Source organism: Triturus cristatus, chromosome 5_1 (assembly GCF_964204655.1).
Source record: "Triturus cristatus chromosome 5_1, aTriCri1.1, whole genome shotgun sequence".
Taxonomy (NCBI): Eukaryota; Metazoa; Chordata; class Amphibia; order Caudata; family Salamandridae; genus Triturus; species Triturus cristatus.
The window spans coordinates 75,369,876-75,514,054 of record NC_140587.1 but is presented as its reverse complement, the minus strand read 5'-3'; the positions used below and the strand labels follow the sequence as shown (position 1 = coordinate 75,514,054).

Genomic DNA, 144,179 nt, shown 5'->3' with positions numbered 1-144,179 from the left:
AGATATTTTTGCAATGCTGCCTGAGGACACATTTGGTGTATTTAAGGAGCGACCCACTTTATACAATTCGAACAGTTTCCTAGATTCTGCCTTTGTGTGGTTCCTACGACTTCTGTGTCCCTGCAGTAAATAAACCTTGGTCTCTGACGCCACCATCGAGAAGCCCGTGTCTCTGTTTATTTGTGCACCAAGGCAGGAAGGAACTCAGGGGTCTTTTGGGTGTTGTTTCCCTGACACCTCTGGACTCTAGAAAAGTCCAGAACCTCATTTGGCGCCCAACGTAGGGCGACGTCAACCGGTACCGGTCCAAAGCCTGAAGATTTCGAGGAGCTTCGTGTGAAGATTCCGGAGGGGGGTACCCCGCTTCATCGATCCCTGTATGTCGTAAAAGTGGCCCGACGATCTCTTCCACGAAGGTTCCCGCTCCCAGACGGCTACAGAGGACCGCAGCCCTGACTGTCGCCCTGTCTTGGACCCGAGGTGCAGACCTTAGTACGGCGAGACGTAGGCGGATTCTCCTTGGTGACGTCTTCGACATTTCAGTTAAGTATTAAGTGGGTCGCGCCCAGTTTGATTGCTCTTAATTGCTCTTGTAAGGATTTATCACTGGTTGCTCTTGTTCGGATAATCCTTTTGCTCTCTGGGTACGTTCGTTTTGGATTTGTAGATTATCATTTGTTGCTCTTGTTAGGATAATCTTTGGTTTGGTAATGGTTCATTTGGTAGGCCTAAGTTCTTTGCGCATTTTGGTTAGAATTTGTCTTTAGTTTGTAATGACTAGCCGTAGTAATTGTTTCCTGTCCTGGTTAAGTTGCAACAGGGATTCCCGGTTGGAGGACTCGTGTCCGGTTCCTCCGATCGGAACTCCTACATATGAGCTCTATTGTAAACATGGTTTGGGTCCCATCACTTATAATGGAGTGTGGGTCCGTTACACCAGGAAAGATGGTGTCCTTAGTTGGCCACCACATGGTAGCTTTGAAACTAAAATTCTAGACAATCTAGAAGTGAAGTTGTTTAAAAAGAAAGCCCGGCCGGCAATGTTCGATTCTTTTCGCTTTTGGCGTAAAGAAGCTAGACAGAGAGAAATTAGAAAAATGAAGAAGGAACAGAAAGAGAAAGGTTTGACTTTAATGCAGTCTGCTAGGCAGTTGCATGTCAACGAAACTGAAAAAGCAATAGAGGTAGCGAATAGAGAACATAATTTGGCGATTGATAAGTGCTACCCTGCCTTGCCATCGTGTCCTGCTAAGCCAATAGAGGACTGTGAAAAGGATCCCCTATTGTCTTACCTATTGAGATCACCTCCACCGTATGCACAGGGTATTACAGCACCACAGTTACCACCTGTTGTGCAACCAGCTGCTGGTCAGCCTGGAATAGTTGTTCCTTTTCCTTTGATTCAAGCTCCTATTCTTCCTGTGGTTAATGTTCCTCCGGCACCCCCTCTACCGGGGTTGCCTATTCCGTCTTTTCCTGACGTTTCGCAAACTGCTTTACCTACTACTTCTACCCTTACAATTTCATCTGCTCCAGCTTCCTTGTCCCCGAACTCTGTAGACATTCTGACTCCGCTTTCTGTTCGTCGGAAAATAACTGACTCTGTAACTAATATCTTAACTCCTCTCTACTGGTCTTTAATTAAGACACCCGTTTCTGACTCTACACAGAGATGTAGTCAGCTTCCTGGTCCCCAGGAACGAGGAATATTAGATTCGATAGCTCTTAGGTGGATGTCGAAAGCTGCGAAGTATGATGCACGAAGAGTGTTGGATACATTTATGCAATGGAATGAACCAACTCAGCGTTATGTCTTTGACATGATGTGTTCCCTTTTGCGTGAGGAATGGGAAATGGGATGATGATGACTTAGATTCCGTTCCCGCTGACTTGATACATATTCAGAGAAGGTTCGTTGCAGGAATGGTAATAGGTTCGGAAGTAAAGGAAGCGATAGAACTGATTTTAGCATACAGGTCTGATTCTCCTCTTCGAGCACCAAGGGACTCTGATGGTTCTCCGATTACTAGGAAGAAGCGAGGTCAGTATCCGATGAGGGAAGTTCCGCCGATATGGCGCGATGCAGTTCAAGCTGATGCGGCTAATAATATTTTAGCTGCTCCAGCACATTTCCATAGAGTGTGGATACATATCCCTTGGAAGCGGGCCGAAGTATTAGCAGTAAAACAGGCGTTGCCGGACCCGCGTAAGAATCCTGCTGGGTATTATAAAGAGTTAACCCAGACAGTTCAAGCGTGCGTCATGAATTTGGCAGACATCGAAATGCTATTTGGCAATGTAGTGCCACAGCCTATATGGGCCAAAATTCGCCATGAGAATCACCAAGTTGCTTTAGGAGGTGATTGGCCAGCTATTATAGCAGCAGATGCACAACAAGTTGGTGGTGCTAAACCTGAGCCTCTGATTGCTGCTTTGCCTGGCAGAATAATCAATTTGATGAAAACGCTGATGCCAGCGTTACGGGTCAACTGGGATAAATTATCAGCGTGCAAGCAAAAGAAGGACGAAAGCGTCTCTGATTTCTTCACTAGATCTGAAGAGACCTTCATAGACCACAGTGGGCAAGATATGAGTACTGAGGGAGGTCAGAGGTTGTTTGTCGACAAGTTTGTGTTTAATTTATTGCCGGAGCTTAGTAACAAGTTGAAGGATTCTGAGAGTGCATGGGCGGTGTCGACGACAGCACAGATACTCGCAACTGCTCAGTACTACGAAAATAGAGAAAAAGAAGAGAAGGAAAAGTCAGAAAAGAAGACAAAAGACTTGAAAACTAAAGTTCTTTTGCAACAGGCGTATCCGCCTCGCTCGAATCAGTCAGATTCACAGCAACGACCCCAGTTTCAGCAACAGCCACAATTCCAGCAAGGGATGTCCCAAAGATTTGACTATGGTTTTCCCCGACAACAGTTAGCATGGAATCAGTGTGCCTATTGTAAAAAGGAGGGTCACTATAAGAATGAGTGTCCAGTTCTGCACTCACAAACTAGTGGTGTCCCAGCTCAGAGAGGTCGTGGTGGGTTTATGCAAGCTCTTAGAGGTAGAGGACGTGGTGCTATGCCTCCACAGACTGATCGCCCATCTAATTATTTCGATCAGCGAAATGTACAATCTACACAATCAGGTAGATCTCCCCAATACCATGTTGAGGATTATTATGAAGGTAGTGAAGAAGTTCAGCAAAGTGAGTACTAGGACAGCCACAGGCAGAGAGAGGGAGTAGTATCAGTTCCAGTTGATCAGAGTGGACCTTATGTCGCAGTAGCTACATCAGGCGTGATTGAACCGTTTCTGTTGGATACTGGTGCAGCAAAAAGTTCAATTATGAACGCGAAACTCCCTGGCGCACCTTTGTCTGGCTCAACGAACATTTCAGTAGGTTTCTCAGGCGCCCCTGTTCACAACCCTGTTTCTGGTCCTTTGTCAATTTCTGTGGGGCCATGTCAACTAGAAGCACCCCTTATTCTGACGACCGGTTGTAATGAGAATCTGCTTGGTTTAGATCTGTTGAAACGCCTGCATGCGACATTGTACTGTTCTCCTTCGGGAGTACAGCTCACGTTGGGTAAGAGAGTCATCTCTCCAATGTACTTGTCGATGGATAAGCTCCCACCGGAGCTGCGTTCTCTCCCTGATAATCTTTGGGCGACTGGTCCTAATGATGTAGGTCTTCTGGAAATTCCCCCTTATGTGGTGAGTCTGAAGGCAAATGTTAGATTCCCACGAATCCCACAGTATCGGATTTCAAATGAAGGTGAACGTGCGCTTTTACTGATCGTGCAAGATTTGATACAGAAAGATGTGATAGAAGAAACTAGAGGAAATGTCTGCAATAGTCCTGTCCTGCCGATTTTGAAACGCACTGACCCTTCCAAACCTCCAATCTACAGATTTGTGATTGACCTCAGAGAGGTTAATAAAATAGTGGTTCCACAGTTTCCTGTGGTCCCAGATATCACTGCATTATTGACGTTGATTCCTGCCTCAGCTACATGGTTTACAGTGATCGACTTGAAGAATGCCTTTTTCAGCATTCCGATAGCCGAGGAAAGTAGGGATATTTTTGGTTTCTCCTTAGGTGGTCGTAGTTTCAGATTCAAGCGCGCCCCACAAGGTTAATGTGAAAGCCCTTCAATGTACAGCCAAGCATTAAAAAGTCAATTAGATGCTTTTGTACTTCCACCTGGCGTTGCTCTGATCCAATATGTAGATGATCTTTTAGTGGCCGCTGACGACAAGGAAACTTGCAAAACAGCTACAATTTCTTTGCTGCGTCATTTATCAGACTTACATCACAAGGTTTCACCTTCTAAACTACAATATTGTTGCCAAGAAGTGACCTACTTAGGTTATCTTTTGTCAAAGGAGGGAAGAAGGTTGACCCCAGAGAGAATCAAAGCAATTTCACAGATGACTGTACCAAGCACACAGAGAGAAGTGCGTGCGTTTTTCGGTATTACGTCATATTGCAGACAATGGATCCCAAATTTTTCTCATGGCAAAACCATTGGTGGCTCTGACTGGAAAAGGTGTTCCGAGTCCTTTGCCATGGTCTGATGAATGTCAACAGAGCTTCTCGGAATTGCGTAATGCGTTGTGCTCAGCTCCTGTGTTAGGTACTCCTGACTACAGTAAGCCGTTTACACTATATGTCCATGAAAGAGAGGGTTGTGCGTTGAGTGTCTTGACGCAACAATTTGGTGACAAGCAGCGACCTTGTGCGTATTTCTCATCCACATTAGATCCGGTAGCCAGAGCGCTGCCAAGTTGTTTGAGAGCTACAGCAGCAGCTGCAGTGTCTATTCAACAGTCTGCTGGATTGGTCATGAACAACATGTTAGTAGTCATGGTTCCACATGCTGTGGATACACTCATGAATCGAACGAAAACTCAGCACCTCACCAGTGCTAGACTATCAGGCTATGAGCTGACACTTTTGGCAAGTCACATTCAGATCAAGCGATGCAGCATATTGAATCCAGCAACGCTGTTGCCGACTACTCAGGAGTCGAGTGATTCAGAGCCCCATGACTGTTGTTTTAGAACTGAGGAAGAGAAAAAAGGTAGGATTGATTTAAAAGATACTCCGTTACTAGATCCAGATGGTACTTTGTATGTCGATGGATCGTGTTTCAAGCTACAGACTGGTGATGTGACGGCTGCGTATGCAGTTACGACTTTGAGTACGGTTGTCGAGACTGCAAGAGTGAGTCAGAATTCTGCCCAAGCTGCAGAATTAATTGCATTGACAAGAGCGTGTATTTTAGCTGAGGGAAAGAGAGTGAATGTGTTTACTGACAGCCAGTATGCCTTCGGCGTAGCACATAGTTTTGGTCGCTTGTGGAAAGAAAGAGGTTTTCTCACGTCCCATGGGACTAAGATCCAACATGGACAGTTAGTCAATGACCTGTTGGAATCTCTGACCTTACCGAATGAAGTTGCGATTGTGAAATGCAGTGCTCACCGGAGGATTACGGATGATGTTGGCCGTGGGAATGCGTTTGCTGATGAGGTCGCCAAAGAGACGGCCAAGAACATGATGAGCCGAATGTACGTTGCAACGTCTGCAAGATGGATTGCTGAATCAGGAATGTGTGAGAATACGATTGAAAGTGTGAAGGCAATCCAGAATGAAGCAACTGAAAATGAGAAGAATGCATGGAAGGAGAAATCGGGTAAAATGGATTCGAGTGGATGCTGGATTGATTTGTCTGAGCATCAGCGTTGGATGCTACCTGATGCGTATGTACTTGCGGTAGTCACTATGGCGCATGGAGCGGTGCACATCAGTTCGAAAGGGATCTGTAAGATGTTAGCTCCAGTATGGAAGAACGATGGAATTACTAAGTGCGCGGAGAGAGTGGTGAAAAATTGCATGGTATGCCTGATGCATAATCCTGGCAAGGGAACCCCAACCCCAGCTGGTCACTTTGCTCCCCCCTTCTTGTCTCTTTGAAGTGATTCAGTTGGACTTTATCCACATGGACAGATGTAATAATCTCAAATATGTCCTAGTGGTAGTCTGTGCTTTTTCGAGATGGATTGAAGCGTATCCGTTAAAGGATAACACTGCTATGTCCACTGCCAAAATCCTCCTCAAAGAGTACTTCCCCAGGTATGGTATGCCACGGATTGTATGGTCGGACAATGGAAGTGAGTTCGTAGGGAAAGTTATGCAGAGTGTGTGTACGGGTTTGGGAATTAAGCAAAAATTCCATAGTGCAAATCACCCACAGTCAGTAGGTTTGGTTGAGGGGTACAATGGTACCTTGAAGCTGAAACTTGCTAAAATCCAAGCTTCCACTGGTTTATCTTGGCCAGACGCACTGCCTTTGGCTTTATTGTCCACCAGAGCGACTGTACACTCTCGAGTAGGGCTTAGCCCATATGAGATTGTGTTTGGTCGCCCTGCTAATGTCTGGGGAGTCCCTAGGCCCAAGGAGTTCAAACAGATCGAATATCCAATGTTGATTGATTACCTTTTTGACCTGACTGCTAAATTGAGTCTTATTCACCAACAGGTATTTGAATCCTTGCCTAAGCTGCCAGAGAGTCCAGGTCACACATTGAAACCCGGTGATCTGGTTGTGGTGCAGAACTTTGGACGGACCCGGAACCTCCAGCCAAGATTCGTGGGTCCGTTTCAGGTGCTCCTGGCCACAAGAACTGCTGTACGCCTGGCTGGCAGGAAGAATTGGGTGCGCGCTACCCATACGAAGCGTGTGCCTCTCCCACTCCCCTACGACAACTGGGTTAGACAGGGATTTGGTGTATCCGAGACAGAACCTGTTCCTAGGCTTATCCCCTTCAGTGATGCAGAGTACATGACGGACAAACGATCTGAAACACAGAACTCTGATACTGCACCAGGAACTGTTCCTTTGAACCCTGAACAGAGTGTTGTACAAAGTGAACATTTGCCACCTGTGGATTTGAACATTACTGCATCTGCAGATCAGCTGTTCCAAGATCAGACAAGGCCCAGAAAGTACAGATATAACCTACGTTCTCATTCCATGAACCAATAACATTGCATAATCACCTTTCCGTGTGATAACTGTTTTGATCTTATCACATTGCATTCAGTCAGGAAGTTTGCTCTATAATTTTTTTGTCCTTTTGTTTTTGTCGTTCTCTCGCCTTGCCATCTGGGTTGCCGTAGGGTCGTAACGTGTGCCTTGTTTTAACTTGCAGGGGGCCAGACACAAGGTCGGTCTCTTCTGTTTATTTTGGGAACTCCCAGGGTAAACAGAGGCAATTTTTCAACAGGTACAAACCATCCGTTGCGAACGGTTGTAGAAGATGGAGCTTCCTGAACTGCGACGAGCTAACGTCATAAATGCTCGTAAGACAAAACTGTATGAAATTTTGCATAGCAAATGTTTCATGATGCAATGCGCTCTGACCTTTCTGATTGTTTTAATAACTTTGGTAGGCGGAATCGTTTTTGGTATCCAATTGATTTTTGCACCTGTCACATCTACAGTGCCTCCCCATGTTTCTGTTTCTCCGACTGTTGTTTCTCTTCATTCTTTTCACCCTTTTCCTGCACACGAGCAAGCTCGACGCTCTGAGTTTATAAATAACACTTTCATTCAGCTATTGCACCAACACCAACTAGTAGTAAATACAACGAACTGCTGGGTGTGTGGTCTGATACCACATACCATGAACAAGGGTATCCCCTATCTGGTTCTGCCCTTTAGTTATAATGGATCATTTTGGGCATTCCAGACCATGTTCGCCTATGCTCTAGAGACCTATCCCCCGCGACCTCCGCGTTCCACTAGGTATAACTCTGCTAATAGAGCCTTGGTAAAGGGAATTACTGACATGGTTAGAGATGTCAATAAGACTCCGTTTATTCCCAAGGATGAGTTACGAGTTTATATGGGTTGGAATGCTACGGAGTATGGCATTAGTTTGGGTGAAAACAAGCGTAAAAGCTCGACTCCGATTTGGGTCGTACCCCACCAAGGTCAGGTCTGTTTACAAGGGAATGGGAGGAATCCGAGAGCTCGACTAGGGAAGAGTGACTGTACTGAAACGTACGTTTTTCCATCACAGTCTTCCCCTACATTCTTAGCTGCTAAGGGTACCTATTTTGTCTGCAAAGACAGAGCATATACATGGCTGCCTGCTGACCTTTCAGGCTCATGTTATATCGCCCGACTACTACCTCCGACATACACTGCTGCACCGGATTATCACAAGACTAGAGTTGTGAGAGGTGTCTTCGACAAGGAAGATACAGCTGGCCAAGAAGCAGGAGACTTTTTCAAAGGTTTCCTTCCGTTCTGGGGGCCCATGGCCAATAGTAGGAACTTGCGTCAACTAACACGGGTAGTTGAATCCACCATTACTGAAACTGCTGGTGCCCTTAGTAACCTGTCAGCTGAGCTTCAAGCGGACCGCCTCATGATGTTGCAGGACCGTATGGTCCTTGACGTATTACTTGCAGATCAAGGTGGAGTATGTAAGATGATCCAATCGAGTTGCTGTGTCTTTATCCCAAATAATGCGCCAACAGTATATGAGGCCATTTCTAAGTTACACAAGATCACTGACTCTATTCATGTAGACAAAGGTGATTGGTCACTGATGGGATGGTTCTGGAATCTGTTATCTGCGTGGGGATGGAAGGTTCTGATAGTCATTGGTGTTTTGGTGGTATTTTTATTCTCATGCTGTCTCATCGTTCAGTGTGGTCCTGCCTTATGTGGCCTTTGTGCTGCAACATGCGTAAGAAGACCACCTGTTTTAGGAGATACGCCACGGGATAGAATAATGCTCCAACAACATATCAGTGACCTGATGAATATAGAGATGGATTCTGACTAGAGTAAGTTATTGCCTATGTAAGGGCAAAAGGACGGTCTGAGGTTCTGTAGCGATCCGAACCCGTGTGTTCGGTATCGTAGTACCGACACGATTTTGGTACCAGTGAACCGTAAATGATCCATTTAGTAGGTGACAGTGTTTTCGCTGTGGGCCGAGCATGGATTCACTGAGAAGTAGGGCATTCTGTTGTAAATTCATGGCATCCATCTTAGATACGGCATCCATTTTGTTTCTTGCCCTCACATAGTCAATGGACAAGCAATGACCCTGGCTGAATCACCTTGTTAAGGACACGTAAGCTTTAGTCCAAGGAAGCTGATGCTGCGTGACTAGGCAGAAGCTACCTCCCTTGCCTGAGGCCAATCATGCTATCCTGGTTCTTGTGTTCGTTGGCCTGATCACGATTAGGAGGCCGAAGACAGTAGCCATGCCCGTTTATGACCCACAAGCATCTCTTATCCTACTTATCAATCTTTTACACCTGGCTCCGCTCCTCTCCTTCTGGGCTTTTACTATGGGGAGGATACAATTTTTATGATGGGGAGGATCGGTCGAAGAATGGAAAACTGACATGAAGACTTGATCGAACACTGGAAACTTACAAATAATTATCGTTTGGTATATGTTTATTGTTTGTTTGGGATACCGGGCTAGGCATGAAAGATATTTTTGCAATGCTGCCTGAGGACACATTTGGTGTATTTAAGGAGCGACCCACTTTATACAATTCGAACAGTCTCCTAGATTCTGCCTTTGTTTGGTTCCTACGACTTCTGTGTCCCTGCAGTAAATAAACCTTGGTCTCTGACGCCACCATCGAGAAGCCCGTGTCTCTGTTTATTTGTGCACCAAGGCAGGAAGGAACTCAGGGGTCTTTTGGGTGTTGTTTCCCTGACACCTCTGGACTCTAGAAAAGTCCAGAACCTCAACCCGGGTCCCCCGGAACCCCGTGGGGGACTACCAATGGAGTACCACGGGACCTCCTCGCCAGCGGGGCGGAGGAGGAGGGTCCCACCGCAGTCGAGAATTCCCGGCCGGGCCGCCCCGAAGCCCGCCACGAGGCCAAGCCGCCAACCACACGTCCCCGAACCTGGTCCGTAGGGGGACCCCCATCGCCAGGCCTGGACCCCGACCAACAGTGACCTGCTTCAGCTGCCAACAGACAGGCCACTGTGCGAGCGACCCGGCCTGCCCCGTGAACCGACGAAACGGGACCGCTGGGCCCCCTCCCCGACAAATAGCCGCCGCAGCCCTGGGGGAAGGGGAAGAAGAGGGGGAAAACCGCGACGTCGGGTCCCCCGAGTGGGAACCGGCTGCCATGTCACTCGTATGCCTGGGCACCCGAGAAATGGTGCCCCGAGCCCCCATCCCGAGCAACACCCAGAAGTACCAGCAGTGGGTCACCATCAATGGGCAACGGGCCGAAGCCCTCCGGGACACTGGGGCCAGTGTAACCGCTGTCCGCTGCCACCTGGTGACCCCCGAACAGATCCTGCCGCATGTCCTATGCCCTGTCCGGACCGCGGACAACACCGAAAGCATGTGCCGGATGGCCCGGATCCCCTTCGAGTGGGGAGGAGTGTCAGGCACCCTGAAAGTAACTGTCCGCGACGACGCTCCAGTGGACTGCCTCCTGGGGAACGACCTGGAGAGCTCCCCCTGGGCCCAGGTGGAGCGCCGAGAGCATCTGGGGATGCTAGGGCTGCCCGAATGGGCCTGCGCCACCACCCGGTCCATGACCACCCAACCAGCCGCTGCAGCGGCCCCCGTCGAGCCGGCGGGTCCAGAACTGCCACCCTCCTCCGGCACGGAGGAGCCCGACGATGAGGCCGGGCCATCCGAACTTTCCCCCGACGAGGCCGCCTCCCTCAGCGAGATTCCCGAGCTGGCCCAGTGGCGCCACGACGGGGGCCCCACCCGCGAACAGTTCCAACAAGAACAGAAGGCCTGCCCGTCCCTCGAGGGGGCCCGACAGCAAGCGGCCGCCCAGGCCACGGGGACCCCACGGGAACCCACTGGATCTATTGGGACAATGACTTGTTATATAGCGAACAGAAAGTCGCCGAACTAGGAGCCGGCCGTGTGTTGGTGGTTCCCCTCCGATTCCGAGAGTTCCTCCTGAACCTGGCGCATGACGTGCCCCTCGCCGGACACCTCGGGCGAGACAAGACCTACAGCCGCTTGGTGACCCATTTCTATTGGCCCCGAATGCGGAGAGACGTGGACCACCACTGCCGGTCCTGCCAGACCTGCCAAGCCAGCGGGAAGACTGGGGGTCGAGTCAAGGGCCCCCTCCAACCATTTCCAGCCGTCCACACCCCGTTCGAACGGGTAGGGATCGACATCGTAGGGCCCCTCGACCCCCGAACCGCCCTGGGCCACCGCTTCATCCTGGTACTGGTCGACCATGCCACCCGATACCCAGAGGCCATCCCCCTCCGAACTGTGACAGCTCCAGTGGTGGGCCGGGCCCTGATGGGCATCTTCTCCAGGGTGGGGTTCCCCCGAGAAGTGGTGAGCGACAGGGGTACGAACTTCATCTCGAAATACATGAGATTCCTCTGGCAACAATGTGGGGTCACCTACAAGTTCACCACCCCTTACCACCCCCAGGGGAACGGACTGGTCGAGCGGTTCAACAGAACCTTGAAGGGAATGATCAAGGGCCTGGAAGAGCCCCTGAGGAGGAGATGGGACGTCCTGCTCCCATGCCTCCTGTTCGCCTATCGAGAGGTTCCACAGAAATCCCTGGGCTTCAGCCCCTTCGAACTGTTGTATGGGCACCCCGTCCGAGGGCCCCTCAGCCTGGTCAAAGAGGGCTGGGAGGCGAGCGTCCAAGATGCCCCCCCCGACGTCTACAGGTACCTCTTGACCCTGCGGAACCAGACTCGGAAGTTCCGGGCCCTGGCAGAAGCCAACCTCGAAGCCAGCCAAGAAGACATGAAACGCTGGTATGACGAAAATGCCTCGACCATCGAGTTCGAGCCGGGCCAGCAAGTCTGGGTCATGTCGCCCGTGGACCCCTGCGCCCTTCAGGACAAATGGACCGGGCCCTTCACGGTGGTTGAGAAGAAGAGCCCCGTCACCTACTTGGTCGACATGGAGTCCCCAAGGAACCCCCTCCGGGTCCTACACGCCAACCGGCTCAAACCCCACTTTGCCCGAACCGAACTAAGCCTGCTGCTGGCTACCGACGATGGGGGCGAAAGCGACTCCGAGCCCCTACCCGACCCCCTGGGGTCCTCGGACCAAGACGGCTCCCTGGAGGGCGTCAAACTCTCCACCACCCTGACCCCAGAACAGCGCCATGACTGCCGGCAGCTGCTGCAACCCTTCGCTGCCCTCTTCTCTCTCACGCCCGGGGTGACCCCCTGGTGCGTTCACGACGTGGATACCGGGGACAGCCCCCCTGCGCAACACCGCGCCTAGAGAGTGCCCGACCGGGTCCGAGCCTGCATACAAACTGAGGTCTCCAAGATGCTCGCCCTCGGAGTCATCGAGCCATCCGACAGCCCGTGGGGCAGCCCTGTGGTCTTGGTGCCGAAGGCCGCCGCCCCCGGCACCCCCCCGGAACTCAGATTTTGTGTGGACTACAGGGGCCTAAACGCAGTCACCAAGACCAATGCCCACCAGCACCTGCCGCTCCGGTCCCCGGAGCCACCTTCGGCCTAACGCAAGGTCTGGCGCAGAGCTTTCCCGTACCAGGCTGGTACTAAGACTGTCCCGCTACCCTGTCCCTACAAAGACATTGAGACTCTTTCTGGATCTCTCGATCCCCCTGTAAATATTTCGAATGTGCTACTATTGATAAAGTACCTAGATACGCAACTGATACGGAGTCCTGTGTGGTGGTGTCACTGGGCCTAGTACGATCATAGGAGAAAGACCTCTCCTAGGAGGCTTCTCAGCGGCGCTCGGCTATAACTTTGCGGTAGGAAGGTGCCCCGGAGTGGTCCCCCTGACTCCCCGGTGGTCCTCCCTCCAACATACCACTTTTTGAAAGTTGGCATTTTCATTTTCTAGCCATTTGGTGCCTGCAGCGTGTGTTCTGGTAAACATGACTGTCGATAGAGAGGCATTTTTGTATTCCTCCCAGACAGTGAGACAAAGATGCTAGAAGGATTGATGTGGCAGAGCTGTTCCCTGGCAGACTTACATTTCAAAGGGCTATCTCCAGTACACTCACAAAGAAATTGACACCAGCTTTTTGTCACCCTAGACCTCTTGGAGCCTGGGCAGGGGAATGGGCGAAATTTCCAGAGCCAGATGTAGAAAGACCTACTAGTCTTTCCCACTTCAAATGCTGGGCCCAGGTATAAATATTGAACCCTCAGACCCACTATTCAGTTCACTGTCTTGCTGCTTGAACACAGGACGACCAGAGACTCCAAGGGCTAGTTGGGTGGCCTCCTGTTCTGAGCTACATGGACACAACAACCTCCAACAACCTTGAAGCAGCACCTGAACCCTGCCTGTAGTGAGTACTGACCCCTAAGGGGTCTCCAACCAGTCCTGGATCCTTGGAAGTGGTGCTAAAGGTGCTGTACAAACCTAACCCTAAAACATGTGACTTACAAACTTTTCCACCAAAAAGTGACCTGAGAACTAACTGGAGACCAGCATCTACCTGCTTGCCGAACCGTCCGAGATGCATCATGGGTCGGCCTGATTTTGCGGTAGCTCCAGCTCCTATTTTTCGCCGCAGCAGCAGCAAATTCTGTTCAGCAGCCCCTCTCAGAAGGGGTATGTTGTGGCCTTCTGAAGCACTAGTCAGCTGCAACCTGCAGCTTTATCAATCTAGAGATTTTCGACTTCTGAAAAATTGACAAAGTCAGAACATAGAAATCTTCACTGCAAATTTGTCAAGCAGCTCCATGGCGATTATGTGGGGCAAGGCATCTCGGAGTACACCACCTGCCTTACCCCGCTGAACTTTGCCATTTCAGCAACTTTTTCTTTAAATATCTTCTAGATCTGAAGGTAACCCGGGACGGGCCCAATCCACTCCATGTAGCCGAACCGTGCTCCATCGCCCTGGTCTAGTGCGTCTAGACACCAGTTGTGGGCGCTTAGTTCTTTTTGGTGCTATTTTCCACCTTAACCGTTGAAAATTCATAACTCCGGTTCTACTGCTTCAATTTACTTTGAGTCATTTTATTTATTAAATGTTATTCTCTTTATTGTGATGGATTTTTCTTGTGTTGTCTTTTCACTTGATTACTGTATGTGTGCTGCATAAATATCCAACACAGTGCCTCTAAGTTAAGCCTGACAGATTTTCTACTACGCTACCAGAGGGTTAGGCACAGGTAAGTCTGTGTCCTGACAAGGATTGTGGTTGTTGCTTGAGAAGGGTTAACACCCCATTCAACCAAAAAAAAAAACATTCTTACATGTGGCATTTAGATATCCCAGAGTACACAATTCTGCCCACTCCCTACATGGCTGGACCTTTCTGTGTGTGGAGGGCTCTACCCATCCAATAGGTGTGGCTACCTGGGGGCTACACTCCCATTGAAAAAAACTGTTTGACAGCGGCTTTTCCCTCTGTGCACGAGAAACCAGATTGTCTGTAAACAAAAGAGCAACCGCTTCCTAAAGTGACTCCCAATTGTCCTTCACAGATGGAAGAAACAGAGAAACAAGTGAGTTGGCACTCCAGAACACAACACACTCAACCCTCTCAGAGATCGCCGTAACAGGACACACCCTTTCGCTCTCTCACTCGTACTGTCATCAATAAGATAAACAAAAGATACAAAGGTAGTTTATAATAATTTAAGCTGTCATGCTCTATGTGTGCATGGTTAACAAACCAAAAACCATCAAAAGGCCTGTCATGTTATAAGACAGTTTAGCCTACCCCCCTCTTTCTACTGAACCTAAATGATTATATATTATAGATCCTCGGGATTTGTGGCGGACCCCGTATCGCAGCATACATTGGTGGGTGTTCTACATCTCAGCTGACGCAGCACTCTTTCTTCAGGACTTTCCCTCAGTGTGTGTTTTTACAGAACCCCTGTCCTCAGTTATATGACAAGATATGTGTGCTCACAAACAGCAGCTGCATTCTCTTGTTATGTCTAAGTGCTAGCGACTGACCAGAGAGAATAACAAGGGGCATTGTTGTTTGACCTTGTCTAGTGTGTTTAGACTAACCCCCAGGGGAACGGACTGGTCGAGCGGTTCAACAGAACCTTGAAGGGAATGATCATAGTCATAGTCAATTTTATTGTTTCCAGTTATTAAAAACTATTACAAAATACATTAAGATACATTCATTAGAATACTCTTATTTTATACCAATATAAAATCAAATTGTCCATAAAATTATTTATACATTTATCTATGTAGTGTTGGTTTAAAATCAACTTGTCCATAAATTATTTGAACATTTATCTATATAATGTTAGTTTTGAGTTTTTCGGGCTCTTTTATCCCCCCTGTTCCACTTGTTGTAGGAGGGATTGTACCTGTCTCATATATTTAACCCCCCTACAAGCCAACATGGGAGATGTTCCATCTAACCATTGAATAACAGCTTGCCTGCATGTGCGAATGTTCAGTTTGTTAAAGATGTTTTTTAGAAATTGTCTCCTTATGTCCAATAGTGCTGGGCAAGCGCATAGCTAGTGGGGTAGTGTTTCATTTTTATAGCCGCATAAGCGACAACAGGAATCCATATAGCTGCCTTTATAAGTTAATAACAGATCTTTTGAAAAATGTAAGCCCAACCGATGTTCGATGTATCTCTGTTTTAATGTCACGTTAAAATGACTTCTTAGATAAGACTGCGGCTTTATCCCGGAATATGAGTTTATTACTGTCCACCCATGTCGTCGCTTCGTGATTAATGATTGATCTTCCAAAAACGATATCCGTTTGACAGCATTGTTTGTTATTTTATTGAAAGTCGGTCTATCTGGATTAGAGTCCCATAATGATTGAATTTCAAGGACCTTCAAAGATTGGGCCAAATAATTTCCCCAACTGCCTTGCGTGTCTTTAATCAGCTGGTTTCTTATTTCCTTCCAGCATAGACTATCCAATGTGCCTTCTTCGGATAGACGTATTTTGTAACAAAATTTTACAAAAGTGCCCCTGCTACTGAACTTCTGGTTCAGAAGACCAAATTCTAAGCGAACCTGGGCCGGTGAGGCTGATTTTGGGAGATTTAAAACTGCTTTATATGCCCTCATTTGAAGGTTATTTAACAGCCCCGCCTCTTTACCGCACCAAGTTACCAAAGCATATGACAAGGTTGGCAAAATCTGTGATTTCATCACGTTTAACTGATGGGTATAGTTTGGACAACTCAATTTTTTTTGTAGTATCCGGTGTGCATAAATCAAAGAGTGGGTTTTTGCCTTTAGGTCTATTTTGAGTTCTTTGTTCGATGAACCTCTTTCTATTTTTAGGCCTAGATATTTATATGATGGTTCTTCCTTTATTTGTATTTTATTTGCGAACCATTTAAATATCTTTTTTTTTGTATCTACTAAACGGACCACTTTAGTCTTTTCTTTATTTAATTCCAGACTTTCGTGCTCCAGATAGATTACCAGATTATTAATCAATCTTTGGAGTCCTATTGGGGTTTGGCTCAGTACAACAATGTCGTCCGCGTATTGCAGAAAGGGGATTGGGATGTTTGCCAACTTCGGCGGGTGGCCTTCTGCTATCTTCATATGCTGTGAGATGTCCGCCATATAAAGATTGAATAAGCTTGGGGCGAGGACGCATCCTTGTTTTAGACCCTGTTGCGTATTAATTTTGCCCGTAGTACTGCTGCCATCTCCCAATTTGACTCTTGCCCAAGTGTCGCTATACAGATTTTTTATTGCATCCAACAGGCTCTTTGGTATTCCCCATAGATTTAATTTTTCCATAGTCTGTTTCGATCCACTCTGTCGAATGCTGCTCGTAAATCAATGAAACATGCAAATAATCTGGTCTTCTTTTTTTCTGCTTTTCCTTTTAGGAGTGACAAGGTTGTTAGATTTGTTAAGGTGCCCATTTTTTGCCTAAAACCTGTTTGAAACATAGGTATTATTTTTGTTTCCTCCATCCAATCTTGAAGGTGCTGCAGCAAGCATGACCCATATAGTTTTGCATCCACATCTGTCAAAGATATCAGCCTATAATTTCCTGGCTCGTTATGATCGCCCTGTTTAAAAATAGGGTGTATTATACTTCCTTTCCAGGACTTGGGCATTTTATTCTGGGTATAAATCCAATTAAATAATGGGGTTAAATATTCGGCCCAAAACTCAGGAAAGTGTTTGAAAAGAGCGTTTGGGAGTCCATTTGGTCCTGCTGCACCCTCTGTTTTTAAATGTTTTATTATTCCTTTTAGCTGTTTAGCTGTCACAAGGGTGTCTAGGTCCAGGATATTAACTTCTAGCGCTTTAGGTACGCTTGTGACAACTTTTCCAGTGTTGTTACTGAGTCGGTTCTTTTTGCCCATGTTTGACATCCTTTTGTTATCCAGTTGCTGCTCCTGTGTTTTAAGTGGAGGTTTTTTTTGCTCCGATTCATTGGAACATATTTCATACTCTTTATTATTATGCCACCTTTGTCCGCTCTTCCCACCAGCGAACATATTTTTGACGTGCTTGATCCATTTATCTTCTCCGATTCCTGCCTCTTGTTTTAGTTGGTTACCCTTTGTTAGTTTGTTAATTATACCCCAAAATGACCGGCCATTTTTATTCTTTCCAGCAATTAATAATTTAGTCCAGATTTCTTCTTGATATACTTTTTTTTGCTTTACTCAGCATTATCTTGTATTTATTTCGCATTGCTCTTAGTTTTACCTTATCTGAATTCCTTCCGTTTTTCATCATTATTACCTGCTTCCGAACTTCACGGGAAATTTTCTTTTTTTCCTCCCGGAGCGTAAGATTAAACCATGGCTTCTTTCCACTATCTATTCTTCCATTGTTTAATTTTGGAACTGGGGGGGTCTCTAGTTATGGAGTCACATAAATTTTCCCAAGCTTTTATAGGGTTTTTTTTTTATCTTCAATTGATTGTATTAACAGTAGATTTTTGAATTTCTCCATTACTGGTTTAATATCTTTACCACCCCATTTCAGTTTCCGTAAATTGAATTTTTCCGTGTTTTGAATAACTGTTTTTATTTTTTGCGATTTATTTACTGGCATTTTGATTTTGGTAATTAAAGGAAAATGGTCACTTTCTGTCCGTTGCTCAACAGCAAATGCGTTTACCTCTGGTAGCAGGTTATTGCTCATTATTGTAAAATCTATAGTTGATCGCCGTTTACCGCTTTAAAAAGTTGTTATGAATTTATCCCCATTTGTGTTCCCATTCAAAATTGTCAGGCCCAGCTCTCTAAGTTCTTGAGATAAATATTTATCTTTCACTAGGTTAGTATTAAAGTCTCCTGAAATAATCAAAGGGTACCATTCATATGAAATTTGCAATGCTTGAAGGAGACATATTAATATTATAAGTCTTTTCTTTTTCTGTTTCTTTTCTAGGTGTACATAAACATTAAGCACTAATATGTTATTAATCTGTACGTTTGAATCAGACTTTGCTGTGAGTTTTATTGCTTGCAGCCAATTAACCCCAGTATCTATCTCTTCTGCTTGCCATCCATATTGCTGAGAGATTTATACTGATAGTCCTCCTCTCGGGTGACCACATTTTGAAAGTTTTTCAGCTAAAATATGAAACTCTATGTAACCTGAGATTGATACTGGGCTCTGGTTCCAGGTTTCTTGAATAAATATTAGATCCTGTTGTTCCAAAAATTTCAAGGTTTCATGATCTTGTCCCATATTACTGAAACCATGGACGTTCCAAGAGCAAATACTGATTGTTCTTATATTCAACTCACCAAATTCGTCTCTAATTGCACGATTTTTCCCTGATTCCCCATAATTATGGGGTGTTATCTGTAAGTGGTTAGGAACTCTTTTGGTTCAGTGTTTTGGCAATCCAGGACCAGTCTGTGCTCTTTTCCGGCCTACTATCCTGGTCCTCTAAGGTGGTCGGTATCATGCCTCTTTGTGTTATTTTTTGCGGTGTTACCGAACAGGCGTTTTTTAGGCATGATCTCTGATTTTGTTCAATTTCCTTTTCTGTAGATTCCTTTTTAATGGCTATTAAAAGAGGAAATGGGTATTTTTTCCGTTGAAGACGTCTTAACCCAATACCCCATGCTTCAAAAATCAGGCTCATTGCGAGTATCCTATCCACTATGGTCTTTGAGGCCCAGGTAGTCAGAGTTTCTTCTATATCTGGATTGCTTGCTTCTGTTTTAAATTCTACTGATATCAGGTCTTTGGATGTTATTTCCTCTAATTCTGGTATTTCTTTAAAAAGTCGCAGTAAATTCCCTCTATTCAAGACGTCCTGACCACCAGTTATCTGATATGCCGGTACAAATAATAATTTTTCAGGGCTTTCTCCTTGTATTTTAGTTACTAGTGTCTCTTCTTTTTCCTCTTGTTGTTGGTTCTTTGATGGGTCTCCCTTCGCTATTATTGTTCTACTTGGAATTTGAATATTTTTGGTTATTTCTCCGATTGTATTTATTGTTCTATTTTGCTTAAAAATGGATGCAATAGGCCCGCCTGTTTCCAGCTTTGTCCCTTCAATATTATATTCAAGTATATCACTCTTTAAATGTATCGCTGTTTGTGGACGCTTTGAAAATTTATCTTTTTGAGAGGTCTTGCATGCTCTCCCATTTTCATTTAACTTTATTTTTATCGGTGTTCTTATCCTTTCTTCTTCACTATCTTGTCTCCTGAGGTTCCGTACTTCGTCGCCTTGGATTGTTAGTTGTTCCTTTTCTCGTTTTATCCTTTTAACTTTAGGAGATGAACTATTCTCTGCCCACTGCATTTTTGTTTCCCATTCTCCTGAGTTTTGTTTATAGGATATATTATTGTCGCCTTCCATTTCAGTTCCGCCTTTGCCTTGTGATTACGGAAGTTTTTTTATTTGATTTTTTCATTTTTCATTTTTTTTCTTTTTTTCCTGTGCATGGTTTACCTTTATTGACGTAAAAGATTTCTGTGATTCATTAAGGAGATCATGCCCATTCTCTATCCTTAGTTGGGTTGGATGCTCCATGTTATTTTCAGATAGAGTTGATGTAGTTTTTTCTGATAGCCGTTTCTCTTTTTTTTTTTAAAGTTATTTTATTGAAAATGGGAAAGATCTGATCGTTTATAGGAAGCGACTCCTTTCGCTGAGTCCTCCCCTTTCTGGCGCGTTTTCTTTGTCTTTTTGTTAACTTTACATGTAAATTGTCCATTACTCTTTGTGAATCTTCAATTTGGAATACTCCTTGATTTGAGTGTTCCTCATTTATCATTTTCTTTAAGTCAGAGCTTCTATTCCATTCTATGCCCTCATTTTGGCTCACGCTTTCTTCTTTTATCTCTATATTCCTGCCGGGGCTCGTATGTTTGTTGTTCCCTAGTGATGTTTGTACTACCCCTAAGATATCTTTTAGGATATCTGGTAAGTTTGACAATTTATCCACCAATTTGCCACACACGCAAGTGGGTTTCGAGGCATTTGTATGTTGTTGGCCCGAATCTGATCTTCTAGATAAAAGGGTTGTCATATGATCCAGCTTGATATTTATGCCTGAGATATGGCTTGCGATAAGATTTATTAAATCGATTTGTACGTCCATTTTGTTTGACTGGAAATTCAAGGCCCTAATTGCCTGATCCAGGGTATTTAATAGTGCCTCACTCCACGGGATCTTTTGGTTCGTTCCTGGTAATATTTCCTGCACGTCTGATACCTCTTCCAGTCTGCTCACCGAAGAGATCGTGATTGGGGATGTCAAATTTAGCTTTATTGGCCACCCTTTGGTTTTTTCATGTTTCTCATCTGGTGCAACATAGTTTTTGGCTAGACATATTGGTGTAGATTCCAGTCTATCTTCTTCAATCTTGTCCTTTACCTGTTCCTTTTCTCGTTGGTTATTTTTAGGAACACCTTGTGTTTGAATTTGAATGCATTGTTCTATTTGAGAGTTGGGTTCTTTTAATCTATCCGGGGTTATCTCCTTAGATGTTAAAAGGGCTGACCAAATTTCCTCTAGCGCAATTATTTGTTCTTCCCCGGTTTTATTCCCCTCTATTGTAAAGCTTTTATCTTTAGCCTTGTCTTTGGCCTTGGTCCTGTTCTCTTTTTTTGTAGTTTTCTCCATTACTATGGAACTCTGGTTATGTATCTGGGCTGTTACCACAACTGATTTATTATCTTCTGTTTTCCGTTTTTCCTTTCCAAAGGATTGAGAAATTTGTAACTGTTCCATTGAGTGAGTTGGGCTGTTCTCAATGGAGAGTTTTTGAGCTTCTTTTCCATCCTTCTTATTCCTTACTTGCAGTTGTTCATTTTTACTGTTATTTATCCTTAATGCAGGTACAATTGGGCTTGGAAAGTGGGCTTGTTCCTGTGTTTGCCCATATATAGCCGCCATTGGGTCCTTTAAGAAAAAGAATTTTTGAATCCCACATATTTTTTTTTTTGGTTAACGATGGTTCAGTTGCCGACACTAGTCTCTATCTTTGTTGTATATCCTTCTCTTTTTTTTTCCCCATCTTAGATGACCCCTGTTCTTTATCGTCATCGTACCCTTTTTTCTTTTCATTTATCTCCTGCCGCACTCTCCCGGATCTCATGTTCTCCCTTGTTGACGGCAATTATTATCACTTCTCCTTATTCCTCTCTCCTCCTTGTCCCCTCCTGGTCTCCTGGTCTCCAATGCTCCGACCCCCGTACTAGTTTTTTCCGGGTCACCGGCCTCCTTGTCCCCTCCTGGTCTCCTGGTCTCCAATGCTCCGACCCCCGTACTAGTTTTTTCAGGGTCACCGGCCACAGCCGGAGAACTAATGAGGAAAAACACGACAACTAACTATTTAGGCTTCTTTGTGGCAGAGTGGCGGGGAGGTTGAGGAAACAGTGAGGCAGCTAGGCCGGGGTAACTAACGGCAGGAAAAGCGGAAAAATAAAAAAGACGGGTGACCAAGAGTGGTTAAGAGTATTATGAGAGCCCAGCTAGGCTAGGGTTCACCAGTCTGCTCGTTATCCCTCCGCCTCCATCTCGTCGTCTTTCCTCATACCTCGTACCTCGCTTGCTGCCTGACTCCACTCCACTCCACGCCTCCTCCCGTCTCGCCCGTCTCGCTCGTCTTGCTCCTCCGTCTGCTCCTCCGTCCGGTTCTCTCTCCCGGCTTCCCGCTTCTGGTTCCGACTCCTGACTCCTGACACCCGCGTCTCAGATCCCAGGTCACGGGTCAGTGAAGTCTGCGGCTCCGCGGCTCCGCTGTCGGCTCTGAATCTGCTGACAGACACCGCCGCCAAAAGCTTCCGCTCGAAACTCGCGGCTCACGGCTCGCGGCTCGCAGCGCACGACTCACTGCTCTGCACTGCACTGCTCCTCCTCCTCTGAATGATCAAGAGCCTGGAAGAGCCCCTGAGGAGGAGATGGGACGTCCTGCTCCCATGCCTCCTGTTCGCCTATCGAGAGGTTCCACAGAAATCCCTGGGCTTCAGCCCCTTCGAACTGTTGTATGGGAACCCCGTCCGAGGGCCCCTCAGCCTGGTCAAAGAGGGCTGGGAGGCGAGCGTCCAAGATGCCCCCCCCCCCGACGTCTACAGGTACCTCTTGACCCTGCGGAACCAGACTCGGAAGTTCCGGGCCCTGGCAGAAGCCAACCTCAAAGCCAGCCAAGAAGACATGAAACGCTGGTATGACGAAAATGCCTCGACCATCGAGTTCGAGCCGGGCCAGCAAGTCTGGGTCATGTCGCCCGTGGACCCCAGCGCCCTTTAGGACAAATGGACCGGGCCCTTCAAGGTGGTTGAGAAGAAGAGCCCCGTCACCTACTTGGTCGACATGGAGTCCCCAAGGAACCCCCTCCGGGTCCTACACGCCAACCGGCTCAAACCCCACTTTGCCCGAACCGAACTATGCCTGCTGCTGGCTACCGACGATGGGGGCGAAAGCGACTCTGAGCCCCTACCCGACCCCCTGGGGTCCTCGGACCAAGACGGCTCCCTGGAGGGCGTCAAACTCTCCACCACCCTGACCCCAGAACAGCGCCATGACTGCCGGCAGCTGCTGCAACCCTTCGCTGCCCTATTCTCTCTCACGCCCGGGGTGACCCCCTGGTGCGTCCACGACGTGGATACCGGGGACAGCCCCCCAGTGCGACACCGCGCCTACAGAGTGCCCGACCGGGTCCGAGCCTGCATACAAACTGAGGTCTCCAAGATGTTCGCCCTCGGAGTCATCGAGCCATCCGACAGCCCGTGGGGCAGCCCTGTGGTCTTGGTGCCGAAGGCCGCCGCCCCCGGCACCCCCCCGGAACTCAGATTTTGTGTGGACTACAGGGGCCTAAACGCAGTCACCAAGACCGATGCCCACCCCCTGCCACGGGCAGACGAGCTGATCGACGGCTTAGGGGCCGCCCGCTACCTAAGCACTTTTGATCTCACCGCTGGGTACTGGCAGATCAGGCTCACCCCCGGCGCCCAGGAACGATCCGCCTTCTCCACCCCCGATGGGCACTACCACTTTCGGGTGATGCCCTTCGGTATGAAGAACGCCCCAGCGACCTTCCAGAGACTGGTGAACAAGGTCCTGGCTGGACTAGAAGCCTTCAGCGCGGCCTACTTAGACGACATTGCAGTCTACAGCAACCACTGGGCTGCGCACCTAGGACACCTCAGAGAAGTCCTGGCCGCTCTCCAAAGGGCCGGGCTCACGATTAAGGCCAGCAAGTGCCAGATCGGTCAAGGATCAGTGACCTATCTGGGCCATCAGGTGGGGAGTGGCCAGGTGGCGCCCCTCCAGTTGAAGGTCGATGCCATCCAGGCGTGGGAGCCCCCCGCCACCCAAACAGCTGTCCGGGCCTTCTTAGGCCTCACAGGCTACTACCGGCGATTTATCAAAGACTATGGCAGTATTGTGGGCCCCCTCACGGAGCTCACTTCCAAAAAGCAGCCCAAGACGGTGCACTGGACACCCCGCTGTCAGACCGCTTTTGAAACCCTCAAGGCGGCAATGTGCGCTGCCCCTGTACTACAGGCCCCTGACTACGGCAAGGAATTCGTGGTTCAGACAGATGCCTCGGAGTACGGGGTTGGGGCGGTCCTCTCCCAGATGGACACCGAGGGCCTCGACAGACCTGTGGCCTTCATCAGCCGCCGACTGCTGCCCCGAGAACAGAGGTGGAGCACCATCGAGCGGGAGGCCTTCGACGTGGTATGGGCTCTCAAAAAGCTCCGGCCCTACCTTTTCGGCACCCACTTCAGAGTCCAGACTGACCACCGGCCCCTGCGGTGGCTAATGCAGATGCGGGGCGAGAACCCCAAATTGTTGCGATGGTCCATCTCGCTGTAAGGGATGGACTTCACCGTAGAGCACCGGCCCGGCAACGACCACACCAATGCCGACGGCCTATCCAGATTCTTCCGCCTCGGCGAGGAGAACCCCCAAGGTGATGGGTGACTCTCCCTGCCTTCAGCTGGGGGGGGACGCTTGTTGCAGCCGGCCTCGTGGCGTGGTCCTGTTCCCCCTCGCCAAGCCGCACGAGGTCCCCTGCACCTCGGGGCTCCTCCATTTTGGATTGTACGTGCCTCTGCGCACCAGCCTACGTGACCCCGCTCAACCCGGCCTCGGCCCCAGCAAGCCCCGACATCAAGGCACCAACAACTGGCCAGGGGGTACCACGTGAACACTTCCCCACTCCCGGCGGAGGGCAGTATCGATGGGACCCCCAACCGTCCTCCCACACCTAGGTGCGATCGCCCCACAGCTCTCCTGGGCCTGGCGCCTCTCCTGCTAAGCGTCTGGCCGCTCCCGACCCGGCCTCTCCGCCCCCCCGGGTGCAAGGGTCCGGACATCAAAGGGCTCCAGACCTATATCTGGGGCGACCCTGCAACAGGACAGTAGTTGTATCCCGGAGTCAAGAGCCCTGCTGATCGGATCGCGGCTGACCCTACGGAGAAAGACTCATCCTGGAACCACGCTCTGAGCCCTGCTGACTACGTCGCGGCTCCACCGTGCTTAAAGACCTTCACGAACCTTTTGGGGCCCTGCTGACGCTGTCGCGGCCCGACCTTGTTGAACTTGCCATCAGAGCCCAGCTGATCTCGTCGCGGCTCGACCGTAGCGGACCTACCACCGGAGCCCTGCTGACTGTGTCGCGGCTCAACCCAAGCTGAACTACCACCCGAGCCCTGCAGACACCGTCGCGGCTCTCCACGTCCGAGCTGCTTTGAGACCAGCACCTGCCGCTCCGGTCCCCGGAGCCACCTTCGGCCTAACGCAAGGTCTGGCGCAGAGCTTCCCCGTACCAGGCTGGTACTAAGACTGTCCCGCTACCCTGTCCCTACAAAGACATTGAGACTCTTTCTGGATCTCTCGATCCCCCTGTAAATATTTCGAATGTGCTACTATTGATAAAGTACCTAGATACGCAACTGATACGGAGTCCTGTGTGGTGGTGTCACTGGGCCTAGTACGATCATAGGAGAAAGACCTCTCCTAGGAGGCTTCTCAGCGGCGCTCGGCTATAACTTTGCGGTAGGAAGGTGCCCCGGAGTGGTCCCCTTGACTCCCCGGTGGTCCTCCCTCCAACATACCACTTTTTGAAAGTTGGCATTTTCATTTTCTAGCCATTTGGTGCCTGCAGCGTGTGTTCTGGTAAACATGACTGTCAATAGAGAGGCATTTTTGTATTCCTCCCAGACAGTGAGACAAAGATGCTAGAAGGATTGATGTGGCAGAGCTGTTCCCTGGCAGACTTACATTTCAAAGGGCTATCTCCAGTACACTCACAAAGAAATTGACACCAGCTTTTTGTCACCCTAGACCTCTTGGAGCCTGGGCAGGGGAATGGGCGAAATTTCCAGAGCCAGATGTAGAAAGACCTACTAGTCTTTCCCACTTCAAATGCTGGGCCCAGGTATAAATATTGAACCCTCCGACCCACTATTCAGTTCACTGTCTTGCTGCTTGAACACAGGACGACCAGAGACTCCAAGGGCTAGTTGGGTGGCCTCCTGTTCTGAGCTACACGGACACAACAACCTCCAACAACCTTGAAGCAGCACCTGAACCCTGCCTGTAGTGAGTACTGACCCCTAAGGGGTCTCCAACCAGTCCTGGATCCTTAGAAGTGGTGCTAAAGGTGCTGTACAAACCTAACCCTAAAACATGTGACTTACAAATTTTTCCACCAAAAAGTGACCTGAGAACTAACTGGAGACCAGCATCTACCTGCTTGCCGAACCGTCCGAGATGCATCATGGGTCGGCCTGATTTTGCGGTAGCTCCAGCTCCTATTTTTCGCCGCAGCAGCAACAAATTCTGTTCAGCAGCCCCTCTCAGAAGGGGTATCTGGCCTTCTGAAGCACTAGTCAGCTGCAACCTGCAGCTTTATCAATCTAGAGATTTTCGACTTCTGAAAAATTGACAAAGTAAGAACATAGAAATCTTCACTGCGAATTTGTCAAGCAGCTCCATGGCGATTATGTGGGGCAAGGCATCTCGGAGTACACCACCTGCCTTACCCCGCTGAACTTTGCCATTTCAGCAACTTTTTCTTTAAATATCTTCTAGATCTGAAGGTAACCCGGGACGGGCCCAATCCACTCCATGTAGCCGAACCGTGCTCCATCGCCCTGGTCTAGTGCGTCTAGACACCAGTTGTGGGCGCTTAGTTCTTTTTGGTGCTATTTTCCACCTTAACCGTTGAAAATTCATAACTCCGGTTCTACTGCTTCAATTTACTTTGAGTCATTTTATTTATTAAATGTTATTCTCTTTATTGTGATGGATTTTTCTTTTGTTGTCTTTTCACTTGATTACTGTATGTGTGCTGCATAAATATCCAACACAGTGCCTCTAAGTTAAGCCTGACAGATTTTCTACTACGCTACCAGAGGGTTAGGCACAGGTAAGTCTGTGTCCTGACAAGGATTGTGGTTGTTGCTTGAGAAGGGTTAACACCCCATTCAACCAAAAAAAAAAAAACATTCTTACATGTGGCATTTAGATATCCCAGAGTACACAATTCTGCCCACTCCCTACATGGCTGGACCTTTCTGTGTGTGGAGGGCTCTACCCATCCAATAGGTGTGGCTACCTGGGGGCTACACTCCCATTGAAAAAAACTGTTTGACAGCGGCTTTTCCCTCTGTGCACGAGAAACCAGATTGTCTGTAAACAAAAGAGCAACCGCTTCCTAAAGTGACTCCCAATTGTCCTTCACAGATGGAAGAAACAGAGAAACAAGTGAGTTGGCACTCCAGAACACAACACACTCAACCCTCTCAGAGATCGCCGTAACAGGACACACCCTTTCGCTCTCTCACTCGTACTGTCATCAATAAGATAAACAAAAGATACAAAGGTAGTTTATAATATTTATTTAAGCTGTCATGCTCTAAGATACAGTATGTGTGCATGGTTAACAAACCATAAACCATCAAAAGGCCTGTCATGTTATAAGACAGTTTAGCCTACCCCCCTCTTTCTACTGAACCTAAATGATTATATATTATAGATCTCCGGGATTTGTGGCGGACCCCGTATCGCAGCATACATTGGTGCGTGTTCTACATCTCAGCTGACGCAGCACTCTTTCTTCAGGACTTTCCCTCAGTGTGTGTTTTTACAGAACCCCTGTCCTCAGTTATATGACAAGATATGTGTGCTCACAAACAGCAGCTGCATTCTCGTGTTATGTCTAAGTGCTAGCGACTGACCAGAGAGAATAACAAGGGGCATTGTTGCTTGACCTTGTCTAGTGTGTTTAGACTAAATCCCAGGAAAAGAATAAAATATGAAAACATGTGCAGGTTCTGCGTGAAAATACAATGTGACACAAAGGCAAGCGTGTTATGTAGTAACATGTGCAAAAGAAAAGCGGCCCTCAACGTGCACAGTGAGACTAATGTTGGAAACGGGTAGCGTGGTGCAGAGCGGGTGGGCCAAACTCTGGAGTAAATGTGCAAAGCATCCACGCAGTACACACAGGCGACACACAAGGCACACTACAAAAAGAGACACTACACCAGTTTGTGTAAGAATAACTTCTGTATTAACAAAACACAAGGTATTTCTGGGCAATCTCTATACTGCGCCAACTGGCGCTGGGTCAAAAGTTACAGGGGGGAATTATATACATGGCAGGGCCAATCGGGCCTCTGCCGGAACCATTGCGACATTCAGATATAACAAATGTACGTGAGGAATAAAGGTGCAGTCCATTGGCCTCAATCCTGCAATAAAACACATCAGTGCATAACATTAGGCATTCGTCCGGAACACCTGTACTAAAACATCATGACATCACCATAAGTGTAAGTGACATGAACACCCCTGAGGCAGGAAAGCTGTAAGGGGAAAACATTAGGCATTAGCAGATGTAAAGACATTACTCTCGAGCCTGGACCTGTGGACATAAAGTTTAGGCAGAGCTCACGAGGCAGAACACCAGCCAGGTAGCCCTAGGGAAAAGACCCCGTCGCATTATAAACACCTGCATTAGGGGGACATCATGGCCTCTCAACAATATGCATCTCATTAGGCATGCTCGTATCAGCTGCCCCCCTTAGGGAAAAGCATTAGGTACTAATCAGCAGCAGGGGAGACCGATCACGCTTCCGACTTTGTACATAGGGGCCATCAAGGGTCACAACAATCCATCTGGCCATCAATATATGTAATTCCCCAATCCTGGAGCATCCCGGACATTTGGCAGGCACCAGCATGACTACCCAGGACACCCTCCGGTTATAATGGGGCCTAGATCATAAGCCCAAAAGGCCACATCGCGAGGCGTACAGATACACCATACATAGTAAGGGCAAAACAGGGAACACCTAGTGCCATCTACAACAAATGCCTACAGATTGCAACTGTCCAGTGGGGGCAGTTGAGTCCAGGTCCGGGCCAACTGGGAGCGTGGGAGCCCCTCTTCTGGGGCTCTCGACGTCACAATGCCCACAAAGTAAGTATGGGCCCCACGGGCCCTCCGTGCAGCCACAGGGGGCGGGCACCGACTGTGTGCCCCGACTTCACCCCCCCACCAAGGCAAGGCTGAGCCCCACTCACCAGGCTCACTGACGACTCCGCTCTTTAGGGCCACACTCAAGTCCCTCTGACTGCAGCTCCGATGACCTGCACAGGGACACGGCGAACTCCAGCAGGACTCTTCTCTCCCCCCGACTGGGGAGGCTTCCACGGCCCACCGGGGATGCAGCAGGAATCCCAGGCGGTGGGGGCAGGTGCCAACAATGCGCCTCGGGCCCCCCCTTCCGCCTCACTCCTGGGCAGCTGAGCTTGCGGGGCGCTCTTCACCTCGCGAGAGCCCCGCCCACCAGGACACCGTTCGGGTCTTCACCCGGGCCCCCTCCTGGGACCCGGGACTCTCAGGCACAGCTCACGGGGCTCCCCCTCCACCACGGGAGCCCCACCGGTGACCAACGGCACTTCCGCTGCCTCTCCTCGCTCTTCACCCGGGTCCCGCTCCTGGGGCCCGTGACTTCATGGACGACACGCGGGGTCCTCCCTTCCAACTGGGAGCCCCGCGCGTCACTTTCTCGCCAGGGGGGAGGCGGGGTAGGCTCCCGCTCTCCCAGGACTCTCCGGCCGGCTTCCGGCTGCGCTTGGGCTCTCCCGGACTCACGGGCGCCCCCTCAGCAACGCCAGTCCTTCCTGCCTAGGCCCCGCCCACGCCAGGCAGTCTCCACACCTTCCGGGTCGCCGCGGGCAGCGCGGCGGCTCTTCTCTTTTCGTTGGCCACAGGCTGCGGCGGTGAAGTTAGTGGCTCTGAAGTGCGGGGTGGGCTCCCACGGACTTCAGTAAGCACCATGTCGCGGGGTGGGCACCCGCCTTAATTTTCCTCGGCACCAGTGCGCACACACGCGGGGTGGGCTCCAGTTATCTCCACAAGCATAGAGTGGGGTAGGCACCCGCTAAAGGCGGCATCACGCGGGGTGGGCTCCCGCTCCGATTTTAAATCATCTCGATGGTGCCAGAACCATGGGGTGGGCTCCCACGGGTTCCAATGTGCCCAAAACGTCACTGCTGCACAGGGGAAGCGGAATGCAGCGCCCACCAGACACTAGGGAGCAGGTAGCTGGGATTGCAGCACTCACCAGCAGAGCACAGTCCAGTAAAATGTAGCGCTCACCGGATATAGCGCTCTCCTTCCACAGGCAGCTTGTATATAGCGCTCTCTCTCCGCAGGGACTGCAGTCAGGGTCCCACAAGGTGCTTTCTGGTTACTGCGCCCTTGGTTGAGGGTTTCTTGAGGTGGGGGAAGTTGAGTTGGTGGCTGAAGGCGGACTAATTAGTCTCTGCAGGTCGTCCCTGGGTTCTCCTCCCGCCGGGCCAGATCAGTGGGTTAGTTCAGGATCCCTCACTCAAATTAAAAGGCAGCGCCTAAGCCCTGTCACTTCCAGTGGCATAGGTCCCTGACTAGACCCTACCGCCTAAAACTCCTGCATAGGTTCCTCCAGGTCAGCGTCACCCCAACTATAGTTTTCCCTCGCCTTGTGGACAGTAGGGGGGTGTAGGCAAGCTCAGGGCCCAGCACACAGGCCCATGTGGCGGTAAACCCTGGCAGCAGGTCCCCTCTCTCTTAGGTCCACCCTCTGACTGAGCACATGGCAGCCCAACTCTGCCCTTTATACGCCCCTCACCCCACCTTCCAGACAGTGCCAGAAGCTTCTAGAAGCGTCTGGGGAGACTGGCTCTAACTGGCCTAGGGGGAGGGGTAGAGCACCCTGGGTGCCAGGCTTCCCTCCAAAAGCTGGGGTTGCTGGGAAATAACAACTAGACTGGTAACCCAGCTCAGTCAGTCGGCACAACCACACAGCTATGGCATCCATTTTAAAAGCTTTAGGTGTAAATGGGAAAACTCAGTCTGCGTACATCTTTGAACAGTATTCAATATTTGCATTTCCATAACATGCGATTTCCCATAAAAGCGAAAAATTTCAGGGAAAAAGGGCCAAGTCCAACACATAGGGAAAGCGACAATGGGCCGAGCAAGAAACACACAACAGTGGCTTCACCTTTCAAGCTTGCCTTCTGGGTTCACACCCCGTCTGGCCGTCCTGCCAGAAGATCACGCCTCTTCCCCTGGGCAGGTCCTTCGTTCCCCTTCCTGACAGTTCTTCTCACCTCTCCCTCGGAGGGTAGCAGGCTGTCTCGAGGACAGCAGTTGTGTGCAACCAAAGACGGTTACTGGAAAGTTTTGGGTAACAAAGTGACAACTTTCTAGAAATTGCCATTTATAAAATAGTTACATTAAACTCAGCTTGCTCATTAAGTTAGATTTAATGCAGTGATTCTTTTGATACCTTAAAGCTTCAACTTTAGTAGTCCCATTTGGAAGTTAGCAATACTGAGTTGTCAGTGTGTAACTCCATACTAACCAATGAGGCTACTAGTCTTAATAGAGTGAAAACAACAATGCAAGGGTTTTTGCTGTCAGGACATGTAGACCATAACGGATATCCTTCTCTTTAACCCCTTTAGTGCCACGCCCTTTCCCCCTCCTGTGCCAGGCATTGCATTAGTGGGTGGGGTTCATGACGAGATAGTCTCGTCATGGGCACAGCGCGACCGTGCTCCATGACGAGACTATCTCGTCATGGGCACAGAAGAGGTTAATATAATGCACCCTGCCTTTGAGGCTCGTTAGACCTACCTTAGGTATGAATTACAAATATTAAAAAAGAAGGTTTGGGCTTTGACACAGATTGAAATGGCAGAGTAGAGTTAGCAGTTTTAAAGCTGCTCTGCCAGCCTGCATTGGCATGTGTGAGAGAGATGTTATAGCTGGTCATACTCGTGGTGGCACAATAAGTGTTGCAGTCCATGAGGAACACTTAACATATGGACCCTGGTACATCGGGTGTCATACATTAGGGACCAATGTATTAGTAAATGTATACCAATTGTAGATAAGCCAATTAAACATGCACTTTTAAGGGCCAAAGTACATGCACCGAGGCCTGGAAGGCAGGCTCCACAGGCACTACAGAGTCATTACACAGCACTAACTCCAGCAACAGCAGGACAAAAAGTACACTGGGAGCCTGCAAAAAGACTCTCTCGCACTTAACTATATAATTAAGCATTGCTTTTGTTCTTTTACTACAAATAAACGAACAGTATAGCATTTCACCTACTCATGAAATAAAAATAAATCTTAAAAAAAATAACAATGATAATAAACAGCATATTGCGTGTTACGGATCTTCATACGCCATGATGTTTTCTCATGAGAATTAGTCAGGTTAGTCACGATGCATTGTGGCTATAACATGGTTTTTTGTCACAGTAAGAAATGTTTGAATCTTGCTTTGTTGTAGCAAATAACGTGTTATTGCACATTTATTTTCACAGGTGTGTGTCTACATGTGTGCATATAAATTCATGTTACAAGTAGTCTTTTTAAAAAGGACAAACAGTTGTCATGGCGAGGGAATCTTAGAAAGAGAGCGAATGGGGTAAAATGGACTTTAAAAAGCTCTTGATCTGACACCATGGCGAAGATGATCTTTGCCTTTATACTTTCGACAATTATGCACATAATTATATTTACCAGTCACGTACCCCTGTGCAGAGCAAGACTACAATGTTTATAATATGAAGACATTGTCAAATAATAGAATAGGTAAGGTGAAAGAGAGGACTCTTAATTTGAATTTATCTTCTGGATTCACTTTTGTATCCATTCTATCTCCCAAATGCTGATATATTTCAAGTCCCCTTGCTTCACTACTATTCCACATTCTAGGCTATGAGTTTTCTACAATGAACGGATTCTCTGATTATTTTACAATATCTACATTCTTGTGAAGCTTTTGCAATGTTTGCCACAATTAATTCTCTCTAAAAAGGTTACCTGAGTGAAGCTTTTTCTAGATTCAGAACAACGAAAAGGTTTCTCATCAGTATGGATTCTCTGACAGTGATATCTTATCAGTAAAGCTTTCCCCACATTCTGTGCATGAATAGGGTTTCTCACCAGTGTGGGTTATAAGATGTCTTAAGACACCTTGCTTCTTAGTGAAGCCTCTCCCACATTCAGAACACCTATGCGGTTTCTCACCAGTATAGATTCGCTGATGCTTCAACAGCGTAGCCTGCTCAGTAAAGCTTTTCCCGCATTCTGTACATTGATAGGGTTTCTCACCAATATGGGTTCTCTGATGTACTAACAAATTGTTCTTCAGAGTAAAGCTTTTGCCGCATTCTATGCAATGATAGGGTTTCTCACCAGTAGGGATTCTCTGATGGTTCAACAGCTTACTTGTGTCACTACACCTTTTCCCGCATTCTGTACACTGATAGGGTTTCTCATCAGTGTGGATTCTCTGATGTATTAACAAACTGCTTTTCAGAGTAAAGCTTTTCTCGCATTCTGAGCAATGATAGGGTTTCTCACCAGTGTGGATTCTCTGATGATTCCCAAGCGTACTCTTCCGAGTAAAGCTTTTCCTGCATTCTGTGCAATTATAGGGTTTCTCACCAGTATGAATTCTCTGATGGGTCAACAGAGTCCTCTGCTCAGTAAAGCTTTTCCCGCATTCTGTACAATGATAGGGTTTCTCACCAGTATGGATTCTCTGATGATTCAACAGCGTACCCTTCAAAGCAAAGTTTTTCCCGCATTCTATGCAATGATAGGGTTTCTCACCAGTGTGGATTCTGTGATGTATTAACAAATTGCTTTTCTGGGTAAAGCTTTTCCCGCATTCTGTACAATGATAGGGTTTCTCATCAGTGTGGATTCTCTGATGTAGTAACAAACTGCTATTCAGAGTAAAGCTTTTCCTGCATTCTGTGCAATGATAGGGTTTCTCACCAGTGTGGATTCTCTGATGTTTTAACAAATTGCTTTTCAGAGTAAAGCTTTTCCCGCATTCTGTACACTGATAGGGGTTCTCACCAGTGTGGATTTGCTGATGTAGTAACAATTTGCTTGTCATAGTAAAGCTTTTCTCGCATCTGTGCAATGAGAGGGTTTTTCACCAGTATGGATTCTCTGATGATCGAACAGTGTGGTCTTCCGAGTGAATCTTTTTACACATTCTGTGCAGTGGAAGGGTTTCTCTCCAGTATGGACACTCTGGTGTTTCAACAAACTGTATGTCTTAATGAAGCTTTTCCCACATTCTGTATACCGATATGGTTTATAGGCGGAATTGCTTGTCTGATGCATCATCAGTGTGCCGCTCTCTCTGAAGCATTTCCTATATTCTGTACAGTGACAGGGCTTCTAACAAGTATGGGTACTCTGATGAGTGTACTGTAGCTATTCAAAGTGAAGATTTTCTCACAATCATTACACTGATAGGGTTCCTCACCAGTTTACATTATCTTATGATTCACCAGTGTGCCCTTTTCAATTAATCTTTTTGCACTTTCTGTACAGTCACATGGTTTCTAACCAGTATGGACTATTTAGCAACTGTGATTTCTTCTCAGCAAAGTGTTTCTCACATTCATTACAGTTATAAGGTTTCTCATCAGCATGGATTATCTGTTGCTTCACCAGTGTGCCTTTCTCAGTGAAGCTTTTCCCACAATCTGTACAATTCTAGCGCTCATCACCTGTATGAACTCTCTGGTCTCTCAACAGCTTCTTTAGTTTAGTGAAGCTTTTACCACATTCCGTACACTAGTTTGACCTATCCTCAGAATTAACTATTTGATGCCTGTGAAGCGAAGTGCCCTCAGTGCAGGTTTATCCACATTCCATATACAGGTAGATTTTCTCCCCTGTAAGCAATCTCTGATATTTCAACAGAAATGTTGTGGGGGTCACGCTTTTTCACACTCCTTACACAGGTATGACCCATCCTCAGGATATTCAGATTAACTGCTCTAATTTCACATTAGAACTACAATTGTGGAATTTCTCAGTGGCACTTTTGTACCAATCTGCACTAGTTTTGTTTCTCACTAGAATAGAACATCTGAGGTAATTATCATAGGTACAATTTCAGAGCAAAGGTTTTCCCACGCGGTATATTCAAAGACATGACCTCCTGTGTGGATCTTTGTAAACTGTCCATATAGATGAGCTGTGCATAAGTTTTATCACACGCTAGGTAGACCAATATTTTTCCCCTGAACGTATATCATAGGGTGTGTATACAGGCCCAACCTCAAGTTGAGAGTTTTCTCAGACTCTACACACTTATACGATTGATCATCTGGTGATACTACCAAGGGCTTTTCTTGTGCTGCTGCAGGTCTCTTCAAGTTCTTTGATTCTGTGAATGAGAAATAAATCTCTGTCAGGGTGGGAATGAAATCAGGTAGCGGTTTTCACCAAAGAGACTATAAAAATAGTGAAACTGGATGAGGAAACGTGATTTTGAAGGGGAGCGGCACAGAAGGAGGGACATTAAAAACAGTGAGGTCTACACTTGAGATATTAAGGTTTAATGTCACAGAGCATAAATGTAAAGTACAGTTTTCTGATTGTAACTGGTGAACTAGTTGAATCAGTTGGTGCCTCCGCCAATCAGATAAGAAATGGTCAGAAATGTTCAGTTTTGAAAAACTTGGTGCCCCTCAGACTTGACTCTGAATTGGTTGCTTGCCCAGCTACAGCACCAGTACCAGTACTCCGAAAACAGACCCATAACTTCTAGAAGAGTATGTGAACAGTACCTGCACTGACTCAGACTCCAAATACCAGATCACTGGAAGCGCCACTGGAACCACCCCAGGACCTTATTGACTTAGTGAAGTAAACTTCCATAATGAAATTAATAATGGATTACTTCTCTGAGCTAATTAGCAGTATTTCAATTTTAAGGAGAGGTTTCATGCCATTTCAGAGCCACAATTTGCTAACGCAAGTTAGTTATCTCCCACAAAGCATCAATGTGAGGACATGTCATTCCATTTCAAAAATTCAATTAGAGGTTTGCCGCAGAATCTTTCTCCTCTTGTACTCTGACCCTGACTGGATAAGGAAGCATAAATCAACCAACAGGGAATAGACACAGACAACTGGTCTCTGGAGGAATATATTATATATTTATTAACACACTACTAGTAAAAGACACACATCAGTGAATCATAAATCACATACACATACATGGGAGTACAAAGCCAACAATCATTTGTGCTCCCAACACGGGCGCCCTACCTCACAGAGCATAGTGTGTGATCCAAGACATAACTGAGAACAACAAGAGAGAGAGGGTTAAGCCATACTCTTAGTCCCCCTGTATCATAAGAAATAACAACAAAAGAGTATGAAAAAATGAGAAAAATAAATGGACAATAATTATCCTAAAATAAGGAAGAGGTGCCAGGAAGCAGATCAATCAGATGTGAAAAATAGAACCCTCACTCACCAACATAGTTGGTGACATGCTTCATCATGGGGTTCCACCAGGGGTGCCTTGTGCACCTCCGGTGTGCTTCGACGATTTGTTAGACAATGTGGTCCATACAATTGTGTGACTAACACTAATGTTCAACAGCTCCAAGTTTTGATCGAGAGCAAACAAGTAACATCGGTTCTGTTTAATTATTTATTTTGAATCTTGTCAAAAAAGTACTCAGCTGGACCATTAGACCAACGAGTCGTCATAAAAATACTGTTACGAAATAAGTGTAAATCACATTTAGACTAGGCACTATTAACAAAATCATATTGCAAAAGCAGGAAAACAACAGGAGCTTACGCGTATGTAGAAAGGAGTAGGCTCCTTAGGCAAGTAGGTGGGTGGCGGGACTACAGAACAGCTATAATGGAAAAAGAAACGGAAAGCTCACACTTAACCCGTTATTCCATTAAACAAGAAGTACCGCTCAACACATTTGTTCGTAAATATAACTATCGGGCGGTACTTACATCATCCAAGTCCTCTGCCCGGTTCTTCAACCTAAATGTACCACCGAGCCCGGAGTCAAATAAAGTGCAGGGCGTTCGGGTTTAAATAAAGCAAGCCAACGAAATGGCGGGAAGTCTCAAATAATCCCTGTAAGCCGGATCTCGCAATGCGTCAGCGGCATCAACAGGGAGGAAGGACCAAACCGCTGGTTGTCAGGAAAGGCTAGACCGCAAAACTACACTTCCGCGATTAAAAACTTTACTCGATAATCAGGGCGCAGACAAATCACAACAGACAGGGAAGTGTAAAGAACAGAGCCGCAATAAAGACACCAACAAAAGCGGCCAAGACCTAGATATTGAAGCACCTATCAATACAGTATGTAGTAGTTAGGGTGGAAAAGCAGTTATAGATCCAGTTGGAAACCATAACGGTATACAGTTATAAACCCTGTTGGTGTCCAGTTGTAAACCCTGTTTAGAACCAACGGGGTATATAAACAATCTCATTTGTGTCAGAATGGAGCTAGATGGATAAAATACAGAGAGTATTTAACAGACTCCATTCAAAATGGTACACATAACAAGATAAACTAAAAAAATCAGTTAATGACATTAGTTATTACGCCTCAAGACTGTTACCCACGAGATATTATCGTTTAGACCCACCAAGTTTGTTGATAAGCGGTAAATCCAGCGTTGTTCTTTTTCAAACAATAAGGATGGTTTCACTTGTTCAATGATAGTCCAATGTAGATCATCCACAGTGTGGTTTAAACGCAAAAAGTGCCGAGTCAATTTGGTCATGCTTTTTTTACACCGGATATTACTCCGATGTTCTCCAATGCGAAATTTAACCTTGCGTGTGGTCATCCCCACATATCTCAAATTGCATGGACATGTGATCAAATAGACCACGTCAGTTGTGTTACAATTTGTGTGGCTCCTTTGTGTCCAGATTTTGTCAGTTTCCAAAGCCAAAGTTTTAGTGGTGGAGGTAAGATGACAAATACCACATGGATAATGACCTAGAATAGGTGGTAGGCCCCACGCATTAAGGACAGAGATTTCGGTGGAAATGTTCGAATTTCGTGGTCTAGTGTGAACCAATGAATCCTTCAAACTCGTAGCTTTTTTATACGAGAATAATGGTTTATCCCATTTGATATTATTGCTCTCCAGTATTCGCCAATGTTTTCTGATAGATTTCGAAATGGTGTTGGAGGCAACATTATAGGTAGTCACACACGTGAGTGGGATGTCTCTGACGTGTTTGGGATAGTCTTGCAATAGAATTTCTCTAGGCTGATTCCAAGCCCTCTTGCAACTCATTGTCAGGATTCTTTCAGGATAACCCCTCTGTTTCAATTTTTGTGTTAATTCCTTAGACTGCATACGAAAATCATCCACCTTACTACAATTGCGTCGAATACGCAAAAATTGGCCGCAAGGTAAATTTTCCCGCAATGGTCGTGGGTGAAAGCTGGAAAAAGTCAAAAGGTTATTCTTGGCAGTGGGTTTATAGTATGTTTTTGTCAACAATGCCCCATCTATTTTGGTAACAACCACATCCAAGAATACCATCTCGTTACTGCTGAACGTATGGGTGAACAGCAAATTTGGATCACAAGTATTGATCCAGGACAAAAAATTAAGTAAGATGTTCTCAGGACCCTGCCAGATGATAAAAATATCATCTATATACCTCTTCCAAAAGGATAGTTATATTTACGAACAATTGTGTTGAGCGGTGTTAGACCTGTCAGCCCTTTGGGTGGTCCCTCCTCATCATTATTTATTTTGTCCCACTTTTGCCTCAAACCCTGTTAGAATCTTTCCTTTTTGGGAACCACCAGACTTTTTAGTGTTGATGCAGGGTCAGGGAGCCATTTTCCCTACCCCTGGAACTTCTGTCTGAGGGCCTGAGACACAAAATGGAGGCCACCTGTGACATCATCAGAGCCCACTGGAGATTTCCAGAACCTTCTGCAACATTCTAGAACCCTGTGACAGAGGGAGGCAGTTTAGAATGTTGGGAGGCCATCTCAGAGTGGCAGTTGGCATCTGACTAGAGAGGAGAGAGGACCAGTTCAGGAGGAGGTCGGAGTAAGGCAGCAGGGGTGGAAACCAGTGCTTGGAGTGGGGTCCAGAAACCCACCCTTGATGCTAGTCCCTACTGACCAAGCCCAGCCTAGAGCCCTGTGTGGGACCAAGACCAGAAAAACCATCTTAAGGACCTAAATATTGTGAAGGGGCCTTAAAGAAGAAGACCAGCAAGCTCCTGACCTGTTTAGCGGTGTCGTCCTGGAGTCCTGACGTCGAGAAGCCTGGAGACCTGAGGCCTGAGGTGGAGAAGCGACGCTGACAGAAAGCAGACGTCGTACCCGGAGCCGTCAGAGGTCGAGTGAGGGCGCCGACGGAGGTCGTGGAGAGGCACCGGAGGTCGAGTAAGGAGTCACCTGAGGTCGAGGTGAAGCGCGCCGGAGGTTGGGAGTGGAGATCGCACTCCGGAGTCGCCGGAGATCGAGGTGAAGCGCGCCGGAGGTCGGGAGTGGAGATCGCACTCCGGAGACGCCGGAATCTGAGGTGAAGCGCGCCGGAGGTCGGGAGTGGAGGTCGCACTCCGGAGACACCCGGAAGCGGGGAGACCGTGACCCTGCGACGCCGGAAGGCGACATCGAGCCGGAGCAGCCCAGCGACATCGAGCCGAGGCCGCCCAGCGACATCGATCCGGAACAGCCCAGCGACATCGAGCCGAGGCCGCCCAGCGACATCGATCCGGAACAGCCCAGCGACATCGAGCCGAGGCCGCCCAGCGACATCGATCCGGAACAGCCCAGCGACATCGATCCGAAGCCGCCCAGCGACACCGAACCGGAGCCGCACAGCGACATCGAGCCGAAGCCGCCTCACGACATCGACGGCGCCGAGCGGAGCCGATCATCGTGAAAAGGGCAGTAAGTGGTAGAGGGGGCATCTGAGGCCCTGTGGAGCCCTAAAAGACCATTCTAGGGGCTAGAGGGGTGTTAGAACCAGCCTGGGAGTGCCAGGGGTGAACTGAGACTGGTGCAGTGACCTCTGTGAGGGGTTGTGTATTTTGGGAGAGACAGATCCTTAGGTTACCCTTATTCTACCTCAGTTCAGGCCCAGCCTTGACCAATCTAGGTGGGACACCCCCCCATGTCAACCAAATGACCACAAGCTGTACTTGGGCATAGTAAAACCAAACTACCTCAGGAAAGTGATGTGAACTGTAATTGTCATTAATTGTGTTATTTAAGTTACTGAAGGTGCTTTATTTATTGACTGTATTTATTGTCTGACCGTATTTATTCCTGCATTGTATTTATTGTCTGACAGTATTTATTAGCCATTGGTATTTATTGCACCCCTATTTATTCCTTGCTTATTTATGACCTGATCCTATTTATTGAAATCCCACTGTGGTATTATTTATTTGACCTGCTATTTTCAAGTAAAGTCTTATAGTGTTGTATGTATGTTTTGAACCCTGCAACTAAGAGAAAATAAGATAAAGACAAACTACTTTCTTTCATAATTTTTACGGTGTAGTGTCGTTTTTGGAACGGATGAACGCATGGTTATTGTGAGGGTGTGACGTACGCTTAACACGGTGCCTGACCCCCAACCGCTCGAGCCAAGCTACCATTGTGCTGGGAACCTGGTGACTGCTAACCCGGTTGCCCGGTTTCCAACATAAAATTGGTGTTCAGTGGTGGGATTGAGCTGTGCTTGCGTCCACCCGACAATAACTGTGGGTAGTCCATAGGCCTACACCGGGAGTTTTCTCCAAGCGGACTTCCTAATTTTGAGTTTTGTTTTTTCCAAATTTACTTCTGGTGGTGGGAGGAGGTACTACAAAAGGCACCCCCCTGCATAGCTTCTGTAAGCAACTGTCTTCTATCCTGAGTGGGCAAAATGGAGTTTGTACTGGAGGATGTGGAAACTTATACTGTGGCCCAACTCAGGGAGTTTTGTGAGCGAGAGGGGGTGTTTTGTCCCCAAGGTGCAAAGAAGGGTGAGCTCCAAACCAGCTTGAGGGCTTGGGGGGAGGCACGACGAGAAAGTAAGGCTGAAAAGGAGGACAGGGATGGAGAGACTGACCGCGAGGGGGCTGGTTTATACCAACCTGAGGTGGGGAACCTAGTAGAGGGGCCCAGAACACTTTCAAGGAAGGGCAGCAGTGTCTCTAGTGGCGGCTTATCAGAAGTAGAATTAACTGACCGGAGGGAGAAAAGACAGCTCACATGGAAGTTGGCGGAGCTGGAGAAAGAGAAGGAGGAACGGAGGATGGCTCACGAGTTGAGGCTCAAGGAGATAGATCTCCAGATCCTACGAGTCGGGGCACAAACTGTTCCTAATGGTGGCAGCAAAGACAAAGAAATCACCAGGGAACCCAAACCCTATCTGCCAAAAGACATAGTAGCTAGCTATAGTGCAGGGGATGATATCGCCAAGTGGCTAGCGGCCTATGAGGTCTCTTTAAGAGCCCATGGGGTTCCAGAGAAGTATTGGGGAGGGGGATTGTATAAATACATGCCTCCAGCTGGTAGGGATACATTATTGGCCCTGGAGCAGGATGAGCAGACCCACTACCCCACCATGAAAGTGGCGCTCGTGAGGAGGTTTGGACTAACACCCGAGAAGTATAGACAGAAGTTCCGGGGTAGCCACAAACTGGGCACACAGAATTGGGTGGATTTCCTGGACTATGCAAAGAAGGCATTAGAGGGTTGGATACAAGGCAGTGAGGTGAGGGACTATGAGGGGTTGTTTGATTTGATGTTGAAGGAACACCTGCTCGAAAAATGTTTCCCTGAACTGCGTCAACACCTGGTGGATAGCAAGCTGACCAATCCCCGGAAGCTTGCTGAGGAGGCGGACATTTGGGCTAGTACCCGGGTGTCCACAAGGGGGACTGGAGGGGACTCTCAAAGGACCGGACAGGGCGCCCCCCCAGAAGAAAGAGGGAGGGGAAAAGAAAACGGAGTTCTCTAAAGGCCCCCAAAATAGTTCCCAAGGGAAGGGAACGGGATTCACCCCTAGGGCTAACCCACCCAGAAACCCTAATCCTGGCCAGAGTCAGCAGCCAAGGGTTGTCCATTGCTTTGAGTGCGGTGGTGTCGGACACTATAGGGGAGATGTGAAGTGCCCGAAAAGACCACCCCCTCCCATCGGAGGAAAGGCCCCCGGAGTAGCTAGTGTAGTGCTCGGGGAGGAGATGCCCTTAGATAAGGGAAGGGAGTGGGCGGGTGTCACTTTAGTGTCCCTGGGAGAACGGGAGATGGTTCCTAAGATCCAGGTGCCCGCAAATACCACAAAGTATGGGCAGTGGGTCACCATCAACGGCCAAAGAGGGGAGGCTCTGAGAGACACAGGAGCCAGTATGACTATGGTACGTAGCCAACTGGTGTCTCCAGAGCAGGTGATTCCCCATGTACTCCACCCTGCCGCGATGGCTGACGGCAGAATGGGTCACTATCCGGTGGCCGAGGTTCCCTTTGAATGGGAAGGGGTTGCAGGGTCACTGCGAGTTGCCGTAAGCCCTGCCGTGCCAGTCGATTGTCTACTGGGGGAATGACATGGAGCATAATGCTTGGAAGGAGGTGGAATACCGGACTCATGCTGAGATGCTGGGTACACCTGACTGGGCCTGTGTCAGCACCAGGTCTGCGACTACCCGGAGGGGGAGTTCGTTTAGGCGGGAGCCTGTAACAAAGGCACCGCCGGCTGCCAACCAAGGGAAGAACCGAAGGCAGGAGGAGCCTGCCTCGGCATCCGCGCCCCGTGTGACGGATAGGCCACCGGAGGTGGTGGACCAGGAGTCCGCGGAGGGGGATGTTACCAACCTGGAGAACCTACCCATCCCGGCCGAGTGGCACGTGGAGGGAGGGCCGACCAGGGAGGAATTCTGCAAGGGCCAGAGGGAGTGTCCTACCCTTGAGGGACTGAGGCGACAGGGCGAAGCCCAGGCAGCAGGTAACGTTGAGGGGAACTACCACATTTACTGGGAGGATGGCCTCCTCTACAGTGAACCCAAGGCACCCATGCACGGATCGTCACGGGCCTTGGTTGTCCCTCAACGTTACCGAGCCTTCCTTCTGGAATTGGCTCATGAAATCCCCTTGGCAGGACACCTGGGGCAAGACAAGACCTTCGCCCGTCTTGTCCCACACTTTTATTGGCCTCAGATGAAAGTGTCGTCCGACACCTACTGCCGGACGTGTGTGTCTTGTCAAGCCAGTGGGAAAACAGGGGTGAAGCTGAAAGCTCCCCTGGAACCCCTTCCTGTCGTTAGCACCCCCTTTGAAAGGGTGGTCATCGACATTGTGGGACCGTTAGATCCGCCTACTACAGCTGGTCACAGGTTTATCCTGGTTCTGGTGGATCATGCCACACGGTACCCAGAGGCCATACCTCTGAGGACCATTACTGCACCTGTTGTGGCTAGGGCCCTGATGGGAATCTTTACCCGAGTGGGTTTTCCCAAGGAAGTTGTGTCCAACAGGGGGACCAACTTCATGTCAGCATACATGCGGGCGATGTGGAAGGAGTGTGGAGTGACCTACCGGTTCACCACTCCTTACCACCCCCAGACCAATGGTCTGGTAGAGAGGTTCAATAAGACCTTGAAAGGCATGATCAGAAGTCTGCCTGAAAGCCTGCGGAGGAAATGGGACGTCCTCCTACCCTGTCTATTGTTTTCCTACAGGGAAGTGCCACAGAAGGGAGTGGGCTTCAGCCCCTTCGAGCTTTTGTATGGGCACCCTGTGCGTGGACCTCTCAGCCTGGTGAGAGACGGATGGGAAAGAACTCCCAGAAAGCTTCCCCAGGACGTGGTGAGCTACATGCTGGCCTTCCGGAGCCAAATGGCTAAGTTGTGGAAGCAAGCTTCTGACAACTTGGAAGCCAGCCAAGCAGTGATGAAGGCGTGGTATGACCACAATGCTCACCCGGTGGAGTTGGAGCCTGGCCAGAAGGTGTGGGTGATCGAACCAGGAGAGCTTAGCGCCCTCTAGGATCGCTGGTTAGGACCCTTTGAGGTGTTGGAGAAGAAGGGTAAGGCTACCTACTTGGTGGACCTGAAGACCCCTCGTCAGCCCCTACGGGTGCTGCATGCCAACCGCCTCAAACCCCACCATGAGAGGCCCGAAGTCCTATTGTTAATGGTGACTGACGGAGCAGAGGACGTGGAAAGCGAGCCTCTCCCCGACTTATTTGCGTCTCAAGAAAAGGATGGGTTGGTGGAGGGAGTGATTCTCTCCCCGTCCCTAACTCCTGAACAGCAGGAGGACTGTCGCCAGGTCCTGGGGCAGTATTCTTCGTTGTTCTCCCTTGTTCCGGGTAGGACTCACCTGTGCGTCCATGATGTGGACACAGGAGACAGGCCACCTGTGAAGTCAAAGATCTACCGGATGACAGACAAGGTGAAGGCCAGCATTCACAGTGAAGTCACTAAGATACTGGAGCTAGGAGTGATTGAGCCTTCTAGCAGCCCCTGGTCCAGTCCGGTGGTACTAGTACCAAAAGCTGCACCACCGGGTGCCCAACCGGAACTGAGGTTCTGTGTGGACTACCGGGGACTGAACTCAGTAACCAAGACTGATGCTCATCCGATCCCGAGGGCGGATGAACTGATCGACCGGCTGGGAGCTGCCCAATATTTGAGTACCTTTGACCTTACATCCGGGTACTGGCAGATCTCTCTGACTGATGGAGCTAAGGAAAGGTCAGCCTTCTCCACGCCCAAGGGCCACTACCAGTTCTGCGTGATGCCCTTTGGGCTCAAGAACGCACCTGCCACGTTTCAGCGTCTGGTGAACCAGATCCTCGCCGGAATGGAGAGTTTCTCTGCTGCTTATCTGGACGACATTGCCGTCTTCAGTAACAGCTGGGAGGATCACTTGCGTCACCTGCAAACTGTTCTCCAGGCCCTGAAACAAGCTGGGTTAACGATCAAGGCCAGTAAATGCCAGATCGGGCAGGGGTCGGTAGTGTACCTTGGACACTTGGTGGGTAGGGGAGCGGTGCAGCCACTCCAGGCAAAAATCGAGGCAATCATGGCCTCGGAACCCCCCAAGACTCAGACTGAGGTCCGAGCTTTTCTGGGCCTCACAGGATATTACCGCCGCTTCGTGAAGGGGTATGGGACCATTGTGGCCCCCCTCACGGAGCTTACGTCCAAGAAACAACCTCGACGGGTAGTCTGGACGGAGGCTTGCCAGCAGGCCTTTGTGAAACTGAAGCAAGCCATGTGCGAGGCCCCGGTTTTAAGGGCCCCAGACTTTTCCAAGGAGTTCATTGTCCAGACGGATGCATCGGAACATGGCATTGGGGCAGTGTTATCGCAACTCAATGAAGAGGGTCTGGATCAACCCGTGGTCTTCCTATCCCGGAGACTACTTCCCAGGGAACAGAAGTGGAGTGCAATAGAGCGTGAAGCCTTTGCAGTGGTATGGGCTCTGAAGAAGTTGCGGCCATACCTGTTTGGCTCGCACTTCCTAGTTCAGACCGACCACAGACCCCTTCGTTGGCTGATGCAGATGAAGGGGGAGAATCCCAAGTTGCTAAGGTGGTCTATCTCCCTACAGGGAATGGACTTTCAGGTGGAACATCGGCCTGGAGTGGACCACGCCAATGCAGACGGTCTCTCAAGGTATTTCCGCCTTAGTGATGAGAACTACCAAGGGGTTGGGTAGCTCTCCCTACTTTCAGCTGGGGGGGGGACGTGTGTTAGACCTGTCAGCCCTTTGGGTGGTCCCTCCTCATCATTATTTATTTTGTCCCACTTTTGCCTCAAACCCTGTTAGAATTTTTCCTTTTTGGGAACCACCAGACTTTTTAGTGTTGATGCAGGGTCAGGGAGCCATTTTCCCTACCCCTGGAACTTCTGTCTGAGGGCCTGAGACACAAAATGGAGGCCACCTGTGACATCATCAGAGCCCACTGGAGATTTCCAGAACCTTCTGCAACATTCTAGAACCCTGTGACAGAGGGAGGCAGTTTAGAATGTTGGGAGGCCATCTCAGAGTGGCAGTTGGCATCTGACTAGAGAGGAGAGAGGACCAGTTCAGGAGGAGGTCGGAGTAAGGCAGCAGGGGTGGAAACCAGTGCTTGGAGTGGGGTCCAGAAACCCACCCTTGATGCTAGTCCCTACTGACCAAGCCCAGCCTAGAGCCCTGTGTGGGACCAAGACCAGAAAAACCATCTTAAGGACCTAAATATTGTGAAGGGGCCTTAAAGAAGAAGACCAGCAAGCTCCTGACCTGTTTAGCGGTGTCGTCCTGGAGTCCTGACGTCGAGAAGCCTGGAGACCTGAGGCCTGAGGTGGAGTAGCAACGCTGACAGAAAGCAGACGTCGTACCCGGAGCCGTCAGAGGTCGAGTGAGGGCGCCGACGGAGGTCGTGGAGAGGCACCGGAGGTCGAGTAAGGAGTCACCTGAGGTCGAGGTGAAGCGCGCCGGAGGTCGGGAGTGGAGATCGCACTCCGGAGTCGCCGGAGATCGAGGTGAAGCGCGCCGGAGGTCGGGAGTGGAGATCGCACTCCGGAGACGCCGGAATCTGAGGTGAAGCGCGCCGGAGGTCGGAAGTGGAGGTCGCACTCCGGAGACACCCGGAAGCGGGGAGACCGTGACCCTGCGACGCCGGAAGGCGACATCGAGCCGGAGCAGCCCAGCGACATCGAGCCGAGGCCGCCCAGCGACATCGATCCGGAACAGCCCAGCGACATCGAGCCGAGGCCGCCCAGCGACATCGATCCGGAACAGCCCAGCGACATCGATCCGAAGCCGCCCAGCGACACCGAACCGGAGCCGCCCAGCGACACCGAACCGGAGCCGCCCAGCGACATCGAGCCGGAGCCGCCTCACGACATCGACGGCGCCGAGCGGAGCCGATCATCGTGAAAAGGGCAGTAAGTGGTAGAGGGGGCATCTGAGGCCCTGTGGAGCCCTAAAAGACCATTCTAGGGGCTAGAGGGGTGTTAGAACCAGCCTGGGAGTGCCAGGGGTGAACTGAGACTGGTGCAGTGACCTCTGTGAGGGGTTGTGTATTTTGGGAGAGACAGATCCTTAGGTTACCCTTATTCTACCTCAGTTCAGGCCCAGCCTTGACCAATCTAGGTGGGACACCCCCCCATGTCAACCAAATGACCACAAGCTGTACTTGGGCATAGTAAAACCAAACTACCTCAGGAAAGTGATGTGAACTGTAATTGTCATTAATTGTGTTATTTAAGTTACTGAAGGTGCTTTATTTATTGACTGTATTTATTGTCTGACCGTATTTATTCCTGCATTGTATTTATTGTCTGACAGTATTTATTAGCCATTGGTATTTATTGCACCCCTATTTATTCCTTGCTTATTTATGACCTGATCCTATTTATTGAAATCCCACTGTGGTATTATTTATTTGACCTGCTATTTTCAAGTAAAGTCTTATAGTGTTGTATGTATGTTTTGAACCCTGCAACTAAGAGAAAATAAGATAAAGACAAACTACTTTCTTTCATAATTTTTACGGTGTAGTGTCGTTTTTGGAACGGATGAACGCATGGTTATTGTGAGGGTGTGACGTACGCTTAACACGGTGCCTGACCCCCAACCGCTCGAGCCAAGCTACCATTGTGCTGGGAACCTGGTGACTGCTAACCCGGTTGCCCGGTTTCCAACAAGCGGTACTTCTTGTTTAATGGAATAACGGGTTAAGTGTGAGCTTTCCGTTTCTTTTTCCATTATAGCTGTTCTGTAGTCCCGCCACCCACCTACTTGCCTAAGGAGCCTACTCCTTTCTACATACACGTAAGCTCCTGTTGTTTTCCTGCTTTTGCAATATGATTTTGTTAATAGTGCCTAGTCTAAATGGGATTTACACTTATTTCGTAACAGTATTTTTATGACGACTCGTTGGTCTAATGGTCCAGCTGAGTACTTTTTTGACAAGATTCAAAATAAATAATTAAACAGAACCGATGTTACTTGTTTGCTCTCGATCAAAACTTGGAGCTGTTGAACATTAGTGTTGGTCACACAATTGTATGGACCACATTGTCAAACTATGTTCTGTGCCATTATTGCATTCAATCTGAATTTGGTTACAATAATAAATTTCAGATTAGTATATACGTTGATACAACATATGCATATTTTTTTTACAGATACCCTTTCTGAGTTGTGGAAGGCCTGTATTGAACCTGTGAGTGTATCGGTTTTTTGCACCTGAGGTTAGGGTAAGCTTTAGTAAGCTTACACCGCCAAGGTGCTATTTTTATTTTTTCATTAGGTCCTGAAGAAAGCTTTGTAAGAGACAATTATAAGCTGAAACATGTCGACCAATATGACCAATATAGGATGCATCTGACCAATTCATTGTCAGTATTAATCATCCTTCACTGTTTTTAATGTGTTCAGGTTTCGTCACTATTAAATTTACCTGTGGACGAATCTTGACCTTTTAATTTTTTTTCCTTCTTTGCACTTACTAGTCACTTAAAACTTTCTAGTCTGATTTTTTGCTCCGCCCTAACAAAGCGTCGAAGCACACCGGAGGTGCACAAGGCACCCCTGGTGGAACCCCATGATGAAGCATGTCACCAACTATGTTGGTGAGTGAGGGTTCTATTTTTCACATCTGATTGATCTGCTTCCTGGCACCTCTTCCTTATTTTAGGATAATTATTGTCCATTTATTTTTCTCATTTTTTCATACTCTTTTGTTGTTATTTCTTGTGATCCAAGACAGCCAATGCCTGGTGTGAGAAGTTGGCCTGGTATGTGCTGTCTAATAATTAAAGGGGGCACCTTGCACCAGTCCAAACAACCCTTATGATGATTTAAGAGGTCAAAGATAACCTTAAAAAGCTATCCAAGGGGTGGCTGTGAAGAGCAGCCTTCGGGCTTAGTCTTGAAGGAATGTTAAGCATCTTGTTTACAAGAATGCAACCGTATAGTATTGGTTAAATGAAATGAGAACCACACAGTAGTTATAAAAATATGTATTTATTACATAACACTACCTAGTATGACACAGTATCTCCTATATATATATATAAAATCACAAAGCACACAATACTTAAGCACAGAAATGATAGTCACTAGCACTAATACACAGTAGGCCCCGGGGGGGGGGACCAAACCATATACTAAAATAGTGGTATAAGAATCACGACTCAAGTCAAGACAGGATCGAGAGGATGTAGAATCGCTGGGACTCCAAGGAACCACCCAAGGTGAGTAAGAAGGGACCCCATGGAGAACAGGTGCAGTGTGAGAACACAACTGCATGCTCCGTACAATTCTATGGGAAAGTCGCGGTTGAAGTTTTAAAGTTTAAAGACCTTTCCCAGTGGACTTCAAAGAAACCCCTTGGAAGTTAGGAGGTTGGAGAGCCACCCCATCTGTGCATACAGAGGTATCCAAGTTACCTATCCCAGGAAAGCCGGGTCCATAGGTCTGAAGTGGCTTCAGAAACCGCTGTCGAACCCAATGGTGGACTTCGAAGAAGAGCCGCTGTTGGAAGGAAGAAAAGTGTCTGTTGGAATCCAAAGGTGGATTCTTGCCAAAGAGTACATGAAAACAATGGTTTCTAGTTGATTTTACTTCTGAACGTTATTCATTAAGTCAAAATGTATATGCATGGTACACATAGAAATCAAATTGCATCCTAAATGTACTCCAATTCACTCTCAATTCAATTAAATATACATCTAAATATACATCCACAAAATGACAAACAAGCACCAAAGATAGCTCCAATAGTGACTGTTTAATTCCACAGTTATGATAACAGATCACTGTAAATAATGCTTCAAAACAGAAAAAAGGCTCGCTACAAAGGGAGTTTGAAGAAGAAGAGTGCTCGTGAATTAGAAGAGATGTATAGGGAGTGAAATCAAAAGGATACATTTAAACAATCAATTTCACTCAGTAATGTCCTTAGTACAGCACGGATCCCCCGGACTGCGCCTTGAATGCCAATTGAGATGCCATGGGTGATTTATTCCCCGGTGTTTGATTGGATCAACACTGCAGCCTTCTAATCAATCAACCAGTTTACTGAGGACATTACTAAGTGAAATTGATTGTTTAAATGTATCCTTTTGATTTACCTCCCTATACATCTGTTCTAATTCACAAGCACTCTTCTTCTTCACACTCCCCATGGAGCAACCATTTTTTCTGATTTGGAGCATTATTTACAGTGATCTGTTATAATAACTGTGAGATTAAACAGTCACTATTGGAGCTATCTTTGGTGCTTGTAAGTCATTTTGAGGATATATATTTAATTGAATTGAGAAAAAATTGGAGTACATTTAGGCTGCAATTTGATTTCTATGTGTACCATGACTATAAATTTTGACTTAATGAATAACGTTCAGAGGTAAAATCAACTAGAAACAGTTTAGGACCATTGTTTTCTATATTGAACATTACCCAGGTCCGTAGACTCTTATGGGTCACCCCATTATTTCATATTGGAAGAGTACATAGAAGCAGAGGGGACAGAATCTGGGTCACTCATGGGTGACCAGGGGCTCGGTAGAGGTATGCCCACCGATGTCGGGTGTTTCAGGTGCGTTGATGGAGTCCTTGACTCTGCAGCTATGGGGACCAGGAGACATCAAGGACAACCAGGAGCTGAATATGAGCTGTCCCATGAAGGATGTAGAGTGCTGAGGTGTCAGTGTCTGGCGGGAGCACCAACAGGTCTTGGAAACGGCAACGGACGCAGAAGGTCAAAGATGCTTACGGTTCGAACCATCAAGGTCCAGGGGACTCACCACAGCAAGGGGAGTCAGGGCAGTCCTGGAGCAACTAGGGGAGCCCAAGAAAAGCAAAGTTGACCCTCAAGTGGACTCACAGGCTGGAGGCACTGGAGTCGCAAGAGGACCTCAAGCGATTTCACCAAACAACAGCCTACGGAGCACTCGGTGCGAGGATGCCAGAGTTCTTGGTTGAAAATAGGGCCAGTGGTTGGGGATACTCTGAGCCCAATGCACTTGTTCGGGAAACGCCAACAAGCATATGCACCTGCAAATGTACGCGGTGCGCACCGGTTCGGGTATTGCAGCTCCCACAAGGGATTCGGACCTCAAACTTGGTGAGAGGGCAGCTCCGACCTCGCGGGGGGGGGTAGAAACCTACACATCCTGTGTTGCTGAGGCCTTCGGAGTCCATAGGAGCTCAGAGTCAGCAGAGCAGACAGCAGTGTTGCTGTGGATGTGAATGCAGGGGAGTGACTCCTTCACTCCAAGGGAGAAATCTTCGGTTGCTCTTGATGCTCCATAGATCTTGCACGGATTCTGTACGGTGCATGGGAACAGACAATGCAGCAGACTGAGTGGGAGACAAAGTCGGGCCCAAACGAAGTCCAGAGTGTCCAGACGGTCGAAGTCCAGTAGTTTCTAGTTCAGAATCTTGTCCACGTTGCCAAGACGCAAGATGACCGCGGCCTGAACGCGCTCCGCAAGCCGTAATACAAATCTGTCAGGAATTATGACTAATTAGCAGTTTTAACCGCACTCCGATACACGCACCTTCATGTTTAGCGACGGAGCTTCAGTTTGATGCCTTGAAGACTCGGTGAGGTTTTCTCGGTACACGAGGAGACTCTGCGGCCTGATTCGAGCTCCGAGGCCCTGGAGACGCGATCGGTGACGAGGTGAGCGGCACGTCGGAACCAGAGTCTCCCAACGTCACGGCAGAGCGAGGTATTTATCCTGAGTGTATGCTGGCCCAGGTTGCGGGGCTTGCGCGAGCGGCTCGGCTGTGCTCCCAGCAAGATTGCTAATCTGCACGGAGATCGGAGGCAGGGCGCTGCACTCGCCAAGTCCAGAGCAGGTGGTGACTACCTCTGGGCCTGAGACGACGCCGGAAACTGAAGGTGATCCCCGGTGAGGCCTGTACGAATCGGTGACAGCATATACAGATGCTGCGCACAGAGCAGAGAAACGAATCCAGAGACTTCTTGGAGGTACGGAGCGCGCTGCCTCTGGAACTTCTGGCGCTCATTGCCAACTGGGATATACAATCTGGGGTGAAACTCGGCAACTAAAAGCGGCTGGCCTTGTAGTGTCCACACGTGATATACCCCGACAAGGTCTAAGTCACTATTGCCAACTGAGTGAAGGGCGGAACTGCATTACCTGGAAGTGCGAACTGTGTGAATAGCTGATCTGCCCCTTACTCGCCCGCATTGAGAGTGTAAGCGACAAACACCTTGCTACATAAACTGATACGCAACAGGCCATTTTAGTGGCGTTTTTGCCCATGCTTACTCGCTCAAGGCAAAGGGGGTATTATGCCATAATTGACATACAGACAATAACCGTCTTCCGGCATAATCGCACAGGAGGCTGCTCCAAAACAAGGAGCCACGCGATCCCTACCGCCCTCACTAGCCTGAACTTACAGAAGGGGAATCGGCGGGTGGTGTCTTAGGATCTGCAAATCCAACCACTGCCTGAAAAAAAGTACCAAACAGAGGACTCGGGCAGGCGTCGTTTGCCCACCACACACAGTGCTTAGAATAAAACGTACTTGACAATGAGGTACAGAGGGATATCTCCCGCAACCATATCAGAATGGGCAAGGTAGATAAAACACAGCCCAAAGCTGCAATTTGAACTGCATAAATCACAGAGCAAAGAGACCTGCGATACCCATGTACCGGAAGATGATGAACCGGTGGGGGAACTGCGCTAAATCCTTGCAGCCATGCAAAAAAGCCTGTCCACTATTGACGGCAAGATTGACTCGTCTTACCGAATGGATTGAATGTCCGAGAGGCTAGATAAGCGTGCAGAGCGTCTCGACATGTCTGAAAGGCAAGTTACCGAGATCGAGGAAAGGCAAACAGAGGCAGACTCGGTACATACAGGACAAAACCGAAAACCTTGAAGCCAGGTCCAGAAAAAAGTAATATTAGAATCACTGGCCTTCCAGAATCAACGCCCACGGGCAATATGTAGGCATTCATCGAGAGGATGCTGGTTACGAGGCTAGGCCGCGACACCTTTTCCAGTATGTTCGTCATTGAGCGGGCTCACTTCTCTCTGGGGCCTAGACCTTCCCCGGGTGCACCGCCACGCCCCATTGTAGCTAAGCTGCTAAACTATAGAGACCGAGATGTGGCATTACAACAGGCAAGAGAAAAAAAGACTTACAATATGAGGGATCGGGGATCTCGTTATACCCGGACTTCACTATGAAAGTACAGGAGGCTAGGTGGCAATTTGCCCCCATGAAGACGAAGCTATGAGAACACAATCTGGAATATGCAAGGCTTTAGCCAGACAGACTCAGAGTCACCAGCATGGCAAATCTGAGATATTTCTGGATCCAAAGTCCCTTCAGAAAGCCCTCAAAGACTACCTGCAAGCAGTAGCAAGAAATGAAGAAGCAGAAAAACTATCGGAGGCAATGGGGGTGCTCTTGATGAGAATGACAGGCAAGTAGAATTGTCACGTCTTCACTACGACAAGCTACAGAACTGTGGAGGTGGTGCTCACATAGTGAGGACTGCTGCAAAGGGAACTAATCCTAGTTTTTAACAATGGGCAGGTCGCCATTATAATTTGTATTCCTCTACCTCCCGGGGTTTAGTATGGTTATACCTCAAATGATCTGGGTCTAGATGTGTGAAACTACCGACAGAAGCCAGACTACATTATAGGCTGGGCAGGAGTGGGTGGTGTTCGTAAAACACATTGAATTTATGTACTATTTTGCAGAATGCTAAATGTCCAATATTGGCTTAGATGGCTTGAACAGTTCCACACAGTAGTGGAGATTCAGGAGGTGAAAAAGGCAACATCTGTCCCCACGCGTAAGACACTAATCTGGCGGATTTCCAGTTGTTTGAGTTGGGGAAGGGAGGGGACCTCGTTCATGTCAAGTTGGGGTCGACAAGGCGTGGGAGGGGTAAGGGGGTTTTGTTGATACGAGGGAATGCACACAATGTACATATAGATAGCAGTAACACCAATGGGGAAGGGACAACACAAGATAAGAGATGGGGCAGAAAGACTGATTAAATAGGTTTAGATATAGCAGGTGAGAATTGTCATCATGTCAGGTCAGAACAGACAGATTAGTTTTCTCAAATGGAATGTCAGACGCCTCAACGACTTCAGAAAATTACATAAAGTGCTTGCATATTTCACTAGACATGGTGTGGACACAACGCTCCTACAAGAGACTCACTTACCTATAGACAGCAAACTACTTACACACAGGCGGCTACACAGCCGTTTTCACGCCTCTTGCTTTTCAACAAATGCTAGAGGGGTCCTCACATGGATCAACTCAAGACTGACATTACAACAGAAGACAGAGACAGACAAGGAGGGTAGATATATCATTTCGAGATGTAGGAGACGTGGTATGGACTTCCTAGTTGCGAACACATATGGCCCAAATTACGGCAATTCCCAATTTATCAGAGGCATACTGGATAGATTACAACAAAGCATTTCCATCCTGCTAATATGGGGTGGGGATTTTAACTGCACCCTAGACCCAGAGCTAGATCGTTCGGGGGCACCGCCAGGCACCCGTCTGCTACAGCCAAAACTATAATAGATACTATTTCTCAGTTGGACATGGTGGACGTATGTATGACGAGTGTGCTCTGCAGGGAAGGAAGGCTTTAGGTTTAAATCTTTTTATTTGGTGGTTTACAGAAAAAAACCATCACTGTGATACATGCATGATATCATGGGGTGTACATGCCCGGAGCAGCCACAGTGCTGTTGAAATGAGTGATCAGCAAAATGAACAACTGAACAGTGAACGAAAAAAGGAAACTTATACTACCCCTGTCTCCTCCCACCCCTTCCCTCGTCCACTGAGTCATCTGTGATCAGAAAGGAGGCCTATTCCGTGTCCGGTGGCTACGAGCCCTGGTCAGTTACTGTGTAAGGTTCGGAAAGGTGTAAGAGGCGTAGGCACCTTGGGCACGTTAATTCACGGAACTCTGAGACAAGAAGGGATAAAAATGGTTGCCAAAGTTCCCCAAAGGCTGCACCCTTTCCTGCTAAGGTGAGGGTCATCTTCTCCATCCCCAAGACATGCCACAAGCATTGTAGCTAACCTAAGAGAGTAGGGATAAGAGATTCTCAAGTGGATCAGAATGTTGGAAGGAAGTCTTTATACATTATTCTGCATCTCACAATCTGCACACAATAGATTATTGGTTTATTTCCAGAACACTACTCAGTTGCTTCTGTAATTGTAAGATACACCCACATTCATATTCTGATCACTCTCCTATACAAATACTTATTGAAAGTCTGCAGAACAGGCCAGCTCCATTCACGTGGCGGTTCCACCCATATTCATTACTAGACACAGTTTTTAAAACTAAAATATCGGAAAGTATTGAAACTTTCTTCGCACCCAATTTAGGCTCAGTCAGCAAGTTGCTACTATATGGGAAGCCTTTAAAGTTTACATTCGGGGGGATAGCTATAGCAAAGCACTCAGGAGTCCTTCAAACGCTACGAGGGAGACTAGAAACGCTCGAAAAGCGATTAATGGAGATTGAACACGAGGAACTAACGAGAAGGGAAGGTCTAAATAGCGAAGAATACAAAAAAAAGTTAGAAGAATTCCATGACGTCGCAGACAGTGAGATTAAGCACATGGGAAAGTACGCAACAGAGAAAATATACGGGGAGGGCAAGAGACTTGGGGTGACCTTGGCGGCATTGTAGAGTGGCAGAAGGGAGACTGCAGGGATCTCAGAGCTACACTTTGCGACGGGTAAGACACTTAGAGACCCGGCAGCCATAGCTGATAGATTTAGGCAATGCTACACTGAGCTGTATCGCTCCAAAGGGTCTACTGATAGCGCAGCCATATTAGAGTACCTAGAACATATCAAAAAGTCCCGTGGCTAGCAGATGTTCACAGGGAATACCTCATGAGACCCCTGGAATCATGGGAAATACTTACTGCTTTGATGACAATGCGATCGAGCAATGCACCCGGACTAGACAGCCTCACTGTAGCCTTTTACAAGGAATTTAAGGATATCCTCCAGCCACACTTGCCTACCCTCTTCGGGGAAATGGGTGAGAGCGGGATATGCCTCCCTCTATGTGGGAATCTATGATAGCGACACTTCTGAAACTGAATAAACCTGCTTATGAATGCTCATCGTACCGACCCCTATCGCTCCTCGAAGTCAATACTAAACTATTTGCCAAAGTATTGGTTAATCGCTTGTCCCCGCTGATCCCTCAACTGGTTGGTCCTGAGCAGGCCGGATTTGTTCCAGAGCGTACCCTGACATACAACTTACGTACGGTATTCGGAGCGATACAACACAGAAAGCCAGATATAAAGGCAGCAGTGGTCTACCTAGATGCGGAAAAGGCCTTTGATACCGTAGAGTGGCCTTTTATGATAGAAGTATTAAGGAGGATGGGCTTAGGGGAAGTCTTCTTACAATTTGTAACAGTATTAAATCCGATTAAAATTGCCAAAGGCACTCAACAGGGTTGCCCGTTATCCCGGTTACATTACGCCTTAGTAGCCAAACCCCTGGCCTGTGCCCTTAGAGACTACCATGGGCTTAGAGGAATCAGGTTCCATGGTTACAACTTGATTGTTTCCACATATGAGATGACACACTCTTGTACATCAGAAACCCTGAGGCAAACCTCTCCCCAGTTCTGAGAGAGGTGGTGCGTTACGGGGAATTTTCAGGTCTTAAGAAAAGTTGGACAAGATCTACCATTTTTCCACTGACCCCGGTCATGGAACCCATTGAGATGAACTTCCTTCTCACTTGGACGTTCGACTAGGTAAGATACCCGAGGATTCAGGTGCACAAGTCATCTAAAACGTTTTTCACAGAAAACTACGGGAAAGCTATTTCAAAATTGGAGGATGAGGTGGAGCATTGGATTAGCTTACCGCTGTCGCCTCTAGGCCATGTTTCCCTGATAAAAATGGTAGTGCTACCTAGATTTGTGTTCTTATTTCTCAATATACCCATGGTCCTTCCCTCACATTTCTTTAAGACTTAAGCCACTATTAGTTAAACTGGTATGGGCTGGTAAGCAGCCGCATGCTCAGTGGAACGTTCTCACCCTCCCTTACTCCATGGGAGGACTAGCGGCCCCAGATTTAGAGCTCTACTACAGGGTGGCACAAAGTATGCACGCCTACCACTGGATGACACCCTTCCACACCTAAAAATCGAAAGGGTGGCAGCCAGATCTGCTCCAATCCAGAGATTTTTTTAAAGCTCTGACTAGGAGAACAGGTATATTGGACTCTATTAATTCCACAATACACGCTTGGCACAATCTACTGAAGAGACAGGCGAGTACAATTTTGTACTCACCACTGACACCGCTGGAGTGGTGCCATTGGATACCAATCTGCGGAGAAAAAGAGGTAGTAGTGGCACTGGGTACGCTCCGGATAACTAAAATAGGTGAATTGCTTCATGATGGCGTGACTTGTAAGAGGGCAGAGATTGAAGCAGAAGGGCATAACGCGACGCCATTAGCGAGTTTTCACCACTATAGGGTAACGTATGCCCTCCGAGAACCACTTGGGGAGGATATGTTGGAGCCTCCAGAGTTTGCCCCCTTACAGTTTGTCCTGCGAGCACAGTTTCCGAATAAATTAGTGTCTATACTCTATGGTATGATGCAAGAGGAACGTAAACATGCATATACCAAGACGAGACTGGCATGGCAAAACGACCTAGGAGTGACTCTGGATGATGACACATGGCGTTATTGCTGTGAATCTATGCAACGCATCTCCCTGAATGGCAGATACCGACTTATACAGATTAAATATCTAAAAAAAATATATTATACCCCGGAGAGACTGCATAGATACGGACTACAGGGCACAGCTGAATGTGAGAGATGTAGTACAAACCCGGCGGGTTGTATGCAGCTAATTTCTGGAGGCCAATATTTTTTAAACTTAGTGACATTATAGGATTCACCCTTCCCCCGGACCCACCCCATGAGGCACTCTAGACGTTTGCAAAAGGATACGCGACCCCTGGTAGACATGGGCTTATTGATGGCGAAGCTCAGAGCAGTGATAAGAAGGACCAGGGGCCCTGTGAGGAGTCCCCTCTACACATCGCGGCACCCGAGGAGTGTATGGTGGCGGCTGCAATACGGCAAACAGGAAGTCGGGTTAGCAGTCTAGTAGACCAACCTGACGTTCCCAACGAGGCACCAATGGGAGTCGACCCAGGTGGAGCTATGGGGGATATGAAGGCAGAGCGGGGAACACCAGGGAGTGCAGCGAAAGAGGGAGACGTGAACGCGGAGAGAGAGACGAGCACCGAAGGAACAAACGAGGAAGAGGCGACGAAGGAGACGGAGTCCGGGGACAAACAGCACCCAGACAAGGAGGAGCAGTACACCGACGGCCGCTCCAGGAGCAACACGCTTGAGTCCAGCCCTCCAACGCTTGGAGAAGAAGCTGCGACTCCCTCCCCCACGGCCCAGGAGGGTCGTGGGTTAAGGCAAGTATCCGAGGCTAGGTTCTTTTCTCTGCGGTGCTGGTGGGCAGGGGTTGAAGCTCACAACCCTTTCCTTCACTAAGCCTCTCCCTTGCACTTAGGCACAACACGACAGGGACAACAGTGAAGGGTGCACTCCCCCCTAATATTTTTTTTGTAAACCCCAGATCAGATATCCGATTCTTGTTTTCTTTCTTTTTTGTGGTTTCACTCTACATCGTCCCCGTGACGTCCACTGACAAGCCCCCTTTTCACGAATATCTATCATCCCTTTCTCCCCCTTCGGCCGTAGCGGGGTGGCTAGGAAACGCCCCATTTGCACAGACCCCAATAGAGGGAGGCCCATAAAAAAGACCCAAGACACGTAGGGAAAAAAGGGCAGAAAGACTGAAATTCCGGTAGGCCTGTGAATGTTGTCCGCCCCCATTCTTGTCTCCCCAGAAGAACCCCAGGTACCCAGCCGAAACTTCCGAGCCGCCCAGAGGGATGACACCACCTTACAGCACGCCTGGAATCAATCACAGGAAGATGACCCGGGGAAGGTAGGCCCCATTTTGTGTGTAAAAAAAGGTTTATTGTATCGGGTAACAAGAGAAAAAGGGCACACCAAGGAACAGTTGTTAGTACCCCGGCCCTTCCGCGAATACATATTGAATCTTGCACATAACCAGGCAGGGGGTGGTCACTACGGGAAAGAACACACCATAAAATATCTTCTCCATAGGTTTTACTGGCCTGGGGTATACCAGGAGGTAGCGAAATACTGCACGTCTTGTGTCCAATGCCAGTTGTCTAACAACCATGTCCTCCCTCGGGCCCCCCTCCAACCACTGCCAATTATCGATATCCCGTTCCGACGGGCAGGCATGTACCTTGTAGGGCCACTGCCCCCTTCAGCGCGGGGCCACCAATACATACTGGTCCTAGTGGATTACGCCACAAGATACCCAGAAGCAATACCCCTAACCAGTACAACCACCATGGCCATCGCCCAGGCTATGGTCGTCTTCTTCTCCCGTGTAGGGTTTCCCCAGGAACTCTTAACCGATCAAGGTACACCGTTTATGTCTCGACAGATCTGTACGTTGTTCGGCATTAAGCAGATTTGAACAGCTGTATACCACCCACAAACCGACGGCTTGGTCGAGAGATATAAAAAAACAATAAAAACCATGCTAAGGAAAACCATAGAAAAGACGGGGAAGGACTGGGATCGGCAACTGCCCCTAGTGCTATTTGCTATCAGGACCCATGAGCAGAAGTCTATGGGTTTCCCCCCTTACAAATTGCTCTTCGGGCGACCACCCTGTACTCTTCTGGACACGGCAGTTGAGCAGTGGGTTGAAGAAGACGACGAGAGCAAACCGTTATTACAGTATAGCACAACACTGAGGGATACCTTAGTATCCCTGTGGGAAAAGGTCCACACAAATATGGAGAAAGCCCAGGTACAGCAAAAACGCTTCTATAACAAAAACACAAAAATAAGGGAATTTAACGTAGGAGATCTCGTCCTCATATTACTACCGTCCACCGAAAAGAAGCTGCTGGCCACATGGCAAGGGCCATACAAAATCCTGGATAAAGTAACTCCTGAATCTTATCGAGTGGCCGTCCCCCACAAAGCACAGACAGGACAAACCTATCATGTTAATCTTTTAAAAGCTTGGGAAGGACCCCTACCGACTACACCAGGTAAAAGCTCCCCCATACATCACATCTCGCTGGGTAGACACCTTGACATCCCGTCATTCACGTCGAACCTTGACCAGGCAGAATCCGTTCACATAGGCCCCCAACTCACAGAAGAACAAAAACAACAGCTATTGACCTTGTGTTCTTCCTTTTCAGATGTTATATCAGGTACACCAGGACGTACAGATCTGGTCGAACACCACATAGACATAGCAAACGCAAAACCGATTAGGTTAAGACCATATCGGATACCAGCTGCCAGAAGACAGGCCGTAAATTAAGAGATACAAGCAATGCTGACAGCAGACATCATTGAGCCCTCCCACAGTGCTTGGTCCTCCCCAATCATGCTGGTCCCCAAACCCGATGGGAGTATTAGGTTTTGTATGGATTTGACAAACTCCATCTCAAAGTTCGACGCCTACCCCATGCCCCAAGTGGACGAACTTATAGATCATCTAGGAGATGCCAGAGTGATGTCTACAATCAACCTCAACAAAGGATATTGGCAGATTCCAATGTCCCCTGATTCCAGAGAAAAGACTGCCTTCTCTACCCCTTTCGGACTGTTCCACTTCAAAATCCTCACCTTTGGGCTACACGGAGCCCCGGCAACCTTCCAACGGCTAATGGACATCCTACTGCGTGAACCCCACACCTACGCTGTAGCATATCTAGAGGATATCGTTGTCCATAGCCCCGATTGGGAGATGCACCTTGTGCATCTACGCAACATCCTACAGACACTGAAGAAGGCGGGTCTTACCATCAATCCCAAGAAAACTACCCTTGGTACCGACCATATTCGTTATCTCGGGTATGACATCCAAGACGGACAAATCAGGCCACAGATAGATAAACTAGAGGTAATAAACAACATACCCCGTCCCACTACAAAGAAAGAGGTCCGTTCCTTCCTTGGGCTCATAGGCTATTACCGCCGGTTCATACCTCAATTTGCAGCCCTTGCAAGCTCCCTCACCGACCTTCTCACACTAACCATGTCCAGGAAACCCCCCCACTGGTCATCCGCATAAGAGCATAGTTTTACACAACTCAAAAAGGCCATAAGTAACGCACCTGTACTCTTATGCCCAGATTACCAAAAGACCTTCGTGCTTCAAACCGATGCCTCAGGTAGGGGTCTAGGTGCAGTTCTCTCCCAACCCGACGAGGACGGGTTTCTCCGCCCTATCCTGTACCTGAGCCGCAAGCTATTCCCTAGGGAGACCCGTTATGCCACAATAGAACAGAAATGCTTAGCCATTAAATGGGCCATCGAAGCCCTCCAGTACCATCTGTTAGGACGTCAGTTCCTGTTATTAACTGATCACGCCCCATTGACTTGGCTCTCTCAAAACAAAGACTCCAACCCTAAAATTCTCTGTTGGTTCCTTGCCTTACAGCCCTTTTCTTTCCGGACCATGCACGCCCCAGGGCGACTAAAGACGAACGTTGAATTCCTCTCCCGACATCCAGCATCAGAATGGCCCACACGTCCATTCCAGGAGGAGAGGTATTGTGAGGAGTCCCCTCTACACATCACGGTACCCGAGGAGTGTATGGTGGCGGCCGCGATATGGCAAACAGGAAGTCGGGTTAGCAGTCTAGTAGACGAACCAGACGTTCCCAACGAGGCACCAATCGGAGTCGACCCAGGCGAAGCTACAGGGGATATGAAGGCGGAGCGGGGAACACCAGGGAGTGCAGCGAAAGAGGGAGATGCAAACGCGGAGAGAGAGACGAGCATCGAAGGACCAAACGAGGAAGAGTCAACGAAGGAGACGGAGTCCGGGGACGAACAGCACCCAGACAAGGAGGAGCAGTACATAGACGGCCGCTCCAGGAGCAACACGCTTGAGTCCAGCACTCCAACGCTTGGAGAAGAAGCTGACTCCCTCCCCCACGGCCAAGGAGGGTCGTGGGTTAAGGCAAGTACCAGAGGCTGGGTTCTTTTCTCTGCGGGGCTGGTGGGCAGGAGTTAAAGCTCACAACCCTTTCCTCCACTAAGCCTCTCCCTTGCACTTAGGCACAACACGACAGGAACAGTGAAGGGTGCACTTCCCCCCCTAATATTTTTTTTGTAAACCTCAGATCAGAGATCTGATTCTTGTTTTCTTTCTTTTTTTTGTTGTTGTTGTTTCTCTCTACATCGTCCCCGTGACGTCCACTGACAAGCCCCGTCTCCCGTCACCTCCCGAGGACGCCCAGTGAAACCAGACCACGTCCCTGTAACAAGAGAAGAAAAGAACCCCAAACAGGTCTTGAACTGTACTTTCCCCTATGCCCCGATTCAGCCCTGTACCAGGACCAGGAGGACACTAAGCAGGAAGCTATCATTTTTTTTTGTATTACTTACATCTCTTAAAATAAAATAAAATCTTCTCATACGAGTCCGCAAGAACGAAATCTCCCCAGTGTGTTCTTTTTAATAAATAACACTAAGTGGCCCGCTCCTACCAGTAACGGTCTTACAGGCCCCGACACCTACAATAGTGGAATGGACTAGGGATATGATTTATTGCAACACACAATCTGATCGATACAGTGAGCTGCTCCCCCATCAGAACCGCCCCAAGGGTTTCTGGAGTTTTGTTTCAGAGTTATGTAGCCAGCAGTGAGTCAGACACACCAGGATGAAGCGATCCAGTGCTGTTGTACACGGATTCTCAGGGGTTGAGGTCTTTGTTATCTCTTGGGTAAACCCGGCGTGCTTTTGGCCAAACATACATCAACTGCTGGGCACCCTTGTGCAATCTGAGGATGTTGAGATACAGAACAAAGTCCATTGTCGACACTGTAATGTCTGTATTGCTATATAGATTTCTTTTGCAAAGTGCCCCATCTCCAGTACGGTGGATTGTAATGTATAACATGATATGATCTATACTGATGTACACTGTGTAGGAGATAATTGTATGTATCTGTCTGGGGATGTTCCCCACCCTGTTTTACTAACTGAAGGATAAAAGCACCTAGTAGACCAAGCGGCAAATAGCCTAGTAGACACTTCCCACCTTCTTGTGACTGTAATCTGATCTTAAATATAGGGATTCATCACCAGAGAGAACAAGCGAGGAGGCAGAGGTATGCTGTACAATAGATGAGCAATATTATAAGCTAGGCACGCTAATTTAATACCAGGTGCAGAAAAAGTTGCACCCAAAAAGTTTTTTTGTCAGCAATAAGGGTACACATTTCTGGGTTGTGTCTAGTCATAGATCTTGTATTAAGTTATACACATTGAAGTGAAGCTTACTGATAGACAGAGACAGAAAACGGTCTGGGGTGGAAAAACAATTTGTGCAGAATCCCTTGCTTAGACTGCCAGCAAGTAGAGGCCCATTGTAAATGGAGAAGGTCTTCATATTTACGGGAATAATTTGAGGAGGGGGTGGGCAGAAGCTCCCATCCTGTGCCTGGATGCAGAAGGGATTGCCTTTCGAAAGTAGTCTTAATGCCGATTTACTTTTAGCACAAATATGTGTCAAGCGCGATACAGCACAAAACTCAGCACTTGGTCAGGCCTGTTCTTACCTAGTGGAGCAAGCACTAGGTGGGTTGTGGAGGGGAATGCTGTCTTTCAGACTGGCAGCAACGAGAAGACACTGATTGAGTGTGGTCCTACGGCAGTGAAAATAGAAGTGCACAGAGCGAACAGCAGCATTGGTTACCCTCAAATTAGTGGTGAGTAGTGCATGCCTTAGGGAGAAAGAAGTATTTTCTTGTAGGATCTTCTTTCTTTATGGCTATCGAGGCAATGCCTGCCTGTATTGTGGGGAGAAATGATTTGATTCAGAAGCATTTTCTTGCCAGCATCCTTGCCCGATGCTCAGGGAGTAATTAGTCACCTAGACGTTGCAGTGTGAATACAAGGGCTGTATGACACTATATCAAGAATAATAATAATGACCATCAGTGATATTCCATCGCCTGCACTGCATACCACTACCTTGTGGTGGTAAGTACATAGTTTCTGTTGACCCCGTTTAATACTGCCTGAATTCACACAATGTGCAACACCAGGGCTGTATAAAAAAACAAATTGTCGGGGCCTGGGTAATGCTGCAGAGCAGGAGCATCCCTGTTGGGACTGAGGACTCAGGATGTGCACATGCCGCAGACATTAGTTTTATCCTTATTGATCTGGATGGGCGAGGATCGAGTCCAGAGAGTTCCAAATTAAACTCCAATCAGTGATCTTTCTGGAATGGGGTCTGACGGATTAGTAACTTCATTGGCCCGCAGGTCAGTCAATTGTCTTCCTTCTTGGTGCTCGATAGGTGTCAGGCCAACGCCGCAGCGAGGCCTTTGCTTTAATCGCTGGATTTCGCACAATAAAGAGTTAAACACAAGGGTCCGTGCCGGCTAACGTAGACTTTGTTAAAGAGGAAGAGTGTGGGTAAGCACACGGCCTGAGCACACACATTGGTAGCCAAAATAGTGTTTTATTCCGTATGGGTACGGAGTAAACCTTAAGCAAGTATCCTTTCTGGGAAAGAGCGAAAGAAGGCATTGCAGTTTCCCACCAGACCTCCAGGTAGTCTCCCCTATTTGTTTCCAAAAAGTATACCGCTTCACAGTGGTGCTGGAACAATTTTCAGAGTGGGGTTGCTGCCATCAGTAGTACATCACGGACGTCAAAGGGATTGTGAAAAATGCAAGTGCCACAGAAAGTACAGCATAGGAATAATTTCAATTAAGCAGGAGAGTGGTTGGGGTGTGGTATTTAGCTGGTGGTGCATTTTGGAGCACAATGACGCAAATATAAAACTAAAACATGGCTTGGTAGCGCACTGTCGTTTACAGGTAGCACATTTTCCATTGAAGTGGCAACAAAATTCGCACTGAGGTAGGTTTACTGATGAAACTATTTAGCGCACAAATGATAATGTGTGGAAATTGGGTTTTAACAAATAATGTTATCATTTGCACATCACCAAATAAAGTGTCTTGATTTGTTTTGATCCTAACAAAATCTTGGTTTTCACCCAAAAATGAAAAGAAAAAAAAAGGGGCTAAAAGGCTAGTACCGGGAACACCGGGGACACAACAAAGCTTGCTTCTGAGGGGGTGGAATCATACCTCCCACAACAGTTTCCGGTGTGGGGGTATGATTCCAACATGTTTGACACCATGTACGATAGGGTTTGTTTCAGCCGGTTTAGAGTTGGTCATCAAGCGGTCGCATAATGCCACTCTATGTGTCCTAACTGGCTGCTTCACTAACAACCCGGGAGAATGGTCTCCATAGGCTGCAGGGATATCCTGCTCATGCAGTGGCACCCTCTCACTTAGAACCAAGCACCCTGCCTTCAGGATTGTTAAGGCCTGCTATAGGGGTGACTTGTAGGTTTTAAGTGTAGTGACCCTTAGATATAGTAAACCTATATCTTAAGTAAGTGGTGCAAGCACCAATTCACACAGGCTGCAATGGCAGGCTGTAGTTCCATTTTGCCTGGCCTCTCATGGGTGGCATAATACATGCTTCAGCCCATGGGCGGCCTCTGGGGTAGCTATCCTCTGGGTACCATATACTAGGGACTGATAAGTTATCCCAGTATCCAATCTGAAGTGCACCCAAGTACATACCAGTTTAGGGAGAAACTGATTAGCAGGATCTCAGTCAGACTAGTCAAAAAAGTGTCACATTTAGCAAAAAGTGGGGGTAACCATAAGAAGCAGATCCTACTTTCCTTCGCCTGGTACTGTGAGGAACAGTATAGAACATCCTTAGCTCCACCCCTACAATTCCAACAGAAACTCTGCTCCAAAAAATAGAAAGATCGACTTTAATAATCTCAAAAAAGTTTCTTTCTCCTCATTCAGTCATAACACTTATCATGCTTCCACTATGAAACCTCTAGTGTGCCTGCTAAGCAACTGTCGCGCTGCTGTGAAACACGTCTCTGACATTGCTGACCTCATCATTAACGATAAAGTGGATGTGGCAATTCTAACTGAATCTTGGCTTACCGAATCATCTTGCCCTTGTCTGGATCTACTGGTCCCTCCCAACTGCAATAGCATAAAACTTGACAGAATAAACATAATAGGGGGGAGATATTGCCTGCATTCACAGCTCTGACCACCAAAATATTCCGTTACACACTGACCCTCTTGATTCTTGTGAATACCTTCCTCTCCGTTAATACTACAGACAATCAAAATTGCACACTTCACACATTTTACCATCCCCCTGGCAGGAACGCTCGGTTTATGGACCACTTATGGAGATCATAACAACTAATTTGTCTCTTCACTCTAATGACATATTCCTTGGTAACTTTAATTTACATTGGGATGAATCTAAAGACAATTTAATCTATATCCGTAAAGATTTCCGGGTGACCTATCCTTCACACAAACCTGCTCTCTCCCTACCCATACCAAAGGTGCTACCTTAGATTGGATCATCTCCAGAGACAACGTTGTTAAAATAAGCTCAATTGATCCATGTGATTCGTCGGACCACCACCATAACATTTCAAATACTGTTCATAAAAAAAGAAAAAAACCTTGCAACCTCTCAAAAATAAACATTGGGTACGGAACACCAAAAACGTAGACAATGTAACTGATTGTACGCTGTGAGAGAGAGCTTCTCCCACCAGACAATTTGGGTAATGTGAAAGATCGCACTGATCACTATAACTCTACAATGTCCAACTTAATCAGCTCGACTGCTCCTCTAAAACTGAGAAGAATTCATGATAAAGATAAAAATCCATGGTTCAATGGATCGCTAAATGATGAAAGGAGAAACCTCAGACTCACTGAAAGGAAATGGAGGCATCAACCCACATCATCCCATTTACAGATTCTAAGAAAGACCAGAAACTCCTACAACAAAAGCATTCTCAGATCAAAAAAAGATTTATTTTGTACTGAACTTGACAATGCCAAAAACGGACTGCGTAAACTCTTTGAGCTGATAAAACATCAATCGAAGAGGCTTGCTAAAACCTCACATGAATCACCCGTAGCCCAAATCAGCTGCAAGGAATTCTCCACCTTTTTTTCATCCAAAGCCAACACCCTGGATATCGAACTACTGACAACTGCTGATGCACTCGCCTACTCGCATATTCTTTATCCTGAACCTCTTCATCCTCCAATGCCAAACTCCAAAAACGGAGTACGAAGGTCAGACTTCAAGCTATATGACCACAATGACATTGCTAAACCCACATTGTCCGTTAATCCTAATATTCACCACAATGATCCCCTCCCATCCAAATGCCTTCCGTTACTCCAATGTATCGTCCCCAGTTGGACCAACATAATCAATGCTTCCTTAACTCAAGGTTCCTTACCTGACTGCCTCAAGACTGGTCAAGTCTTCCCAATCTTAAAAAAAACATACAGGGAATCCTGCCGACCCAAACAATTTTATGCCTTTGACCCACCTTCCTCTTTTAGCCAAAGTACTAGAAAAAAGTCTGAAACAACAGCTGAGCCAACACATCCAGAAATTCAATTTGGTTGATGACTGCCAATCTGAGATTAGATCTAGTCACAATACCGAATCTGCAATTCTTCATATAGTAGACAACGCTCTTTTGGCTCTTGATCACAACAAAACCTGTGTACTAGTTCCTCTTGACTTGTCTACCGCATTTGACACTGTTAACCACGAAATACTGCTAGCCAGACTCGAAAACAGCATGGGGCTTTCAGGTTGGACTGGTTTAAATCCTTCTTGCGGAACAGAACCCAAAGATATTTGGTCAACCATGATGTATGTATCCTTCCACAAGGCTCTACTCTCTCCCCTTCACTGTTTAACCTTTATGTCGAACCACTCACCGATACCCTCCAGCATACTAACACCTCCTACCACATGTATGCGGATGATACCCAGATTTACATGAAAATCTCATCTCTGGAGGAGATCAAGTCAATGGATGATGCCTTAAAGCTGACATTACATTGGCTAACCTGTAATAATCTTAAACTCAATCCGCAAAAAACAGAATTCATCTTGATTTCCGCGCCCAATAGCTCAGCGTATGTTAAGGGATGGACTAAGTCGATCAATGCTCTAAACTATACTCCTGTCCTGGTTGACTCCTCCAAATCCCTAGGTATTACTCTTGACAAGAACTTAAACATGGAATCTCAACTCGATGGCCAAAAGCGCACACTTTCACTTGAGCTATCTCAGGAAATTGAAACCATTCATTTAATCTACTGACCTTAAAATGGCAGTACAATCCTTAGTCATTTCTAGGATAGAGTACGGTTGCACTACACTTTCAGGCTTACCCAAGATCTCCACTGCTCCCTTAAAAATGTGCCTTAATGCTGCAGCAACACTCCTTACAGGATCAAAGGGCCAGAATTCAACTCAAACTGGCTTGTATTACCCACAAAGCCATCCACCACAAAACTCTGATGTACCTTGCTAAAGAAAATCAAGATCTCGGGGGAGGAATACCCTTGCAGAGTGCCAGGGATCTAGTCCTGAAACCCCCCTTATTCCAAAAGAAGAAAAACTATGACAGAGCCTTCTCGGGAGCGGACCCTAGAATCTGGAACTCGCTTCCCCCTCACATCAAAAGAATGAGCTCTACTTCTGCCTTCAAGAGGGAAGCTAAGATGTTCCTTATGGCCAAATTCTTAGCATACGCTGTCGACCTAACTCAATCATTATCACTCCGCAACCAACGCTGCCACCCAGTCCTTTCCTATCATTTCAATAGCTTCAAAACAGTAGCAGGTGCGGTCCGAGCTATTCCGCCGACGCTCCAGCTCCATGGCACCAGCGGGTCAGGTCCCAGGCCTCTTTGTGATCTACACAGCCTCAGTAGGGACGCAGCCATATGCCAGAGGCTGACCCGTTCTGTTCCCCCGGAGGTCTCCTGAACGCGGGTGCTAGGGAATCTCTACCGCGCCCGCCGCACTCTGGGAACTGCTCACCCATCATGTCAGGCCCACCCGCGCTGCCGTGCCTCCTCGCCGGGTTGAGTGATTCCGGTCAGTGATCACCAGGTATTTCCGTCTCTTGCCTCGGTACGTTGAGAGCCGCGGAGCGGGATTCCGCATACAGGGGAGGGGGTCAATGTTCGGCACCGATGGCCGCTGGGTCCCTGGGTAGCGCGCCGGGTGCCACCTCTCTTGTGCTTCAGGTCCACAACTCTCCTCTCTCCGCCTGGAGCCACAGCGGTGGATTGCTGTTCTGTGTCTTTGCGCACCCCAAAAGGATCCGGGTGTGTCCTGGAGTCCGATTCTCGCCCCCCCCTGCCAGGGAAGAGTGTGCAGAGCAGGCCATATCAAGGCGATTGCCCTAGCGGCGCAACCGCAAACCAAGTCCTACGCGGCCGCCATCTTAGCCACACCCCATCAGGTTGTATTTATTTTATTTAACTTATGGCAGGCCTATTCTGACGTAGAGTCAGGCTCTCCGTACAGTGCACTAAATGAGCAACACTATTTAGAGAGTCCAAGAATCCCCATGAAGAGGTTAGAGGTAGATAGTACAAACACTTTTGTGGTAGTGTGGGTGAGCAGCTAGGCTTATAACGGGGTTGTGCTAAACAATTTGTTGTCTCACACAGGGGCAATTAGCAAGTCACACAATCAAGACTAAATCTCAGACCAATTGTGTATAAAAATAACCAGTATCTTTATATTTAAGAAGCAATACTTCAAATTGAATAGATACTTTGTACACTTTTTATGATAGAATAAGGAGATGCAATGCAGTTACAAAATGCAATATGTTCAGTATCTTAGCACCGGAGCACCGCCACGCAGGGATCGTTGCAGTCCGAGGCAGGAGGAACAGAGTTGAATGGCAGAGGGCCGCCAGGCAGGTGCCAGTATGGTCACGATGCGCAAGACTCCGCCCAGGAGTTTCAGATGACCACGGTCACTTGGAGGTCAAAGCTTGAGTTTATTGCAAGGATGAAGGTTATTTGTAGGCCCAGGACTCAGGCACAGCAGGCAGTGGAGACTTCACCTGACTCAGGTGTAGCGGAGTTTGTGGGCTGGTCTTGGTTGACACCAGCAGCGGTCAGACCACCAGATGGGTGCAGGGCTGTCAGTCACTGGAGATGCGGTTGTGCCACTGATGATGCTTCATGCTGTCAAAGTCAATGTCAGGAGGGTACGGGTTCAGAGTGGGGCTGTTTCCAGGGTCAGTCACTTTGCTGTGAGGATCCCTCAAGTTAATGGAAGCAGGTAGATGTTTGAGTTCTTTTACAGTGATGAGTTGCATTGACACTAAGTGCCGGTCCTCAGTCTTTACCGGCGGTCACCGGGGACTAGAGCCGCTAGCCTAAAGGGAGGTTCTTGGCAATTGGTGAAGTCTGAAGGGGATGCGACGTTTCTTGGAAGACTCTTCAGGTTTCTGGAAAGACAGCAGGCCGCAGTTGTCCTTTTCACAGTTGGCAGGTTTGAGCTGGTTACTTCTGCAGCAGGGCTCAGCTCCTGGTTCACCAGCGGTTGCCTCCTGTCTTTTTCTTTTCGTCCTTCGATTCTGGTTTTGGGGAGAAACCAAAATACTGAATTTAAGGGCGTTTTAGGGGAGGCCTGGAAGTAGCCAATGGACTGCCTACCTGTACGGTGCATAAACCATCGTAATGCTCACCCCAGGAGGGGTAATACATACCCTGACTCCTAATAAACTACTATACCCATCCTCAAGATAGCGGATAGTGAAAAGTGGGGTCTACCTCGTCTGTCCCACCTGAGGGATGGTACAGAGTGAAGGTAGACACACATCTCCTGCTTTAAGTAATTTTTCCGCCAGTCCTCCTGCCTAAAGTGGTTTCCGCTCATATACTGTTTATGGCTTCCCTACATACTTACAATACTCCAGAATAGACTGGACATTGTATGGGCAACCCTGCTCACGCAGGGGTGTTCACACATTAGACATGATACACCCTGCCTTAGGGCTATGAAGACCTTCTTGAGAGGTGACATACCCATATTTTAAGCAGTGCTGGAAGGCATGGCACACGGGGATGCATGACATGTCGACTATTCATTTTGTACTGCAGCTGGACACACAGTCAGCGATAGCAGCACTGCCTCATTTGTGTGGGAGGTCCCTAGGGGACCTTCTTCTGTCGTCAAGCCCTAGGTACCAAGGGTACCATTTACTAGCGACTTTTAGAGGAAACAGAAGTTGTGCCAATCATGGTACAGTTTTAGGGAAAGAGATCCGGCGATGGGGACCTGGTTGGCAGAGACCCATCAAATTTACAGTTCCAAGTTACATGTTACATCATACATCAGGCAAAACGTGGGGCCTAATCATGCAAAAAGAAGCACTTTCCTACATGACACTACCCCAAATAAAGAGGATGAGACTAACTTTCCTCAAGAGAGTCTTCATCGTCTAAGTGGAACAACCTGGAAAGGCCATTGCATTGGCATGGGCAGTCCCAGGCCTGTGTTCCACTTCAAAGTCCATTCCCTGGAGGGAGATGGACCACCATAGCAGTTTGGGATTTTCACCTTTCATTTGCATAAGCAATCGGAGAGGTCTGTGGTTGATTTGAACAAGGGACTGGGACCCAAACAGGTAGAGTATCAGCCTCTTCAGGGACCAAACCACAGCGAAGGCACTCCCGCACTATTTTCGGGCGAGTAGTCTCCTACTTATGAAAAGAACAGACTAGTCTTGACCGAGGCCATTTATTTGGGATAGGATCGCTCCTATTCCATTTTCAGAGGCATCGGTCTGTACAATGAATTGCTTATTATAATCTGGAGCTTGCAGAACAGGTGCCAAGCACATTGCTTTCTTCAGAGCGTCAAAAGCCTTTTGACAGCTCACTGTCCAGTTCACCTTTTTAGGTTTTCTTTTGCGAGGGGTGTCACTATGATGCCATAATCTTTCATGCACCTCTGGTAGTACCCAGTCAAGCTAAGGAAGGCCCTGAGTTGAGTACTTGGAGCCACCCAGGCCAGAATAGTCTGGCTCTTGGGTTGTAGAGGTTAAACCTGGCCTCCACCAACAAGGTGGCCCAAATACACAACCTTTCCCTGCCCAATGTGGCACTAGCTTACCGTGATAGTGAGGCCTGCAGAACGTAGAACCTCCAAAACTTTCCAGAGGTGGATCAGTTAATCCTGCCAGGTGGAGCTAAAGACATCAATATCCTCAAGATATGCCACATTATAGGTTTCCAAGCCAGCAAGCCTTTATTCACAAACCAAATGTGTTGGAAAGTGGGTTATTAGTAGTGGTAAATGCGGATCTACCAGTGGCAATAAGGTCACTTACATAATATAGGGCACATAATAGGTCTCAAATTATTCCCATGCTCAACCCTGGATAGCTTGCCTCTGAGCAGGCAAGCTTTACTGAGGAGACAGGTATGTAAAGTATTTAAAAATCACCATTTCAGTAAACAGTTAAGACAATCAATCAATCAGGGATGTGTAGAGCGCACTACTCACCCGTGAGGGTCTCAAGGCGCTGGCGGAGGGGAGAGGGGGGGGGGGTGGTTTAGGGCATCTACGGTCATCCGAAAAGCCAGGTCTTGAGGCTCTTCCTGAATGCTTGCAGTGTGGGGCTTTGTCTGATGCGGAGGGGGGAGTTTGTTCCAGGTCTTGGCTGCAATATAGGAGAAGGATCTGCCTCCCGCTCTGGCTATGTGAATGCAGGGGATTTAGGCCAAGGCTAGATCAGCGAGTGGAGGTTTCTCTTTGGGGCATAGAAGGGGATTCTTTGATTGAGGTATTGGGGTCTGGTGTTGTGGAGAGCTTCGTCGGCGTGTGTGAGCAGCTTGAAGGTCACTCTTCTTTCGACAGGGAGCCAGTGGAGGTCTTGTAAGTGCTGGGTGATGTGGTCTTGTCGTAGGATGCTGGGGACGAGTATGGCTGCGACGTCCTGGAAGGTCGGGTGTTTGTGGAGTAGAGATTTGTTGATTACGGCATAGCGGGTGTTTCTGTTGTCCAGCCTGCTGTTGATGAGTGCATGGGTGACTGTCTCACTGGATTCAGGGGTGATCCATTTGAAGGTCTTACGTGGGTATTGAAGCATGTGGAGGATACAGTGTTGATCTGTCGGTTCATGTGAGGGAGGAGTCTAGTATGATGCGGAGGTTGCAGGAGTGGTCCGTGGGTGTGGGGAGTGGTCCGTGGGTGTGGGGCCACCAGTTGTCGTCCCACGCGGATGGGTGGATCGAGGAGGAGGACTTCCGTTTTCTCTGTGTTGAGCTTCAGGCAGCTGCTGCTCATCCAGGTTGCGACGTCCTTCATTCCTTCCTGGACGCTGTGCCTGGTGTTGTCTGGTTCCTTGGTGAGAGAGAGGACGAGCTGGGTGTCGGCGGCATAGGATACTATGCTGAGTGTGTGTTTTCTGACAATGGTTGTGAGGGGGGCCCAAGTAGATGTTGAAGAGCGTGGGGCTGAGGGAGGATCCATAACACAGCACACGATAAAAACCCCACACCAATTTATAATAATATGAAACATTATCTTTAAAATGACTCCCAGATGACAAAAATCCATTGTAAGGAACCGGAGATATACATTTTAAGAATAAACACTTCATACCACATAGAATCCTATATTGCCACTTTCGGACATCTGATCGCACTTGACCGGTCCAATGTCAAAGTTTCCAGTTGACTGCGATGGAGCCCTGCATGGCTACTCCAAACAGGAGGCCCCAATAAAAACTTTACCTTCGGACTTAGAAACTTTTCAGGAGCTTTTTCTGTTGGGATCCATCGATGCTCCTCACCAATCCAGATTTGGTGAGGGTTTGCTGGCTTCAGTTTTCGCGAGCTCATGGTCAAACTCTGGAAGTCGGACCTCAGGAGCTTTTCAGCAAAATGAACCAGCAGGGGAGGCCAGTAACCTGTAGCTTGCAGGGAGTCCACTTGAGTCTTTTAGAAGCAAGGTACATCCACAGGGCAGATTGTGCAGCAGGCGCAGTTAGTCGGAGTGCAGGGCCTGGTGGGGCAAATCCAGTTCCAGCACAAGCCCTTATTCTTCTCTTAGGTTCAAGCAGCAGATCTAAGAGGGTCTGTACCTCTCATACTTTTACTCAGTGTTCTCTGGGGTCAAGGAGGAGAGCACTTCTGTCCAATGAGGTGCAGGGCAACACCCCAGAGCATGACCACTTCCTCCAATGGGTGGCATAATCTTCTGCCAGAAAGCACTAATCCTCCAAAATTCAATATGGCTGAAATCTCAGCAGAGGAGCAATAACTAGTTAAACCAACCTCCAGTATGGCTCATTTTCATAGCTCTCCACCTACTAACATTTGCAAATTCCTGCCTTAGGTCTGCCATCTGGCTGGGTCAGAGAAGCTGAAGATGGGATGGGACTGGACTTTTCTGCCTGTCCCATTCCCCTTTGAAGCTCTAAGCTTTGCAACCCCTCCCCACTGATCTGAGTTGCAGAGCTCTCTCTGACAGACAGCCTCTCTGTGGGTGAACAACTTATCACTTCATCAAAGCAGCCTGACTAATCCTGTTAACGCTGACCAATCGAGGAGAAGGGCAGGAAGACTGAATTTTGGCTTACAGACAAGAACGTCTTATAACTTATTTTCTGTAGTCTTTAGGATAAATTCAACAATGACATTGTTGGATTTATCAATACCATTCTCCTAAGCCCTTGAATGGTATTTTTATTCAACTTCTAACAATAGTTATGAGTTCATAAACTATTACCAAGTTTTCCTATGTGGCTGGGGATCTACAATGGGGAAAATTAAACGTGCAATTTCTCCAACACCAGGGCATATAAAACATCTTTTATAAGGACCCTGCTTATAGTTTCGTGCCCGCCCCAGGACACCTGGGGGAGACTTTAGGGGTCCTGAATATGTAAAAATAGTGTAGATCTTCACTCCACAGTGCTCCTAGCACCAAAGTCGATTTTGGGAGGCACTTTAATACAATGGGAAAATTGAAATGTACAGTTTCTCTATCCCCAGGGCATAGAAAACATATTTTATAAGGGCCCTCCTTATAATTACCAGACCCCCACCCCTAGGATGCATAGGGGAGACCTGGGGTACCTAATATGCCACAGATTGTAGATTGTCACATTGTAAGTGCCATTGCCAAAGTCGAGTTTGGTCACAATGTACGTTTAAAAGCAGTGCTGCAACACAGGGCTGGTTTTAAACTGACCTCAGGCACTCAGCAGTGCACACATGCAAGTGCGGAAAGGCTGCTGGCCTCCAAACTGCCATGCCCCATTACATATTAGGGACTTAAAGGCAGTTTTAATATCCCTGGCCCTATTATCTACTAGGGACTTATAGGGTAGGCCATGCCAATTATAGAGGTACTGTTGGACTTGGCCCTTTTTGCAGGATCATTCATGAACTTTTTGCCTTCCTCCTAGTCTTTTTTTCTGACATGGTGTTGGTGGTTTTAGGACTCTGGGCACTTTATCACTGCTTTCGAGTGCAAAGAGCATGTGCTTTCTATAGTAAAACATAGTAAGATTGGTCTACAGCGGTTTGGCATATTAAATTTACCTATCAGTACCCAGTAAAATGGTATAACATATAATTGCAAATCAAATGCTACTGGTGGGCTTGCAGCACTGCTTGCGCCACCCACCAAAGTAGCCTTTCAAATCTGTCTGCCATTGCAGGGCCTGTGCGTGCAGTTTACTGCCGCTGTGATGTGGCACATAAAGTGGGTGCCACATCTGTGGCTCCCCTTTTACAACATATCAGTCACTACTAAGTTAGGCCCTGGCTAGCCCTATGGGCAGGGTGCGCTGTAGGTCAAAGGCAGGACATGTGCCTTAATTGTATGGCCTGTCCTGGTAGTGACAAACAGCCATTTTGGTTTCTCACTGCTGTGAGGCTGCCCTCTCATAGGAATGCATAGGGGATTCCCTGATAAGTTTTTCAGTGGTAATTCCTGATCTGAGAGGAGCAGCGCGATCAAGTTTGGTATGTTTGGAATAGTGGTAATAAATGCTGGGTATTGGAGTGCTCAGATTTACTGTCACTATTTTAGAAATGCCACTTTTAGAAGTGGGCATTTCTGTGTGCTATGTGTCTTTGTGCCTGCCTGTTTACTGCATGTCTGGCTCTGGAGTGACAGAGACTGGGGAGGTGCAGTGACTCCTGAGGGGCTGGGCGAGTCAGCGCTAGGCCTAATGGGCCTGATCTGCATTTGGAGAAATGGGAGGAGTAGCCCCTGACCCTGAATAGGTCTGTGCCTGCCTTGTACAGTGCTGGCTCTGCCCCCCTGTGGTGTGTCTGGGGCCAGAGCCTGCAGAAACAAAGGAGGTTGTTGTGCACTGAAAGGATGTTCCTAAGTGCCCCCAGAACTGGTTTGAATCGGGCACTGAGCCCTGTGCCAGGGGAAGAACAAAAGACACTCATAGCATAAATATAGGGGCTGTGACCCCATGAACTTTGTTCTTGCTTGGAGCTGAAGGACTGCTGGGCATCAGGAGGAACCGCCGTGGGACCCAGCTGCTGTCACCCGGAGGTCCCTACGTGGTGGCCCGCCTGTGCCTAGCTCTGCCCTAGGGAACATTAGGCTTAGCCCCTCGTGAGTGCTACATCGTTATTGCCTGAGCCCAAGGAGAGGGGCTCCAACCTGGCCTGTGGAGGAGCGCTCCTGTGGGAGGCAGCACTGGTGGCCTAACCAGTGCAGGGTAGCGTGGGCCTGGTGTTTGAGCCCCAAGAGTGGGCTCCATCTGACACTGTGCGGCGGGCGCCGTGCCTGACGGGGGGGGGGAGGGGGGGGAAGGCTCCCTATGCGGAGGAGAGACCCGCATGCCTTCCAGTTGGGACGGAGCCTCGCAGGTTCCCCGATGACTGCATCTGTCCTGATCATTTCGCAGCAACAAGAGAAGCCCCGGTGAGGGGGACTGGGAGAGCACCCTGTAGGTGCCTGCTGCTTGCCTACAAAGAGGGGTCCCGGTGAGGGGGGCTCCCAAGACACTGTTGGAGCCTGTTGCAATTTACACAGCTGCACCGCCAGATGACGGCAGCTGCACCGTGGGGGGCAGTTTGGTGTCATAAGGAGACAAGGATGAGCTGCATACTCATCCCACTTTGTGGTACCGGCCTGTTGGGACCCGTACCCAGCTGCATTGGCTGCCTGGTGGCAGACAAAAGCCACGTGCTCAGAGAGCGCTAACTTTTGGACAGGGGGCATTACGGGACAGTGCAAGACAGGCCCACAAGGAGGGCCAGTTGGCCTGGAGGTCACAGTGTATTTTGGAGGGGCGTAAGGCCCTAAGGTGATGTGTCCACCTCCTGAGTGTACTGTGGTGCACTGGTAATTTAGGATGCATGCCTAATGTGATCTATGCATGATGTGTTTATGCTACATGCAATGTTACCAGTAGTTACTTGTTGTGATTTTTACAAATGTTGTGCTCTAATGATAAGGACAGTGGCAGGCAAAAACAGCATTAATTAAAGCAATTAAGGGTAAAACACAATCCCTAATACAGTCCAACAGGATGAATTACAAACGGGTGATAGCTAGTGCTAAAAAGGATTGGGAGGATGAGTATTGGTATACCCTGAAAAAGGCTAGCTCTGCTAAGGATGCTAGACTTTTTTGGGATACTATCAGAGCTAGGAATAGACCTGATAGTAACCATATCACATGTAGTATCACCAGTCAAGCATGGGTTACCCATTTCTCCCAACTGTATACTTGCCCACAGGGGTCTAGCATCGGAGCACCATTTGATTACTCTGTTTTAGAGGGCGATATGACCGAGCCCGATTTCACAATTAAAGAAGTTGAGTCTGCTACCAATACTATCTTGCCCCAAAAAGCGGCTGGGCGTGATGGTATTCCTGGCGACTTGCTTCGCTATGATATCCCAAAGTGGGGGAAGTTTATACATTCCCTGCTTGTTGCCATCCATAAAGGTGCGGCAGTCCCCGAATCATGGAAGGGAGCAGAGGTCGTCCCTATTTTTAAAAAGGGTTTAAGGGACGACCCTTCTAACTACCGCCCTATAAGCCTATTGGATACAACCCAGAAGGTAGTTGGGAAGGTCTTATTGGGGAGGATCCAACAATGGATTGAAGATAATGATATCCTCTCCAATTATCAAGCGGGGTTCAGAACAGACACAGGAACAATAGAGCAAGTATTTAGATTAATGCTGATCTATTGGAAGGTTGTGGTTATAGGCAAAGGCAGTCTTTATCTCGCTTTCATTGACCTAAAGACTGCCTTTGACCTTGTGCCTAGGGAGATCTTATGGGAAGTCCTTCATAAAATGGGCCTCCCACGCTATATTCTTTCAATGTTGATGAGGCTCCACGAAGGTAATTTTGCCCAAATTAGATGGGGTACACAGGGCGAGAAAACAAACAAAATCCCGGTGGATAGAGGGGTCCGTCAGGGATGTGTTCTTGCTCCCACCCTCTTTTCTTTATATGTCAACGGTGTGGTCGAGCATCTGTTAAAAGATCCTTCTGATGAACCATCCCTGGCGGGCGAGCGTGTCCCCACTCTCTTTTTTGCGGATGACACGCTTTTGTTATCCAAATCCCCAATGGGCCTTCAGAAGCTCCTTAACAATTTTCAGAACTTTTGTTTGGAGCGGGGATTGGTCATTAATACTGACAAAACCAAATACTTGGTGATGAATCCCCCCAAAAAACTTGCCCGACCCCCTGTCCTGAACTCAGTTCCCTTAGGTAGGGAGAGGGCATTTGATTATTTGGGAATACGCATCTCACAAACAATGCAATGGACTCCCCATTTAACCAAAATGCTCCTAAACCATAAGAGGGTGACAGGGGCCCTACTAAAGGAACAACGTCTCTGCATAATAAAACCGATAGCCCCGGTTGTAGACATCTATAAGGCAAGAGGAGTTAGTTCTGCTCTTTATGGAGCAGAACTATGGGGTACTCACAATATAGATGAACTTTCTAAGTCGGAAAACAAATTTTGCAGATCATTGATGTTGCTCCCCCAGGGCACCCCAACTCTACTGTTGATGCTTGATTTAGGCTGTCGTTCCATAGCTGATCTCGCAAAACTCCGGCCATTGCTTTTATGGGCCCAGTTGTGGCGAGTCCCAGAACTCGCCAAATACGCTAAAGGGTTGTCCGAAATAATGGCATCACCGGGATGGCATAAAATAAAGTGGTTGAGAGATGTAAAAGCTTTACTTATCGCTCTTGGACTAAGTGAAGCATGGGATAATAGATCATCTCCACCAAAGGCAACTCTAAAGATTTTATATTGGAATTGGGTTATGTCCCGAACATATGTTGACCAGTCATTGGGAAAACTTACGGAGGACTTCTTGAAGTTCAAGGACTTACCCATTCGGGAACTCTATCTGGACATTATTGAGAAACCGTTCGATAGAACTCTCTATTTCAAGTTTAGAGTTGGGACTCTCCCACTAAGAGCGTTTACAGCACGATGGAAATTTCCGGCACAGACAACTGCCTTTTGCCCTTTTTGTATAACTAGCATCGAGACCCCAGCGCATTTTTTGTTCCAATGCCCGGAGTATGTAAAACCCAGGAAAAAGTGGCTCAAAGCACTGTGTCGGCTCTTAGGCACTAGGTCACATATTGAGGCCTTGCGTATTTTAACGTCAGATTCACGCCCACTTTATGTCTGTGGTTTATCTAAATATTTATCATGGGCCTGGTATCTACGTAGCAAAAGGCTTAAATTTAATGTTTAATTCTCTTTTATTGTCAAATTGTATTAATTGCTTTTAACCCGTGTAGAATGTATTTACTTCTTCGCTGAAAACTTATGAAATTTAGTGGTTGTTGTAAATGCTTTTTTAAAAAAGGAAAAATTTATTTATATTCAGCTTTTATGATATGTTTTTATCGAAATAAAGCCTTTTTGATAAGGACAGTGGCCTGATCGGCCCTGTGATGTATAAAATCCCCTGTAAAGTAATACCAAGTGCCAGGTGGCACAGTGTACATATGTGATTCTGCTCTGATGTATTTTATGGATAATACAAGGGCTATTTTTATATAACCTTATGTGGAGTTTCTTTTGTAGTGTGCCTAGTGTGTCGCTGCTGTGTGTGTGTGTGTGTGTGTGTGTGTGTGTGTTGCGCAAACGCTTTACACATTGCTTCTGGGACAGGCCCGACTGCTCTTGCCAAGCTACCAAGGGGGTGAGCAGGGGTTATCTTCAGTGGGTAACTCCCTTGCCCTGACTAGAGTGGTGGTTTCTGCCTGGCTTAGGCACATACCCTAACCAACCAGAAATCCTTCTTCTAACAGGTACCCTAACCCATAGTGTACACTAATTTATGTGTGCGTTTTCACTGTGTTTTCATATAGCACAGGCCAGGGCATCCACGTTGGCATGGGCAACCCCAAGTCTGTGTTCCACTGTAAAGTCCAGTCCCTGTAGGGAAATGGACATTCTCAATAGGTGCACATGGTATGTTTTCTGTTGCAAGGTTGAATCGCGGTCAGTTGGCTCAGTGTTTTGTGCTTCTGAAAATAAAATGTCTTAGTTTAAGATGTATGCTGTAGACCGAACAAGGTTGCAGAAAGGGGCTACCGTTTTAGCTAGATGAAACAGGTCTTAAGTAAAAACCTTAAAAACACAAAGCCTTGCAAGAATGGCATCTATATCACATGCATGTCATTTTTAGGTCTCGCTGAGCCCAGCGCATGCGCTGGCTCGGAGAGACATTATGTATATGAGCTTTCAAAATGCTGCTGGCTGGCCTAGCGCTTGCGTTCACGCGACCGTGCACGCGCGAACCGCTAGCCTTCAGCAGCACTTTGAAAACTCGAGCGTCATCGCGATCACTTTCGCTTTCAGAGCGATCGCGATGACGCATGCTTTCAATGCTTGTTAGCTACTGCAGCCAACTTACTGAGAGAAGCACGATTGGTGTAGCGTTATCGTATTTTTAACTGAAAAACTTGGTTTAATCGCTATTTAGAAGCAGTTCTTTACTCTCTTCTGCATACACACAATCCACCACACGGTCCTCCATTTGTTTGTCCTTTTCATTCCATCCTACTAAACGATTTCACGAAAGTCAGCGATGCGAGAACAAGAGCATAGGGGTTGCAAGACTGCTCCCTTGCAATAAAAGACAGGAATGTTTCCTAAATGCTTTTCTCACAATCATTACACTGACATACAAACAGATGGCAAAAAGGCAAAAGGGATTTGAGATTGTTCTTTTTGATTGCCATAAAATGATGACAGCATGGCTGCAAACTCTGCGAAATGCACCCTCCTGCTCGCAAACGTTAAATGGAGCTTCTCGGAGGAAACTGATCCTGCAGGGATGCGTTACCCCTGCAGCCAGGGTCACATTTCCACAAATTGGCACAGTTAATAGCTGCCATCCCTGTGTTGTCATACAATAAACACTTTAGTATGCCAGCAGAACATTGATCTTTTAATAGGGGCCATTCTACGTCTGCAAAGATGACATTTACTAAATTGGTTGTTTGCAATATTTACAGTGAAATAAAAATGTATGACTGCGGCTCCAATATAATCACAAAGCTATTGCTCTAGCTGTGGGTTCGGGCACCATCATTTAAAGGTCTCGGAGTACCACAAGTACAGAACGGCAGGACGTAAGCGCTACAGCAGAGTTTCACAAAGGTTTAATTGACGCCATAAATCCCCCAAGTTTAACGGAGCCGTGTTACCTGGGGTTTCAACATTACTTATGTGGCTATGGTCAATAACTGACTGGTCTGCCCACGTGCTCATGCCAGCCTACGCTGCTTCCCAGGCTGGCGAACCCCCGCTCTGCACTAGAGTACACACTATGCATCAAGCTACTCAGATATCTGTTCCACCGAACCTTTGTTTACATAAGCTAATTAAAATGTGTTTGCACGCTCAACACAGCATACCACTGGAGCCGCGACATTTTACCAGGCTGTGGGGCGTTCAGTGCATTTCCGAGAGGTTTAATTTCCCACTTAGATCCTTTCAAGGTTCCCCTACAGTTGACCTCCCGTGAGCCAGGCCAACCTGCTCCTGTGACCCAGGCCGGCCTGCTCCCCCGAGCCAGGCTAGCCTGCTCCTGTGAGTCATGCTGACCTCCTATGTGCCAGGCCGGCCTGCTCCTGCGAGCCATGCTGCCCGTCTTCTACAGAGAGGGTTTACTAAAGCGGCTACATTTTGCAGTGGCACCAGCTGTTAATATAGGCACAAGTGGCCCCTGACATGCTGCATCTGTGGGCGTCAGCATATGTCAGGGTTGGGTGCTCCTGTACTTTACTGTAAACATTGCGTAATGTCATCTTTGTCTCGTGCCCATGTGTCCTGGAAGTGCCAGCACCCTGGTAATCAGTAACGCGCATGTAGAGAAGAGAGGTTTGCAATATGACCCTTCAGATTATGAAGCGAAGTACATAATATGGGCTGGAGGCACTCCAGATTTGTAGAATAACCATAAACATTTACATAGAGCAGAATTTATTGACATACGTAATGATTATCTTGATTATATGGCATGTGTCCGCCGCCTTCTGTAGAGCTTCAAGTATGAAGCTGACTTACAGTCTGGTAACACAACCAACTTCTCCTAGGATAAAAAGAAACCTCAATAGGAGCTATTCTGCTCCAATAGGATCCCTGTATCTAGAAGTCCACATGCCGCCAGGATACACCGAGCAGGTCCTCACAGTCTGCGACAAGCCAGCTATGGCCTTCAACCACAGGGGCAGCGAGCGGGACTGCGCACCATGTCCACCCAGGACAATGTTCAAAGTTTGCACGGTAGAGACTGGTAACAAACATATTACGAACTGAAATATTAATTCTCTGCATGTTTGCAGTTGCTACGTTGGCCTTTTGCACTTCTACTTTTTTCAAGTGCATGCTCTGTAGAAATCGGTTGTTTTTTTTCATCCCGGTAGTGGCATAAAAAGGGTGTCATGACCCCTGTGAAAGATTGGAAAATGAGACCTCCCCGAATAGTCTGTTGAAAAATACATGACAGCCACGATTTGGGGTGCATTGCCACCCCACATCTATGTGTTCTGGTCCCATTTCACTTGCTTCAGTAATAACAGTTATGTTTCTCAATCTTGGAATTGCACCAGTGCCTACATTTTAACAACAGTTTTGCTGCCTACCTACAACGCACAACTCCTAGTTTAATACTACAGCTTCCCTGTTTGTCCCTACCACTTTCACTGCTAAGTGGTTTCCTGCATTCAATTGCCTTTATATAAACGTATTGTAAATAAACTGCAGAGACTCTGTTATTCCCTTAATAAAATGTATTTTTCAGTAACACGGTTTCCGCAGAAAATGCGACTATCACTACCATGTTTATTTCTATAGGAACTTTGACTATTTCTATAAACCTGCCATCCCGCCGCTTTTTTACTGTACATAAATATGCATTTTATGTCTCTTATCACAAGACTTGTAGTGCACAAGGCTCGAATTTTGTAAACCTGTCGCTGGACTGATCAGTTTTCACCTCACAGGAGATGAGATGTATTAGACGTTTTTATTCCCCTCAAAGCTTGCACGGAAATTTGCCATACACAAGGTCATTGTTCACAAAAGAGGAGTTACCCACTTTCTTGAGATTAACAAGGAAATGTATCAGTGGATTGTGATTGTAGCTGTGGTTGCAAGTACCAACTTTTTCTCTTTGAGATGGTAACCATTTGCAAAGGGGCATCAGTCAAAGTGGTACAGAGTTCACTGTGCTAATCGCAGCTGAGAGCATCGGTGGGGAGGGGAACGGAGATCTCATGGGCCTCTGAATGCTCTGCCCGATGTCCCTTTTGCAATATAACATTTGCTTTGCTACTGCAATCATGTCCCTCTGGGGAGAAAGGTTGGTCTGCTGACACTTTACAAATGCAGAGTTGGGTGTCTGCTGTTTAATGGAGCTCTTCCTCAGTGCATTGTGCATGGGTTCAAGGAATCACAGCAGGCTTCTTGCCTTTCGAAGTAACAGAATTTCTAAAAGTCCCTAAAGCCAACGCACAGGTTTAAATTCTTGGAATCTGCTGCATGGAGTCCGCCGTTTTTGGATACTGCAGAGGCAGGGCACGCTTCTTCAAAATCCCTTCCTAGCTAAACGATATGGTTCATCAGCGATATGTAACCTGTGTAACAAGCATTTGCAATGCAATAGGTCTCGCATTTACGCGAGTTTAAGCTATTAGTATTGTAAATGACATGCCTTTCATTTATGTTTTAAAAACTAAAACATAAATAAAAGGCATTGTCATTTGCAAGGTTGTAGGATGTAGAGATAGGCGGACCACAGAGTGCTTTATAAAGGGGTTGGGGTCCCTGGTTTCTTTTATTAAGGATGGTCACAAAGAGAAATCAAAAACGAACACTGTGGAATTTAGTCTGGCGTCGTTCTCCTTTGAGGAAAGGATTCTTCTCCCTTCTCTTGACACTGTTGGGCTGAGGTCCCTCTTTTTCTTGGATGTTGAGGCAGACCGAGAAAAAAACACAAAGAGGCACTGGTCAGTGCTCGGGGTACCACAGCATGTGAACAAGCGGGGAACACCCGTGTTGGATTCCACCTAGGCGGCCAGCAAGAGTGATGTAGAGGGGTTGGAGGAAGATCACCGTCACCAAAGAAAAAGGCGGGGGAGAGATCAAGACTGGCTCGTAGGAAGTCTCGGTCTTTACCGGCAGGGCGTGTGAGCCCGTCCCTGATTAGCCTGTCGTTTTCTGTGTCCCCACCCCACTCCCAATCCCCGTACTCGGGCACGCACCTGTTCAAGCCACGACCCTCCGGGGCCGTGGCTGGGCGCTGCGTCCTCCTGAGGGTCTCTCCGCTCCTTCCATGCGGTCTCGGCGTCTGGAACAGCTCTTCTCTCGATCCCCGGTGTCCTCGCGTACTGGAGCCAGTCCTCTCCTTCCGTCTTCCTGGGTCCACTGTCGTCATCGGGCGGGCTCCTCTTGTTTGGCTCAGGGCAATGAAACTCCGCCCCCTTGGAGGAAGGGGTGGGAGTAAAGGGCCAATCATCCTCTACTTCCTCGTTCGTCCCGAGGTGTTCGCGGCCGTCAGGGGGCTGGAATGGAGAGAAAGCGGAAGGATCAGGGGAGTCACCAGGTGAGGCCGCGGCGGGACGGGGCACAGTCTGACACACCCCTCCCCTGGAGTCGTCCCGTTCGGGGAGGATAGGGAAGCGGGACAGGAAATCAGCATTAGCGTTCAAGATCCCTTTCCTGTGCCGGACTTCAAATGCAAAGGGCTGCAAGGAGAGGAACCACCGCATCACCCTAGGGTTGTTTCCCTTGTTCCGAGCCAACCAGACCAGAGGTGCGTGATCCGTAAACAGGGTGAAACTGCCACCCTCCAGGTAGTATCGCAGTTTTTCTACCGCCCACTTGATGGCCAGACATTCCTTTTCGAGGGCAGGATAAACGGTTTCTCTATGGAACAGTTTGCGGCTAATGAACAAGATCGGGCGTTCCACTCCTTCCTTCGTCTCCTGGGAGAGAACAGCTCCTATCCCTACATCAGAAGCGTCCGTCTGTAGGATGAAGGTCCAGGAGAAGTCAGGAGAAAGTTGCACAGGACCCTGTATGATGGCGGTTTTTAGATCGTAAAAGGCATGTTGAACAGTGGGGGATGGAGACAGCAGATCGCAAGTCTTAGCTTCCTTTTTTAGAAGGTCTGTAAGTGGAGCAGAAAGGGTAGAGTAATGGGGTATGAAGCGCCGATAGTAGCCCAGGATACCTAAAAAGGCTTGTATACCCTTCTTTGTGGTGGGAAGGAGGGCGTCCATGATGGCCCTCACTTTTTCCTTTTGTGGTTCTATGCAACCATTACCTAGGAGGTATCCTAGGTATTTGACCTTGTGGAACCCGACCTTTGATTTTTTTGCGTTTATATGTAGTCCTGCCTGTCCTAAGGCCCCCAATATCAGCTGGATGTGTTCCAGGTGTTGATCCCAATGTGTGCTGTATATGACTATATCATCTAGATAGGCGGATGAGTATCCCTGATGGGGTTGTAGAACGTGGTTCATAAGCCTTTGGAAGGTGGCTGGGGCACTGTGTAATCCAAAAGGCAGGACAGTGAATTGAAAGAGGCCATCTGGTGCTATGAAGGCGGTTTTCTTCTGGTCCGCTTTACACAAAGGCACCTGCCAGTACCCTTTTGTGAGATCCAGAGTGGTTATGTATTGGGCGTCACCCAGCCGCTCTATGGGCCCGATTCACAGAACTAACTTAGGACAAAATCCTAAACTTACTACCATTTTCATATTCACAGAAAGCACTTACTCATTTTGGTATTCACAGAAGACACTTACTCATTTCGGTATTCACAGAAGTTAGGAGTCCTAACTTTAGGACTCCTAAATGCCTTCTGTGAATACCAAAAGTCTTAAAATTAGGATTTTTTTCAGTTTAGGAGTCCTAAAGTTAGGACTCCTAACTTCTGTGAATACCGAAATGAGTAAGTGTCTTCTGTGAATACCAAAATGAGTAAGTGCCTTTTGTGAATACCAAAATGAGTAAGTGCCTTCTGTGAATACCAAAATGGTAGTAAGTTTAGCATTTTGTCTTAAGTTAGTTCTGTGAATCGGGCCCAATGAGTTCGTCGACTCGAGGCAGGGGATAGGCATCGAGAGTGGAGATGGCGTTCACCCGTCTAAAGTCGATGCAAAATCGGGTACTGCCATCCGGTTTAGAAACAAGGACGATAGGGGACGACCAGTCGCTATGTGAGGTTTCAGTAACTCCCATGCGTAACATACTCTGGATTTCTTGGGTCACGGCTGCTCTAGGATTAGCGGGTATTCTATAGGGGCGCAGGCGGACTACTTTACCCAGGAGGGTATGTATGTTGTTTTCGACTAGGGTGGTTTTTCCGGGCTGATCGGAGAACAGGTGAGCAAATGGTGTTAACACGTTTACTAGGGACGTTTGTTAACAGGGGCTCAGAAGATCGTTCATGACTGGTTGTTCCAAGGTGCTTTCAGTGGAACCAGGGACCTGGACAAGATGGGTATCGTGGGTGGAAGGGAGGGGTCCTAGCCATTTCTTTAGGAGATTGATGTGATACGTTTGGGTGCGATTTGGCCCGATTGCTAATCTATAGGTGGTTTTTCCAAAGACCGTTATTACTTTATAAGGCCCCTTCCATTCGCTCTTTACGGTGGCCAGGGAGCTTAGCAAACAGACCAGGGCCCAGTCACCCACCTGAAGAGAACGCCATTTCTTTCCCTCATCATACTGGGTTCTCTGTCTCTCTTGCTTTTTCCCAAGATTGGCGTGGGCTAGGTCACGCAGTTTGGCCAGATGGGATTTTAACTGGCGGCTATATTCCAGTAGATCAAGGGCCTCATTGGGCTCCTCCTCCCATGCTTCCCTGGTCATCTCTAATAAGGTCCGGGGTTGCCTTCCGTATAACATTTCAAATGAAGAACAGCGCAACCTCGCCTGGACCGGTCCTCGTATGACAAACAGGGCAAGCGGGAGGAGGTGATCCCACTACCTTCCTTCCAGGGCCAACATCTTTTTAAGGGTTAACTTCAGGGTCCCGTTGTATCGTTCCACTAAACCGTCAGTTTGAGGGTGATAAGCTGAGGTTTTTATCTGCCTGATCTTCAAGAGGGTACAAACTTGTTTCATTAATCTGGAGACGAAGGAGGTTCCCTGGTCTGTTAGGATTTCACGGGGAAACCCCACACGGGAGAAATTCTCCAGGAGTCGATCGGCGATGGCTGCGGTGGTGGGTGCTCGAAGTGGAAAGGCCTCTGGGAAACGTGTACAATAATCCACCAACACCAATACATATTGGTATCCTTTTGTGGTCTTAGGTAACGGTCCTATAAGGTCCATGCCTACACGTTCAAAAGGTTTTCCTATGATTGGCAGAGGTTGTAGGGGAACAGCCCTTGGACGGTAGGGGTTCTTAGTTTGACATATAGGGCACTCCTGGCAATATTTCTTTATATGGGCGTATATGCCTGGCCAGTGGAAATACCTAAGGAGATTGTGGGTCAGCTCATCCGGACCTAAATGCCCTGCTAACAAATGAGAATGGGCGTAAAACATGACCTGTTCTCTAAAGGCCTGGGGAACAAGCAGTTGAGGTGTCTCGCCTTCCTTAGCAATCCTATACAACAACCCCTTTGTTATCTTAAACAAGGGGTAGAAGGGCGAGGCGTTCTCGGCTGTGGTTCGGGCTTGTTGTCAAGCGGTAGCGAGTGAGGGATCGCTAGTCTGGGCCCACTGGAATTTTTTATCCTGGTGCCAGGGTTCCTGGGTAAGCAACGCCTTCTGACCCCCTGCTCTCTTTATGATGGGACGGGCTGTCTCCGTTTGCTCCTGTTTAAGGGATATGAACCCCGGGTTATCAGTGCCTAGGATCAACTGTTCGGGGACGGCAGCTAAGATCCCGACTGTAATGCTGGTGGGAGCAGTTTTGTGATAGGTTAAGGGTACAGTGGCTATAGGGTATTCCTTTACATCTCCGTGAACACACCGGATATGTGCCTTCCCCCCTGGAGTGAATTGTTCCTTTCTCACCAGACTGGCATGGATCACGGATTGTCTACAACCCGTATCCAAGAGGGCTTCTATGGGAACCCCGTTTACCTTAACGCTCACATAGAAACAGGAGCCCACTTCTTCCGTGTAGAAGAGGCTGCGGGGTATGCAGCTGACATCCATGGGTTCGTCGGTATGTTTCTTGGGGCATGTTCTGGCGATGTGGCTCCAACCCCCACAGTCAAAGCACTGCGGCCCCCGGTTAGGAGGGGCGTCCCCTCGAGGAAGCGGTATTCTATCTACATCCTGATGGGTCGCAGTGGTTTCCTAAGGATGGAATGCCCCCGGGAGGATTTTTCAGCTTCCGTGTGGGGTATTCGGGGTTGGGCCCGGGAGTACGAGGCAGCCATGTCCACCGCTTGTTCCGGCGTCAGGTTGGAATGTTGCTTTAACCACCTCTGCGTTGGATAGGGTAACGCTTCCACGAACTGTTCCAGATAGATGGAATTCATAATTTCTTCTTTACTGAGTTCAGTAGGTTTCAACCATTTATCCGCCGCCATTTTTAGTTTGAAATACAGAGTTTTGGGGTTGTCTCCTGGTGCCCCCCTCTCTTTCCGGAACCTCATCCTATAAGTTTCTGAGTCTATACCCAGATGATCAAGGATAATGGCCTTCACCTCTTCGTAGGGAGTGACACCTCCCGCGTTGGCAACCTGGTAGGCTGCCTGTGCTTCACCAGACAACAACGGGGCCAAAAAGAAGGGCCATTTTGCTACAGGCCAACCAGAGGCCCTAGCGGCCCGCTCAAAATTCAAAAGGAAGGCATCGGGGTCTTCCCCAGGAACGTACTTCTGAAGGGAGACCGTGGGTGTGGAGGAGAGGATCTTGCTCCCTTTGGTGGTTCCGCCTCCCTGTACCGCCTCCTCCCCTACACGCAGAAGGGCATCCATTTGTCCCTTGATCAGGTCTTTAAACAGGTCCCGATCAGCTTGGGCAATGGTCATCTGTCTCTCCATGGCCCACTCCAGTTTCTTTTGACCTTCGGTCAAGTGCTGGATTAAGGCCTCCATTCTGTCCTGCAATGGAGTGTTGCTCCTACATGGCTCGCCACTTGTAGGATGTAGAGATAGACGGATCACAGAGTGCTTTATAAAGGGGTTGGGGTCCCCGGTTTCTTTTATTAAGGATGGTCACAAAGAGAAATCAAAAAGGAACACTGTGGAATTTAGTCTGGCGTCGTTATCCTTCAAGGAAAGGATTCTTCTCCCTTCTCTTGACACTGTTGGGCTGGGGTCCCTCTTTTCCTTGGATGTTGAGGCAGACCGAGAAAAAAACACAAAGAGGCACTGGTCAGTGCTCGGGGTACCACAGCATGTGAACAAGCGGGGAACACCCGTGTTGGATTCCACCTAGGCGGCTAGTGAGAGTGATTTTCTATTTATTTCTATTTAGGGAGTTTTGTAAAGCGCTTGGTGACGCACAGCGGCGTGTCCCCGCCCTAAGGAGCGGCTGCAAACTGGAACCTACAGATGTGCATACTTACTGTTCAAATAGTGCAGTTTTGAGCTTAGCTCTAAAGATTAGTTCAGAAGGTTCGAGACGCAGTGTTAAGGGTAATGTATTCCATCTGACGGCTGCAAGGTACCTGAAGGATCTTCCGCCCATACGTGCTCTTGATACCTTGGGGACAACAAGGCGTCCTGAGCCAGAAGATCTGAGGGAGCGGGGCGGTTCATAGGGCGACAGTAGTCCTTTCAAAGGGAGAGGAGACCTCCCGTTGATGATCCGATGGCACATGCAGAGTGCTTTGAAATCAACCCTACTTCTGATTGGGAGCCAGTGCAAGGACCGAAGGGCCATCGAAGATGCGGCTCTTCTGGGTAGTCTAAGTACCAGCCTGGCAGCGGCATTCTGTAGGACCTGTAGACGGCTCAAATTCTTTTTCAGAGTCCCTAGATAGAGGAGGTTGCCATAATCCATCTTAGAGGTGACCAATGCGTGCACAAGGGTTTGACGGGCCTTTACCGGTAGAAACTTCAGTGCCTTCCTGAGACTTTTGAGGGTCCCAAAGCATGATCCGACCACCCGGTTGATCTGAGGGCCGAAGGTTAAGTCGGAGTCGAACCAGATGCCTAAATTCTTCGCTTTCAAACACGGAGTAGGTGTTGAACCTAGGCAAGGGGGCCACCAAGCCGACGTCCACGCCGAGCAATCTCCCCCTACGAGGGGTTGGAGGAAGATCACCGTTATCAAAGAAAAAGGCGGGGGAGAGATCAAGACTGGCTCGTAGAAACTCTCGGTCTTAACCGGCAGGGCGCATGAGCCCATCCCTGATTAACCTGTTGTTTTCTGTGTCTTCACCCCGCTCCCAATCCCACGTACTCGGGCACGCACCTGTTCAAGCCACGACCCTCCGGGGCCGTGGCTGGGCGCTGCGTCCTCCTGGGGGTCTCTCCGCTCCTTCCTTGCGGTCTCGGCGTCTGGAACAGCTCTTCTCTGGATCCCCGGTGTCCTCGCGTACTGGAGCCAGTCCTCTCCTTCCGTCTTCCTGGGTCCGCTGTCGTCATCGGGCGGGCTCATCTTGTTTGGCTCAGGGCAATGAAACTTCGCCTCCTTGGAGGAAGGGGCGGGAGAAAGGGCCAATCATCCTCTACTTCCTCGTTCGTCCCGAGGTGTTCGCCGCCATCAGGGGGCTGGAATGGAGAGAAAGCGGAAGGATCAGGGGAGTCACCAGGTGAGGCCGCGGCGGGACGGGGCACAGTCCGACAAAGGTCAATAGCTCAAACTCGCGTAAATGCGAGACCTATTGCATTGCAAATGCTTGTTTCTTTTGTGACCCTTGTACACAATGTTTTGTTTTATTATGTTTTGGGAAGCTCGCCCCTGTTTTCATAAAGCTTATGTGCATGGTTTTGTTCAGCATTGTTTCTATAAGTCCTCTGAAGGTGGCCATTGTTTTTGTGAAGCACTTGGTTCAGTCAGAGCTTTCTGCCTGCAGCTTCCAGACAATCTGCCTGTTGCATCCTCCTCCTCCCTCCCACTCCCTTTCCCTCTCCCAGCAGCTTGTAATTTGATCCTGTGATAGCGCCCCTGCTCCGGGTCTCTGACAGTCCGTAGTCGGCGAGTATGATCTGTGCCCACAGCCCCCACAGCTACTGTAACTGCAGACAGAATCTTTTGTACGCCGGTCGACAGCGCGGAGCAGTGCGCTGTCATTTGTTTAGTGGCACCCCACAGCAGAACACAACATCGCAACACTGCATTCTTTGAAATATTTTATAACAAATACATTTCGAAGGAAAGTAAGAGATATTTAATTTTCTGGAACGAGTAGGTTGTTGTATTTTTGGGAATATATGGGCAGATTTACAAGCCCCTGGCGCCACTTTTGCATCATTTTTAACATGGGAAAAGTGACGCAAGGGGCTTGTAAATCTGCCCAATAGTCTTTTAAGCAGCAGTCTGCTACTGAGTACATTTATATTCTCCTTTAACACGTGTTTACTTGCTTAGCTTAATTAACCATTTTGTCAGGGATGTTGGGGGAGATTTCCCGCAGCTCCATAAATGGCTTTCATCTGGTCCCCCGAGGGCTTGTTTTCGAACTGAATAAAGTGATGACTTGAAGCGCTTTTAAAAAAGTGTCACAAAATGATGCTCCTTGTAAAGTTTTGTGCATCTTCGTTTGGACATTTACCAAAAGCATGGTTACTACCTGATGAATTTATCTGCACATAATTATGACGCACGAGGGATTCACCAGTGGGGACACTCTTCACCCGAGACTTATTCCTGCATGGAGAACATCCTGCAAGTCGACGAGTGCACATTCCATGCCACCGGGACAAACTGGATTTCTTTCTTACAGATCCTGTATATGGAACAACCATGAATTCCTTACGTGGCACCCGGTGTAAGCAAAGCTCATTATTAGCTTTCTGCTTTAATCATAAATCACGAATGTTTCACAAAATGTCGACACCTCTTTTAGCCGACATCCGACTGCTGTGAGCCAGCGACTGCAGTGCAGAAGTCCTCAGTATAGCCCCCTTCCCCTCTTTATAAATGTAATCAATGCAAGCCCAGCCCTTAACCTAAACAATCCTGTCAAAAGTGCTAGCTGCTGCTGCAAATTCCCACAAGCAGGGCTTTAATCTTCCACCCCAAAACCCCTTCCGGTACTCCACACGGTACAGACAGTCGTGCTTCGAAAAATGTCAACAATGTATTTTCACGAACCCAAGCAGTCCTTCCCAGCTTGTTCGCCGCCGCCCCCCCCCCCCCCCCAAAAAAAAAATACACATTATTCTCCCCTGATGAATCCTTTTAAAGCAAAACGGAACTTCAAACCCAAAAAGTAAGTCCCAAATTTAATTAGACTTCCCTATAGAATGCAATTGTTTCTTCAGATCTTGCCAACCAAATTATTCCAGTTTCCCATATAGTCAACGGGCCAAATCAGCCCTCACTGTCAAATCATTATTATTTTTGCAATTTTATATAACACAAACTCGACTGTAGTGCTTTACATGAGCCCCAGCTACATTACACAAGCTCATTTTAGTTTATTTTACACACTGAACTGCACAGGATCACAGGATGTTAAGCCCATGGTCAGACTCGAACCAGATTCCCCAGTTCCAAAGACGGTAAATCAGGCCCTAGAGCATTCCAAGTCAACCGCAATCTAAGGCCCGCAGAGATCACTGGACAATAGTCAATTGATGCAGACTGCGCCAGCTGGCTAGTCCTTTCAGAATCCTATTCAGTTCCTTGAACCTTTGTCTTAGAATAAATGAGTTTTCTGGCATATGGTGTCACAACATAAAATAACTGTTTGTTTTGCTTGTTCATTTAATGTTATTATAATGTTTGACACATTCTCCGAAAGAAATCCATCTAAGAGGCTTGGGGTAAAATGAAAGGTGGCCAGATATTTTCATATGAGCTAAGGCTGAGAAGGGACAAAGGACAAAGTGCTGGAAACGATCATATTTGAGCGAAGGTTGGGGGTCAAAGGATAAGGTAGCAGACACATTCATATGAGTTAAGGCTGGGAGGAGAGGAGGAGCAAAGGGTGAGGTGTCTGGAGACATTTGTATGAGCTAAGGCTAATTTTCCACAAATCCTTTCCAGAAGGACTGCGCAGAAGCAAACCAAAGATTCCTTATTGGTGTCCCTGTTCCAAAATTTACTATTGAGGGTTAAACTGAAGATTTACTATCAGAAAATGTTAGGGAATTAAATACAACATTCAATTAGCAGCACAGTAAAAAAAAAAAAAAGTAGAATCCCACATGCAATCCATTCTCATAAAATGCAAAATCACAAAACATCTGAAACAAGCATTGGCATAGCCAATAGGTCTCGCCTTTGGAACCTTATAAGTGTTTAGTTCTCCACCCCAATATCCTTGGTGCAACAACATTAACCGTTGCAAGACTAAACACTTGTAAGGTCCCAAAGGTGAGACCTATTGGCTATGCCAATGCTTGTTTTTAAATGCAGCCCGTTTTTCTTAAAGGTAAACGGGATGCGTTTAAAAAAGAAAAATGAAGCATTTTTGTTTCATTTTTCAAAGGCAGGTAGTGTCGTCCCTGGAACCATTGCCTGCCCCTAAAAAATATTTTCCCCTGCATTTGCAATGGGGAAGGGGCCCCCTTCCCTTTTGTGATTGCGTTACCACCCTCTTGAAGAAGGCAGTAAATTGCGAGTGTTTTGCAACCGCAATTGCGGTTAAAAAACATTCGTACATGGCTTGTGAAGGCTATTAGGAAGGGAACGCTCCTTCCTAATAGCGAGTCGCAAAACACTATTTTGTGAGTCACAATTTATTTGCGACTTTCAAAATAGTGTCAGTACATGGCCCAGATGAAAATTGCATGCGCAAACGGGTCGCAAACCCGTTCGTGCATGGAATTTTCCGTCGTACATCTGGCCCAAAATGTGTACAGCGGCTGTGTGTTCACAAATGTGGTCTTTTTAAACGATACTGCTTATGGTTTGTAAAGATCTAAGCAATGGGCATTGAAACGGGTCCCTTCTGAGCCCTGCGGTCATGCCTTAACTTTTCAGGCAAAAGCACTCACTAATTTCTGACTAATGACTGTAAAAAGAAAGAGGTAACCATGTTGTTCCTGCTTACATTTCACATGCTTTACTTAATCTTGCATTCCCTATTAGTGTTTGCTTTTTATAGGATGTTGTTAATTTATTTTTTAGGCAGCATATTGCTCTTGTCTATCGCATAATATGAATTGAGTCACATCCAGGTGTTTATAGCGAGTCAGTGCAGTTCAAGTTTCTCTCAGTGGGGCAGTATGGTGTTCAGTGGGGGAGAGGATGTGGCACTGTGGTCAGAGCTGCAGAATTTGGAACTGGGGAACCAGGTTCAAACTTCATGATCAGTCCACCAGACCACTCCCCCTGAGGGGGCAAATTCCCATGCTAGACCTTAAAAGGCCCTGCAGGATCTGAACAGCCCTGGTGTCTTAGCACCAGCAGGTGGACCCTAGCAGTGGCAAGTGTGGGTTAAACTGAAGGCCTGTCCACCGCAATTCATTCTCAAGTTCACCTCCAGTCTTGCAGGCAGGCCTAGGAAGCAGCACACCATAGAGTGACCGTGACTGTCACTGAGGTCACAGGACCCTTGAGCAGGGTGGCTCAAGGACAGTGCGACCGCACTAGGCGCTGACAAGCCGCGGTCCGTGCAGGTAACATCGGTGGGGCAGAGGGATCGGGTAAGGGGGTTTTCTAGGGACGATGCAGAGGGTAAATTAATAGTTAATTTTACCTCTGCACCGTCCCTCAAAATCCCCCCGTACCCGGCCCCACGCCCCACTGATGTTACCTGCACGGACCGAGGCTGGCACGGACTTCAGGTGAGGCGTCGTGTTTGCAAGTATAATACGGTTTTAAAAGTACTTGCTGCCTCCTTCCTGGCCTCCAACAATTTTTGGCAACTATAAAAATGTCATGATAACTCCAGTGATTAATGTTCTTAGTAGAGCGAGATGGTGATTTTGTCTAGTGGACGTTTTGACTCATGGAATGGAAGCGCAGAGGGTTAATGTGCCTGCTGCTAAGAACATGTACCATCCAGATCACAAAGTGCACATAATGTAAATAGGTCAGTGGGTTACTGCTTTTGTCAGAGAGACCCTGTAGTTACTTGCAGTTAATAAGTTAAAATCCTAACATAGAACAGCGAGCTATTAACTGTCATGTAAGAGCTGCATACAAACTGTAAGGTATAAATTAGAGTGTTATGGTTTTTCCCCTGTCTTTGACATCCCAATGTTTCAAAAATGGGTTAATTTGGGTAGAAATCAATTCTGATTATTAGAGAGAACCCCCAACCATGGTATTACGTTTTAAATTCCGAGTTTCTGTTTCTCCTGACCAATCACTATTAAACTATTCTGCCTACTAGTATGGTTGTCATGTGACTCCTACACTTTGAAGTCATTTGTCTTATGTAACATTTCCTATACAGTGATTTACACATGTATGATTGATTGTCTCTGTGTGATATGTGTGATATAAAGTGCTCTGACACCCTACACTGGTATTAGTGGTGCTGTAAATTTTCTGATACTTTATTATTTTGAAATTTTTACACATGCTAACAGTCTATGCGAAGTTTTTTACATCTCGCCTACGCAGCGCGCAAGCGCTACGTTGGAGGGACCTCTTGGCATCGCTCTGTACTTTGTTGGAAACTTGTGCATGTTTTTCACTGTTTCCAATGAGTACTCGTGCATTCAGAGCGTTTGCCTTGCGGGAGCGAGCAGCAGCGCCATCTGTTGGTAATTATCGCGCCTGCTACTGCTTGCTCCCGCAAGGCAAACGCTCTGCATGCATGAGTACTGTAACTTTCGCGACCGTGGGCCGCACTTGCGTTTCAGCGCTTGTTTTAACTGGCGCGGAAAGCCTCATGCTGAAAGCAGCTGTCCAGCAATTCCTTTTCTATTTCTTTACTTTGGCCTCACCTCTGTTTAGGGACTGCTCAGCCCTGGGAGCCGACCCCCCCAGAGCGGACCGTTACGGTGCCCCTGAAGGCGACGGGCTTAAAACGCTATACTATGATGTTTGAATGCGCTGTACTTGCAGCCTCAGCGATAGTAATGGCTGCCACGTCTTTCTTTTTTCCGATTCTTACTTGCAGTGCCAAAGCTCTCCCCTAACGCTTTCATTATTCATTAACTTTTTTTAACTGGCGCGGAAAGCCTCATGCTGAAAGCAGTTGTCCTGCCGTTTCTTTCCATTTCTTTACTTTTTCATATTTTTTTTTACTTTTTCCTCTGCCGTGCTTTATTTTCATAGCTTGGCGTGTCTCCTTAGTGGGGTTTGCCTGGTTCTTCCGTATTGGGCTAACCCCCACCCTCCCTTACTCCATCCCCCCTCTACATCACACACGGCGCTGCCTCTCCTCCAGTTGTAGCCAGTGCATCTGCAGCTGCGCAAAACCAGCCTTCCCACTTTCACTCTCGCAGCCTAGCTATGGACAAGGGAGGGGGTGGAGGAAGGATCCATGAACTTCCCCGGGGCTTAGGTAAAGAAAGCAGTCCCATATATAACAATTCTTAAAGGGGGGGAAGTGGTGTGTGTTTGGGTAAATATCGCTTATGTTTTCAGCTTAATTGTTTGCAAACTAACAAGGATCGGCTCAAAACATAAGCACTTTAATCTTGTGTTTTCATCCGCCCCTCACCCCTCTCCCTCGACCATGATTGACTTTATTTTGTAACTGTCACTCCTCACACTATAAAGCGATCGAGGAAAATATGTTGCATCTTTGTCAAACAGAAGTGCAACATAGCAAAGATAGTTTATTTTCTGAGTCTACGACCAAAGTGTTAGACGGACCGGGAGGGTCGGCCGAGGACAAGGGGAGAGGTCTCCGGGGAGAGCCGTCTCCAGCGATCGTACAGACGAATAACTTCCCCCCCACAGATGTACACCACACAAGGATAGGTTTTAACGTTCTTTATAAGTAGTTTCTTAAGGTACGATGGAATGGTACAAGGAGGTCTGGACTCAGGGGTCCCCTCGGTTCTAGTCTCTGGGTTTGGGAAAGGGGGTAGCGGGACAGTCTGGTTACCAATCTGGTAGATGAGATGATGGATAGCTCACAATCCTCGAGCTCGGTATTCTAGCTTGGACGGGCCGCGGCAGCGCCAGCAGGTCCCGGGGAAGGTGGTCGTTACACGGTCCGCGGCAGCGCCAGCAGGTCCCGATGAAGGTGGTCGTTACACGGTCCGCGGCAGCAGGTCCCGATGAAGATGGTGGTTACACTGGCTATATTTTCTGGTGTTGGCGGGTAGGGGAGCCCGCGGGACCATGTCTCTTCCCCCTAGGCACGCTAGAACCATGGAGGCCGGTTCCCACTCTTGTTGTGCCTGCTCATATTCCTCTTGTTCTTCGGAGATTTGTTCTCCCCCCAGGGCGGCGGCAGCTACCTGGCGGGGTTTTGGCGTTTGGTTCTGCGGGCAGTTCGGGTCATTGGCGTAGTGGCCGACTCGCTGGCATCGGTGACACGTGACGTTGGCCCGGAACCCCGGGCGCATCGGGGGGTTGCCCCGGCCGGCCGGGGGCGGGGTGCTGGCAGCGGGAGTGGCCGGGACGGTGTCTCTCCCTCGCCCCTGGCCTCCTCCTCCTCCTCGGGGACGGTGCTGACCTTGGTGGTTCCGGTTCTGCTCGTGTGGCACTCTCCGACCCACTCGGGTGCTTTCCCACCGGTCAGCTTCGGCGGCGAGTTGCCGTGGGTCAGTCAATTTACTGTCGAGGAGGTGCTGCCTGAGCTCGACGAAGCAGTTGTTAGAGAGGTGCTCCCACACCATAAGATTAAAAAGTTGCTCGTAGGTCGTTACGTGGCTTCCCTTGATCCAACCCTCGAAGGCTCGGGTGAAATAGTTGACATATTCCACCCAAGTTGTACCTGGGATCCGGGTGCAGTCTCTAAACCTCTGGCGGTACATTTCGGGCGTGAGCCCATATCGGGTGAGGAGGGCAGCCTTCATGTGGTCATAGGATGACATCTGATGGTCTGGGAGCTGTAGCAGGGCATCACGGCCTTCGTTGACGAACCTCCCCCATAGACCGGCTCCCCAGTCACTTCGATCGATCCGGTGGGAGGTCATGGCGATCTCGTAGGCCTTGAACCACTGTTGTATGTCGTCCTCTCGGACATACTCTCGAACGACATCCTTGGGGATGTGGACTTTCTTTTCTGTCGCTCCCGGGGTGCGCGGTCGCTCGGGCACCTCCGGTTCTTTGTTCTGCTTCCGTAGGTCTATTTCTGCCAGTTTGCGCTCGTGTTCGTACGCTAGTCTCTTTTCTTCGAGCTCTCTCTGCCTCTGTTTTTCTTCCCGTTCTTCTCGGAGCCGCAGATGTTCTAGGTTCAGTTTTTGCTCTGCTAATTTTAGTTCACCGTCCATTTTGAGTCGTGCCATTTCTAACTCATGTAGTCTGTTTTTTTCTCTTTCTTGGATCTCTTCCTGTGAGAGGCCCGTTCCTCGCTCCTCGGGAGCCGTGGTGATCCTCTCTGATGCTGCACTGTTTCGGTCTGGGGATCTGGTGACCCCGGTTTCTGCCCACGACTCAATGGCGTGCTTGAAATCGTCTTTGGTACTCAGGCCGGTGGTAGCAATGCCTAGTTCCATGCAGAATTGTTTTAATTCACGATGGCTGTACTCTTCCAATTTATCCATCTGGAATTTCTCGGTGGATCCGCTCTCTTTGGTTGACATTGTGGTTTTGTCGTGGGGTGAGCTACTCTCTGTACGATTACGCGTTGATTCGGATCGCGCCGCTGGCCACCAATGTTAGACGGACCGGGAGGGTCGGCCGAGGACAAGGGGAGAGGTCTCCGGGGAGAGCCGTCTCCAGCGATCGTACAGACGAATAACTTCCCCCCCACAGATGTACACCACACAAGGATAGGTTTTAACGTTCTTTATAAGTAGTTTCTTAAGGTACGATGGAATGGTACAAGGAGGTCTGGACTCAGGGGTCCCCTCGGTTCTAGTCTCTGGGTTTGGGAAAGGGGTAGCGGGACAGTCTGGTTACCAATCTGGTAGATGAGATGATGCATAGCTCACAATCCTCGAGCTCGGTATTCTAGCTTGGACGGGCCGCGGCAGCGCCAGCAGGTCCCGGGGAAGGTGGTCGTTACACGGTCCGCGGCAGCGCCAGCAGGTCCCGATGAAGGTGGTCGTTACACGGTCCGCGGCAGCGCCAGCAGGTCCCGATGAAGGTGGTCGTTACACGGTCCGCGGCAGCGCCAGCAGGTCCCGATGAAGATGGTGGTTACACGGTCCGCGGCAGCGCCAGCAGGTCCCGACGAGGATGGAGGATGCAGAAGGCCGCAGCAGCGCCAGCAGGCAGGACGATAGTTCACAAGGCAGGGCTACGGCAGCGCCGGTAGTCCGTCAAGGATGAGTTCTTCTCGGTATCTCTCGACTCCAGGATACAACTGCCTCCCTGCTCTGGAGCTGCCCTAGTTATAGGTCTGGCGCCCTTTGATGTCCGGACCCTCGCACTTGGAGGTCGGGAGGTCCGGGATGAGGGAGTCCAGACACCCAGCAGGGGGTGGAGCCAGCGCCCGGGGGAGCTGGAGGGCGATCGGCACCTGGCGGGGGAGAGCCATCGACACTCCTTTCTCCCATCGACCTGCCAAGTGGTCCGTTCACCTCCTGGGTGGATGGTGGTGCCGGGATGGCGGGGCCTGGCCAGGCCCAGGGTTAGGGTCGAGCTGAGGCCATGCGGCCTCGTGGTGCAGTGTCCAAGATGGCGGCTGGTCCGGACGGGGGAGCCGGGAGTGGGTCGGCCCCGTGATACATCGATGTCCGGGGGCAGGAGTTCCGTCTGGAGACGGGTTGCGGGTTGGTCCTGTGGGTCACACCTGGAGGGCCGGGGCTTGGGCCGTGTCATGCGGGGAGGGAGCAAGCCCTTCATGTGGCCTGTCTAACACAAAGCATTTAACAGTAAAGTATGAGCTTCCTCTGTGAGTTGCACGCATCCTCACGTTTGGTAAAAAATGCAAAGTCCGCTAAGTGTGCATAATAATCAAGTCCTGGTGGAGAGCCAAATATATATTCAGATGAGAACACAATTGTTCTGCTCATGTGGTAACAACACCGAAATCTGTGGTCCTGAAAATACATCCTGCCCAAAGAAGACCCCAGGTCACCAGAAAGTGCATATGTGGGGTCCTTTTCTATCCTGCACACAGCAGTAGGACGTATGTCACTATCCCTTGCTTGCACCAGTGATCGGGATGGCTTGTGAAGCCATTCAGGCCTACAATGCGGACCCTCACCACAATTACTAGAAATAACGTGACTCCATCGACAAATGCCGCCCTGTTTACTGGAAAGAAAGCGAGTATTTTAAACACCAGTGCATAATTCTACCCACGTTACAACTACTTTCAAATACTGGCATGCAAGTGGGTTGAAATCCCTTTCTAATAATCTCTTTGCAGTAGGCAACAAGCAACCACCACTCTTGCACCATTGTGGCTTTCTGTAAAGTGCATTGCAGACAGTATCACACTCAGAAAGGAGCCCTTTGTATGTTTCTTTGGAGGTAAAATCTATACACATTTAAAATAAGGATGACACACCACTATGGAATTGCCACAAACGTGTCTCGTCTATGTCTCTTAGTGTGGCCTTACGTACAAAAATATTAGCAGTATTTCAAGTTATAGAGACATTTTTAGGTGTGTGTGTGCTAAATACCTACCTAGTGTCAGCATATTCTCAGACCCAAGAAGCTGATACTGCAAGCTAAACTGATTATGAATCAAGAGCGACGGAAATACAAACCAAAGCACCAAAACAATAGAAGACAACATGGTGTGATTGAAAGAAGGCATATTTACAAGAAGTGTAAGTACTGAGCCGCCTTCATGTACATACAGATTTTTTTTAAACGCATCTAAAAAAACATCTTGAGTGTGAAAAAAATTAAGTAACGTCCAACTCTGGTAGAAAGGCAAAAAAAAAAAAAAAACTGTCTTGGGTTGGCACCATAACCAACCGCTTTATGTAACAAAGTCTAAAAGCCACTCAGTGCTTCACTACAAATGTCTACAAATCCTGAACCGTACAATATTAATAACAAAAATCCACATGTTGAAATGTCTTCAAACCTCATGGGCATGTAGAGAAATGTGATAATCCCTGAACAATGTAGAGATGGATAGAAATCCTTGTGTAAAGTTAGTAGTATTCAAGCCTTTGATGTAAACCTATAAAAGTACACAAACCAACTGACTGAAACAATGGTTGAAAAGCAATTTGGCCTATTTCAGGCATACACGATTTTACTGAAACTATACAATAACCATCAAATTTTTAATATTTGAACTTAATATTTGTTCACACTGTGGTGAAGGCTACTGTGTGTAGGGACAGGCACAAGCCCCTTGTTCCCATTATGCAAAGAATGGAGTTAGCATAGTAAATTATCTAATCACACTATATCAGAACACTGCAGTACAGATGTAAAAACTCAATTTTTTGCTCATAATTCATTGCTCTCTATCAAGACAGGACACTTTTGCCATCATCAACCTCTGCTGGAAGGATCTTGCAAGAGAGTACTAAATTAAACTAATTCCTCCACCTGTTTATTTTCCACTTTTCGTTCATAACGTTTGCTTTCCCTTTCCCTCTCTCTCACTCCGTCTCCTTCCCATTTCTTTACTGTTTTGACCTCCTATCTTCTCTTTTCCCTTGTCTCTACTCATCACTATCTTCTTTACACGTCGTTCTTTCCCTAGCCGCCTTTCTCTCGTTCTCTTATAAACCTCTCCACTCCCGGTTTTTGCCTTACACCTTAAGCTCGTTTCTGTTTCTCTTCTTCCTATCAGTACCTTTCTACAAGCATTTGCAATGCAATACTTCTCGCATTTCTTAAAGTTAGAGCTGTTGGCGTTAAAAATAATGTTTTTACTTTTGCTTTTTTATACCAATAGCAATTGCGCTATGCAAATATATTTACAACACTGCAAATAAAAAAAACAAAAGTAACAAACATTGTAATTTTCAAAGTCAACAGCTCTAACTTTAACAAATGAGAGACCTATTGCATTGCAAATGCTTGTTCCTTATTAGTACCAGCAGAACATACAACTGCAGCAGTGAAAAAGGTGACCAGTCAACCTTTGCAAAGGACTCTCCACTTCACAGCAGCACAAGTCACATTTTTTTGCAACTTTTTATCCGTTTGAGATATAAACAATTTATTAGTTAAAATTGTCAGATTATGCAGCAGATGTAGTATTATGTGGCAACTAAGGCAGAGACATAATTATGTAGAAAACATTTGCAAACTAGGATATTTTGCCATCATGTTTCAACTGCTCTTGTGAAAAAAAAGGTAGGAAAAGTGCTGATGACAGAAACTCCATGGCTCGGAGACAAATGGCTTGCGATTCCACTTTAAAGGATATTTGGGACATTCTGAGATTGGAAACGTATCCCACTTTGTGAATGTATTTTAATGTCAATAAGTCACATTAAACCTTAAGTAAACATACGTATCCATTATTTAAATTAAATAACGTAATAAGCTGCACCCGGTTAGTGAAATCGGAAACAAATACTCCCTCCTTCTCCCACTGTACTTCCTCCCTTTTCCCCCTCCCCCACCTTGCCCCGTCCTCCCTCACTCCCTCCCATTTCCCGCTCATCCATATCTCCCCGTCCTCAATCACTCTCTGCTCCACCTCTCTTATCCCATTCCCCCACCCGTCCCCCCTCTCCCTACACACTCCCACCCCTTTCCATCAAACCACCCAACACTCCGTGCTCAGCTCTCCTCTCCCTAGAAAATAAACTTGATTCTCTCATCTCTTCCATTTCCCAGCTTGTAGTGTCCATCTCACTGTTAAGCGCTAAGATGTCCCCCTTACCTAATACCCTCCCGAGGAGTTCCGTTCTCCCACGCCCCAATAAAGCAAACCACAGTCTGTCCTCTACAGACATCTCCAACTTACTAGCCAGCTACAAGACCACCAGCGTCAATCCCCCCTACCTTCATCTCCCATTAACTCTACGCAGTACACTATTGAAACCATCTCCTCTGTCAGAACCTACCAGCCTCCGCCTTACCGGGCACCCTCATTCAAGAATCTTATCCCTATATCCCTTAACAGCCCTAACACCCCCATCACTAAAACAGTTGTGTCAGAGCTGCACTGCTTGCTACACAACTGCAGATCTGCAATCAAACACAAATTGGAAATTTCTGACATTATCACCCTCCAGAATCTTGACATGTTCTTTCTCACTGAGACCTGGTTTAATGACTCCTCTCATACTTTGTTTGATCTTCTGGTACCCACTGACTACTCTATCCTCAGAAATGACAGATCAGACAAAATTGGGGGCGGTGTCGCTATCATCTTCAGGAATTCTCTACAAATGAAACCCTTCCCTACCACCCTTTTCCGTACATTCGAATGCCTATCCCTAGAACTTCAAATACATCATGGCTCACCTTTTAGATTCCATACCATCTACCACCCGCCCGGTAACAGCTCTTCCTTTGTGGAGGAACTCACTGACTTCATCGGTGACCAATTTTCTCAAAGTGACAGACAGATCTTCCTGGGTGACTTTAATCTCCATTGGGGCTCTTTGGAAGACTCGGCTGCCAACAAGCTTGCCACATTTCTCTCAGCCAACGATCTCTTCCAACATTGCTCTGAAACCACTCATTCCAAGGGCTCAATTCTGGATCTTGTTATATCCAAAGCAGACCTGCTGACTTCTGCTCCCCCCATCCATGTAAACTGGTCTGACCACTTCCTCGTTCCCTTCCGTTTTCATCTTTCGCACGTTATAACTCTCGGCCAACCTAAAAGAGCTACTACCTGGTTCCGCAACACTAAAAACATTGATTTTGACACTTTTTGTGACTCTGCTATGCGGTCACTTCCTAGACTTGACCCTAACGTGGATGTCAACGCTATCACCACTCAGTGCCTCTCAGTCCTAGCAGTTGAAATCGACAATGTCGCTCCACTCCAAAGCAAAAGGAAAAGACACACCCCCTCAGCACCTTGGTTCAATAAAGCTCTCTACAATGAAAGGAAAAACATTAGAATCCTGGAGAAACATTGGATCAAGTCGCCCACCCCACTCCCTTTGAGGAGCGGAAATCCTTAGTCACCTGGCAATACTTTGACGCCATCTCGGAAGATGACCTCCTCAAATGCATCCTTGAAACCAAACCATCCAACCACTCCTCTGACCCCATCCCTAGCATCATCGCCATTGATTTCTACACCCATACTCTCTCTTACTGGACCGGGCTAGTTAATCTCTTCCTCAGTTAAGGCTCCCTCCCTGTTGCCCTTAAATCAGGACAGGTTACCCCTCTTCTAAAAAAACCTCCGCTGATGCAACCGACCTCAACAACTTCCGCCCTATCATCAACCTCCCTTTTCTTTCGAAAATCACTGAAAAATGTGTTGCGAAACAACTTTCCCTACATATTATGGACAATAATCTCCTCGATGTTTTCCAGTCTGGCTTCATCCAAAATTGCAGCACTGAAACAGCCCTGCTGCAAGTGATTGATGATGCGTTGCATATACTCGACTCCGGGGAATCCTGTCTTCTGATTCTTCTTGACCTCTCTGCAGCCTTTGACACTGTTAATCACAGCACCCTCCTCAACACTCTTCAACAGAGAATGGGATTGGATGGCACAGTGCTTAAATGGTTTGCCTCTTTCCTCTCAGACAGATCCCAAATGATTAAGATAGCGAACAGTCTTTCATCTCCATTGGCTGTAGGTCAAGGTGTCCCTCAAGGCTCTATCCTGGCACCCACTCTGTTCAATCTCTACCTGGAACCATTAGGGAACCTCCTAAGCAAATCTGGGATCCATTACCATCTTTATGCAGATGACACTCAAATCTACCTCAAGGTGTCTTCCGCACACAATCTCGCTTTACTCGACTCTACTCTCAACGCCATCCACAACTGGATGTTAGCTCACCAACTCATTCTAAATCCCGCCAAAACTGAATTCCTCCTCCTTTCGACCTCTCTATCACCTACTCCTATTCAATCGTGGATGGATCAGCTGAACCTGCTCAACAACAAACCCATCATTGTCGACAGTGCTAAATCTCTAGGTGTCATTCTTGACAAAAGACTCAACTTAATCTCCCACATCAAGTCTATTGCCAAATACGCACGGTACCAGTTGCGCCTTCTATGGGGGATCCGTCGGTTCTTCCCGGAGAATGACTTAAAAACTTGGTACAATTGCTGGTTCTCTCAAGACTGGATTATTGCAAGTCTCATTCTGACGGGCCTACCCAAATCCCACCTCTACCCTTTCAAATCCATCCTCCATTCAGCAGCTCGCTTCATTTCAGGGTCTAAATGAAGCGACCACATCACTCCTATCCTGTCCTGTCCTCTCTTCGATGGCTTCCGATTGAGGCAAGATCTATTTACAAAACTGCCTGCATCACACACAAAGCCTTGCACAAGTCCTCCCCTCGTTGCCTGGCAAATAAATTGAAACTGTCCTGAGGCTCTCGACCCTCTCGTAATGCAGAAAAGCTTCTGCTTGAGCCCCCCCGTCTTCAAAAGGGAAAGATCGATGGCGCAATCCTTCTCAGGCAATGCGGTGAGAATATGGAACTCACTTCCCCCATTGCTCCGTGCCACCTCCTCTACCCGGATCTTCAAAGCTGAACTCAAAACTCTTCTCTTCCAAAGACACTTTCAGAACTAATACTTTCATACTCCGGCCCCTCTTGTAAGTTCGCTCTTCATTGAAAATTTTTATTTTTTCCTGTGCGTCCCTCCCCCCTGCGTGCTGTGTTGGATTTTGTGTTTGTGCACCCTTTATTCTCAGGCCCCTCTTGGAAGTTCGCTCTTCGTTGTAAATTTGTATTTTTTCCCTGTACATTCCTCACCCCTGTGTGCTGTGTTGGACTTTGTGTTTGTGTACCCTTCTTTTTTAGTCTGTGTAATGTTATATTCTGTACCACTTTTCTCTTGTAACGTAACTTGCTCTATTGTACAGCGCTCTGACACCTTTGGGTAATGTCCGCGCTTTATAAACATGCACTAAATAAAAATAAAACAAGCATTGGCATAGCCAATAGGTCTCGCCTTTGGGACCTTATAAGTGTTTAGCTATGCACCAGTTGCATAACTAAATACTTATAAGGTCTCAAAAGCGAGACCTATTGGCTATGCAAAGCGGCCGTGAAAGTGATAGCGAAAACGATCAAACATCAAAGCGGCCGTGTGGCCGCCAAAGTGAAAGTAATCGCGGTAAAGCGCGGCGCGCGCGTGCACATGCACTGTAGCTCTAGGCTGGCCTGGTAGCACTTTTTGGAGCCCTCTCAATAAGTCTCGCCAGACCAGCGCATGCGCTGGGTCAGGCGAGACCTAAAAAACAAGCATTGGCATAGCCAATAGGTCTCGCCTTTGGGACCTTATAAGTGTTTAGCCATGCAACAGTTGCATAACTAAATACTTATAAGGTCCCAAAAGCGAGACCTATTGGCTATGCAAAGCGGCCATGTGGCCGCGAAAGTGATCACGGTCAAACATCAAAGCGGCCGTGAAACCGAAAGTAATCGTGGTAAAGCACGGCGCGCGCGCCTGCGCACATGTACTGTAGCTCTAGGCTGGCCTGGTAGCATTTTTTGGAGCCCTCTCAATAAGTCGCCAGACCAGCGCATGCGCTGGGTCAGGCGAGACCTAACAAATGAGGATATCTTCCTCTTTCTGCCACACCTCTGACCCGATCCACGGGTTATCCCGCCCTCTGATTCTCCGCCCACAGTTCCCTTACTCTCCCCCCCTCCTACCACTGGACACAGCCCATTAAAGCCCTGCTCAAGGGTAGATGCCGGGTGTTGAACAGGAGGGGTATACTCACACTCACGAACTCAATTTCGTGCTCTTTGGGGTGAGGCTCCTCTGCTTCCACTTTTTAAATCTGTGTGCTCCTTCACTTCCCCCTTCGATTCCTTGCCCTCCTTCGCTTCCACCTTCAGAGTCTTTAAGTTCACACCCACTCGGGGCCGGTTAGAGGCCTCAATTCTGCTAGTAGTGAGCTCACTATGCTGTCTGCCTGAGCGACTACGACTGTTGATGATCAATGTGGGGTGTTGAGCCAGGATTCGCCTAAGACGCTACTCTCTTCCACCGTGCTGTCCTGCTAACGAACTTCCAGTTCGGCCTGGCGCGCTGAACAATCAACTCCCGGGTTACAACGTCACCTCCGATTCCATGTGCTTGAGCGAATAGCGCGCTTCCTCGTCGCCACAGTAACTAACGCCGATGCAAGGAAGTCGTAGTCCGAATGTCCACGCACTAGCGGTGAAAAACAAGCATTGGCAAAGCCAACAGGTCCCGCCTTTTGGCTTTGCCAATGCTTTTTGCTGACTCTGCTCAGCATTTTAACAAACAGTGGTGTGCCGCGGGGGTCGCATCTCACGGGCCGCTACAAGTGGGGAGGGGGCGGAAACAAAAAAAATTGCAGACAAGGGGGGGGGGCGCGGAGCATGTTTAATATGGACAATGGGAGGGGGTGGGAGCAAAGGGTATGCGTACAACGGGAGCGGGGCGGGAGCCTGGTGAACATGGACAACGGGAGGGAGAGGTGGGTGGTTACCTCACGGGTCACCGGAAGTGGGGAGGGGGCGGTCTACAAAGGAAATAAAAAAAAATATTTACAATGCCATAGGCCTCGCATTTAAATGAGAGACCTATGGCATTGCAAACAAGCGACTGCCACTGTCCCAGCTCAATAAAGACAAGCATTTCCGAGACTTTAAGCTTTTGGCATTGTAAATGACAATGCTTTTTTAGGTCTTGCCTGCGCGCTAGCGCAGGCGAGACCTTTAGTAAGCGGGTTTTCAAAGTGCTACCAGAGTGGCCTAAAGCCTGTGTGCATGTGAACCTGCACAGGCCTCTCCTTTCGCGCACACAATTTGCGTGTTGTTTCTTTTTTTGCACGTGCGCGGGCACTCAACTCCCGGGCTTGTTGCTCGCGCTTCTTGGTTTTTAAAGAAAGCACAAACACCGCCCCTCCTCCCACTTAAAAATCACCTGACCCCGGCTATCAAGCCCCGTACGCCACAACTATCCACAATTGCAGCGGACTGCAAGCACCCTCTGGGAGTAACAACCACTCTTCACTCTAAGCCTCCAAGCTATCCTCTTGGCCTGTGTCCTCCTCACTCGCGACTTAGGTATCTGCACACTCCGCGAGCAAGAATAGTTTCTCTCCTCTTCCGGCGTCTCAGTTCCTGGTTGACATGTCTCCGAACGGCTGACTACTCCTTTTCTCCTCCTCCCAGCGTCGGGGATTGGTCTTCTCACCTCTGCTTCCTGCTTAAAGGAACAGTACTCTGTTGTTTCATATGTGGTTTGTTTTCCCGGGTTTATTTTAACCCCTTCTCTTTCTTTTGTTTTTTGTAGGGGCATGTTCGTTTGGGATGACAGTTACGGGAGCACAGTTGGTTCACCCCGTTCATTCTTTGGTGTAAGGCCACCAGTCTTTCCAGAAATCCCTCCCTCCTTTTACTACTCTGCAAGACTATCAACTGAGTAAAGCTGGCAATTGTGCCTTCTGCCTGGTTAGTTCCCTCTTCATCTGTCCTTGTGTGCCAAGTTGCCTTTCCATGTCCCCTTCATGGAAGGTACCCTTCAAAAAGTCACACCTATAATGTGGAGATATAACTGCCACCTCAGTTCATGTTGGAATGTACCACTATCCCAGTCTGCGGCTTTCCTTTTTTGCATATTGTCGTTTTGCCTTAACACCCAGTGTAAGCCTTTCATAAGTTAGAATTTTGGGATTGCACTCATCTTTAAGTGAATGTCCGGTACTAGACTCACAGGGTCCCGCTCAAAGTGATTGAGGTGACCAGTGTTTGACTACAGTGGGAACGCAGTAGATTCTTGTAACTATTTTTGAACCAGATGAAGATTTCAGCAGCTGTTCTAACAATTGGAGATCCCCTTTTGGTCCTGTGTCCCAGAAGTAGTCTATTTTATTCAGTCTTGAAGGTCGGTAAGCAGAGAGTTTAGAAATATGACTATGTTCCTATGCATGCATACAACACATCCTCATGCTTGGTGAAGGTATTAGGACATTTAAAGGTGATAGCATCTGCATACTGTAGTATTCTGCTTAGGAACTGGGAACTTGGAATAGGAATGTTGCGGGGAGATTCCATGTGGTGATTAGTTGGTGACCGTTGAGGAGACTGGTCACTTTTCAGTTAGGTGGATGTTAAGCTGCCTTCTTTATGAATAAATACAACCTACAAACCCACATCGTGTGTGTGTGTATCGTTTACTACACAAATTGGCGACGATCAGGAGTCCAAAGAAGAAGGCAGTGCTCACCTGGTTATCTTTTTGTACCTTGAGCGGCTTTACACATTGATTTCCGTCTGGCGTTGGAGCTGCAACGGAGTTTCCAGGTTACCAGAAGTTAAATAAGTCTAAAATTCCATATTTTCTCACCTTCAACTCGTACAGCTTTACTAAAAACTTCAACCACTCTCACAGGATCAGACCATTTGGATAACTTCCTGTTTATCATACCGCCCAGTTTTTCCCGGACCATGCCCCCCACTCCTCATTTTCTCCTGATGCTTCTTAACACTCTCCCTTTAGCAAAATCCATAACTGTGTCCTACAATTTTTCCCCGTTCAACCACCATGGCATAAGTTTACATCCTGGTTTCCTGCCCCATAACATTTCAAACGAATATAATCCTGTAACAGAATTGGTCGACGTTCTATACGTCAACAAAGTAGCCCATAATGCCATTCGCATGACACAGTTATGGATCATGCCAAAGTCAGGGAGTGTGTTAAGAAGTATCCGGAGAAAAGGAGGAGTGGAGGAGTAGTGGTTCCAAGGGTCGGTTAATATGGTTATAGTTATGGTTCCATAGCCTTAAAATGTCATCCATTCTCGAGTCGTTCTCAGCTTAGCTCCCTGAGAGTTATCAGAGAAATGAGATGTCAAAAGTTGGTAGCATGTTGAGGTATGCTGTTGCCGAGCTTAAAGACACCCAGTTTCTCCAGTTTTGTGACTAGTGGTAGATGGAGAGCTCAGGGGCTGCTGGAGAGTCTTCAGATCAGCCACTGTTCAAATGTCCATATGGGCCTAATCAGTGACCGCAAAGCTCCAGGTGCCCACAGGAGGAGCAGTTGAATGTGACCCTCTAAAATCCTTCAGGTGAGAGAGGACAGGTAAAATGCACAGTGCAGAGCTCCATATCTAATAAGTACAGAAGTTACCTGCAAGCCATGAAGAGAAGAGAGAGACTACAGGAGCTGCCACCCATGGTAGAAAATCAAGGGCTGTTGAAACATGGATCGGTCCTGCAGGTCTCTGAGTTGGTGTAGGAACAGGGTTGGATTGGGATTAAAAATCGGCCCGGGCACGCTAAAAAAAAGTGGCCCACATTTGAATATTGCCGTTCCGCAAAACACTGCTTTGGTGAAATTTGATAAACAAGCATTGGCATAGCCAATAGGTCTCGCTTTTGGGACCTTATAAGTATTTAGTTATGCAGCATAATATCCTTGGTGCAACAACATAGGCTGTTGCATGGCTAAACACTTATAAAGTCCCAAAGGCGAGACCTATTGGCTATGCAAATGCTTGTTTTATTTGTATTGATAATTAACACATAAAAAAGGCATTGTCATTTACAATGCCAATGGCTAAAACTCTTGTAAATGCAAGACCTATTCAAAGAAGCGGCCACCATTGTCCTGGGCTGCTTGGAAAGTGAAAGCACGCATGGCGTGCTGAATGTTGCAGGAAAGCATGTGATGCTTGCAGTAGGAGAAATTAACCCTTTCTGTGCCTATCACGAGCTGGACTTGTCATGGAGCACAGTCGCCATGTGCCCATGACGAGTCCAGCTCGTCATGACACCCACCCACGGGGGAAGCGCTGGTCGATCCTTTTTTTTTTTTTTTTATACTAGGAAGGCAGGGGAAGACTTTCCCCTGCCTCCCCCTGCGTCATTGGAGGTTTCCCCTTTGTTCTCCGTCGTGCAGGAAGCCATTTGCTTCCTGCGTAACGGAGAAGAAAGAGGTGAGTTTTGGGGCTGGGGAAGGGGGATTTGAGTGTAAGAGGCCCGATCAGTGGTGTAGCTAGGGTGGGGCGGTGGGGGCACTATTTTGGGGGAGGACAAAGGCATTCAGATGAGGCCGGTTTGCTTTCGTGGACGTTCGGGGACGGGCAGAGAAGGAATAGGACTCGGGTAATGTCCTCTTCTTTTTGCGCTGGCAGCTGTCCCCCCCTCTCTTCCTATTATTCCCTCTCTTTCTGTCTTGCTCCTCACTTACTGAAAACCGTGACTTGAAGAAACGGTTCACAACCTCTATTTCCTTCTTTCATTTAGTTGCTTCCCTGTGAAATGGATCCAAAAAAGAAAAACACTCTTCCGAGCAATGCCCTTTTTCTGACATTTTTCTATTCCAAAGTGTAGCAGGATGGAGAGAAATAGAAGGTTTTAAATATGAAAAATAAATACATAACTAAATAAAGCAAGACAGAGAGGTTGCAAAGTGGCCAGATTGGTTTTATTTACATCCAAATACATCAGCATCACTTTACAGAGTTTGCGAGTGAAGCGCTACTTTCGTTTTCTCTTCTTTCTTTGAACAGCATTGTTGTTCCCAGGTGGGAAAGTGACCATTCCTGGAGGTACTGCAATACCTGGTTGATGGTTGGATTGGAAAACACAATGTGTACCATGGCTCTGTGTTTATGGATGTGGTCTTTTTATACCATACTGCTTACGTTTTGTAAGGATATAAGCAATGGACATTGAAACGGTACCCTTCAGGGCCCTCTAGTCATGTCCATAACTTTTCAGGTAAAACCACTCGCTGATTTCTGAATAGTGAGTGAGAGATCGTTAACCCCTTCGATGCGCGTGACGGAGTGGTTCCGTCATGCGCGTCGGTCGCGCTGTGCGAATGACGGAACCACTCCGTCACGGCCACGCCCGCGCACGATCCCTTCAGCACAGCGCGGAAATCCGCGCTGAAGGGGTTAAGGTAACCATGTTGTTTCTGCTTACATTTCGAATGCTTTACCTAATCTTGCATTCCCTATGCGTGGTTGCATTTACTTTTTTTTTATAGGCAGCATATTACTCTTATCAAGAGCATCATTTGAATTGAGCCACATCCAAGTGTTTATAGCGGGCACAATTAGGTTATAGCTGAAGGCAGTGCGAGTTTCTCCCAGTGGGGAAGTATGGTGTTCAGTGGGGGAGAGGATGCGGCACTATGGCCAGAGCTGTCGAATTTGGAACTGGGGAACCGGGTTCAGCCTTCATGACCAGTCCACCAGACCACTCTACTGAGGGAGCACATTCCCATGCTAGACCTTAGAAGGCCCCACTAGACCTTAGAAGGCTTGATGTCTTAGCACATCAGGTGTACCCTAGTGGTGTCAATTGTGGGTTAACCTTGAAGGCCTGTCCACCACAATCCATACTGAAGTTCATCTCCAGTCTTGCGGGCAGGCCTACGAAGCAGCACACCCTAGAGCAACAGAGATCCAGTCGCTGTGACTCTGTCACTGAGGTCACATGAACCTTGAGCAGGTTAGGGCGATGCGAACGGTGTGACCTCACTGGGTACCTATTTCGGGTGGGTGCGTAGTGTTTGCAAGTATATTATGGTTTGAAAAAAACTTGCTGCCTCCTTCCTGGCCTCCAGCAATTTTCAGAAACAATAAAAATGTCATGATAACTTTGGTGATTAATGTTCTTCCTAGAGAGAGATGGAGTTTTGTCTAGTGGAAGGGTTGACTCCTGGAAAGGTAGCACAGAGGGTTAATGTGCCTCCTGCAAAGAACATGTACCATGCAGATCACAAAGTGCACTGCTTTAATGGGGGGACCATGATGAATGGTCATTTAATGTCAGCTGTAGATGATGGATCCCTGAACAGAGTCATGTATGTGCATGTTTGCATTGTGCTGAGGGGTTTACCAGGTAATTATTCACGCAGCTCTCTGATGGATGTCACATGCGGTTTTTCTGAGTCCCCAGATAGATCATGCAGTCTGTGTGTTCTCTTTTGTACTGCCAGTCACCGGTGTATTCAACTGTGTAGCCTTGGACCGTGTCATGTATGTGCATGTAACTTGCATGATCGAGGTAACTATTAGCGGCGATACTACATGTCTCTCGGACCTCTTTCAAGTGGTCTCCGTCCTTTTTCCCCAGCAAAACCCCCTCCCTAGGGGCAGCAATCTGAGAGATAGCCCCGGGCGCCACAAGCTCTAGCTACGCCTCTGCCCCGATGTCTCTTTAATGCACGATCGTGCAGCAGGAATGGCCACTAGCGCCAGGTTTTTTTTCTTTTTTTAGATTTGGGGTTGTTTGTGGGAGCGGCCCCTTAGGCAAGGGTCGCTCCCCTTAAGGCCACATTATTGTTTAAATATTTTAAAGTGCAAACAAAATCAAAGAGGTAGCAGACGATACGTTACAAGAGGAAAAAGTGATGCGTGCATGTTACAAAAGAGTACAAAATACAAGTAGAGGTAAAATACTGCAATAAATGGCAGACACTCAGAAAAAAAGAGCAAACATTACGTTACATGAGGCAATGGTGGTAATTGTGCATGTATCAAAAGCAAACAAAATACAAGAGGTAGCAAACAATACGTTACAAGAGGAAAAGTGACGTGTGCAAGTTACAAAAGAGTACAAAGTACAAGTAGCAATAAATGGCAGACACTCAAAACACAGGAAAACACTGGGAAGGCACTTCTATAGGCATGGAGAATAGAATTTCCTATAATGTAAATACTTCCTTCAGATAATAGAGAGGGTGTGAATTAAGTTTGGAAGTGTCTTTGCAGGAGGAGAACTTTGAGGTCAGTTTTGAAGTACTGGGAAGAGGGGGTGGTCCGGAGCTGAGGCTGAGTTCCAGATTCTCGCCGCGTTGCCTGTAAAGGATTGGGCCATCGATCTTTTCTTCTTGAAAGTGGGAGGTTCAAGCAATAAATTTTGCGCAGTACGTGATGGTCTAGAGCAATATATGCATATGTGACATTAATGTTTTTTCTCCTTTTTATTCTAGTTTAAAGCTTTTGATTCCTGTTTCCGGTTTCGACAGTGGTTGTTCTGCAGTTTTGTGTAGTTGCATTTTTTTGGTAAGACATTTTTTGTTGTTGTATTTACTCCAAATGAGTAATATTGTAATGTTTGAATGAATTCTTTTGTAAGTGATGTCATAATGGCAGCATATTTAGTTAGTGGTTTGAGCATGAAATTCTTTGCGATGTGTTTTGCATGGTCTTATGTGTAATTTCTTTTCTCTTTCTTTTTTAGTGGGATATTGTTGATCCATACTGTGTCTGTGCAGAGTAGGCAGTGGTGAGTAGTTTAGCTGCCTCTGGCAAGTGAGTGGTATTGTTTTGGAGTATATATGTATTTTTGATAAAGGTGCTTTTTGTTTATTACTTATTTTACAAAGTGTTTGTTGTTGTTGACTTGTTTGTCAAGTTACCTTTATTAGTAAGCATTATGGCTAGCCATAGAATGACTGCTCAACTGGTGGTTGGTATGCTTCTTGAATCGTCCTCTGAGCATTATTATGAGACTGACAGTGCGTCTGAGGGAGACGAGGGAGGGGAAGATTCTGGCAGTGAGTTTTCTCTCCACATGGAATCATCGGATGATGAAGGTACTCTCAGTGCAGATGGAGGGACTCTTGGTGTGGATGAAGCGACTCTCAGTGCGGATGAAGTGCCTGTTTTAGAGGAGGAAACTACTGTGCCGATGGTGCAAGAGGCATCTGGATTGCAGTCTGAGGCTGCTAGGCTTCCTACCGGAAGTGCTGGACTTTGGGTTGATCCAAACATGGTGCAGCCGGTGTTGCCTGCCTTTAGCGGTGATGCAGGGTGTAGAGTGGATTGTGAACATTTTTTGCCTATACAGTTTTTTCAGTTGTTTATGGATGATGTATTTTTGGGTGAGATTGTTAAGCAGACGAATTTGTATGATGAACAGTTTTTGAGGGACAACAGTGACAAACTTAGGCCCCAGTCTAGAGCTACCCGGTGGACTCCCACAAGCTCTAGCTACGCCTCTGCCCCGATGTCTCTTTAATGCATTCCTGCTGCACGATCGTGCGATCGTGCAGCAGGAATGGCCACTAGCGCCAGTTTTTTTTTTCTTTTTTTAGGTTTGGGGTTGTTTGTGGGAGCGGCCCCTTAGGCAAGGGCCGCTCCCCTTAAGGCCACATTATTGTTTAAATATTTTAAAGCGCAAACAAAATCAAAGAGGTAGCAGACGATACGTTACAAGAGGAAAAAGTGATGCGTGCATGTTACAAAAGAGTACAAAATACAAGTAGAGGTAAAATACTGCAATAAATGGCAGACACTCAGAAAAAAAGAGCAAACGTTACGTTACATGAGGCAATGGTGGTAATTGTGCATGTATCAAAAGCAAACAAAATACAAGAGGTAGCAAACAATACGTTACAAGAGGAAAAGTGACGTGTGCAAGTTACAAAAGAGTACAAAGTACAAGTAGCAATAAATGGCAGACACTCAAAACACAGGAACACACTGGGAAGGCACTTCTATAGGCATGGAGAATAGAATTTCCTATAATGTAAATACTTCCTTCAGGGTGTGAATTAAGTTTGGAAGTGTCTTTGCAGGAGGAGAACTTTGAGGTCAGTTTTGAAGTACTGGGAAGAGGGGGTGGTCCGGAGCTGAGGCTGAGTTCCAGATTCTCGCCGCGTTGCCTGTAAAGGTGGGCCATCGATCTTTTCTTCTTGAAAGTGGGAGGTTCAAGCTATACATTTTGCGCAGTACGTGATGGTCTAGAGCATTATATGCATATGTGACATTAATGTTTTTTTCTCCTTTTTATTCTAGTCTAAAGCTTTTGATTCCTGTTTCCGGTTTCGACAGTGGTTGTTCTGCAGTTTTGTGTAGTTGCATTTTTTTGGTAAGACATTTTTTGTTGTTGTATTTACTCCAAATGAGTAATATTGTAATGTTTGAATGAATTCTTTTGTAAGTGATGTCATAATGGCGGCATATTTAGTTAGTGGTTTGAGCATGAAATTCTTTGCGATGTGTTTTGCATGGTCTTATGTGTAATTTCTTTTCTCTTTCTTTTTTAGTGGGATATTGTTGATCCATACTGTGTCTGTGCAGAGTAGGCGGTGGTGAGTAGTTTAGCTGCCTCTGGCAAGTGAGTGGTATTGTTTTGGAGTATATATGTATTTTTGATAAAGGTGCTTTTTGTTTATTACTTATTTTACAAAGTGTTTGTTGTTGTTGACTTGTTTGTCAAGTTACCTTTATTAGTAAGCATTATGGCTAGCCATAGAATGACTGCTCAACTGGTGGTTGGTATGCTTCTTGAATCTTCCTCTGAGCATTATTATGAGACTGACAGTGCGTCTGAGGGAGACGAGGGAGGGGAAGATTCTGGCAGTGAGTTTTCTCTCCACATGGAATCATCGGATGATGAAGGTACTCTCAGTGCAGATGAAGGGACTCTTGGTGTGGATGAAGCGACTCTCAGTGCGGATGAAGTGCCTGTTTTAGAGGAGGAAACTACTGTGCCGATGGTGCAAGAGGCATCTGGATTGCAGTCTGAGGCTGCTAGGCTTCCTACCGGAAGTGCTGGACTTTGGGTTGATCCAAACATGGTGCAGCCGGTGTTGCCTGCCTTTAGCGGTGATGCAGGGTGTAGAGTGGATTGTGAACATTTTTTGCCTATACAGTTTTTTCAGTTGTTTATGGATGATGTATTTTTGGGTGAGATTGTTAAGCAGACGAATTTGTATGATGAACAGTTTTTGAGGGACAACAGTGACAAACTTAGGCCCCAGTCTAGAGCTACCCGGTGGACTCCCACAAGCTCTAGCTACGCCTCTGCCCCGATGTCTCTTTAATGCATTCCTGCTGCACGATCGTGCGATCGTGCAGCAGGAATGGCCACTAGCGCCAGTTTTTTTTTCTTTTTTTAGGTTTGGGGTTGTTTGTGGGAGCGGCCCCTTAGGCAAGGGTCGCTCCCCTTAAGGCCACATTATTGTTTAAATATTTTAAAGTGCAAACAAAATCAAAGAGGTAGCAGACGATACGTTACAAGAGGAAAAAGTGATGCGTGCATGTTACAAAAGAGTACAAAATACAAGTAGAGGTAAAATACTGCAATAAATGGCAGACACTCAGAAAAGAAGAGCAAACGTTACGTTACATGAGGCAATGGTGGTAATTGTGCATGTATCAAAAGCAAACAAAATACAAGAGGTAGCAAACAATACGTTACAAGAGGAAAAGTGACGTGTGCAAGTTACAAAAGAGTACAAAGTACAAGTAGCAATAAATGGCAGACACTCAAAACACAGGAACACACTGGGAAGGCACTTCTATAGGCATGGAGAATAGAATTTCCTATAATGTAAATACTTCCTTCAGATAATAGAGAGGGTGTGAATTAAGTTCGGAAGTGTCTTTGCAGGAGGAGAACTTTGAGGTCAGTTTTGAAGTACTGGGAAGAGGGGGTGGTCCGGAGCTGAGGCTGAGTTCCAGATTCTCGAAGCGTTGCCTGTAAAGGATTGGGCCATCAATCTTTTCTTCTTGAAAGTGGGAGGTTCAAGCAATAAATTTTGCGCAGTACGTGATGGTCTAGAGCATTATATGCATATGTGACATTAATGTTTTTTCTCCTTTTTATTCTAGTCTTAAGCTTTTGATTCCTGTTTCCGGTTTCGACATTGGTTGTTCTGCAGTTTTTTATGTAGTTGCATTTTTTTGGTAAGACATGTTTTGTTGTTGTATTTACTCCAAATGAGTAATATTGTAATGTTTGAATGAATTCTTTTGTAAGTGATGTCATAATGGCAGCATATTTAGTTAGTGGTTTGAGCATGAAATTCTTTGCGATGTGTTTTGCATGGTCTTATGTGTAATTTCTTTTCTCTTTCTTTTTTAGTGGGATATTGTTGATCCATACTGTGTCTGTGCAGAGTAGGCGGTGGTGAGTAGTTTAGCTGCCTCTGGCAAGTTAGTGGTATTGTTTTGGAGTATATATGTATTTTTGATAAAGGTGCTTTTTGTTTATTACTTATTTTACAAAGTGTTTGTTGTTGTTGACTTGTTTGTCAAGTTACCTTTATTAGTAAGCATTATGGCTAGCCATAGAATGACTGCTCAACTGGTGGTTGGTATGCTTCTTGAATCTTCCTCTGAGCATTATTATGAGACTGACAGTGCGTCTGAGGGAGACGAGGGAGGGGAAGATTCTGGCAGTGAGTTTTCTCTCCACATGGAATCATCGGATGATGAAGGTACTCTCAGTGCAGATGAAGGGACTCTTGGTGTGGATGAAGCGACTCTCAGTGCGGATGAAGTGCCTGTTTTAGAGGAGGAAACTACTGTGCCGATGGTGCAAGAGGCATCTGGATTGCAGTCTGAGGCTGCTAGGCTTCCTACCGGAAGTGCTGGACTTTGGGTTGATCCAAACATGGTGCAGCCGGTGTTGCCTGCCTTTAGCGGTGATGCAGGGTGTAGAGTGGATTGTGAACATTTTTTGCCTATACAGTTTTTTCAGTTGTTTATGGATGATGTATTTTTGGGTGAGATTGTTAAGCAGACGAATTTGTATGATGAACAGTTTTTGAGGGACAACAGTGACAAACTTAGGCCCCAGTCTAGAGCTACCCGGTGGACTCCCACAAGCTCTAGCTACGCCTCTGCCCCGATGTCTCTTTAATGCATTCCTGCTGCACGATCGTGCGATCGTGCAGCAGGAATGGCCACTAGCGCCAGTTTTTTTTTCTTTTTTTAGGTTTGGGGTTGTTTGTGGGAGCGGCCCCTTAGGCAAGGGTCGCTCCCCTTAAGGCCACATTATTGTTTAAATATTTTAAAGTGCAAACAAAATCAAAGAGGTAGCAGACGATACGTTACAAGAGGAAAAAGTGATGCGTGCATGTTACAAAAGAGTACAAAATACAAGTAGAGGTAAAATACTGCAATAAATGGCAGACACTCAGAAAAGAAGAGCAAACGTTACGTTACATGAGGCAATGGTGGTAATTGTGCATGTATCAAAAGCAAACAAAATACAAGAGGTAGCAAACAATACGTTACAAGAGGAAAAGTGACGTGTGCAAGTTACAAAAGAGTACAAAGTACAAGTAGCAATAAATGGCAGACACTCAAAACACAGGAACACACTGGGAAGGCACTTCTATAGGCATGGAGAATAGAATTTCCTATAATGTAAATACTTCCTTCAGGGTGTGAATTAAGTTTGGAAGTGTCTTTGCAGGAGGAGAACTTTGAGGTCAGTTTTGAAGTACTGGGAAGAGGGGGTGGTCCGGAGCTGAGGCTGAGTTCCAGATTCTCGCCGCGTTGCCTGTAAAGGTGGGCCATCGATCTTTTCTTCTTGAAAGTGGGAGGTTCAAGCTATACATTTTGCGCAGTACGTGATGGTCTAGAGCATTATATGCATATGTGACATTAATGTTTTTTTCTCCTTTTTATTCTAGTCTAAAGCTTTTGATTCCTGTTTCCGGTTTCGACAGTGGTTGTTCTGCAGTTTTGTGTAGTTGCATTTTTTTGGTAAGACATTTTTTGTTGTTGTATTTACTCCAAATGAGTAATATTGTAATGTTTGAATGAATTCTTTTGTAAGTGATGTCATAATGGCAGCATATTTAGTTAGTGGTTTGAGCATGAAATTCTTTGCGATGTGTTTTGCATGGTCTTATGTGTAATTTCTTTTCTCTTTCTTTTTTAGTGGGATATTGTTGATCCATACTGTGTCTGTGCAGAGTAGGCGGTGGTGAGTAGTTTAGCTGCCTCTGGCAAGTGAGTGGTATTGTTTTGGAGTATATATGTATTTTTGATAAAGGTGCTTTTTGTTTATTACTTATTTTACAAAGTGTTTGTTGTTGTTGACTTGTTTGTCAAGTTACCTTTATTAGTAAGCATTATGGCTAGCCATAGAATGACTGCTCAACTGGTGGTTGGTATGCTTCTTGAATCTTCCTCTGAGCATTATTATGAGACTGACAGTGCGTCTGAGGGAGACGAGGGAGGGGAAGATTCTGGCAGTGAGTTTTCTCTCCACATGGAATCATCGGATGATGAAGGTACTCTCAGTGCAGATGAAGGGACTCTTGGTGTGGATGAAGCGACTCTCAGTGCGGATGAAGTGCCTGTTTTAGAGGAGGAAACTACTGTGCCGATGGTGCAAGAGGCATCTGGATTGCAGTCTGAGGCTGCTAGGCTTCCTACCGGAAGTGCTGGACTTTGGGTTGATCCAAACATGGTGCAGCCGGTGTTGCCTGCCTTTAGCGGTGATGCAGGGTGTAGAGTGGATTGTGAACATTTTTTGCCTATACAGTTTTTTCAGTTGTTTATGGATGATGTATTTTTGGGTGAGATTGTTAAGCAGACGAATTTGTATGATGAACAGTTTTTGAGGGACAACAGTGACAAACTTAGGCCCCAGTCTAGAGCTACCCGGTGGACTCCCACAAGCTCTAGCTACGCCTCTGCCCCGATGTCTCTTTAATGCATTCCTGCTGCACGATCGTGCGATCGTGCAGCAGGAATGGCCACTAGCGCCAGTTTTTTTTTCTTTTTTTAGGTTTGGGGTTGTTTGTGGGAGCGGCCCCTTAGGCAAGGGTCGCTCCCCTTAAGGCCACATTATTGTTTAAATATTTTAAAGTGCAAACAAAATCAAAGAGGTAGCAGACGATACGTTACAAGAGGAAAAAGTGATGCGTGCATGTTACAAAAGAGTACAAAATACAAGTAGAGGTAAAATACTGCAATAAATGGCAGACACTCAGAAAAGAAGAGCAAACGTTACGTTACATGAGGCAATGGTGGTAATTGTGCATGTATCAAAAGCAAACAAAATACAAGAGGTAGCAAACAATACGTTACAAGAGGAAAAGTGACGTGTGCAAGTTACAAAAGAGTACAAAGTACAAGTAGCAATAAATGGCAGACACTCAAAACACAGGAACACACTGGGAAGGCACTTCTATAGGCATGGAGAATAGAATTTCCTATAATGTAAATACTTCCTTCAGATAATAGAGAGGGTGTGAATTAAGTTCGGAAGTGTCTTTGCAGGAGGAGAACTTTGAGGTCAGTTTTGAAGTACTGGGAAGAGGGGGTGGTCCGGAGCTGAGGCTGAGTTCCAGATTCTCGAAGCGTTGCCTGTAAAGGATTGGGCCATCAATCTTTTCTTCTTGAAAGTGGGAGGTTCAAGCAATAAATTTTGCGCAGTACGTGATGGTCTAGAGCATTATATGCATATGTGACATTAATGTTTTTTCTCCTTTTTATTCTAGTCTTAAGCTTTTGATTCCTGTTTCCGGTTTCGACATTGGTTGTTCTGCAGTTTTTTATGTAGTTGCATTTTTTTGGTAAGACATGTTTTGTTGTTGTATTTACTCCAAATGAGTAATATTGTAATGTTTGAATGAATTCTTTTGTAAGTGATGTCATAATGGCAGCATATTTAGTTAGTGGTTTGAGCATGAAATTCTTTGCGATGTGTTTTGCATGGTCTTATGTGTAATTTCTTTTCTCTTTCTTTTTTAGTGGGATATTGTTGATCCATACTGTGTCTGTGCAGAGTAGGCGGTGGTGAGTAGTTTAGCTGCCTCTGGCAAGTGAGTGGTATTGTTTTGGAGTATATATGTATTTTTGATAAAGGTGCTTTTTGTTTATTACTTATTTTACAAAGTGTTTGTTGTTGTTGACTTGTTTGTCAAGTTACCTTTATTAGTAAGCATTATGGCTAGCCATAGAATGACTGCTCAACTGGTGGTTGGTATGCTTCTTGAATCTTCCTCTGAGCATTATTATGAGACTGACAGTGCGTCTGAGGGAGACGAGGGAGGGGAAGATTCTGGCAGTGAGTTTTCTCTCCACATGGAATCATCGGATGATGAAGGTACTCTCAGTGCAGATGAAGGGACTCTTGGTGTGGATGAAGCGACTCTCAGTGCGGATGAAGTGCCTGTTTTAGAGGAGGAAACTACTGTGCCGATGGTGCAAGAGGCATCTGGATTGCAGTCTGAGGCTGCTAGGCTTCCTACCGGAAGTGCTGGACTTTGGGTTGATCCAAACATGGTGCAGCCGGTGTTGCCTGCCTTTAGCGGTGATGCAGGGTGTAGAGTGGATTGTGAACATTTTTTGCCTATACAGTTTTTTCAGTTGTTTATGGATGATGTATTTTTGGGTGAGATTGTTAAGCAGACGAATTTGTATGATGAACAGTTTTTGAGGGACAACAGTGACAAACTTAGGCCCCAGTCTAGAGCTACCCGGTGGACTCCCACAAGCTCTAGCTACGCCTCTGCCCCGATGTCTCTTTAATGCATTCCTGCTGCACGATCGTGCGATCGTGCAGCAGGAATGGCCACTAGCGCCAGTTTTTTTTTCTTTTTTTAGGTTTGGGGTTGTTTGTGGGAGCGGCCCCTTAGGCAAGGGTCGCTCCCCTTAAGGCCACATTATTGTTTAAATATTTTAAAGTGCAAACAAAATCAAAGAGGTAGCAGACGATACGTTACAAGAGGAAAAAGTGATGCGTGCATGTTACAAAAGAGTACAAAATACAAGTAGAGGTAAAATACTGCAATAAATGGCAGGCACTCAGAAAAGAAGAGCAAACGTTACGTTACATGAGGCAATGGTGGTAATTGTGCATGTATCAAAAGCAAACAAAATACAAGAGGTAGCAAACAATACGTTACAAGAGGAAAAGTGACGTGTGCAAGTTACAAAAGAGTACAAAGTACAAGTAGCAATAAATGGCAGACACTCAAAACACAGGAACACACTGGGAAGGCACTTCTATAGGCATGGAGAATAGAATTTCCTATAATGTAAATACTTCCTTCAGATAATAGAGAGGGTGTGAATTAAGTTCGGAAGTGTCTTTGCAGGAGGAGAACTTTGAGGTCCGTTTTGAAGTACTGGGAAGAGGGGGTGGTCCGGAGCTGAGGCTGAGTTCCAGATTCTCGAAGCGTTGCCTGTAAAGGATTGGGCCATCAATCTTTTCTTCTTGAAAGTGGGAGGTTCAAGCAATAAATTTTGCGCAGTACGTGATGGTCTAGAGCATTATATGCATATGTGACATTAATGTTTTTTCTCCTTTTTATTCTAGTCTAAAGCTTTTGATTCCTGTTTCCGGTTTCGACATTGGTTGTTCTGCAGTTTTTTATGTAGTTGCATTTTTTTGGTAAGACATGTTTTGTTGTTGTATTTACTCCAAATGAGTAATATTGTAATGTTTGAATGAATTCTTTTGTAAGTGATGTCATAATGGCAGCATATTTAGTTAGTGGTTTGAGCATGAAATTCTTTGCGATGTGTTTTGCATGGTCTTATGTGTAATTTCTTTTCTCTTTCTTTTTTAGTGGGATATTGTTGATCCATACTGTGTCTGTGCAGAGTAGGTGGTGGTGAGTAGTTTAGCTGCCTCTGGCAAGTGAGTGGTATTGTTTTGGAGTATATATGTATTTTTGATAAAGGTGCTTTTTGTTTATTACTTATTTTACAAAGTGTTTGTTGTTGTTGACTTGTTTGTCAAGTTACCTTTATTAGTAAGCATTATGGCTAGCCATAGAATGACTGCTCAACTGGTGGTTGGTATGCTTCTTGAATCTTCCTCTGAGCATTATTATGAGACTGACAGTGCGTCTGAGGGAGATGAGGGAGGGGAAGATTCTGGCAGTGAGTTTTCTCTCCACATGGAATCATCGGATGATGAAGGTACTCTCAGTGCAGATGAAGGGACTCTTGGTGTGGATGAAGCGACTCTCAGTGCGGATGAAGTGCCTGTTTTAGAGGAGGAAACTACTGTGCCGATGGTGCAAGATGCATCTGGATTGCAGTCTGAGGCTGCTAGGCTTCCTACCGGAAGTGCTGGACTTTGGGTTGATCCAAACATGGTGCAGCCGGTGTTGCCTGCCTTTAGCGGTGATGCAGGGTGTAGAGTGGATTGTGAACATTTTTTGCCTATACAGTTTTTTCAGTTGTTTATGGATGATGTATTTTTGGGTGAGATTGTTAAGCAGACGAATTTGTATGATGAACAGTTTTTGAGGGACAACAGTGACAAACTTAGGCCCCAGTCTAGAGCTACCCGGTGGACTCCCACAAATCTGGAAGAGATTAAGAAGTTTTTGGGTTTGACTTTATTGATGGGTGTGGTAAGGAAGCCAAACTTGGCTTCATATTGGTCTACTAGCCCCTTGTTGGCAAGTGCCATATTTCCTGCAGTTATGACTTGTAATCGGTATTTACTTTTGCTACGTATGCTGCATTTTGTTGATAATTCTATGGCGTTGCCACGAGATCACCTTGACTGTGACCGTCTTTTTAAGATTTGGCCCGTTCTTGATCACTTTGTAGATCGATTTTCTGAGATCAATACTCCAGGGAAAGAAATATCTATTGATGAGTCTTTGGTCTTGTTCAAGGGCTGTTTGGTTTTTAGGCAGTACATCCCTAGCAAGAGGGCACGCTATGGAATTAAGCTGTATATGTTGTCTGAGAATAGGACGGGATATGTTTTTAAATTTTGTGTGCACACTGCTAGAGATTCTACTATTGACCCCCCAGGTTGTCCGTCCACTTTTGGAGTTTCAGAGAAAATTGTGTGGGATCTTGCTAGAAGACTGTTTAACAGAGGCCACCATTTGTACATTGATAACTTCTATACTGCTGTGCAATTATTTAAGGAATTGTATAAAGTGGACACTTTTGCATGTGGCACAATCTGTTCTAACCGTAAAGGTTATCCGAAAGAGCTTGTTTGCAAAAAACTTCAGAGGGGGCAGTGCAGTTCCTTGTGTAGTGATGAACTACTAGCTGTAAAATTTGTGGACAGGAGAGATGTGTACATGCTGACTACCATCCATGATGAGAGTGCTGTTTGGGGTCAGGTTGCTGAAGTGCGCAAACCTGTGTGCATTCTAGACTACAATAAGCACATGGGTGGTGTTGACAGAGTAGATCAGAGGTTGGAACTTTACTCTGCTATTCGGAAGGCTTATGTTTGGTATTAGAAGTTGGCCATCCATTTCTTCAAATTAGCAAGTTTCAATACTTTTATTGTGTTCAAGGAGTGTTCTCCTGCGTCAAAGTTGACATTTCTTCAGTTTCAGCACTCTGTGATAGCTAGCCTTGTTGTTGTGGAAACAAAAGACATTTTGGAAGCTTCCATGAGTGGTAAAGTGAATTGCCTGGTCTGTATTGTTTAAAAAAATTATTCTGTTTCAAGGTTGGCATTAGTATTTAGTTTCAGATTTAGTGTTAGAAGATTTGTATCTATTTGCAATTTGTGTTTTTTTGTGTATAAAATCCTAAATGTGATGGCGGTGTGTGTAGGTTGGCGCTTGGCTGGAGGTGTGCGTGGACTGGTGCTTGGCTGGCGTTGTGTGTGTTCTGGCGCTTGGCTGGCGGTGTGTGGACTGGCGCTTGGCTGGAAGTGTGCGTGGACTGGCGCTTGGCTGGTGGTGTGCGTGGAGTGGCGCTTGGCTAGCGGTGTGTGTGGACTGGCGCTTGGCTGGAGGTGTTCGTTGACTGGCGCTTGGCTGGAGGTGTGCGTGGACTGGTGCTTGGCTGGCAGTGTGTGTGGACTGGCGCTCGGCTGGCGGTGTGTGAGTAGTGACTTGCTGCTGGTCACTACACACACTGCTACCTGAGCGCCACTCCACGCAATCCATCAGTTTGTGTAGTTGCTGTGTCCGGAATGTGGGCGTGTGGAAGTGATGGGCCCTTGAATGGCGCTGTCTGCTGGTGTGAGTGTTATAATGTGATGGGCCCGCGGCTGGCGGCGTGAATGTTTTGTATGTGTCACATGTATGAAAGGTGTATGAATGGCCTGTAAAGAGGTTGGTGCCTTGTCGTGGCTTTACAGCTCACGAGCTGTGAGTCAATGGTTCAGTTTCTTGTCCTTTCAATTATTAATAGTGCATTTCATTTTTGTGGAATCACTTGCTAATACAATTGTATATACTGAACCATTACTCACCCTTGTGCCAAATCCAACCAGTATGTGTGTGTGCTTTAGGATTAGATGGCTGTGCAGTAATATTTGTCTTTTTTGTCTTCCTGAAGCAGGGTGTACCTTGTCCCTTTTTGTGAATGTTGTGATGTGTTGGTTTTGTGCCTGGTGGTGTGAATGGTCTTGTGTGTATCACGTATGAAAGGTGTGTGAATGGCCTGTAAAGCGGTTGGTGTGGGAGGCCCAAGTACCCGCGACAGGCAAGGGCCCAAAACATTTTTTGATAGGCAATGTTGATGTCGCATCACTACGTTTTGGGCCCTTGCCTGTCGCGGGTACTTGGGCCTCCCACACAAGTGAGGCACCATTATTACCGGGAGACCCGGGGGAATGCTGGGTGGTGGGAAATTTGAGTGAGCCCGGTGATGCCACAACTTTCCCACACAAAAAAGTGTGAAAAAAAGTGTTTTTTTCAGCTAAATTTGCAGGGGATTCTGGGTAAGGAAACGTTGGGGGATCCACGCAAGCGATACCTCCCTGGAAGCACACGGGTGTCTAGATTTCAGAAATGTATAAGTTTGCTCGGTTTCCCAAGGTGCCCGAAGAGCTAGGGTCATAAACTACAGTTAGGGTCATTTTTCACTGCGAAATTGAGGTGTGACCACGTTGCGGTTTGCACCGTTTCCTGCCACGGGCACTACGCCGACCTGCACAAGCGAGGTACCATTTTTCTCGTAAGACTTTGGGGAACGCGGCGTGGGTGGAAATTTGTGGATCCATGCAGATTCCGGAACTTTCCACCATAGAAATGTGGGGAAAATGTGTTTTTTTGACAATTATTTAGGTTTGCAAGGGATTCTGGGTAACAGACCTTGGTGGGAGGCAGTCAAGTCACCCCATGCTGGATTCCCCTGGGTGTCTAGTTTTCAAAAATGTATAGGTTTGCTAGGTTTCCCAAGGTACCCGCAGAGCTAGGGTTAAAAAACTAGAGCTAGGCACTTTGCCAAAAAAGGTTCATTTTTCACTGCGAAATTGAGGTGTGACAACGTTGCGTTTTGCGCCGTTTCCTGCCGTTTCCTGTCGCGGGCACTAGGTCGACCCGCACAAGTGAGGTACCGTTTTTCTCGTAAGACTTTGGGGAACGTGGGGTGGGTGGAATTTTGTGGATCCACGCAGATTCCGGATCTTTCCACCACAGAAATGTGGGGAAAATGTGTTTTTTTTACATACCCGGTACATAATAAAAAACCATTGCAAGTTGCTGCTCAGTTTTTGGCTCTAGGTTCGTCGGGTTCTTGGTGAACCTACAAGTCCTATATATCCCCACAGACAGTAATGTCCAGCGGATGTAACGGTATATTGCTTCCAAAGAGCTGTCATAATTAGAAGAAGTTACAGGTGAAAACGTTGACACCAAAGGCTGTTTTTTTCAACTAATTTTCAATTTATCCTATATTTAACTGTTAGTTTCTATAAAGAAACCTTGATGGATCTACACAAATGACCCCTTGCTGAATTCAGAATTTTGTCTACTTCTCTAAAATGTATAGCTTTCTAGGATCCATTATTGCTTTGGTACCCATTTCTACCATTAACTGGAAGGAGGTCGAAAGCACAAAAAATAGCAAAAATAGGCTATGTCCCAGAAAAATGCCAAAACTGTGTACAAAATGTTGGGTTTCTGACAAAAGTCTGGTATCCCCTAAAAGCTGGGAAAATTGTGATTTCAGCCCCACAAACCCTTTTTTGATAACATTTGCAGGGAAAAACCCAGATGCTTTCATTTGCAGCCCGTTTCCCCCATTTTTTCCCCAAAAAACAAAACTTTGCTGTATTTTGGCTCATTTCTGTGACCCCTCCAGGGGAATCCACAAACCCTGAGTACCTTTAGAATCCCCATGATGTTGGAAGAAAAGGACGCAAATTTGGCGTGGATACGTTTTGTGGTCAAAAAGTTACAGGGGCCTCATCGCGCACTACCCCAAATAGCCAAAAAAAGGCTTGGCACAGGAGGGGGAAAAAACCTGGCAGCGAAGGGGTTAAAGAAAATAATGCTTAGAGAGTAAGTAAGATGTACCGTGTAACAACCGAAGTAAAAGGGGCAGGCCTAATGCGAGATTACAAATTAAGACAAGGGGGTACTAAGGAGGGATTAACAAGCCTATTAATAAATCAGAAGCCTGCATTTAGGAAGGACAATGACACAAGCCAATGACACATATGGGCGGAGAGAGGGCATGGCTTCAAGTCCATACATGAATACAGCATGGCTCGCAGAGCAGCACATGCGCTGCCCAGGCTCGACATAAAAAGGCATGCATAGCCAGCTCCCAAGTAAAGCTCATTGTACCTCTCCATTGAATCTTCACGCAAGGTATAAATTAGGCATTATGAGGATCTAAGATCATAATTAGCGTAATGTCTGCATTTACCCATCTCAATAATTAGTAGGGCTTCTGTCCCCCTTAAAAAGAGAATCGCTTATTACAGTGATCGCAGACAAACATTCAAAGCAGTAATTAAGGGTAATGTACTCCTAATGCCACTATCATTTTACATATGTTCTGCACTAGTTTGGCTTCTCGTAAAAGCCTCAACTCACACTAGTCCAGTTGTCTTGTCTGTGTGCTAATTCAGGGGACAATGTAAGGGGAACCCACCTGTTATTTTTGGTAGGTAGTTTTGTTTCCAGGCAACTTGGGGGCAAAGTTTACAAGACAGCTGTTTGTTTTCACATCTCCAAAAGATAAAATGGTATAGCTGCCCCTTTGAGGTGAAGGGAAGTCAACCAGGCATGACTAAGTATAGCCTGGTGACACAACAGCCCTGGCAAAGGATTCTTTACTGGTGGTGGAAGTTCCGAAGTAGGGTACTTCCTGTAGCAATGGGTCTTTGGTTCTCGGTCTATTTGAGCCACCAGAAAATGTCAGACAATGCACAAGGTAAGGTGGGTTATTGTCACACCAGGTCCATGACAAGATAACTTAATTTAAATTTGACTTTGGCACTTACTGGAAATTAAAGTGTGTCTTGCAGTTTGAGTGTGAAAAGGCTGTGCTTGTTTGCAGAGTGTATAAGCCTTGCTGATTAGTAGACAGGTTTTTTTTTGTTAAAATTTGTTTATTGGGATTTAGCATTTCATGTTACACGTTAACACATAATATCAGTATAGTATATTGACATGTGGCTGTAATTGTCCATGCGCGTGGATGGATGTTTTATCCCCACATTTACCTTTGTGTGCTATCTCAGATAATTTTGCATGGATGCATTCCCGTTTGAGAGTCATCGGGTTCGGAAATGCTGATGAAGAAGCAAAACTATTAACTTGGGGGTGAACTGGGGAAGATGTTGTGGAGCTGCCGGAATGTATGTCTGTGAGATCAGTTGTGTGGATAGTTGTGTTTCCATTTCACGGTGCGGTGTCATGCGCGTGGGGGGGGCCGTGGTGAATCCTCCTGGTGTAGTTGTTGAGACCACCTGATGTGGCCCTGACATAGTGCTGGCCTTAGGTGTCAGGGCTCTGCCTTGTACTATCTACTGTCGGTCCCATGGGGGATAGGGGTGGAGTCTGAGATTGAGAGACTACAAGTGATTCCGTAAGCACTGTTTCATGTGTGAATTGATATAATAATTGCGCCCACTCCAGAGATATGAGATGTTTACGTATTCCCTTCACTTCCTCATCTCTCAACACTTCTTCTTCTGCCGCACCCCTCTTTTTCATTGCGCATACCCAGGCTGCTTCGGGGGGTCCCGGCGGGGCCCGCCAGTGCATGGCTATTCCCCTTTTTGCTAAGAGAATTCGGTATTCCGCCTACGGAAGATCCAGATGGCACATGCTTCCCATGTTGACATGGTCATAATGTTGGTCGGCACTTGGAGTGTCCAGTGTACGTTGTCCCAGTACTTTTGGATATCAGGGCAATCCCAAAACATGTGCTTGAAGTCCACTTCAGGGGTTTGGCAATGGGGGCATGCAAAGTGTGTGTCGGGATAAAAACGGTAGAGGCAGTGTGGTGTGAGGTATGCTCTGTGGAGGAGATTTAATTGAATGTTCTTGAAACGCGCGTTCCTGGAGACCTGTTAGACCTGGCACCATTGGCGTGCGTCTTCCTTCCATTTTTCGCTGTTGTCTCCTCTGTTTTTGCTGGTCATAGATGCTCTGGGCACAGCGCAAATGCTCCCTGTGTAAAGATGACCTGTGAATTGGTATATCCACAATTGGCTTATTTGGTTTACCTGTTAGTCCCTAGTAGCGTGGCCTGTGTATGCCCAGGGCTGGTAAACCAAATGCTGCTGGTGGGCCTGCAGGGCTGTTTTACGTCACCCACAGAAGCAGCTTGTAAAGTGTGTCTCAGACCTGGCACTGCAGTGTCTGTGTGCAGTCTAGAACTGCCATCTTGGCTGTGAAGTGCACCCACTTCCCAGCCCCTGAACCTGTAGAAGCCATTTTCTGTATGATACCAAATACAGTAAGCTTCTAGGCCCTGTTAAGTTGACATAATAAACACTGCACACTTGCAACTTTTCTGCTTCAGAGAAACAGCTTTAGTAACGCAAGGCTTGCTCGAAAACAAGATACGTGGCAAGGGAAGATGCTCGCTTAGGCACGTACATTTCAGCATATCCCATTTCTCAATATGCTTTTGGTCATTACTATTATGTTGCAACTATTAACTGGAAAAGCACCAGACTTATATCTTACATTACAGTGGAAAGTCCCAGAAGCTGCCCACTTGGGTCACGTGGTCGGCAACAGTACATTTCGGACCTTAAATGGTATATAACTGTTTAGGCCCTTGTGAATTGGTCAAATGAACTATGCTTAATTTGTGCCACGTATGTTATGATGCTACATCCTCTGCGGTTTGGACCTATAAAAGCTGTCAGGCACGTCACCTCTTTGAACATTCAGTGACTTTGCTGATGTCTCCGTGCTGCACGTTAATCTGTTTGTTGGTCTCCAATAATCGCTGTTATCTTATGTGCTGACTGAGAGTCGTATGTGTGGAATAATTTCTTATTTCTTATTTCAGCTTCTACATTTGGTGGAGAATGCAGCTTCCAGACCACTGACGATTTCACGACTGGCTGCTGGACTCCAGCTTCCATCAGGGTTCGGAGACCTGAGGTTCGATAACTTTTACACATGTCTTTCTCTCTCCTCCGCCTCCCTTGGAATGCTGGGGGACTGTCTGCCCATAAGTTGACTTTACCTTGCCTCTGGCTCCTGCTTCCTTTCTTCTCTCTCTCTCAGCACATCTGTAGGGTCCCCTGCTAACGACCCTCCGTCACTCTGCGCTCTCCCTCTCCATCTGCCTTTCCTCCTCTCATGTCGAGGGTAGTTTGCCTGTGCCCTGGCGACGTATATATGGTGTGTTTCCCCGACTTGTGGGACATACCAATGGCTTTCATTACGCCTGCACTTATCACTTTCTTCTGGGTCCTTTTTGTGGTTCTCGTGATTTATTTTGTGGTCTGTCATCATTCGGATGAAGACTGAGCTCCTGCCTAACGTCTGCACTCGTTAACGAGTGCTGACAGACTTTCTCTTCTGGTTCCGTGCGTGGCTCTAGATCTCTGACATTGCTGCTGCTCTCTGCCAGAATTCTTTACATGTGCAATTTTGCTCCACCATTAAGGTTCTGGTCCAGAGACCCTCCCCACCTGGCCGGTGACGGCGCCCTTCTGCGAGTTCCTTGCACGCAGTGACTCTCTGGTGCCAGGCAGCACCTGGCTGACGGCGTACCAAGGAGGGCGACCTACTGCACCCCCCTGTCTTGCTAGCAGAGAGTCCCCGGCCGATGGGGTTGGAGGATCTTCACGCATCTTTCCCATTGACTGGAGCAGAGGTCGGTACGCTTTGCCAGACTCAACAGACGCCGGTAAGTCTTGTTTGGGGGTATTGTATACTCCAGTTTGGGTTGTAGCAGGTAGCCCCTTGTTTTAGAGCTGTGGCAGTTTTGCTCCCCAGGTTCAGGTGGTGGCGGTAATTGCACCCCTGTCATTGCACATACTATTTGTGCTGGAACGATATTGTGGAGGCTGTGGTCAGTGGGCTGCTCCTCTTGTGGTTGCAATGGTTTCTTAGGGCGCCAGTTCTTAGGATCCCTGAACTCAGGTCTGAGTCCAGCTAACTCACCTTAGCGCCGCTGGACCCGGGTACCCAGTGGGGCGCTGCCTCCTACTGGACGCCAGAGGTGGTCTCCAGCTGTGCCTAGGGGGTTTCCTAGGCACAGAGAGGAGGGAGTAACAGTTGTCCTGTTGTCTGTTATTGTAAGGGTTCCTTGCATTTTTCTATTGTTGTATTGTATAGGCCTCTCATATATTGTGGCAAAGTTTAGTTAGGGTTGTAGAGTATTGTTAGTATCTGTCAGACATAATTTCTTCTTTGGGTATTGTGACGCTACATGACTGACATTTGACGCTGCTAAACTGTCTGACAATATAATAAGCTCCCTTCCAATATCTACTGCCACCATATCAAATGTCCTTTATGTCATCGTCCATTTATAATAAACAGAGTGATTGACTTCTTGCGTCCTGCCCCTGAGGTCTGTTGACATAATAATATTGTTCCTATTTTTTACAGTTACTCTTCTGGGATTAGTGTAATAGCACTGCACATAGTTACAGTACACAGACCCTCTGACAGCGCTGCGCGCAGGGTTGCCAGAATTTGTTTTATGTTTTATGTGTTTGTCTGCACTGAATGTAGAGTTCACCATCCTGCACTGTTTACTTGATTGCCTGAGTGATTCCAATTCTGTCTAGCCGCCCCTTCTGCCCGATTATGGGATAACGGAAGATTGCAAGGAGATAGAATTACTAATCTTTCTTCTAAAATACTTTTCTGTCACTTTTGTTTCAGTTCATGGGACGCCAGTCATTAGCACCCAGAAATCTCTCTCATTCCCACTTATGAACGCTTGGGTGAACTTGAATAAACTGACCTGTCTGTTTGCCTGACGAATGGCTCCCTCTGCTATCACAACAGCTGGAGAGTGGCTGAGAAGCACATGATCGCGTTCGTTTACCCACTGTGGTGTCTGTTCATAGCATAGCGCGAGACCCCACCCATCTGTCTGGTGTGTCTGAACTGTCCCTGTAGTACAAGACAGGTTAGCGCTTGCGCTTCACTCTCCACACAAACAGGGGACACTCCACACTCATCTCTCACAATGGGAAACACACTCTGCAAAAATAATTTAGACAGCAGTCAGCCGGCCCCCCCAAAGACTCTCTGCATACAATGTGGCCCTAAGCCAAGGACTTCACTCCATACTATTTATACATAAATGGCATGATCTGACAGCTAGGAGACCGGACTTGCAGTTCCCGTGTCAGGGAACGTGCAACATTTAAAAGTTGTCATATTTGAGACAAATGTTGAAATTAAAAGGAAAAAAGATAAGACCAATCGAATGGGAATGTTACTATAACTGGGACCTGGTACTGCGTGACAAGCGCGCAACTAATGATTTAAAATCGAAAGTCCACAAAGAATTAGTAGAGGTCAAGAATAGGGTGCTAAATGAGATAAGTAAGCAGAAAATAAATGAGGATTGGAGAAAAGTGCAAATGGATATTGTAGGGGTATACCCATGCATACCGGTAGTGAAAGAAAAACAGGGAGAAAAAGAAGATAAGGGGGACGATGACGCAGTACTAGAAGACCTGCTAATAGGGCGGATAAGATCCACCACAGTCTCACACTTCGCTCCCACAGACGAACCCTCTGAGTTAACTCAGCAACAGAAGACAGACGCTGTAGCCTTAACACGCAAACTTATCAATGAAGACGCTACCAAAATAGACTTGGACACCGTCCAAGACATTGCTGTTGCTGGAGCAGAGTTTTCTTTTAGAAAATTTTAGGGCTTTTGAAGCTCTGGCATGTCTATGCGTTTTATTAATTTATTAATAATTAACAATTAACTATTTGTCTTTGTGCAAGTGTGTTTTATTAATCAACTCGTTTGTCCTAACATAAGAGAAAGTTACACAAGGGTTAGCTTATTTGTGCTGTTTCTGTCCTAATAATAACGTGCAAGTTTTCATGTTTAAACGTTGCTGTGTGCTATTTATTTTGAGCACAAAACGCTGTCTGAATTAATGCTTTTTATGTCGCAAAGCTAGATAAATACATTCACATAAGGGTATTAGTGGGGTTAACACTGTTTAATCATTATGCTGTAGTAACGTTTATTTTGTCTCTTTAATTAAGATGGTCTATTGTGGCCTATGAAGGCCTTAGCCGAGCTGACAGTATTTCGAAGCCTGGCTGTGGCATATTCTGTGATGTGGCAAGAGAGACCCCTGCTGGAAAAAGGTCGAAGACAACTGACCGTGGTCCTTGTTGTATTTTTCCATGAGGACATCAGCAGTTTGGAGGATCTCCAAAAGAAATGGAACGTCCTTGGCAAACAAAGGAGCTTCAGAAATGAATAATGAACTGTGGCCTGGCTGCCGAGGGAAGTTGTACAAGTTGGATACTTTGATAGTTTCTTGGTTCCTGTTCCGTAGTTCACGTCTTGTGACTTTTCCTGAGCGAAGATTTTCAGATGTAGCAATGTTACATCCCTTCCTTCTCGCTCTGCTCAGTGATACAGTTTATTCTGCTAACTTTATGTGTGTTTCCATTGTATTTTTCATTATAAGAATTGTTAGCTTAGGGAGGGTTTTGCCACTTGCCATTTTACCTTTGCTGCGTGAACTTGCGTTGCTGAGGATCGATGCTGAGGACTTTGTCTTGAGAGACTTTACCGAGAGAGACTGGTCCTGACCCGTTCTGACACTTAGTTAGAATAGGTAACTATGAGAAATGATTTATTCTGATTGATTTACTTTGACTAATTTTAGATAAAGCAATATAACTTTTAAACATGGTGTTGAATATTCTTTCTTGTCAATTATTGTGTACATTTTGATCATTGTTGTATAGATTGTATAGAGTATGTTTAAGGATAACCACTATAATCAGGTCCTATCGTCCTAGATATAGATGCAGGGTATTTAGGTGTTTTCTTTCCACAGGTTTATTGCTGGTAGAGTATTTGAGCGTATGTTAGTGAAATGGGCCCTAGCGTATGATGAATGTATGTGCGTGTAACTGTGTGATTACTCTATCCGTGGTAGTGGGCATATTTTAGATACCCTGATCTCTATCAATTTCTCTGGTAGCAGAGGATGGTTATAGATGGTTGTCTTGATCTCCTGATAAGATAAGATTGCTTGTATATTAGCTTATTGATTATTGATTTATTTTTGATGATATTGGTATATGTACTAATACTATATGTTGGAGTCGTCATGTTGAGTTATATGTAGTGCTTCTGGAATTTGGAAGCTGTTGTAGCAGTTCCGTAGTAGGGCAGAGGGAAGTATATGCTGCTCTCGGGAAAGACGGGATTGTAAGGAATTACGTGTGACAATTGAAGTTGCGCGTTCACATTGTCTGGGTTCGGAATCAGTGACATCGTCGTATGTTACTATTAGATATTTCTGGTATGTAAGGAGTGTGTATCTTAGTGAAGGTTATCTTTGAAACTCTGGTCTTAAGTCCCAGGGATCCGTAAGGATTGCCGTTAAAGCTTATTGCGGGAGGAGTAATAGGTATTCTCTGAGCTTGTTTGAGGAACTGGGCGAAGTTGCTTAGTTAATGTGTGTTATAATTCTGTAGTGGGACAGATTGTGCGCTGTTCCCGAAAGCAGGATTCTGTGTGCATGTAGTATATTTTTCTTGTATGAATGTGCGTGAATGCATATACATTTATTGATTGTAAGACTCTTTGGATACGTCCTAGAGGAAACAGTTATGAGATGTATGTAAGTTTGTTGATTCTTGAGAAATAGACTCTTTTTACTATTCTGTGGTTAGCGAAGCAGACAATGGAGATGTTTTTATGTTGTAACTAATAGATTTTGTAGAAATTTTTGACACGAAGTCTACTGAGAGTTTTTTGTAAAGGAGGGGTAGACGAGTGACAGAGACAGGAGACAGAGACTGCAGCGACTGTTGACGTCAGAAGGTCCGCGCTCTGATTGGATAGTGGATCAGAATAGGGTTTGCGCTAGGATTAGTGCGTTAGTGTGAGTCACGCAGGGATTGGAAGAGCTGTTTAGTGACGTAGACGCTCCAGGATTGGTGCGTTAGTGTGAGTCGCGCTGCTATTGGTTGAGAAACCTCGTATTGTATATTTATAATACGGAAAGAGTAGAGTTTTAGTAAGCGCTAAAATGTATTATCAAGAGGAGAAAAAGAAAAAAACGTTCTTTGGGAAAGTTAAAAAGTGGTTTACCAAGGATAAAGAGGTTAAAACGAGAGAGGGTGAGTTGCTACCTCCAGCGAAAACACCTGCATCCTTCATTGTTGCGAAATATGGATTACATACCTGTATATGGTTGCAGAATTGGGTTAGGTATACTAAAGAAGATGGTGTTTTAGCATTTCCAGAACATGGTTCATTTAATTTGGCTGTGTTGAGAAATTTACGGGAAAAGATGTTATGCTTAGACCCGAAGCCAAGACCTACACAGTTCGAGGCTTTAGTGGAATGGGAAGAGGAAGTTCATGACCGAGAAAAGCAAAGATCTGGAGGGTATTACAGATACATGTTTGGGAGGAGACATGATCGTGAAACACATCATGATCGGATGAAAAGATGGCGAGATGCTAGTATGACAGAGGGATTATATCCAATGAGAACAGTTGAAGTTTCTGCTCCTTCTGTAGAAAGGGTTCCTGAGTCAGATATGAGAAGATATGGAGAGTATGAAGATGAGGTCTTAAATGACATGATTTACAAGAGACCACCCCCATATAGACCAGAACCAGATGAGAGTACACCAGTTGTTTCTCCGATAAGAGATACAGTCTGTATTATTGAAAAAGAAAAAGTGACACCTGAATCAAGAAGTAATAGTTCTTTCAGGGAAAGAGAAAATCGAAGTAGTGAGGAGAATGCTAGAAAATTAGCAAAAACGACAACAGAACTGACTGAGAAAATTAGGGAGTTAACGAAGAATCTGGAAGCTGTTACGGTGCCTGTAACAATAGGTCCAGTTATGCCTGTGTTTGACAAACAGAGAGCAGGTGAGAATGGACTAGTGATTCCATATGTTGGGAATAATCTGACAAATTCAGTTGGTCCTTCAGGAGATTCAAATAAAAGAGCAGAAAGAAGTGACCTGAGACAAACAAGACATGACACATGTAGTGAACTATTGGATGTTAGTGAACCCAGTTGTTCAGGGATGCCAATTTTAGAACCGCAGAAAAAAGTGGTTCCAGTGAGAAAAACTGCTGAAATAACAGTTGATGATTTGAATGATTGGATGAAGGTTCTTCAGAAAAAGGATAAGGATTCACAAGTTATTGATGTGGTTAAGTTACGTATAGAATTAGAAGAGCTTGTGACGGGAACAGTTCCAACAGAAATTCTGAAGAGTCATCATGATGGTGAATTAATGTTTATGTGCAAAAGCATAACATGGAGAGCAAGAAATACACATGATAGACTAAGAGCGATAGCAAATGAGCAAGGAGTTGACATTGATAAAGTAAAGGTTTTGCAGAAAACTTACAGGATGGATTTCACAGAAAAAGACATTGAAAATTTGAATACTTCTGGTAGAACAGGACAGATTAAAGAAATGGTGGCATTATTGCGAAGATGGGGTGATGTAGAAAAGTGGAAGGATAGGTGGTATAAGAAAAGAGAGGAATCTGAAGATAGAACAACTTATTCAGCATTTCCAGTGAGAGAAAAGGAGAAACCAGTGGAGAATTATCCCATGAGAGAAATACCTGGAGGAGGATATGTACATGTTCCATGGACCAGACAGGATATTTTATCATTTACGAATGATTTCCCTCGATTGAGAGAAAAGCCCGTCGAGTGGTATAGGCAGGTAGATAGGTTTGTGAAGTTGTCAAAAGTGCTGTGGGTTGACCTGAATAGTCTGTTTGATATAATTGTTCCAGCAGACTTGTGGACTGAGTGTAAAATAGTTGTGAGTTGGCCTACTGAGGAATATCCAAGAGATCCAAGAACAGGGGCACCAGATCCAGAAGTGATGAGGAAGTATGATCAGGTGATGGTATACCTGAAGAGTAAAGTTCCTCCCAAAGAGACAGACTGGGTTAAGATAGATCGAACACAACAGGAAGCAAAAGAATCAGTTCATGCTTTTTACGAAAGGCTGATACTGGCTTTTAAACAATTCAGTGGAGATGAACACCTGGGTGACAAGGATTTGAGTCATTTTGTATACAGATTTGTGTATGGTTTAAGACCTGAAATTGGTGAGAGAATTCGTGAGCACACGGTGGATTGGCAGAGTAAAAAAGTAGATGAGATTCTGAGACATGCAAAATATTTCAGTGATGAAATTGAAGCAAAACAAAGAAAGCTGAAAGAGAAAGCAATGTGGGCACAAGTGAAAGTTGCAGAAAGACAGGAAGCACAGTTAGTGGAACAGGCGAATAATCCAGGAAATAATGCAGGAAATAGACCCAGATATGCAGGAAAGGGGAAAGGAAGTCTTGAGGAAGCGAAAAAAAAGTTCCCTTGTCACAACTGTGGCCAGCTGGGACATTGGAGATCTGAATGTCCTAATCCACCATTAGTGAATAATGAGGGTAAATCCTTAAATCAACAGGTGCTGAACCAGAATGAAGGGAATAATCAACAGCAACAACAGAAAGTTGTGAGACAGCAGAGTCAGGAGCCAAAACCGCCCTTGCCGCAGAATAGAGGGGTACAAAAGTACAATCAGGACTCGGGATTCTTCAATGATGAGCAGGTAAACAAACCAAGACGTTCTAACAAAGTACAGCAGTACTTGTTAAAAAGTGAAGGGAGTGAGTCTGAGGGTGATTATTGACGGTGCCGAAGAGAGGAAGAAGAGTGCATACTTGGTGCAACTCTAGAAATAGACCAGGCAGGACCATTTGTGGATGGGAAAATAAATGAGGAGAGTGTTACTTTTTTGGTAGACACAGGTGCGATAAGATCAACTGTCAGGTCAACAGATGTTAGAAATCTTCCTCTCTCGGATGAAGCAATCCAAGTAGTTGGTGTAGCTAATACACAAATCAGAACACGTCTTACTGAACCAGTAAGAGTACAGATAGGGAAATTTTCAGACATGCACAGATTTATTGTCTGTGATACGAGTCCAGTGAACTTGTTAGGTAGGGACTTATTGTGTAAAATGAACTGCACAATTTTTTGTACACCAGATGGAATAGCTTTTGAAACACCAGATGATGATGTTTTGTACCGAATGACTCTAGAAAATAGAGAAAATGAGTTAATTGGTGCATTTGCTGTGTTTAATCCGGAGGATTTGCCTCAAGAGCTGAGAGACACAGTGAAAAGAGCAGTTTGGGATTTTACAGGAGAGGATGTGGGATTGATGAATAATGTAGATCCAGTGAAAATTGCAGTGAAAGAGGGAATTACATATCCTAACATTCCTCAGTACAAAATGACACCAGAAATAATTGAAGGGATAACTCCTATAATTGAGAAAATGATTCAGCAGGGAGTTCTGAGAGAACTACTGAGTAGTCCGTGTAATTCACCGATAATGGGACTGAAAAAGCCCAATGGTAAATTTAGGATCGTACAGGATCTGAGAAAAGTTAATCAAATTGTGGTGGCATGTTGTCCCATTGTGCCAAATCCATCAGTGATTCTGTATCAAATTCCACATGATGCTGAGTGGTATACAGTGATTGATTTGTGTCATGCATTCTTTTCAATTCCATTGCATCATGACAGCCAGCCGATTTTTGCATTTAGGTTTGGCCAGCGTATCTTAGCATGGTGTCGAATCCCACAGGGGTATACGGAGAGTCCTTCGATATTCAATCAGTTATTGAAGAAATCATTGGAAAGTTTGATTATGCCCGAAAACTCAGTGTTAGTGCAGTACATTGATGACCTACTGGTGGCATCAAAGACACGTGAAGCTTGTGAAGTGGATACCATAGCTTTACTGAATCATCTGGCAGATGGAGGGTTAAAGGTATCTCCAGCTAAATTGCAGTTTTGCAAGAAAGAGGTTCATTATCTTGGACACAATATTGAAAAAGGTCTGAGAAAAGTGACTACTGACAGGATCAGAATAATCAGAGAAATGAAAGCTCCAAAAACCCAGAGAGAAGTGAGAATGTTCCTGGGTATGGTGGGATATTGTCGTCAGTGGATAATTAATTTTTCCCTGATAGCAAAGCCACTGATTAAGCTGACGAAAAGTGAAATGAAAGATCCATTAGATCTGGATGCAGAACAATTGGCAGCATTTGAAGAGCTCAAAAGTAAAATGTGTGAGGCTCCAGCTTTGGGTATGCCTGACTACGAAAAAGAGTTTGAATTGTACTGCAGTGAGAGAAATGGATGTGCACTTTCAGTGTTAATCCAGAAACATGGACAATTGAGAAGGCCTATTGCATACTTCTCATCGACACTTGACCCTGTAGCGGTGGGTTTACCAGGTTGTCTAAAATCTGTGGCTGCAACATGCAGAAGTTTGGAACAGAGTGAGGGGATCATAATGGGATATCCTGTAAGGGTATTCGTACCTCACAATGTGGCAATTCTTTTGACAAGAAGCAGAACTCAGCATATGTCACATAGTCGGCTGACTAAGTACGAAAAAGTGATTCTGGGAGCTTCAAATGTGACTCTTGAGAGATGTGTGAATGTGAATCCAGCAACACTCTTGCCGGATATTGAAAATGTGGGTATAAAGATGGAAGATGATCATGATTGTTTGGATGTGCTTGAGTATTGTACAAAACCGAGACCAGACATAAGGGATATTCCCTTACCTGAGAATGACCATGTATTGTTTGTGGATGGATCATGCCTGAGGAATGATGATGGTGTGCTATGTGCAGCATATGCAGTGTGCAAAGTTTCAGAGGTCATGGAAGCATCACCATTGAAAGGAGTGAAATCTGCGCAAGTTGCTGAATTAGTGGCATTGACAAAAGCTTGTGAGATTGGGAAAAATTTGAGAACAACCGTGTTGACTGATAGTCAGTATGGATTTGGAGTGGTGCATGACTTTGGCCAGTTGTGGCTGCAAAGAGGTTTCTTGACATCGGGTGGAACTCCGATAAAGAATGCTGAATTGATTGGAAAATTGCTTGAGGCGATACAGCTGCCTGAGGAGTTAGCTGTTGTAAAATGTGCTGCCCATGGTCCAGGGAATGATTTTATTACTGTTGGTAACAGGTACGCCAATGATGTTGCACAGTATTGTGCTAAAACAAATCAGTCAATTAATCGGGATAGAATGGAAGAAATGTCTTTTCTTTCTGTGATGTTTACTAATGTCCTAGAAACGTGGGATGAAGTAAAGCAGTTACAAGATGAGGCAGGAGAAGAAGAGAAACAAGATTGGGTTAAAGCAGGATGTGCTCCAAGAGAAACAGACCATGTTTGGGTCTACAGAGATGGCAGACCAGTGATGCCTAACTCTAGCTTGTCGTCAATGGCAAGGATGTATCATGGCCAGGGACATCTGGGGAGGGATGTGATGGTAAGGTCGTTCAAACAGACCTGGTACAATGCAAAGTTCAGGACAATTGCAGAGAGCATCTGTCAAAGGTGTTTAATTTGTCAGCAATTTAACACTGGGAAAAAGACAGTGGTGAGTCTGGGAACAATAGGCAGAGAAGGAGGTCCTTTTACAAGAATGCAGATTGATTTCATTGAAATGCCCCAGGTGAACAGACTGAGGTATGTTCTAGTGGTAGTCTGTTTGTTTTCAAGGTGGGTGGAAGCTTACCCGACTAGAAGAAATGATGGATTAACAGTGGCGAAGTTACTGTTAAGGGAGTTGATTCCTAGGTACGGGTTTCCAGTTACAGTTGAGTCTGACAGAGGTAGGCACTTTCAAAATGAACTCATAGGTTTAATTTGTGAAGCATTGAAAATACAGCAGAAGCTACATTGTGCATACCGACCAGAGGCTTCTGGTGTGGTTGAGCAGATCAATGGCACAATCAAGAATAGAATCGGAAAGATGTGTTTAGCCACTGGCATGAAATGGCCAGATGTGTTACCTCTAGTTCTGATGACTATGAGATCTACTCCAGATAGAACTACTGGTTTGAGCCCGCATGAAATAATCATGGGACGTGCTATGCGCCATGCATTCGTGCCTGTCAATAAGTTGGTGTCAATAACTGATGACATGATTTTGGATTACTGTAAAGGCCTGGCTGACGCAGTTCCTTCTGTGTTTCACCAGGTTGGAGAAGAAGCTACCACACTTGAGAAGAAGCAAGCCCATGATCTGAGTCCAGGAGATTGGGTGAGGATAAAAGTTCACAGGAGAAGAAATTGCTTGATTCCAAGGTGGGGAAGGCCGAGACAAGTTATTCTGACTACGACGACTGCAGTAAAGTGTGCTGGAGTGAAGCACTGGGTACATGCAAGTCATACTCTGAGAGTTCCAAACCCAAAAGAAGGAACTGGTAAAGAGTATTTTGAAGAGTCAGATTCCAGTGATGATGAAGATACTGAAGATACGGAATCAGTGAGAAAAGAAGCACAGAGAGCTTCAAGAGAATCACTGCGAGTATCAGAGAAAAGATCAGATTCTGTTAAAGAGCCTGAAGTTTCAAGTAGCAGTGGAGGGAAAAGAAAAGAAAAAAGAAATCACACAGAGATTACTCCTGAATCAGAAGAGGAGGAGATTGAAGAACCACTTGAAATTATTCTTGAAGAAACAGGGTCAGAAGAAGATAGAGAGGGACAGATTGCGGAAGACCCCCGAGGAGGTGTAGGGAACATTGATGAGGAGCTAGGTGAAGGGACAAGTAGACAGCAAGAAGATTGCGTGTCGGAGACCCGAGGAGGGACAGAAGTAGGGAAGTCTCAAACAGTGGTGAGGAAATCTGTGGAGAAGAAAAAAACTGCTGGAAAACGGAAACAAGAGGCACTTGAAACAGATGATGAGGAACAAACAGAGGGTCGAGTTCTGAGAAAAAGAACTTCGATTGGAGAAAAGAGTGTTAAAGAATTAAGGCCGAAAAAGGTTGTGAAAGGAGATCGTTGGCCTAACAACCGAGTTAAAAGAGTGAAATACAGAGTAATAAGAGCAAATTCATCGAAAGCTGAACAAGTAAATGAAATATCAAGTCAAACTTCAAAGGCTGAAGAAGAAGAATCAAAAAAATCAAAAGAACCAGTAGAAATAAGAAGAGTTAAAAGACCCAACCAAAAGTACAGATCACCGGAATGGTCTTATGTGACACTGTCTGAAGAAGGAAAAGAAGAAACAGTGACTCGAGATAATCCGGAAGTGGTCTTGAGAGAAGTGGTTGAGGAAAATACTGGTGAAATTCTGAAGGTACTCTTGACTGACATTGGAGAAGAGTCGAGTACTGAGGATTCCGACGTTGGAGATCTGATACAATTTGATGTTGAAGAAATTGAAGTGAAGAATGACAAATATCCAAACTGAATGAAAGAAGGATTCACTTGGATCAAGTGAACGGAGAGATCATTTGGATAAACTGAAAGCTGAAGAATTGCTGAAGAATTGAAGAAGTTCAAACAGTAGTGGAGTAGTAGAGGCTAAACTAAAACTAAAATTGCTAATATAGAGGATAATAGAAATAGATGTGCCTTCTTTAAAAGGTGGTGTAGAATGTGCTGCTGTTGTACTGGATTATTAATGCTTCTATGGGGTGTTTTAAT

At 46.7% G+C, this 144,179-nt stretch overlaps 1 protein-coding gene across 1 annotated transcript; it reads right to left on the bottom strand.

Moving 5' to 3' along the window:
- Nucleotides 1-32,256: 32,256 nt before the first annotated feature.
- LOC146830216 (uncharacterized) lies at nt 32,257-107,725 on the bottom strand. Its single transcript, XM_085604428.1, has 2 exons — nt 107,313-107,725; nt 32,257-35,178 (listed from the first exon to the last, which is right to left on the bottom strand). The coding sequence occupies exon 2, from the start codon at nt 33,886-33,888 to the stop codon at nt 32,848-32,850; it is 1,041 nt and encodes a 346-aa protein (XP_085460554.1). The 5' UTR covers nt 33,889-35,178; nt 107,313-107,725; the 3' UTR covers nt 32,257-32,847.
- Nucleotides 107,726-144,179: the final 36,454 nt, after the last annotated feature.

Coding starts and splice junctions, on each gene's coding strand:
- LOC146830216 (XM_085604428.1), bottom strand. CDS start 33,888: ATGACAAGCAAATTGTTACTACATCAGCAAATCCACACTGGTGAGAAC.